Source organism: Theobroma cacao, chromosome 1, assembly GCF_053813885.1.
Source record: "Theobroma cacao isolate CCN51 chromosome 1, ASM5381388v1, whole genome shotgun sequence".
In the NCBI taxonomy this organism is placed as follows: domain Eukaryota; kingdom Viridiplantae; phylum Streptophyta; class Magnoliopsida; order Malvales; family Malvaceae; genus Theobroma; species Theobroma cacao.
Window position 1 is genome coordinate 34695898 of NC_142639.1, and position 139721 is coordinate 34835618.

The window sequence follows — 139721 nt, forward strand, 5'->3', positions numbered from 1 at the left end:
CCGTTGAATCCATTTTCACGAGCAAAAAATCCAAAAAAAAAAAAAAGAAAAAGGAGAAAGATGTCATATCAAAAAGCTGAAATCTATTATAAGCATTATATATCTTCGTTTTCAAGTTATGTTTCCTCAACGTTTCATAGTCAACAAAAGCATCAACATAAAAATTTGAGCGTTTGAATGTAAACAAAAATTGTTTTTAAAGAATTGAACATTAATTGAGTTGACAATGCAATCAAAGTAACAAAACTCAAGTTTGGGTTTAGAGTAAAGGTTTTTGAGGAGGGTTTTCTTATGTAAAGATGAAAAAGACACATGTAGGGGTACGGCTGGAAGGAAGCTTCTGGCACATGACTGGAAGTCTGGAACAATCGGTTGGCTGACGTGGACACGCATTACTCAGACAATATTTACCTTTTGACAGTTGGTGCAGGCCTAATAAGAAATTCAAGAAAGCAAAGCAAGCATCTCCTAAGGTCGTGGATGGCTAGAGTAATGGATTCCATCACCTTGTGGTGCTTTTGTAGTTGGTACAAATTCTTTTGACTTTCTTTTTACCGTTCCTTCATATGTTTGCCTCAGGATAACATCATGGCAAATGGGCAAAATCTCTCTTCAGTTACCAGGCTTTCTTAATTTGTTTCCTCTAATTTTACAGAAAGTAATCATGATTTTCGACAAATCATCAAATTGAGTTCAGTGCATGGGGAAGCTTTACTCAACTAGAAGACCTTTATTAAATGAGTTAGGATGGGCAGATTTGACAAATTCCCCTTTTCCACTATCCCCATCACTAAAAAGATGAACAGGACCAGAAGCCAAATTGATTAAGTTGCTGGGTGATGATATATTTCTTGATCTAATTAAAGTGTCACTGCAGCATATAACATGGCCAATTTTAATGGTCACTCATCGTTAAGTACAACAACTTTTGTATTATCTAACTCTAAGGACTGGTAGGTAATTGACACCAGTGTTTAGCTAGTATTAGGAACAGGGATCAATTTATTATTTGTCCTGATCAAACTTGTTTATAAGATTAAACCATTTGTCATCTAGTTTATGTTCGGGCATGATCTAGAGAAAGAAGTCCTAGTTCTGGCAGAAAAAAATATGATGAATTAAGGAGACAATGGCAAAACAAAAAACAAAAGCCAGCCAAGAACCTCCTTCTGCTTGGAGCATCTAGCCAGGGGGGGCGAGGACTTACATATAAAGACAAATTTAGCCATCTCCAAGAACCCTATCATGATGCACCCACCGATCCACCACATCGGGGCCTCCTTTTTTACTTAGGATCTCATCCAACCTCTACAATTGTATAGAAAGCAGTGAAGGAAGGAAAGCTGACGAGTGATGGGACCCTTCAAAGGTGCAGCGATGAAATGCAGAATCGAATTGTTGAACTTAGAATGGACTAGGGAGTACTCGGCCAGCTGATGTATTGCAGCAAGCGCACATGACCCACCCCACCCAACAGCATCAAAGATTCTAAAAGCTTCAGTTGTATGATTGCTATTATATATGTTGTTAGCTAAAGTTTAAGCAAGTGTGAAGGAACGGGAAGCCAGAGCCCCACCTCTCCCCAACTGCCATCACAGTTTTCCAAATTGCATGTGATGGGTGTTAAATGCACGCACCCTCCTCATTATTTGGTGCTCTTGATGGGCTGTTGGGACTCGGGATGTTTTTAGTTTGTTGCTTTTAACTGCAATAACTTAACCATTTTGATGGATACGAACAGTTAATTTATTTGTTAATATATAATTTTTAAAAAATAAAATTTGAATTTTTTTCAAATATTAAAAAAAAAAACTTAACCCTCCTCACTGAACAACCTCGCATGGAGAAGAGATTTGAGACATGCTAGATTTAATTTCGGGCCTCACCTTGTAGCATAATTCAGGATATATTTCTGTAAAAAATATGCTCAAAGAAACCATTTACATAGCCCGACAAAATACAATTACTTTTTTCGAAAAAAGAATAATGTTGTCTTTATATTTGTAATTGAATTTGAATGTAATGGTTTGATTAAATTCTTGATAAGTCTATGAACTATATCCAAAAAATTAATTCAACCCATATTTTTTTATTGCATTTAAATAAATCGTTGAATTTTTATTTCAAGTCAAATAAGTCTATCTTCTTAACCATTGACTAACTTCCGTTAGTCAACGATACATGTGACAATTTTATATCAAGTCATTTATCATGTGATAGATAATATGACATTAAATATTATTGATTAGGATTGAGTAAATGAGTAAAAAAGTAAGTATATAAATCTTAATAAATAATATTTAATATTACGTCATTTGTCACGTGGCAGATGAGTTAGTATAAAAATATCACATGTGTTGTTCACTAATGAAAGTTAGTTAATGATTGAGAAGAAGAGTTTATTTGACTTAAAATAAAAATTTAAATACTTATTTAAATGCAATAAAAAAATAAAGGTTGAATTGATTTTTTGGACATAATTCAGGAACTTAATTGAATATTTAACCTAATAATTTCAATTCATTGGACAATTTTGGTTAGAAATAGAAAGACTCAAGTAAGAAATAAAGAGGCTAGTCATTCTCAATTTTTTTTTCAAATTGTGCTATAAAAAGGTGACCAGCTGATCTTGGCCCTTCCGTTCAATCAATTAAGTGGCCAACTCGCAAGATTGACCTCTATTAATGTCACAGGCCGTTCTAACTCAATTAACGTACTTCTCATTCTCATGGGCATTAAAATATAGACTTTCCAGAAGTGATTGAGTCCAAAATAAGATTAAATTATTTTATAAATCAAATATACGATTATCAATTGATTCTCGAAATCAGTTTTCTTAATTTTTAATTATTTTTATTAAAAAAATTGGTAACCAAAAAGAATCAAGTCTATTTGTAGTTTCTTAGGCTCACCAAATGACCTACCAAATGTAAAACAGCAAGAAGGAAAAACTAAACAAAAGCCCAATGAGGGTAGGCATTTGAAGATCCGTACCAAATGAGTCAAGCCCAGTCTAATCGTAAAGCAAAGAAGCAGCCGAAAAGAGTTCTATCACAGGCCCAAGGTAAAAGATGAGGGTTGACGTCAAACGCCTAAGGATTTTGCCAGGCAAGCGCCCTGTCACGTTCCCGATAAACACGCAACTCCAAGTCCGCTGGAGCAGTCTTTTATTCAATTTTTTTTCATGGAGAAAATCGTTTGAAAATGACGATTATGGAAATCCAGACTGTAATAATATTGAATAAATAATAGTAGCCGATGCTTATCCGCAATTCCCTATTCTACTTATTGCTCTCTACTTCCAGTCGGCTACCATTTTCTGCCGGGTTCTTGCCTCGAAACGATGTCGTTAATGGCTTTAATCCTCCGCCGAAAGCTTCTTCACCACCCCACGCCCGTCCTTCTCCAACTAAGATTGCTCTCTTCCTCTACTTCTCACCTCGAAACGCCTCCGCAGCGCATTGAGAAAATTCTAGTGGCGAACCGAGGTGAGATAGCATGCAGAATCATGAGGACAGCTAAGCGTCTAGGGATTCGGACCGTGGCGGTTTACAGCGACGCCGATAAAGACTCTCTCCACGTGAAATCGGCGGACGAGGCGGTCCACATCGGTCCACCCCCCGCTCGGCTCAGTTACTTAAACGGCTCTTCCATTGTCGAGGCCGCAATTCGCAGTGGAGCACAGGTGAGCGGGTCGAACTCAGAGTTATTTTGACATGCCACGTCTTCTAAATTACGATCTTAATTAAAGAATTAGTGTCTCCAAAAGGTCATGTTTAATGTGACGAGTTTAAGCATTTTAGGCTATCCATCCCGGTTATGGTTTCTTATCGGAGAGCTCTGAGTTTGCTGGACTTGTTGAAGATAAGGGACTTACATTTATTGGTCCTCCAACGTCTGCAATCCGAGACATGGGTGACAAAAGGTACTATTACTAATGCACTCCGCAACTGTTCAGAATCATATTTGTGTTTATTAATGATGTTTTTATTTGTGCTTGTTAGTGCCTCAAAGAGAATAATGGGTGCGGCAGGGGTGCCATTGGTGCCGGGGTATCATGGCAGTGAACAAGATATAGAAATTATGAAGTTGGAAGCAGATAAAATTGGATATCCTATCTTAATAAAGCCAACTCACGGAGGTGGAGGAAAGGTTTTCTCATTTTGTTGCCCTTTCTCGTTCATTTTATTGTTGTTGAATTTTTCTTTTTGGGAAGCATGGTGTGAGTTGTGAGCTTAATTTTTTTATCATTGTTTCTATTCCATAGGCTTTATTTAGAATCATTGAGTTTTTTTCAGATGAGGTTCTTACCATGTTTATATATTTAGGGCATGAGAATTGTACATAGTCAGAAGGATTTCATTGACTCCTTTTTGGGAGCACAACGGGAAGCTGCTGCGTCTTTTGGCATAAACACAATTTTGCTGGAGAAATACATTACACAACCAAGACACATTGAAGTCCAGGTACTATTATGGCTATTAGTGTATGGTTGTACTTGATTTTTAAAGCTTCATATTTGGAAAATTTAGTCACCTGATCTTGTTAAGTATTCTGGAAACTGTATGACATTTGGCAAATGTAATAAGCTGCATTAGAGGAGATGCTTGTGATAAATTTCATTGTCTATTGTTTTTATGTACTGATCAAAAGCTTGTTTCCTGTTTGACGTCAGTAGATATTTGGTGACAAATATGGAAATGTTCTGCATTTATATGAGAGAGATTGCAGTGTGCAAAGGAGACACCAGAAGATAATTGAAGAAGCTCCAGCTGTAATGCTGCTTTCTATATTTTTCAGTTTAAGTCTCTTGTTGTAGATCTACAAAAATTTTGACTGAAACTCCATCGATGCAGCCATGTGTTACTGATGAATTTCGCTCACACTTGGGTCAGGCTGCTGTATCTGCTGCGAAGGTGATGTCCTTCATAATCATTTTGCTGATACTTGTTGATTTGCAGCTTGCAGATGTCATTATCGGATTAATATTATCTCTGTTTGCTTCGGATTTCTTAGTAATGCAAATTTTTTTATTAATGAAAGTTTTATGTGATTTAAAAGATCACCAATGGCAAGGCTGGGCCAAGGAGAGGCAATTTCCTTCAAGGAATTTTTTAATAAGAAAAAGTTTTTATTTTGTACTTTATAACAATGAGCTATCTTTTGATTGAAACTTATCCTTGTTACTATAATAGAAAAGAGCATCAAGTTAACTACATGGCAAGGTTGTTTGATTAGGAAATCCTTTAGCTGCCAGTGTGACAATAAATGAATGTTGCTGTTGTTCTTGTGGCTAATTGGAGAGAGCCAAATCCTACACATTGATAGCTTCTCTCATAAATTTTGTTCTCATATTTTTTTTTTTTTTGACATTCTTGTTATATTGTCTTGCATTTCATGATGCAAAAGGTTTTGGGCATCCTGCTTGTTTTAAGTTTTAACTGCTATAAGTAATATATACTGATGTATGTGATATTTAAAGGCAGTTGGTTATCACAATGCTGGCACTGTGGAGTTTATAGTTGATACCATAACAGGTCAATTTTACTTTATGGAGATGAACACCCGACTTCAGGTGATTTGATCACTCTTTTTTATTCCTATCTTGATTCCTCAAGCTGGACGAGACCCTAACAGAGAGCACTCATATTTATTCATAGGTTGAGCATCCTGTGACTGAGATGATTGTTGGTCAAGATCTTGTGGAGTGGCAAATTCGTGTTGCAAATGGGGAGCCTCTTCCTATAAGTCAGGTGCAGGTGCCCTTATCAGGTCAGCCTTTTGCCCTCTGAAAAGAGCTATGTGTATGATTTTGCTGTTGCTGTTCCTTCCTGTTTTTCTTCTATTTTTGAAATTGTCATTCTCGTGATGTTCTATTTGAAATTGTAAAGAGGGTTGCATGTCTGCATGTGCATGTGCCATTTTTGTGTTTGCCATCTGTCCTTTTTCATTAATCATTGAGGAATTGACTGGGGAAAACTGTAGGGTTAGAATTATGATCCTGTTTGCTAATGGGATAGTAGTGATTGTTATTATTCATCAATAGTATATACTCTAGCTAGTCGTATAGCTTAAGGCATCAATGCTTATGTGATCATATATGATGGTGCAAAATTTGTTAGAAGTATGCTTAAAAGAAAGTTATTGCTATTAATATCTTTCAATTTTTAATTTTGGGAGTAGTAATATGGAAAGTTCTATGTTTCATGGTTTCTCTATTTCCCCCCCTTTTTCTGAAAATGTGACTGAGCCATTAGAGGATCTTAAAAAGGTGACCTAGATCCAATGAATAGGCTAATGGCTGCTTCCGTTTTGATTTATCATTATTTGCCAGGATGTTTAATTGTTTGAACAGTGGTGAGGTTCTTTCATGTGCTGAAATGTTCTTTACTGTTGTGACATGTGTGGACCTCTAATCTAAAGTAAATGCCAATTGTCAATCTGTAATTTTATTTATTTTTAAAAACTTAAGTTTTACAGCATCATTACTGAATATTTATGAAGTTTATATAGGGTTACCATCTTGACAGATTTATGATTACTCATTATTTGACAGGTCACTCTTTTGAAGCCCGAATCTATGCTGAAAATGTTCCCAAAGGATTTCTTCCTGCAACTGGAGTTCTTCGTCATTATCATCCTGTGCCGGTTTCATCAACAGGTGAATTTCCTATGCAGTATGCAACATCAAGTTTCTTGGATTTAGAAAACAATTACCTCAACCCACATATTGGAGAATCGTCCTAATAGTAAAAAAGTCACATTGGAGGAGTTGTGTCAGATTGGTGGCTAGTCTCCTTTTGCTGTTGTTTCCGTCAGGCAATGCTAGCCATCCTTTAATTCGATAACCTGTAGTCTAATTTTCCAACCTTTTTGCAATTGGAAATAGTAGAGAAAATAGGATAATTGGTATATCTTATAGCTATTTGTTCTAAATTGAGGATACCAAGGTGTCTAAGCCTTTGAGTTTTATTTCCTTTTTCTTTCTCACCCTTTTTGCTTATTTTGAGCTTTTCCTATTTAACAGTTCGGGTTGAGACTGGAGTTGAACAAGGAGATGTTGTTAGCATGCATTATGATCCTATGATCGCAAAGCTTGTAGTATGGGGAGAAAACCGTTCTGCAGCACTAGTGAAATTGAAGGATTGTTTGTCAAAGTTTCAGGTACAAAATCCTTTATTAAGAGTTTCAGTTCTAAACCTTAGTGCAGAAGAATTCATGATTAACTCCCTGAATATATGCCCACTTATGAACTTGGCTTCAGTTTTATGGTGAGTTCTCGGTTATATGATTCTCTCATCGTTTGCTGGGTCATAGTTAAACATGGAAGCATAATACCAAGTGTTGGGTTCTTTTAATTACTTTTAATTGTAAATGAATAGTTTGGAGATAATTGATGGTTCTGCATGTAGAATTTTGTATTTGAATGTAATAGTGGTTAACTTATATATTTTCATTTCCATCTTTTTGTCTTTTCTGGATTAATTTGCCAGTTTCTTTGTAGATATGTGTCGTCTCTTATATGAAAGCTTCTACATGTTGGTAAATGTTTTATTAATTTGACTAGTCAACATATTTTCAAGCCATTATTGTCTTTATTATGTTTGTTAACCTCACTTCAATCACTCTCAGCATTTGTTCTTTTGTAGGTTGCAGGGGTGCCTACTAATATCAATTTCTTGCAAAAACTTGCTAACCATAGGGCATTTGAAGAGGGTGATGTAGAAACACATTTTATTGAGCACCATAAAGATGACCTATTTGTTGATCCTAATAATAAAGAAATTTCTGAGGAAGCATATGATGCAGCTAGACTCAGTGCAAATCTGGTAGCTGCATGCCTTTGTGAAGAGGAACATTCTACTTTAAAAGAAAGCCACCCCGGTACGTTGATGAAATCTTGTCTTGGAATCAATAGTACTTGTTTTTTAGCATCCTCTTAATATTTACATTTTGAATTGTGTTCAGGGGGTCCAAGCTTACTTTCTATATGGTATGCTCATTCTCCGTTCAGAGTCAATCATCATGCTCAGAGTACCATGGAACTTGAGTGGGAAAATGGATATGATAGCAGTAGCTCAAAGCCTTTAATGCTTGCCATAACTTATCAGCGAGATGGGAACTATCTTATTCAGGTTTTTACCAACCTATAGTACATGCTGCATGTTAAAGGTTGATTTCAGCAGCCAGTTTTTGAAGTTGTCTTTTTTCAAAGTGCAGTTATTCTCTCTCTCTCTCTCTCCTCTTTTTGCTCGTTTTATTTTAATTGTGTCACACTGCCTGCCCAGTGTTCCACTTCCTTTTGATATGATTAATGATTCCGTAGCAGCATATACAGATCGGAGAAAACAGTGCCCATAGTTTGGAAGTCAGAGCATCACATCTGGGCAACAATAGTTTTAGAGTTGAGGCTGATGGGGTAACCATGCATGTTAGTTTGGCTGTTTATATTAAGGTGAACACCATTCTCTACAACCATCTCTAAGCAGTTATCTGATTTGTATACTTTAGGCACTTGGTCTTTACCAGCGTGAATCCTTGGTTTTCAAACCTACCTGTGGCTATTGTTTAAGGATTCAATTAACTTTGTAAAATACCTTGTAATATTTTATCTGGTAATCATCTTTCTATCATATAATGATGTTTTCATCAGTAGTTATTGGCTACGTTGCTCTGACTTTTTATTTATCTTAAAGTATCAATGTTGGATACTTAATTTCAAAAAATTAAAAAAAAATCAATGTTGGACACTTATCCACCGCCTCAAAGTGTACAGGGTATAAGGGTATGGTCAATTAGCCATCCAAATATATGGAAAAATTTGGTAAAGGTAGATGTACAATTTTTGAACAGACCATGTCTAACCTATATACCCTAGTCCAAGCAACATAGCTTATTAGGTATGCCAGACATGCTTAGGTATGATCTAGCATGACTAAAGTGAGTGCAGAAATTATTATTTTGCTCTTTCTCTGTTGATAAAATGATGTAAATCTTATAATGTGGGGTTACAGGATAAGATGAAACACGTACATATATGGCATGGACCACACCACCATCATTTTAGACAGAAACTGGGCCTTGAGTTGTCTGATGAAGATGAAACACAGCATAAGACCAGTTTTGAGACCACAAGCCACCCTCCTGGAACCGTGGTGGCACCCATGGCTGGTTTAGTTGTCAAGGTTCTGGTGGAGGATGGAGCAAAGGTGGAAGAAGGACAACCTGTATTGGTCCTAGAAGCAATGAAGATGGAGGTTTGTACCAACAATAGCTCCAACATCATGTTATTATTGTTATCCACTTATACTTAATGTTGCTTCATTTGATAGCATGTGGTAAAGGCAACATCTGGTGGTTATGTTCAAGGACTCAAAGTCACAGCTGGTCAACAGGTTTCAGATGGTAGTGTTCTCTTCAGAGTCAAGGTTAGTCATTTAGAATTCAGCTTTTGACATGGATAGCATTAGCTCCAATATAATACCTCACACAATGTTGTCACCTGTCTGTTCTGTTGCCTTTACCAAATGAGTGTAAATTTAAGTGAAATTCATGCCTCTTGAGTTTGAATATGCATGCTAAGTTAAAAGGGTTTGGATTTGATTGGTATATATTATACATCATTTTCTTTTGATTTTCATGTACTTAGCCATCTTACTTAGTGTCTGAAAGAGGTCTTGTGTTTGGTTCGCTCTTTAATAATCTTAAGTCATCCTTGAACTTGTTTTAATTTTAAGTAATCTACTCTACCAATCCATTAACTTTTTTCTTTGATAAAAATTAAATTGAACATTTGTACTCATAATTCTACTGTTTTAATGTATTTCAAATGGTGAGAATATGTGTCAAAACCGACTAGCCTGTGGCTTTTTGTTAAATTATTTGTCCCTATCTAAAAACCTAATTTTAAGGGCATTACTTTGTTAAATTTGCTTTTTGTTAGATTCTGTACCATTTGAAGATTCATTACTTTGTTGCACAAGTTCTGGGAAATATTTAGTGTCAACTTTTTAGAATTTATCAAACTGCTATATTGTCAACTGATTGATAATTTGACTTGGGTGCAGTAACAGTGGTGAAAATTGAATTGAGAAAAATTAAGTATGTGCTTGTTTAATTGAACCTGAATTAAATGAAAATTGTGTCCTTGGCCAGGAATGAGTAGAGTTCATCTTGAAGTTTGGTTTTCATGACAATATCTTGCCCAAGCAAATTTAGTCCATGGTTAGACAGATAAGTCTTCTCAGCTGCAAATACGGTCCCGTGGTTGGGAAAATAAGTCATAGTAAGTTTCTGTGTCTGACAAACATAAATAGAGAGAGAATGGGAGGGAAACATCCCATGTCTACAATATAAAGGAGAAGCCTCTTCCAAGATGTGAACAACATTTGATCTTGAAATAATATGTTTCTATTTGCAGATATTGCCTCTGCAATTTGCCCCATGTCTCATGCTTGACAATGGTCTCTGTCTCACTCTCTCTCTCTCTGACTTACATACACACTCGTTCACAAACACGAGCACACACAAGCAAAGTGCTTAAGCATCTATTTTGACTAGAACCAAGTGGGTAAAAGTAAAACTTTACTATAGTGTATGATGAGAGAAATCAGTACTCCATTGTAGGTGTTCCTGTTAATTTAATCTTGGTATATGCTTTGGATAAATGCTTTACATAAAGAGAAATGCTTATGATCAGAAAAGAAAGCATTTTCTCTTCTTGCAACATATTTGGGACTTCATGCTTATGCATCGGGTCATGTGTTCATTTTTTTTTCCTTAGACCACCCATAAGCAAGCCCTGTTCCTGCATCTTTGATGTTTGATTGATAATTTTATGTTATGGTAGTATCTAATTTGAGCCAATCTGACGGTATTTGTATATTGTAATAATGTGGGATTGCATAATTCCTGCTACATAAATGGTGTTTTGGTGCACGCTTGCTAATCTGATACCTACTTTGACATAAAATCTTCCTATTTGCATCTTGTGTTTATCTTATCTCCCTTTTCTCTATCATGTTGACATGGATTATTATGAACTATAAAACGAAGTTTAAAAATTACTTCCAAATTCCAATCCAAAATCACGAATTAATTGATGATTTGATGTTAACTTGCCCATGAGGCTAGGCTGGTCAAGTCACATCGGTGCTGCTCTTCAAATAATTCACGCCACAAATATCAATATATTCAAAAAAAGGGGAAAGAAAAAGGGTTGCCAACTTGTAAGAAGTGGTAGAAATTAGTGTCATAGTTGAGAATATTCAAAGTTTTGTGGCGTCTGAACTCTAAAGAAAGTCGGGGGACGTCATTATTTTGGCGGAGGAAATCATAGCGTGAGAGTGTTGTATAGTTTAATGAACGTCATCATAGCAACAGAGTAATACTATTCAAGCAACGAACTGGCTTATGGCGTTGGGCAATGTCTCACAAAGAAGCCTAATGCTTGTAGTGAGAAAAGTCCACGATTTTCATGCCCCAAATTGATTTGTTAAAGGATCCGTGGGGCATGTTTCATGGTCACGCATCATTCATTTTCTTATGAAGGACGCTCCGAAGGACTACGGCACACGGCGTTTACATTAATATAGTCAATGAAAAGAAAAGTCAAAGGTGCTAGACTTTTTCCACTTTTTATAAATAAATTTTGCTTCTTTAGACCATATAATAAATACTTGTACAAATATTCTTGTTTGAAGTCGTCCAAAGAGTTTGTAAAGGTTGTACTGTTTGTTCTAAATGTCTAATGGGAAATGCAAGTGTGAGGTCGTATTTGAAAAGATAAAATTCGTAGCTTTCTTGATGCGGGAATATGTTAGTGTTATTCACCAAATGTGCTCAAAAGGCCCGTGGGATACGTCATGGATGACACATAAGAATCAATTAAGGCTACTAGGAGGAGTACATATATACTCTCTCTAATTTCTTTTTTTTTGTTCTCTGTGTGTCGTGAACAATCGTTATTTTCCTATTTATATTTATGGTTTCAATGGAGGGGTTTTTTTTTTGGCCTTTTCTGATGTCGAAAAGACGTAAATCCGCCAATATGTTATTGTCTTGTCTAAAGATGGGAGCAAGGTTTATGTTTAATAGTAGTATATTTTGGATTTACTGCTATACATGCAGCGGCTTTTACCACATCACTCTTTGCCTGCACCAACCTTCCCAAAACATCCCTTGCGCCTTCCTTACCGGCACAAGTTTTGTGCTTTTAGTTTAGATGTCATTTACTATAAAAGAGAGAGAGAGCGGGGGGGGCAATATGGTAAGTTGGGAGGGAACCGAGATCCCAAGTACAGAAGATCTTAAAATACCGGTAAATCCGTTAAAAGGGAGACGTAAATAACAGCGTATCCTTGTTCCTCTTGATTTCTTAATTTGCAACAGTCGTGCCCTCTTAAAATCCAATTTAGGCCACAACAAATCCCCCCCAACTCCTCCTTCCTTCCAATTCTTTTTGCCCTTTCTTTTATAACTTTTAGAAATAAATATATTCTGTCTGCTTTCCTCCTCATTTCTCCTCCACAAAACCTACTTTTTACTCTCCCAATAATCGTCTGTTTCTTATTCTAACGTTATAATACTTTATAACACACCTCCCCTTCTTTTCTCTTTTCTTTACCCACAGCTTCTAAGCTCTTTCTGCCTCAAAACCCAAAGTTTTGTTAATCCATTCTCTTTGGTTTCATAATTCCATTGTTTTTATTTGTTTCTCATAAAAAGATGGCTACAAGCAATGGTGAGGGAGCTGAAGTTGTTGGAAAAACAGAGAAATCCGGAACAGAGGAGAAGGCCTTGGGGTCTATTGGAAATCTTAGCAACAAGGACATGTTTCAAAGAGCAGATAAGATAGATTTCAAGAGCTGGGATTTGCATCTTGATAAGCACTTGAGCAGGGCTTGGTCTAGGGACGACAGAGATATTTCAACTAAGACAAAGAAGGAAGAGTGGGAAATTGATTTGGCTAAACTTGATATAAGGCATGTTATAGCTCATGGGACTTATGGCACCGTTTACCGTGGCGTTTATGATAGCCAAGATGTTGCAGGTATTACATTTATATATGTTGCCATAATTTTGAATCCTTCTTTTTTTATCTTGTTGACAATCAACTGCTACTTTTGCCCAAGATGAGAATTTTTTCTGTATTCAACTGTATATACTGAAGAGTAGTTATTTATTTATTTTGACTCGCTTGATTGGTTCAATTATAATTACTAAGTTGATTAGATGTGCCCCTGGAACCTGATTTTTTTGGAGCAGAAGATGATAATATGATAACAACTCATATCTTTAGGTTCTGATATTAAGCCTAGGATCACATGTGTAAAACATAATCCGTTGTTTAATAAGAGGATCATGCTCGAAACTTTAGGTGAGTCACAGGCTGTATCATGACTAGGATAATTTCTATTAACTAGACTGTAAGTTTTATATTACTTTGAGGTAGTATACTCTTTCATAAAGACATCCTCAAGCATTTTGTTCTTTAAACGAGGGTGTAATGAAAGGCATATATTTTGGCAACTTCACTATTAGCAAAGAAAAGTAAAAGCTTTGACACACTAGTAAATTTTGATTTACCTAGATGCAGCATACTGATGATCTTGGCTTACTACAACTGTCTGAATGAAGCTGCATATTAACTCACTCATTTATCTATGTGTAAGAGATAAGGCTGTAGTACCTCTTTCTTTTCACTTTGAAATTATAAAATTTTAATATTGATTTTAATGACTATTGCTACTGCAAGGAAACTTTCAGTCATGAACAACTGCTTCATGTCCCTTTAGATTTGCTTGGTATATCTAGCTTATTCACAGTTGCCATGGGCTTCCAATTGCTTTCTTTTCACCGAGTTCTTTAGATGGCATTACTTCATTTTAGAATTAACTGGCCATCTTAAATTGAGTTGCTTTGAATGCCAAATATTTACTTCCAAAGGTGTCCTTAATTTATAGTCTGATGGGAAGTAACTATATTTGTGCCATGACTAAGTCAGGTTTACTTTGTGATGCTTGATTCTAAATGCGTCTAGGGGCAATAGTGTGAAATAATTGTCTCTATATAACTTGCTGCCTATTTTCAATTCCTACTTTGATTGCCCAGTAAAACCTCTCTTACTTTGCTGCAATAGTAATTAATCATGCTCCATCTTGCTGATATCCTAACTGCAAGGACTTCTTAATTCTTTAGTGAAGGTATTGGATTGGGGGGAGGATGGGATTGCCACAGCTGCTGAAGCAGCTGCTCTTCGGGCATCATTCCGGCAAGAGGTTGCTGTTTGGCATAAGCTTGACCATCCAAATGTTACAAAGGTAAAATCAATTTATATTTTGGTTAGGTTAGGCATATGTTTTCTTCTATGTCTTGTAGTACCAACAGAGTCCCCCATGCTTAGCTGCTAGAATATGATGGGGTTATTTCTCTACGTGTTATGACTGTTGTTGTGCTTGCAATAACATGACGTATTACTTTAAATATTTTGAATTACAACGTTCAAATCATGAATAAATGGCCTCTTGCAGTTTATTGGAGCTTCAATGGGAACTTCCAACCTTAAGATCCCAACCAAAGGTGCAACAACTGAGAATAACAATTCTCTTCCTTCCAGAGCATGTTGTGTTGTTGTTGAGTACCTTCCAGGTGGGACGTTAAAGAATTTTTTGATCAGAAACAGGAGGAAGAAACTGGCCTTTAAGGTTGTGATTCAAATTGCTTTGGATCTCTCTAGAGGGTGAGTAGTTTTTCAGGTATATTAGGACTTCCAATTTTTAAGGTATATAAGGATGTCTTTTGTTCAACTTTTGCAGTTTGAGCTATCTTCACTCCAAAAAGATAGTACACCGTGATGTCAAGACAGAAAATATGTTGCTAGATCCTCGTAGAACTTTGAAAATTGCTGATTTTGGTGTTGCTCGAGTTGAAGCTCAGAACCCAAGAGACATGACTGGAGAAACAGGCACTCTTGGTTACATGGCTCCAGAGGTATCCACTCCTTAGAGCTCCATTGATTGTATCATTTGTTACTCCAATATATATTACAATGATGCTAACTTTCGGCTCAACTGCAACAACAATTGGATTTGAAGCTTCCTTTTTTTTTTTTCCTTTCTGGCCATCAGTTACCTTTTCTCTAAACAAATTAGAATCTAATGCAATGACTTGTGTAGGTCCTTGATGGGAAGCCTTACAATAGAAAATGTGATGTCTACAGCTTTGGTATATGCTTGTGGGAAATATACTGCTGTGACATGCCTTATGCTGATCTTAGTTTCGCTGAAGTTTCATCAGCAGTAGTACGACAGGTATGAGTCAAATATTCATATCTTACATTATTAACTAATCTAGCTGGAAGCATCAATTTTGGCATGGCCCCTGCATTAGTAATAAGTATTTATTATAATTCCAAAAATTCCAGATATTTTAGCTCCTGCATACCTCAGTGATCAGCTGGTTAGTTTAAATTGTCCGGTTCTAGTTTTTGCATATATTTGTACAAACCGCTGCTTTGGGAGTTACCAGAATTTCTTGCTTATCTTTGCAAATGGTCCAAAATTATCATGATTATTTATATCTTTTAGTTCATAATTATCCTAGCTGCACCTGCATCATGGATAATGTGAAACACCATGTTCGTATCTTGCCCTTGTGATACAAATTGGGGCTTCAATGTGTATCTGTTAGCCAAAGCGGTCGATTTGTGCACTTGAATCTTTACCTTCCTGCCACTGATTCTTTTGGTTGTAATGTCTGATGGTTTGTTAACGACATTGGAAATTGCTGTTTGCAGAATTTACGGCCAGAAATTCCTAGATGTTGCCCAAGTTCATTGGCAAGTATCATGCGAAAATGTTGGGATGCACATCCTGAAAGACGTCCTGACATGGATGAGGTAGTGAGATTGCTAGAAGCAGTAGATACAAGCAAAGGAGGTGGCATGATACCTGATGACCAAGCTCCTGGCTGTTTCTGTTTCACTGCTCGTGGCCCATGATTTTGCTACCTAATTATTTTATTTTGTGGTACATATGTGAATTCGAGAGAGAAGGTGAAGCAGATCATTGTTCGGCTCTAGCTGGTCTTTGAATAACCAGGTCATTGATTTCTACTGCACACAAACATAATCATGTTGTAGACCGTGTAGAACCCTTGATTCAATTCTTCAATTCTATGTGTTGTTCATTACATGGTATGTAAAGGTCAATATTTCCATATATAATTCTTTTAGTGGCATGAATGGCTAAATAATGGGGCTCCAATAAAAGTTACAAAGCTGTTGTAATAGTTACCTAATTTCTTCCAATAGCTTAGTCATATGTCAGTGGAGGACAAAAGCTCCAGGAATAACCTTTTGGTCAGTATAAAAGTAGGTATGTAGATAAGATGCATCTAAATGGAATATTGGCAATGTCCAGAATCAGAACTTGTGATATGCAGATACAGATGGATGTTCCACTACAACCTCGAGTCTGCCAAGCAAGCTTTCTCGCTTTTCCTAGAAGATTTTGGGGATCTTTAACGTGCAAGCATGGGTTGGTGGTGTAGTTGGGTAGCAACTAGAAGAGAAGTATACCTCTTGGCTTTGTGGATGAATGCTGAGGACCAAAATGCCGGGTCGTTTGGGATTGCACTTGGATGGTTACGGACGAGATCAGGAGACAGATTTCAATTCCAAAGCCAAGTTCTCACCACCTGTTTGACTTTATATACTATTTTGTTACTGTTGGGACTTGGGAGATTCGATGCTAAAACTTCAACACACTCAAATTGAACCAATGATCATTCTAGCCAATTCTTAGTGGCTAATTATAATTGGTTTATTCATTAATTGTACTAATGACTTCCAAGCTGATGAGAGTGATTCTGATTTCTTACCAAACGTTGGAAGGTGCATATAATGATCAATGATAATGACTTAGAGTTGGATAAGATGCGATGACTCATTTCTCATATTACTACAATTATGTTCATATCCAATTAAGGCTGTCTGTTCATGAATAATGATAAAAGACGCATGCAATTGAGATATTCAAAGATAGGGGTCTATTGGCTAGACTTTAATTTAGGCACCTAACATTATTAGCCACTGAATGCTGCTGCTGTTTCATTGAGTCTTCTCTACTCCCAGTTTTAGAAATCATCAAGAAATTGATAGGAGTACATCCAGCTGTCCTCTTTTTTTCCCTCAAAAGAGTTGTACAATTCCATAAACTGGTCACTATAATTCAAGCAAAATTTCCATATAAAAGAGAGTTTTTGAAAGATACACCTAATTTGAAAACTTTTCAAGTCTAAGACATTTTTGTATTAATTAATACAATTTTTTTTTATTAATTTATAAAATATTTTGTATTCTTAAACTTTTTTAGAAAATATTGAAAAAGAAAATCTTACCAAACAGCATTAATAAATTGTTCCACAAATTGCGATGGTATTATTGCAATATCGACAACTACCCGGGGCCAATGGGTAAAACTGTTTTTTCTCATTAAATTGGAGATCGCCCTGGCGACAGGACAGTCGAACTCCTCCACTTATGATCGTTTCACTTCCAACATAAAAACAGGACACAGGAAGAGAGAAAAGGGCGCCCATACTAAACGGTAAGCAAAACCCCTCCTCCTAATCAGATGGAAGCTCTTAACATTCCAACGACGCCGTCTTTGATGAGGGATTTCCTTCGCCAGGCGGGAGGCGCCGCCGTTATCGACGGCGGCTTGGCTACGGAGCTTGAACGCCACGGGGCTGACCTCAACGATCCCCTCTGGAGTGCCAAATGCCTCCTCACTTCTCCTCACCTCATTCGCTCCGTAAAATTCCGTCTCCCTCTTTCAAGATTGGTTTTTTAACGTCGATTTTATTTTAATTTATTTTTCGCTTTTTTTAAAAAAAAAAAATTGAATGTGGTTATGATATAGAATTCATTGTTACGTGAATGTGAGTAAGTTTTGATGGAAGGAAGAGGAATGACATAGCAGTGAAAAAGGAGTGGTTGGAGGAGGTCTTTTTGGGAATTTGGACTGTTATTGCAGCTAGCTTGATATTCGTGTGGGACTGAATTATGCTCTGATTAATTATAATGTATTGCCCCCAAAAGAAAAAGAAACGTATTCTGGTTTAAGTATGGATGAAGTCTATGTATAGCACACCGGATCACAGAGTGGAAGTGGTGTGTGGTCAGTCTAGTCAGTGGCAGTGAAGGGTTATAAAAGTTGTTTGGATACGAGATGCTGCTGTAGGTTCATTTTCAGAATTTGGAGCGAGGTATGGGCGGACTCTAACCACTTATTATCAGTCACGAGTCAGTTTTTTTGTTTCTATTAGTTTGATTAGAATTTTACTGATACAATTAACTTTAAATATCAGTATGAGCAATTGCTTGGGTTTGGACCCCCAAGTTGGGTATTTAATACTATGGTGAGAGAATTGACCATTTTTAGTTTGTTGTCCATTTCTGTACTTGCTCTATCTCTTTCTCTCAGAATATATATAAAGGGAAAAGGAGTAAAGAGGATATCTAGTTATCTTTCAAATAAGTTGAAACCTGGGTGTTCTCACCACAATTTCGAGATTAATTAAACTATCCTAATTAAATGTATTAGGATTGAGAGAGACAGAGTTGGAGAAGTATGCAAGTTCAAGTAAACAAGAATAACCTGAGAATTTGTACATGGTTAGAAGTTGAGGCATTGAACAAGCAATCCATGTAATGCCTTTTCAGTTTTGCACTTGTTCAGTTGTCTGGGATTCACCAGGCCAGATCAGAAGATTAATAATTTTTATGAATATATTGATGTCACTGTAATATCATTTGATAAAAACTTTGTTATTTCAAGTTATATGTTCATAAAGAACAACTCCAATCATTGAATTTCTAGTGTTTCTGTCAGTTTGCAATATCTTCTAAAATTGTACTATTTTGAGCAGGTACACCTTGACTACCTTGAAGCTGGTGCAGATATTATTATTACAGCATCCTATCAGGTATGAAGAATAATCCTCCCCCCCACGCCCCTCCCCACACATCTCCCTCTCTCCCTCTCTCTCCATTTGATGTGCATTTACTTATCTTTAACAGGCCACCATACAGGGGTTTGAAGCAAAAGGCTTTTCTAGGGAAGAAAGTGAAACCTTGCTTAAAAAAAGTGTGGAAATTGCCCTCGAGGCAAGGGATATATATTATGAAAGATGTAATAAAAATTCTTGTGATGGATTAGGAGATGGTAGGATACTGAAAATTCGTCCCATCTTAGTTGCAGCATCTGTAGGCAGCTATGGGGCTTATTTAGCTGATGGATCTGAGTACAGGTATGTCAACCATATATGCAAGTTTTATTAAGGAATTTTTAAGCCAAATCAAACTTTGTTGCTTCTAGATTTTCTGTCATGATCTGTTATTCTTTTTGTGTAAGTGAAAATCTTTAAATTTTGAGGACATATTAACATGTCTCCTTCTTTCTGCAATATATTCTCTATACCAGTGGGGACTATGGTGATGCAATGACAATAGAAGCTTTGAAAGAATTTCATGGCAGAAGAGTTCAGGTCCTGGCAGAAGCGGGTCCTGACCTAATAGCATTTGAAACGGTTCCAAACAAGATAGAAGCTCAGGTATTGCTGGACATTTATTGATTCTAAACCTTTTCTTAGATAAAAGTAAGAGTGTATGGGACAAACCAAAGTTGCTAAACTGCTTCATGCCTTGCATGCACTAAAGGATTCCTAAATTGGTTAGTATGGTGTCTGCCTATTGATTTGATGCTCAATTTCTACTTTGTTGCTTAATTTGTTTTTTCTTAATCTTAAGATTTTGGGGGTGGTCTTCGTGCAGGCTTATGTCGAACTCTTACAGGAAGAAGACATAAAGATACCTGCATGGTTCTCTTTCAACTCAAAAGATGGCATCAATGTAGTTAGTGGTGATTCTTTGCTTGAATGTGCATCAATTGCCGAATCATGCAAGCAAGTTGTTGCTGTTGGAATCAACTGCACACCTCCTAGATTTATTCATGAGCTGATTTTAGCTATTAAGAAGGTTTGATTTTGCTATTCTGTTATTTTGTTAATAATCATTCTATCTGAATTATTATAATATAGTCTCTCTTTTTTTTCACCTTTTTGTTGGATGTGTTGCACTTTGCTTTATATTCATTCATTTTTTTGGTACTATACTCATCTGATGCTGAAAAATTCCACTGTTGTGGTGTTATCAAAATTCATTTTTTGATACAATAGTTGTATCTGTTCTTTTTTATTTTTAATACAGGACAGTTGCTGTGATATGTTTCATGATCATATTATTAGACTGTGTATTTTGTAATGTGATGGATACTAATGCATACATACTATTGTGAGCATATGTTGAAGCTGTTCAGACTGGGTCCTTTCCTTTTTTCATAGTTCTTTTCATATGTTTGAGGATCTTGTTCCTCTAATGTTGTAGTCTAGAAATTTTGGTGGATTGTGCAAACTTATGTGGTTAATAATTTGTGCAGGTCACTACCAAACCAATAATTATATATCCCAATAGTGGTGAGAGGTATGATGCAGATCAGAAGGAATGGGTGGTAAGTTTGTTTTCTTATCTTTTTCTTTTCCCTGGATGAGGCATGAAACATGCCTTCCTTAAAAAATGGGGCTGAAGGAACAATTTATTTATTTGTTTATTTATTTTATAATTGTGGGAGGGGAGATTCAAAATTTGCTCTTTAGGCAGGGGGATCATGCACTAACCAATGAGCCAAATGCTCAGGTGCACATCTCTTGATTGCTATGCTTAACAACATGAAATTAAGTGGTACACTTACTTGATTCTGATACTGTTGTTTCTTAGTTGTAGACTCTATGTGATACTACTTACTTTAAGTTGTTTTGTTATGATAGCAAGATAGGTGATGTCTCAATTTTTGGGTCCTGATTTTTCTGCAACTTTAAACTACACTTAACAAACTTCTATTTCCATTTGGCTTTTAAAAAAAGAAGAAAGAGAAAATAAAGGAAGGGAAGGAAGGGAAAAGGAAATTGAAAAATAATTTAAAAAAAAAGGGAAGCTGAAATATATTGATTTTCATTAATTCGTTTGTTCTAGTATCCAAGTGTAGCCTTCAAAGTCTTTCATGATCTTATTTTGTAATATGCCATGCTGAACTTGTCAGTGATCCGCACCATTGTTTCTGTGACAGGAAAATACTGGAGTCTCAGATGAAGATTTTGTCTCATACGTAAGCAAATGGTGTGAGATTGGGGCTTCCCTGGTAGGAGGTTGTTGTAGAACTACTCCTGATACTATCCGAGCCATATACAGGACACTTTCTCCTAGATCTCCTGATCCACCCATGCAGTAAATAAATAGAGCAGCCTGATTATATATGCAACTGGATGCTGAGGTGCCTTAACTTTTAAGTTTCTAACTTCTTTCCCAGTTTTAGTCTGAAGACAATACCTCCACAAGCTTTTGCCTAACATCTGGTGTGAATTGCTGTTGTACTAGCTGAGATTTTCGTTTCATGAAGGGCATGCAGCTTGTATCAGTTTTGGGTTTTGAGGCCTTAGAAATGATAACAATCTGAGGGCTAGTGTCTTGTTTCCTTAGTTTTTATTTTTTATTTTTGGTCTAACTGATGTTTGTTGAAGGTTAAATACTTATGTGTAGTTTTGGCCTTTAGTTCAAGCAAAGCAAAGCAATGTTGTTGGTCTCTATCCCTAGCTGAAGTTGGTGTTTGCATTTTCGTTTTGGTATTCTTATATTTTGCAAGCTGATGCCTACTTTTATCTTAATATGACTTGATTTAGCAAAGAATAAACTGAAATAAGAGAGTATAAGTTGAATAAGAAGGTAATCTCCCTTGTTCTTCAACTTCCCTCCTATATAGGCAACAACTAACCTGAAGGAATTTGTATTTAAGGGATTTCTTTATCAACAAAAGAATACTGATCTTTGCTCCATTATAAGAACATTTTTGGGGTTCTCTGTCTCTCTCTTGTTAAAAACGTCAGTGGATGTAACAGTAGCGGCCCAGCCCAAATTTACTATTTTGTATGTAGCCCAACCCATATTTATTGGGTTATTGTAACTTATAGATTGTCCATCATTCGCGCCTGATTAGCGCTTAGAGCCCTAAAAAACCTCAAATTCCTCACTCCCTCCCTACAGCCGCCCGCTAAGCTCCAACATTTCAGGAAATTGAAGACTCTGTTGAATTTATTCCCTCTACCATAGTCCTTCCCGATGGAGATGGATACGACGACAGGTGCTGAAAATGGCTCCCTCATTCTGGTTAAGCAAGGTGCCGAAGCTGTAAGTCTAAAAAGCCACTCTTTTGCACAGATTCTGTTTCAAATTGTTTGAATTCATTACTAGTTCTCCTTTCAGAGAGTTTTCGAGTCAGTATTCGTGGGAAAAAGGTCCATCATCAAAGAACGTTTCTCCAAGAAATACAGGCATCCTTCTCTTGATTCTAAACTCACTCTCAAGCGCTTAAACGCGGTCCGTTTTTCTTTTTTCCAAGACCCAAACCGATTTTCCTTTCGTTTTTTCCTGTTCTATAAAATTCAATGAATTAGTGCTTTGTTTTCTTTGGAGCAGGAGGCCAGGTGCATGACGAAGGCTCGCCGACTGGGTGTTTCGACGCCGGTTCTTTACGCCGTGGACACGGTGCTCCATACTCTGACATTTGAGTACGTGGAAGGTCCTTCCGTTAAAGATGTTTTCCTTGAATTCGGAGTTAGTGGCGTCGTTCAAGAACGTTTAGATGATATAGCCACTCAGATTGGCGACGCAATTGGCAAACTCCACGATGGTGGCCTTATTCACGGTGACCTCACCACGTCAAACATGTTAATCAGAAATGGAGCTAATCAGCTTGTCAGTTGTTCTATTTAGTTAATTTGTTTTATGAATGACTGAAAGGTTAATTAGCTTTACAATCTGAAATGTTCTTTTGTCAGGTCCTGATTGATTTTGGTCTGAGCTTTACGTCAACGCTCCCAGAAGACAAAGCTGTTGACTTGTATGTTCTGGAGCGAGCCTTGATTTCCATGCATTCTTCGTGTGGGAATGTGGTAAGATTAAGACAATATATTTTAGTACATTTTAGTTCTGGTTTTGCTTATATGTTGGAAAGTCAAAAGTGTCTTATGTTTGTGTTTGATAATGAAGATATTATGTTAGGAATCATCAAATTAAAATGAGGTTGAGCTCTTTAAATTCTACCATAGAATTCTATGTCAAGGGAGTATTTTAAGGAAACTATGTAGCATTTTCCCTTCATTTGTAATGTCTGTCAATTTTGATGTTCCTTGGTGCGATGTTGAATTTGAAATTAACGGTTTATTCAAATTCCAATGAATTGTGGATTCAAAAATGAGATTTACTAAGCATTTGATGGAATTTAATGAAAATCCTAAAAGGGGTCATTTAAGTGAAAATTCTGTTAAGTTGGCCTACAAAGTGAAATGGCATGTTCTCTCAGCAATTTACAAATTCAAATGGGAGTTTGAATCTTATGGTTGCTTGCTTTGATGCATAGATGGATCTTATACTTGCTGCATACAAGAAGTCATCAAAGCAGTGGTCTTCCACATTCAACAAGCTTGCTCAAGGTACTATAGTCTTCCAATCCATTCTATGAGCCCTCCTTTCTTCTCGCCCTTTTTTAATTTTAACAGGCTCTTTACAACCTCCATATCTGTACCATCTCTTGTCTCATTTCTTGTGTTCTTGTTGTTTCGCAATGAACTGCAGTGCGACAAAGGGGCCGAAAGCGCACCATGGTTGGATGAGCCTCCTTCATTGATGGGATATAAAGTAGGAGAAAATCCGTTAGACTGATTAATGCAATGGAAGAAAGTGTTAAATCTTTGTGTTGTGATATTTTCTGTATATTGCAGTTGTAATGCACGCATTTTGAAGCTTGGACCTAATTATGATGTACAAACACATGATTATGTCAACATGGGATCAGGTAGATTGGCCCCTGGCTTTCAATTCTGAATGCTGTATTCCAATTAGTATGGCCTAGTGATGGACACTGTTAACTGCATTTCAGTGATTAAAAGTACAGTCATTCTAATCTACTTGGTATTTGTCGGGCTTGGCGAAGATGTAAGGCTGAAACTGTAAAATGGTGGATTGGTACTTGTGGTTCAGTTTCAACCAGAGTAGAATTTGCATTTTTTTATTTGGAAGTAATCATATACAGAATGTCCCTTGCCGAACATGATGAGTTATTGCTCCCAAAATGGCAGCTATAATCAGTGTGCAAGCCATGGCGCTCTGGCGTATTTTTCTCCATTTTTATGTGTTCTTATCACTTTGAAATTGAAAAAAACTTTTCGTGGGCAGATTTTGGTAGACTTGGACCATATCCTTTCCTTTAGTCAAGGTCTGCCGCTTGAAGTGCTTAGCTCCTATTAGGGCCTATGCAAAAGCGGGATTTGATGTGTTGGGACCATATTGATATCGACTTGTAAAAAACACTGACTTGGATTGCAATGAGATACTCGTCCTGATTCAAAACTTAAAAGTGAAATTAGAGTGGCGAAGGTAGTAGTAGTAGTAGTAGTTTCCATACTTATGCAATCCCATAAGATGGTTGGACCTTTGTTTGCAAAACAGCAAATTGTGTTATACACCACGACCACGTGACAGCATGTGTAGGGGAGATGAGAATGTTGTGATCCTTAGGGACTGTAGTTAGTATGGTGCAAGTGCAAAGTACTTAGCTCTCCAAGCATTAATGTATTTCACTTTCAGTCATCTTCGCTCCTAAACATGTCCTTTCCCAACACTATTTAATGCATTAAGGGGGACTGCTTCCATGTGAAAACTTTGATATCCCCACACAATTGTTGTCATGTTTCCTTGGCCGGCGTCGTCGCTGCTAATTCCATTGGACTAAAGGGGAGCCATACCGGCGGTCACAATTAAGGATGGAAGCTGTTACATCATATGTAAAAGGGACACTTTTGTAATTATTTAACTAACTCGCCGATCATGGGTTGTCATCACTTGCTTCATCTATTTAGCTTAAGGTTTTGTTTTCATTTTTTTATTAAAGAAAATCTTCTGGTGCAAGGGTTTTACAAAGTAAGTTTCATTTTAGTGTTATTAGCTGCAAATCAGAAAGTCAGTGCATAGTATATTAGATAATGAAACTAATTAAACATGTTATAAAATTATAAAATTTAATCCGACACAGTTAATATATGTGTTAGCTGTATAAAATGTACACAGTACATTGAGTAAATTATTATTTAAGTCAAATTTCATGCTGTGTTTTTTGAGAACATGAATTAAAAAATTGATAGTTGATTCAAATTTAATTATTTTATGAATTGGGATGCAAACATTATACAGAAAACAATAATCATCATATGAAACAACATTACTATAAAATTCATTATTAATTAAATTTTAACAAATTCATGAATTTGAGTATAATAACAGAATTCAGGAAACTAAAGTTTAAATTTAAATCACTAAAAAAAAAAATCCTTTCCCGCCAAATTGTTCAGCAAGCAAAGGAACTGCCTATAGCCTTCCTCTCGGACTGACCACCAATGGATGAACAATTGCTCAAGAACACGCACGTAAAGCTCCTAGGTTTCCATCTCCTTTCTTTAACTCCCTCCTCCACCTTCTACAGCCACGGCAACCCCATCCCCATCCCCATCTGATAGCATACGAAATGCATACTTCATATACGGATCACGGAGAAAGCCTCAAATCTAAATTTAAGTATATATAATTATAAAAATTGGGCTTAATATGTGCTTTAAATTAAGTTTTTGGAGAGGTTTTAGAAGATGTGAAACCTTTTATGAAGAAGCCTATTTTGAATCTCTAATGAAACTATTTTAAATATTTTTGGGTATGAACATGCTTGGTTTTCCTTCCTTTGTCACGGGTTATAGTTTTTTTGTGTTAAAAGCAATTTGCTGATTGAACTACCTCAGTTGGTTTCGATCTCATGGAATGATACATCACTGTTTGCTTCATACTTTACATTTCTTTTCTTTTGTATGGTCATCTTGGTTTCCATAATTAGGATGTTAACATTTCTGTAGTCATAGGTGATGCTGCTTTAATTGGTGTACTGGGATATTATGATCACAAGCTTTGATCACTGCTTTGGTGAAACCTGCCGAAAGCAACATCTTAACATCCATTCTGCTGCGTTTTGGCCTGTAATTAGTGCAGAGATAAAAGGTGAAGTATTCAATTCCTCTTTAACCAACCATTTGTTAGTGCCTTTTGTGAACAACTTGAAAATCCTTACACAAAAATGGATTGATTTCTTGAGTAGTTAGTTGTTAGGTATTGCAGAAGCATAAAAATAATAACATGTTACTGCATGTTAGTTAATGATGTTGACAGAAAAAAACGAATTCTTGTGTGGGGAAGCCACGACAAATTAAGGACAAGAAAATCTTCAATTGCTAGTCCAAAGTTTTTAACATTTATAGGCAAGCACTGGTTTCTTTTGCTGAATACTTACAGTGGCATCCATTTGGTTAAAGTTGAAATAAGACTTTGTAGTGGAAAATCGTAAGTCAATTCGAGTTATAAATGGTTATTGGCTGGTAGAATGATGTTTCACTTTGTTGCTGCTCAGTAATAATGGAGTTACCAGGGCAACTAAGAGTAACTATTTTAGAGCAGAACTTTTATCTTGAACATGTGAGGATCAGTTAGCCATGAAAGCAATGTGATACTAATAGTCATTAATTTTATGTTATTTCTTTTCAGTGCCATTGATCTTTAATTCTTGATATGGGGTTGCTTAGGAAATACTGCTACTTTGAGTTTTTACTGCCATATCCACCTCAGGTTTCACTCAGGCGTCTATATTGATGAGCTATTTGCTACAACTTATTTTATCAGCACTGAGCAGGGTTTTCTCTTCCTGCAGCATCATGTTCTTCTTAACTTGATTTACAAACTTTGTTTAAAAGGTTAAACACCAGTCTTTCTAATAGTGCTTGATGCACCAAAAGTCAAAGAGGTTGCCAGATGGCCAAATTTAGCAAAATTTTATATATATTGCCAGCAACAAATTTGAAGTGACACCTATATATAAGAACCCCATTAAATAGGGAAAAAGACATCCGTCCATCCAGCCGAGTGTATTGACCAGATTTCATTTGTTTTTGTGGAGTTAAGGTCTATTAAAACTTTTGATTATTTTAAGAAGCATTTTGATTCTTTAGCAGGTCATGCAATGAAATCTTGATTTCTTGATAACGATGTTGGTGACAGAAGTTCAACAGGAATGAACTCGGGCCGCACCGATCTCACCCCAATTCTCTCATCACATCACAGTTTAGGCTTGAAGATGGAGTAGATATGTCGGCATTGCACACTCCAATGACCGCTTGGAGGAAGAGGGAAACGAAAAAAGGGCAAATAATGTAAGAGGAGATAGTCAAGATATCGTCCATATTCAATATGGCAAGGTAGGTGAAACCGCCCCAGCAAGATAGCGACCTGTTGGAAATTTATCTAAGCTGAAGACCCTTTCAAGAGCTCATCCTCATGAACCGTTCATTCACTTTTAAATTGGAAAAAGGGACAAAAAGAAGAGAAGACAGGCCTGTGAAAATAACGTGCAGAAATGTATGATATAAAAACTTGGAATAAGCTTACAAGGAGGCCAGATAGAGGGAGCATGGCTCACAATTGATGAAACTGGAGGTAGGCCCTCGTGATTTGATGGGCAACATCAAATTCAGGGTTGGGGAAGGCTAGAGAAATGGAAAAGGGGGGCAACAAAGACAGTGACAAGATCTCCTTGCCTATAAGGTCAATGAAGGTAGATGAGGCCCAAAGAATTGGGTGAAGCCACTCTTCCTTGTTTTTTAACCCTGGAGTGAAAAGCTTCACATCAAATATGAAACATGCCAATTTTTTTCTTTTTCCTTCGAGGGTATCATACTTGTACGAAAAACCTTTGCATTATTTTCGTAACTTCGACTGAAAACGTCTCCAATTTTTTTTTTTTTTTTTGCCTCTTCTTTGCTCGCTTGTTCTGGCACTCTAGACATCTGACCCTTGTATTCTCAATGTGGATGCATCAGAAATTGAAGTAATATTATTTAATTTAAATGGTATTCAAGAGGAAGTGGCATTAATATTACTGGACGGTTCACTGCCCTTAGCTTATGTTAATGTTTCTACTTTCTAAGAAGGGGGCCCCGCCATAAATCGCACGGACTGGGCTCCCATACCAATACTCTTGTGCCGTTTGATGACTACATTTTTCTCATTCATGGACGATGCTATAATATCGAAACTAAGCAAGTAAAATGAATAATAAAACTAAAATGATATATATATATTTATAAAACTATTTCAATTTACGTTTGTAACAATCTAAACTGCTGGTAGTATTAACTCTAGGTATCAAGATGTATGAAATGCTCGGCGGAAAATCAAAGACAGTGAGTCTACATCAGAAGCTAACATCATCACCCAGTATTCAAGTACATGGAAAATAAAAAGAAAGGAAGGATGCTTTGGAGATACGATTTCTTTCGGCAGATAGTAAAAAGAAAATGACAAGAAGAAAAGCTCAACCCTTTAAAGATGTAAAAGGTCGAGCAAATTGGCCATCGTAATAAAAACGGTTGGTTACGAAAACCGTGTGGCATAAAAGAGAGGTGGTTTAAGAGACTTTGGCCATTTCTTAAAAGCTAAAGAAACGGAAAAGAAGAAGAAGAAGAAGAAGAAGATGATGATGACGATGAAAAGATCCAAGTCTCTCTACAAGAGAAGATACTTTGCCCAAAGTACAAAATTAAAAATCATCCCTTTGACTGCCTCGTTACTATTTAATTTGAACAATGGCAATTTTCTTTTCCTTTCTGGGGACGATTGCTTTCGATTACAAACAGGATTAAAATTAAAAGGGTTTCCATTTGCAGGACAATCGTGTCTAATGGTGTGGTTAAACAAATGTTTTCGTATTGCTTTAATGATTGTGATTGCAGCCTCATGTGACTGGTCGGTTTGAAAATTTATGGTTGAAAGGGCTGCTCCAAGTTACTAGCCTTGTGTCCTGTTAAAAAAGAAATGGTTTCTTCTTTAAAGAATTGATGAGATTCTGGCTTGTTTTGCCATAATATAAATCCAATCAATTAAATCATTAGTTTGTAACAAATGCTGGACCTTTAAAATCCAAAAATTTTTCCAATAATCTGACAGAAACAGCACCAAATTCCACTGGGCAACCCTGGCAAAGGATGAGGTAGAAAGGCATGCGAGAAAGATATGGGGGAACCATAAATCCCAACATGTATGTCATTGTTAAATCCAGATCCATGGAGTCCTAGTAGATCTCATTCTCATAAAATGGGTGCCTCTCACTTGGGTAAAGAAAAACAAAACATGAAAGATCTTAAAAGTTGCAAGAGATTCCTTCTCTTACCCTTTAGAATTTTAGATGAGCAAGCATTTACCAATAGGGCCCATTGCTCTTTAATTTTCGATACACCTCTTTCCCTGTTACATCAACTGTACTATTGTGGGGATATATGCCATGGAGAGCTTGCACAGTTGCACCTGTCATATTTATGATTTTAAGTTTCTACAGTTACTGGGAGTGTCTAACTCATTTTTGCTCTTTGTAGACACTTTAACCAACTATTACCCAAATATTGTCCTTTCCCTGTTTCCTTCTTAATTTATTAACCCTTTAATATTTAGGTATTCCCATATATCATAGTACACCACGTAACTACAATTTGATTTACAGTTTTAAAAAGAAAAAAAAACCCAAATTTAGGCATTGTTTGTAACTATCTATTGATTGAAAATTTATAATACTATTTCGTTTTTCTTTTTTTATCAGGATTAACTTGTATGTAGGCCTCTAGGCTTTTCTATTCAAAGTTGATAAAGGAACCTCATTGGACCGGCCAGTGTCCAGAAACTCCAATAGCTTTCAGTAAGCTATTTTTATGTCTGCTTTGAACATTATTGTTCCCAAAGCTTGGTGTTTATTAGTTTCTGAGGGTCTTCAAAAGGACAAATCTGCACAAATGGATGATAGTCGCTGCTTTGGTTAGATGGCAATCATGAATAAAATGAAAAGCTGATTACACTATCTGGCTCCTATCCAGCAATGCTAATTGGGTGCCACGTCGAGAGAGCCATGACTTGGACAAATTTTCGACAACTTATAATTGGGACCAAATGGCTACAACAATGCGCTGGTGGAAGCTTCACTATGTAGCTTAGATTAGTGGATTTGAATGGTGTTTGTTAGGGATTCCCCATTTGGGAAGAAGCAAGGGGGTAGGGTTCCTTTGGATTGTTTTGCCGTCAACATCATTACTTTAATATATACTGCCTCACTAGTTTAACACATAAAGTTAACACACCCAGTGACTGTTAAGAGCCCTTGAAAAATGGAAAATTAAGGCTTTGCTTAAGGAACCGGACACAGTCTCCCACATGTAGCATGTGTTTTAAGATTAGTCAATTAAAGAAATCATGCTCGCCGAAGCTTAAACCAAGAAGTTTTACTCTGTTTAATCCTTGGCATTCTAAACTAGTAGTACTAGTACAACAGTGTTAATACATAGATACACAGGACCCTAGGAGATCGCGTGTCATCGGGCAAGTTGAATTAGGTCTTAGGGACCCTTTAATGGCCTGACAAGATCCTATTCTCAATTAAACCAAAAAGTTTATAGGGAGCTCTTTCCAAGCACCCAAAATTCCCATTAATCTATGCTAGAAACATTGAGTTTATACTTTCATGGCACATGAAAATTACCAAGTAGCTAAAAAATTAGCACCAAACTGCTTTGTTTCTCATGGACACAAGTCTAGATTGAGTCAAAAGAGCCCCCAAATTGGATAGCAGGCTTAACCCATTGACTACTAAAAAGCAACAACGATGAAGGTTTTGAGGAGATTCAATGCTTCTAAAGTTATAAACACCCAACATTTTGCACACATTGGAGATGCAGCCTTCCTTGGCACAAAAATTCCCTCTATCAAACCCCCTATACTATACTATACTATACTATACTATACACCTATGATGGGTAGATACAGAGATGTCTGAAAGCCCAAAAACCCACGCTTCAGCAACAGTCTTGACTCTCACAAAAGCCTCCCTCTTTCAACGTCCCATATGCTCCATATTTCCCAAGTATAATTGATAACTCAAATTTTACTTAATGTGGAGTAATACGTTGGTCAAATTAGTATATTCGGATTAAGTGTTGAAATAAAATTTTGATTTTAAGACATTGTAAGCCAACGTATATAGCATTTTTCTGGTATCTTCTTTAACAAACAGATTATTCAAATAGGAGAAGTCAGGGAAGCAGAGTCTCCATGCTTACATAGTGCACTTTCTTATCTATTTATTGCTTCTTTAACCTCTTTTTTTGCCCTTAGGGGAGACCAAATGGAGGACTGGTTACAGCTTTTGGGAGATTAGATTAAGCTTAAGCCTAACTTTGCTGACCGTGGGCAGGGACAAACAGTTTACATGGAAAGAGAGAAAGAGAGGGTAAACAAATAGTGCTAACCACAAATCGTTAAAATGAACTGATTAAAATAAAAATTAAGAGACCCGGGCAGGGGTTGGATGTGGGTGGGTGGGTGGCTGATACCTCCATTGCTCATTTGCCCTCAATCTTTGTTTTGTTTTTGGGTAGGCCTTGGATTTTGGGGTAAAAAAGGCTCCATTAAATAGAAGAGAAAGAGAGAGAGAGAGAGAGGGAAGAGAGGAACCCAAGCTCTCTTGCACTTTATTCTCTTCAAATTCGATACTTTGCCCTGTACCCTGAACGAGGTTTTTGTTTCAATAGAGAGCCAACTCAAAGGAAAAAAAAAACAGTCTTTCTCTTTCTTTCTTTCTCTCTTTTATGTGTCCTACATTGTCTTGTTCTAACCTCAGAATCTCTTAGTCTTACTTCCACGCTTCAGTTGTTGTCCCTCTCTGTTCGTTTCCGTTTCAATTCTCCTTCAGTTTTTCTTTTCTGTTTCTGTTCTTTTTCTCTTCCTTTCTTTTTCCTCTGTTTCTCTCCTAGACTTCCAGCAGAAAAGAGTTATAAGTGAAAGACCAAATAAGAAAACGAAATGCCCAACTGGGTATTTTTGGTTTTCACTTTGTTAAAAATAAAATAGTAATGCAGATTAAAAACTGGAACTTCCTTTGTTCCCTCGCCTATTTTCTCTTCATTACCTGAGGGAACAGAGGACTACCCAACTCTTCCGCCTCTGCTATCAGCTATCATTCAAAATTACCCCACTTTTCTCCCATTATTTTCCGCACAGAACTCGAACTTCCTCTCCCTGAAAAGCCGTGTTTTCAAGATTGTTTCTTGTATTTTTCTATTTGTCTTTATTTACATTTTATCAAAGGCAAAAACATCTTAGAATATCAAGTGATAGTTGAGCCAAAAGAAGCAACTTCACAAAATCATAATTATCGCTTTCAAATCTGGATAGGCTATATGAAAACTGTGAAACAATGAGAGATGGGAACTCCAAGAAGAGCAAGGTTATTTCTGAGACAAGCCAGAAAAGCTCATTTGATTCTTGTGTCATTCTATGTAAAATATGAAATTGCTGATTATGTTAATTGTATTTTCCCGATGAAGCTTTCATGGCCCAAGACGTTGGTCAAGAAGTGGTTCAATATCAAGAGCAAAGCTGACGACTTTCATGCTGATGATGTTGATTATCAAGGTGATTTGATTGGTTTTTAAATCATTTAATTCTGTTTTCTTGCATGAATTTTGTTCTTGGATTTGGAATCTTTAACCTTTATATACCAAGAACAACGAAAGGATATTTTTTTTGAAAGTGAAAACTGTCTTGATTTTAGATTCTTCTGGACCCTGGACACTTGCATTATTCTACTTCTATGTTTTTACTCTTTGTTTTATACAAAAATGTGTTTTGGTTTTTAATTTTTGTGAGGAGTTTGATACTTGCCATTCGCAGCTCAAGATCTGGTCTTTGTTTTCTTCCTCTTTCTGAAATCCATATTGTTTGTTTTTTATGGTGTTTGAATATGTGAAATTGATGCACTGCTGATAGAGAGGAGAGAGAGCATCAGCTTTAACAACTTTATGGTTTTTCTTTTTCAGGTGTTGATGAAGATTGGAGGCACAACTTCTCAGAGAGGGAGGCATGCACTATCAAGAAAAGTAAAACAGGTTCGGAATCAGACACCACCATAGTGATTGCTTTGGACCACATCTCTCTCTTATCTCACCTCTCCAGAATTTTAATTAAACCAATATTAAAGTTTTAATATTGCCTCAATCTGTTCTATTTTCTTCTCCACAAACTTCTAACTTGTTACTTGGATGCTAGAGAGATTGAGCAAGAGGTATTCTGATCGAGTTCGACGAAGCAAGATTGACCTTGATGGTTCGCAAGTTACAGATGTGCATAGTTATAGGTATGTGTTGCCTTCTTAATTGCTTTCTGGTGTTGAGTTGTGAATAGGATTTGGTTTTCAGTGCGTTTTTTGTTTCCATATGGGCGCAGGATTTTTGTAGCTACTTGGAATGTGGCCGGAAAATCTCCTCCTAGTTATTTGAATCTTGAAGATTGGCTTCATACCTCTCCTCCAGCTGACATTTATGTACTTGGGTATGCCAAACTAATTCAGATTTCTTCTACATCTGAAATCTTTTAAACAATAAAATTTTATGATATTGACAGAAGCTTCTTGGATCCCTTTGGCATTTTAGGTTTCAAGAAATTGTTCCTTTAAATGCTGGTAATGTTTTGGGCACTGAAGACAATGGACCGGCCAGGAAATGGCTAGCTCTCATTAGGAAGACTTTGAATAGTCTTCCTGGCACCAGTGGTGGTTGCCTCACACCTTCACCAATCCCTGATCCGCTTGTAGAACTGGATGCAGACTTTGAAGGATCAACAAGGCAGAAAGCTTCATCTTTCTTTCACCGCCGATCATTTCAATCCTTGAGTCGGAGCATGAGAATGGATAATGACATGGTAATGCCACAACCCCGGCTTGATCGCCGCTTCAGTGTCTGTGATCGTGTTATCTTTGGGCATAGACCAAGTGATTATGACCCTAATTTCAGATGGGGTTCCTCTGATGACGAGACTGGACCTGGGGATTCACCAGGTAACACTCAGTATTCGCAATATTCTCCAATGTCCTATGGTGGATCTTTTGCCATGGAGGAAAGCAATAGACAAATGGGGCATTCAAGGTACTGTTTGGTTGCCAGCAAGCAAATGGTTGGGATATTTCTAACAGTATGGGTGAAGAGTGATCTTAGAGATGATGTTCGCAATATGAAAGTATCTTGTGTTGGCAGAGGATTGATGGGTTATCTTGGAAACAAGGTACATTTTTGCTTATGAAACTTTCTCTGATTTGAGAGTTGAACTAGCAGTGAGGTGTCATACTCATTTCTTGGGTTTTCCAGGGTTCCATTTCAATTAGCATGTCTTTGCATCAAACAAGCTTTTGCTTCGTCTGTAGTCATTTAACCTCTGGGCAAAAGGAGGGTGATGAGCTGCGAAGAAACTCTGATGTTATGGAGATCCTCAGAAAAACAAGGTTTCCCAGGGTTCATGGTATGGGAGATGAGAATTCTCCCCAAACGATTCTAGAGCATGAGTAAGCATTCATATGTCAAATTTTGACTCCGTTAATGCTTGTCAGATTAAGATACCACATTAATTTCCCAGAAATTCCTGCCTTGTTAGAATTTTAGTCTTAGCCTTTGGCATAAAATTCTAAGTTTTGAATATCTTGGCACAGTCGTATTATTTGGCTTGGGGATTTGAATTATCGGATTGCTCTGTCATATCGTTCTGCAAAGGCTCTGGTTGAGATGCGCAATTGGAAGGCACTTTTAGAGAATGACCAGGCATGTTCTTATCCTTTCTTAATTGATTCTATATATTTATTTTGATGTTCATTTTTCAAGGAGCTCTGTGCTTCTCTTAAGTCCTATGAGAACTGCTCAATCTGAAAGATTGATGGTTTCCAGCTTTGCATAGAGCAGAGGCGAGGCCGTGTTTTTGAGGGATGGAGTGAAGGAAAGATTTATTTCCCTCCTACATACAAGTATTCGAATAATTCAGACAGATATGCTGGGGAGGATAGGCACCCAAAGGAGAAGCGAAGAACTCCTGCATGGTAATCTCCCTATTTACCTAGTATTTTTTTTTAAGTAATTGGGAAAATTAGAATTATGGAATTTATGTCTATGAGAAGAAAGTGTCACATGATTTTGCTTTTATAAAAAACTATTGATTTGGTAATACAAGCAAGTAAGCGAGCTCAAATTTGTGAAGGTGTGATCGTATACTATGGTATGGAAGAGGCCTCCATCAGTTATCTTATGTTCGCGGGGAGTCAAAGTTCTCAGATCATAGGCCTGTTTATAGTATATTTGCAGCAGAGGTCGAGTCTATTAACCGTGGTCGAATCAGGAAAAGCATGAGTTGTTCCAGTGCCAGGATTGAGGTTGAAGAGCTGTTGCCACACTCACATGGATATACTGAACTCAGTTTCTTTTGAGAGAATCTGTGAACAATTCATATTTTGTGCTACACTTGAGGAAAATAAAACAGGATTAAGTACACTGATGTATAAGGTAATTTGTCTATACAAGAGAATTAAACACTAAATCCTTTTGCTGTTGCTAATTTATTCCTGCGAACCTTACAATTAAAGCTAGTTCCCTTGGCTTGTTAACAGGATATCTTATACATAGAAGGTTTCATGAATAAAGTGCAATTTCCTCAGGAATTCCAACCCTGCTTTCTCTCCACAATCTGTCAGGTAATTTTACTCATTTCATGTATGCCCAAAATGGAAATAAAGAGAAAAGTTAACTCGGTCCTAATTTGTCTTGTTAGTAGGAAGAATAGTAGGAGTATATGTATTATTAATGTCATGATGTAGACTTCTTTGGTGGATTTTTTGTAATGTACCTATACCTTTCAACTGTTCTTCCTACCATGTATTGATATCTCGACCTTTTTTGCTTAAAAAAAAGGTTTTCTAGTCAAGTCTTACCCTCCCTGTAGAGAATGGAAGGTGTACTTGGAATAATTTCTGAAAGTGTTGCTGTAAATCACGTCTTCTTTCCCTGTTAAAGTATTTTTTTAACTTGAGAAAATCTCTTGCTCGTTCTTATTCTTATCTGTTGATTGGTCCCCATTATACAGATGGGCACTGCCCCATGGAAACCGCATTGTGGAGGCGATAAAGACATTCTGTTGCCTACAGTCCAAAAGAAAGGTTGGTCCTCCACTTTCTTCCTTTTGATAGTTTGGCTGTAATTTCCTATCCTAAATTCATTTATCTAATTCTCTACATGACTTTTTCCCTGTTGCACCAGGTACAAATTGTACATTGTCAACAATTCCTAACTCCACAATTTTGCGGCATACTATTGCCTCACCCCAAATTCCTAACTGCCATATTGAAAAATCCAGCTTCAACAAGGCATCCATGATCTTAACAATTATTTGCAGGACAAGTTGATAGTTTGTTCATGTCTGAATTCGACAACATTTTTTAGAAATTTACAGGACAATAATGGATTGCTTCACCAGCTCTCTCCACATGAGATTTTTTGCCTCAATCAGAATCCCTTTTGTAAAATAGGGCAGGAAGATTATTTGTTGTTCTTTTCTCTTCTTTTTTTATTGAAAGAAAAAACCAAGGAGAGAGATAATGGAATCAATTGTCATTTCCTTTTGTACTAGTCTTGGAAGATAAAAGCCTGGAGATGTGATGGATACTCATTACTAGTGGATAAAAGAGAAGAAGTTTTGATTTATGTGAACCTTGCTTTTTCTGTTGCTGCTAATCATTTTACTGATAAAGAGAAACTGCCTAGCTTGGTTTATTATCTCTACCGTTATCTTATTTACTTCTCTGAAAGCAAAAGAAAAGGAAAGAAAGTAGTGACTAATGGAGGACGGGTTAACTGTTTTAATGAATTTATTTATTCTAATTCTTGAGAGCATGCCTTTTCCAAAAGGCAATCATCTAGTGATATCTGTTTGGAAGACATTGAATCCCAATAAAGCCTGAAACCTACTTCCTTCAAGAAAAATACAAAAAAAAAAAAAAAAAGAAGGGAAAGTTCTTGCTTCAGCTATTGTCAAACAAAAAGGTGAAGCATCATCAGCAAGCATTGAAGCCTTGCTCAACTGTCAATGCAAATTTTAGTTAGGAGCAAAGTTGAAGCAATGTGCTGCTGCATGCTCTGCCATGGGTAGCTCTACTTGCTTACTGCCAATTATTTTTCTGCAGGGTTGGGTGTGACTTATGGACCAACCAACCCTTTGGGAACCGTCAGAAGCAACAAATTTATGAAACTAAAGGTGTAATAATTCCTTTCCCCTATGCAGTTTATGCATTTAGCTTTTTTAAGCTATGTCGTATTTATGTTTTCCTTTCCTGTTAGTGATGGTTGCACCACTGTAAGGAAAAGACATCAATGTCCAACTCTCGTCCCTCCTACTACCAATCACAAGTCATAACTGGTTAAAGATTTTATCTCATCAACTGAATTCGATTAAGTAATCACATTTTACATTCTCTCTTCTTTATTGAAACTAGTTTACATGAACAAAGAGGAGAGGTAATGAATAGAACATTCTTTTCCCTAAAAAGAAGCAAGATTCATCATCAAGAGCTGCATTTTCTACTTAGTAAAAATTTTAGTATTACTGTTGCAGTTTCTAGCGTGCCCATAGAAATTCGATTTGACTACTCTTATTTCTTTTCATCGTCCCCAATTTTACTGCGGCCAAAATCGGCTGCATTGTTGTTTGTGTATAAATAAATAAACACAACGAATCGCACTGTGAAATTTTGCCATTGATGGCAGAGTATGAGATACCCTTAAGACTGCGGGACTGCAACAAATCAACAGCATATGTTACATCAAAAGGTTAGAAAACGGAGAGGAATTTTTAACCAAAGCCAGTTAAAAAAGTTTAAAACAAAAAGAAAAAAAAAAAAAACCGAACTGAAAACAACGCGCGCGCAAGGCAACGGCATTTGTCCCGAAGATATGTCACTCTCTCGCTGGTTTTCTGAGCCCACAGTGCCTTATCTGTTCTAGTTTTTAGTAACCTCAATGAGTGCGCGTGGATTCCACTCTAGAAGCTGGCTTTGGTCGTGTTCCAGTCGCGTTATGCAATGGAGCGTGAGGAAATACGGGAGAGTTCTGTTTTCTGTACGGACAGAAAACAGTAAAAGGTTTGTTTTTTGATTTCATTTCATGGGATGGGACCAATTAAAGTGGGTTATAATGAGAAAAACGCTTTACCCCATGCCTAACAAAGTTCTGCCACGTGCCATCTTCATGAAGAGTTTCTCTCCAATGCGTCGCATTTATGTATAAATGCAAATCAAAGCCATTGATACATCCGTACCAATTCCGAAAGAAAGAAGGAAGTTACGAAATAGGTGGATTTCCAATATGCATGTTAGTGAGGCATGCTTCAAGCACTTTTTATTACATTGAAAACTAAATAGATAATTTGTTGTGATAATGTAAGGATTTTCATCATTTCTCAACATTTCATGTTGGGATGTCATCGTATAGGAGTATTCCGTTTTTTTTAGTATTATAACACCAACTCGATTATTTGATAAGGTAGTTGAATTTTATAAATATTTGATTAAATTTTATAATTACTATTCATATCGAAATATTTTAAACACTATTCGTTAAATATTTGTAACAGTTAAATACTCAATTACAATAAATTTAAAATTAAATTTTATGTATATTATTGATAAAAATTAAATAAATTAATTAAATTTAGTTCATAAAAAAATTAAACTTTAAAATTATACTCATAATAATTAATGAAGTTTAGTAAGTGTTACACTAATTATAAAAAATTAATATATATAATAAAATTTAATATTAAAAATCACTATTTATAATTGAGTTGATATAGTGGGTAGCCTAAGGCCACTATTTGAACTTTATTCAAATTTGTGATAGATAATAATTTTACTACTCGAATCTTATCTAAATTCGATTATAAGGTATTTTAATCTTATTTAATCTGATTGATTAATAGAGTACTTGATTATATGGCACCTATTGAAGTCCCTAATTTGAAGCTGAAATATTTTTTTTATTTTCCATTCTTTTGGTTTTCATAAGGTTTCTAATATGAGTATCATCCTTTGCTAGTCCTTGATTATGGTATTCCACTTGAGTGCTGTCCACGTTGTATAAGGTTAGCTCACAAAAGCGGTATAAATAGCATCAATCACAAGGAAATAATGTGGATGGCACGATATTGGCGAAATTTGGTAAGTGAAGCAATGGCTTAAGAAAGTGCATGCAACTATAGCTACAACGCCTTTCAACTTGATGGGACTCGTCGTCACTCTTAAAAGTTGTTCAAAACTTTGCAAGATCTGTAATCAGTTGGACTTCAACGGATTTGCAATAAAGATAATAATAAATAAAAAAATTGATGGCCGACGCCTGATGGCCTTAAATATGCTTGCTAGGCCGATTAGGAAACAGGAATAGTCTAAACGAAGACTTCCCTCCACAAATAATTTACAAGGTTGATAAGGAGGACCCATTTTGGATTGGGTGTAAAAGAAAAACATGGAGGGGGCCCTAGCTTTGAGTAGAAAAATTTTAGGAAAAAGCCTTTTCTTGTCCAGAATCTTAGGATTTAGATTTTCAGACCAGGATTGTGATCTTATATATATATATACAATGGATTAGTTGTACCATTGGTTGCTTTCAAATGGGGAATTCCAGCTTGCACTTGGGTGATATATATATATATAAAGGCATAAGTGTTGAATCATATGAAATCGACAACATTTAGGAGTCATCACTGTCAAACTGTGATTCAAACACTCCTAAATTGGAAATTATTGAAAAGGAAAAAAAAAAAAAACACAAGAAATCTGATTTGGATGCACAAATCCATGGGAATAGTAGGTTAAGGGGGTTTGTTGTGTGAGTGCAGGCACAAGCAATGCAATGGCGGGGGCTTCTTTTTCTGTGTGATCCAATGACTAAGATTTAAAACGACAAATATTTAGACATTTACAGGTTGAAAGAGAATCCATAAAGCCTTCGGTCCAGACAGACATGACATGTGGCAAGCATGGGACCCCGGAATTCTCCCATGCCGTGCTTAACCTTCCTTTTTCTTATTTTAGTATGGTTTGGTCCTTCATTTCCAGCAAGAAAATGTGTCACTACTAGGTTATGTTTTGATTTGAATGACTTTTAATATGTATTAGTATGTATATATTTCTTGTCACTTTTTTATTATTATTTTCAACGGGAGAAGTTTCCTCTTTGGTACTCACTATCACCGACCAGACTTGACTACTTTGCTCCCCTCTATTTTGGTCCAAAGGAACATGGTTCTTCGGAGCACAAAGCTCAGAAGATAGTCCAAGGAAAGGATATATACTGGTATATGTTACAAATGGAAATAATCATTTTAATTAATTCCATGTCAAACCTAAAATTTGTTTTCATACCACCCGGATTTTATGATCATGAATTCACGATTACTTCATATTCTGTTTCTACCCTGATCGGGGTTTAACAAGTTTTGTGGGTCTTAATTAGCCGTATAATGACAATGAGATTCGTTTGATACCGACATTTTCAAGGAATTAAGTTAATTTCAATGCTCTGTTACTACCTTTTGATTATGGTTTTTGCTTGTGTTTGGATGCTAATATACAACTTTTTTGTAGCCTAACCAATGAGCGATTTCATTAGATCTGAAATCGCGTTTCGTGCAAGCTGGTTCCACCTGTTTCATAGGAGGAAACATTGAACCATTTATATATTGTGTTACATTTAAAATTGGTTGCCGCTAGAGTTGATAAGATAAGTTGATGTAAAGTATTGAATAACTAAGAACCAGATTTGGTGGAAATTGGCTGCTAGTTTTCTCATAACGAAATCAATGTTATTTCATGGCTTACATTTTTTTAATTATTTTTGTTGTTGGTGTATTTTTAAAATAAAAGAGTTATTTCTTTATATAAAAAATTATTTTAATTAAAAAGTTATGTCACAAAATGTGATTATTGGACTGTAGGTGGCCTTATCATGTAAATAGTTATATCTTTTAGTAAAGTAACATGTTGCAAAAATATCTCTAAATTCAAAAGTTATGAAACAAGTAGAAAAACAACCCAATTCAAAAGTTTGGATATGAAAAGTAATTTTTTCATATTAGAGTTTAAATATTATATTTTATGAAATGAATAATTATCCTTTCATAAGATGATTATTAAAATAATATCTTTCATTCAAAGATCGTATATTGTAAAATGTAAAAATATCTTTAAAACAAAAAAGTGTCTTAGGTTGTGCTCTTGACAAGAGACACTTGCAAACTTATATAAAAAACTTACTGCCAACGATTTTGACATACCAAAAACAAATAAAAGAAGAGCAAAAAAATCAAAAAGCAATACAAATTTATATTTTCTACAAATAAATATAAATAAATATAAACATTTGAGTTCTCATTATCTATCAAAGGAATTTAAATTTTTTATAATGTACTTGCTGCAAAAAGTAAACTCTAAGGTTGAACAACTTTATAAATCCTTGTATGTATCCAGTAGTCTACTCTTGTAAAGTGTAAAGATGAATTTAGACGTTCACTTCATTGTATTCCTAAGTTTATTTGAATAATTCTCGTTCTGCATATCAAATGATAGGGATAAAATAAATCTTAAAAATAACATTTATTGAAAAGTTCATATTAAAATCAATTTTATCCATTTTTTAAATGCTATCTAAACCCCATATATACCAACAAGTTTGTTTAAACTTGTCATCTTGATCAAATTAATAAGTAATCTTCACTTTATAATGTTGGATCAAATTGTGTATTGCTAAAGCTTTAGTCCATCAGATTTTACATAGATCAAGTAATGGCAATTCTGCTTTTTCCTCCCCTTTGGTCCAAAATTAAAGCAGATTCATTTAATTAATGAATCTTTAACTTTGGTTAAGGTAGCAGCAAAGAAGGGGACAGAAAATCTGAATGGGGATGGCGGGGGTATGCATGGCACCTTGGTTTCTGTTTAACGAAGCAAACAACCTGCCTTTAAAGAACATACATGTGCAGCAATCCAAGACAAGTGTGATGTGGAGAAGCCAAAAAAAAAAAAAAGAGGCCAGAGAAGAAGGGCTCGTCTTCCCAAAATCAACCTAACACCAAACCTATTTGACCGTTGTCCATGACCTTCTTTACTCATGGCACCGGTAATACTGCAGAGATTTTACATTGGTGGGTCTTCTTTAGTACATAATTTTCTTTTCTCTTGCCTAAAACAGTGAATATATATAGTAGTAGCTGGCATTGGATATTTTTTCGTTGCTTATTCACTTTTATCTCTTGCGCCCATGGAAATGTCCCGTGAATTGGTGATATGCAGGTTGAAGTTCAGGTATCCTGTGCACTTACAAATCACAATCATGGAGAAAGTTTCTAAGTTTGGGAGCATCCCATTCTTGAAAAGCTTGATCAATCTTTCTACTTCAAAACCAATCTATGAAATGATATATATGAGACTGTTTGCCTGCAATGTACACCTAACTTATCTGTCTATTCGTTGAGAAAGAAATATATATCATTAACAAGTAATAATCCATGCTTTCGTTTGGGTAAGAACTAACTTATCCGAATCATCCAAGATTTGATTGCTATATTAATGATAAACATGATTGGAGTAAATTCCCACAATGATTTGATTCAGTGGAAAGGACATTGATTGGTCTAAAGCCAAAGCGGAACTTGTATATTTCTAATATTATTGCCAGCACATAAAACTTTTTCATAAATATGACCAAACTGATAAATTCAATTGCTTCTCAAGCATAAAGAACAAGCTAGAAGAAAAGGTCACTCAAGGCAAATTGAACACTTTAGTATGATTGTCCAAGGTCCTCTCTATGCCAGAATTGTTTTATCTGAAACAGATATCGTAAGTTAAAGATTCCAAGAATCTATTTCCCCGTATATGCCTGAATGTTGCCTTCCGCCTAGTAGCTATCTACGGCACAGCGCAGTAACTGAAAGTCAGTGCCATGGAGAGCTCTTTCTGTGTCAATAGCCTTTAGCAGCTTGGATATACGAGACTACCATCATTTCTTTTTTTCCAACATTAGGGTTACTTCCAATAATGTGCTTTCAATGATTGCCTGTTGCAGCGTTGGATTAGGTGGTATCACTGCTCATTGGTCTGCTAGCTTTCTCATAGTACAGATCGATGGTTTTGGAATACAAATCTTCTATCAATTTTTTTGATAATATAGCCAAAGAACAGACCCAGTTGTTCCAAATTTCCAATGGTTCCTTTCCACTTTACTAAAATATCTGCAATTCTTCAAGCAGCCCTACAAAACACCAAGATTTGGTGCATAAGCACTTCATCATTTTCCTTAATTTATGCTTAAGTGCTTCCCTTTTTCCGATTCATTCACCACTCTGCCTCCCAAAATGAAAACGATGGCTATGTTAAATTAAAAAAAAAAAAAATCTGGACGGTATAGCCAGCTTGAACATGGCTTGGACACAATTGGGCCACTTGGAAAGAGTTTTGACGGCTCCTTAAAACTTATCTCTTGTTAGCCTAATCGTGCTTCCAGTTAACAGACGAAGACTTTGATTAACACTTAGAAATTAAAAGGATAAAATAATCTAACCTTGTTTTTATCTGTTCAGAAGGATTCACATGCAACGCTTGACTCAAGCTGCCTGGTTAGGAGACCAAATCTCGGCAATTATTCTGCAAAGACAAAGAGCACCATTTGCAGATCATTCTCAGCAAATTCTTTTTAAATTTCATTTGGGATAAGAGACCCAGCAAAGTATTTTATTGTTATTAATTTGTCATTTTTTTCTTCTTCTTCTTCTTCTTCTTTTCATTTTTCTTAAAAAATTTTCTCCTATGTCAGTAACTCATAAGTATTCTTTTTTAGGTAAAAATGATAAATTATGCAACATCTTAAGTTTGGCTGGACATGGCCAACCGATGGCACCTCCCAAAGCCTGACAGCTGACACTCTTTGTGGGTACCCACGTTTCAAAACAAGTATTGGTTTTGTATATTTATGCATCTCCAAGGCTCTGACGTCAGCCTCGTAGGGACACAAAGCAAATGCAAAGGCAGAGCACACCTCTGAGTCATCCCGTACCGGTTGCTTACGCAGGCTGTTGAGATCTCTGAGTTGGCAGGGGTTTTCCCCTGACACGTGATGGACACGTGACGTCATGGTTGGGATACTGAGCCCTGCTGAGGGAAGGAGTGGGGAGGAGGGGAATTCTTTTGAGACCGTACGGTTTGGGAATTTACGATATTTGAATGATGCAATTTGAACATTTTTGGCAAGGAAACTAAGAACATGGGCGGATGGTGCATGTGGGGTGTGCATAATAATCATGCTGATGCTGTGCTTGGAAGTCTTGCAGGGCATGTGTGCATGGGAAATTGCCAATTCAGTGAACTGGCTTTCACTATATATATATGCAGAAAATGGGCCAAAATGAGTCCAATGGACGTTTCTTAATTTACCTCTTTGCATTTAATCTCAGTGTAGTTCCATGGTAGGCTACATGAGTCTATATTGGATTAACAAATAGGGCCACCATTTCTAAGACACCAACTTTGTTCAATTTTATTGTAAAAATGTTGCATAATCTATAGGTCGCGAGAATCAATGGCAAAAGCTACATTGAGGATAGAGCATACATAAAGTGATGCAACCTTTATTCACCATTTCGAAAGTAAGTTACCCTTTTGAGATTTCGGGGAGGTGGGAATGTTATTTTTACGTAAAAAGATTGAACCCAAAATGAACTGCATGGGTGGTTTTCTGAGACCTGACAAACTGCCCCTCACGCTTGAAAGCAACACAACACCATGGGACTCAGTCTTTTGTTTGTCCTAGCCTCCTAGGGAGACGCCAATTTGCTCACCCCCTCCATCCCCCAATTGCTCCAATCCCTCCTTTGAGAATTTGAAAAACAACAAAAGTAACAAAAAACACACATTCACCTTTTCAGAAATCCTCTTAATCCATACATCATCTATACCTGACCATGACAAAAGTCTTTAATGTAGCCTGAGTTGCGTGGAGACAAAAGTTTTGGCTCCCTAAGATTACTGAGACAAGTGAAATTCTTGCATGCAGAAAGCAAAAGCTGAAACGCCAAGCCTGTAGCTAAGCAGATCCCCTCTCAGAGAAAAAGAAGGCCGTATCTAGGAAAGATAAGGCATGGTCCTTCAAACAGAATAGAACCGATATGGATGACACTTAAGGAGTGTGAAATTAAGGCTTTTACGTTGAATAAGCGTGCAGTGTACCAAATTAAGCATTGATTAGATTGAGGTGATGTCATATTAATTAAGCAAGATTGTTGCTTGTTAAACACGGTGTCAGTGATCAGTGACAAAGTAATCAGATATCAAACAGGACAACGGAGGAAACACACGACGGTTGGGACTGTGGTTGGGTTTTTCTTTTTTTGTAGTCAACGAGGCCAAAAAACGATCTTCGCTCTGGAACTGACTGCAATGTGAGATCATTGTTGGCGTATACCTGGTGTCGTGCTCGGTTATATATTTATGGGATGTCCACGTGCAGATCTCTATCACTCACGTTACACTTCTTTCTGCCAGTAGTTTGGCCCCTTTTGTGTTTTATTTTTTTGTTTACAGTCAACCCGCCCTTTCCACGATGTCCATAACTCTTGGTTTTAGAAGCATCTAGGAAAAGGGTATCTTCAGAATATGTCATCAGGCAACCGACGGGGCGCCTAGTCTGGGCTAAGGTAATTGCATTGCCTAGCTTGGTGAGAGTGAAGTCAAAGTCATCCATCAAGTACATATGGTATGGAGTTAAAAACTAGCAATACGAGGCTGCCTCGTGGATTATACTCCATGAATTTTTATTTGGGCTTTGAGGTCCATTTCAGACGGTCCTCTGCTTACAATTTACGTCAAACTGAACAAAACATTCTTGGCCCACTAATGTGAGCAAAATGTTTCACCCGAACTCGAGCTCTAAGGGGAGACTTCTCTTTTTTTGCCTCGTTTGCATGGGAGGGAGTAAAGTCAAGAATTTATGACTATATCAATACACACTACTTTTATTTATCTTTGACTTTCACGTATATTAAGAATTTTTTTTTGTGTATTTCATATTATGAATTCAATTTTTTTATGATATTGATATATATACTTATTATTGTCAACAAATAAAAATAAATAAATAAAAATTCATTTGAAATATTCAAAAGGTAATAGTATCAATTGGTCAAAAATTAAAAAAGACTTTATTTTGAGACATCTCAAAATGAAAAGATAGACTGAAAAATGAAAAAGGAAGGTGTTAGATAGTTTGTTAATATTGGACTTATTATAAAAGGTTGTGACTAAAGAATTATAAATAATTTTCTTATTAAAATATAAATTTTGAAAAGTTATTAGATATAACTATTGAATAGTTGTATTATGAAAGGAAACAACTATTTGAAGAGTTATATTATGAAAAGAAACAACTATTTGAAAAGTCATATTATGAAAAAAAAAATAGATCTTTTCATTGAAAGACATATACGTTGGTTTATTATATAAATAATGTTCTTATACTGTTAATTTCACAATTTTGATAAGTGTATTAAGGACTTTATTGTATCTTGAAGGTTGAAAAAATACCTTAAAGAAAGTGACAATTCATTCTTTTAAAAATGAAAAACAAAAAGGTTCTGTAAAATCAAAAAGAAATAAAGTCTAGAAAATTGACTTCAAGAAATCCAAGAAATATAAAAGTGATAAAATGTGTTTAGGGATGTCAACGGGTACCCTATTATAGGGTACCCGCGAGTATTTGACTTGGTTACACCGGGTTAGGGTACTCCATAAACGGTTTCGGATAAGGTTCGGGTAGTGATTTCACTACCCAAATCGAGTTCGGGTACTACCCCTTGGGTACCTGTTATCTGAACCCGATTACTATTTATAAATATTTTATTATTATTTTAATACTTAAATTAAAAAATTAGAATTTTTACCAACTTTACAAGCAATTTTTTTGGTTAAAAACTAACAAATATATGAAAAGGATGGTTACTCTAATTATTAATATGATGACATTAATATATTTAAATTAAAAAAATTATTAGATTGTTAATTATGTTTAAATAATTTGAATATTATATCATATTATAAAGGAATATAATTACTATTATATATATATATATATACTTTTAATATAAATATATTTACTTTCTATTTTGTGTTAACATTACAAAAATTATGACTTATAAAATTATAAATTATAATATATATACCATTATTTATATAAACTTATAATATATGTACTTAAAGAAAGCTTTTGAGATTAGAATAGTTTTGAAACCTAAATGGTTTTTTTTTAATTTCATGAAATTAAGAACAAATCCTTATAATTAATTAAATTAATTCATGAAACCATTATTATTAATTAACTTGTAATGTCTTTTAATATATATAGTTTATATATTTTGTTAATTTATAAGGAATATAATTACTATTTTATATATTAAAATATTTTTTATGCATACGTGTGTGTATATATATGTACTTTAAATATAAATATATTTATTTTTTATTTTGTATTAACAGTGCAAAAATTATAATTCATAAAATTATTAATTACAACATATATACCTTTATTTATATAAACTTATAGCACATAAATCTAAAAGAAAGTTTTGAGATTAGAAAAGTTAATTGGATAATTGGATATCCATGAAAAAGATTTTAATAATTTTTTTATTTAATCGGGTATTTAAACGGATTAGGGTAATTATAGAGTAGTGGGAATGTATTAGGGTTAGTGTCACGACCCGGAACTCCCCATCGAGCCCGTGACAACCGCCGCGAAGCCTCGACAAACATTCTTCACCCCGAATGTCGATCGAAACCTCACAAGGCTCTCGTATCAGCTTTCACACTTCCCCAGTGAGCAATAGTTATCAAATAATCAAAATACAAAGGATTACAAATCATTTCCAAATCATAACATAACATTTTTTTTGGCTCACAGGGGCATTTTCGTCACTTTTGTTAAAAATCTCGAAACTTGCTAAAAATGTAATAGGTAAGTCGAAAATATATATTTAATGATTAAAAAAAATTAAGTATCTAAAACGTTCATTTGAAGTGAAAATTTGACCATTTGAATATAATAAAAATATTCAATAAAATAAACTATTTTCTTGTAAAATAATTTTCATAAAACTATCGGTACATAATTCTTATAACGTAAAAGATAATTATATTCATATATACTATAAAGCAAATAACCAAAACATAAAATTTCTTTCACAGTGACACGTGGGCCCACCTCTATCCAAAATGCATCGAAAGCTGGAAACCTACAGCTTTTACCGATTCGAGTCCAAATGAAGGTCATTGTCAAAGTCAGCTAACTATGGTATTCCCCGAGCTTGAAATGTGAGGAAATGAGGGTGGTGAGATTATAAAATCCCAGTGAGTAAACAGATACCATCTAAACTATCTAAAGTCGAGTAAATGGAGACAATTAAAATAAATCATCATACTGTAATTTCATTACCTTTCAACTCATTTCAACCAAATAAAATCAATCCATAAAAATCGAGTAATCAACTTGGCTTATGAATTTCTTAAAACTTTGGCTCGTGCCAAAACTCATACTCGGTGATACCTTGCGCAGGGCATCTAACCGAGTCCGCCAAGGCTGTTAAAATTTTTATATACACTTAAAATATATTTTTAGTTTGAGAAAATACAGCCGTTCCTTGACGTTGGCTGAGTTCCCCTTCACGTGGTGGTTTGGCGTGAAGTGAACCCTAAGCTTTACCCCAGGAGATACCCTACGCGCCTCTCCGTTCGAGGTAACAATATAATGGAGTTTACCGTGCCCCTCTAATAGGCTGATCCACGGAACCCCCTCTGCAGTAAATAATTAATATATAATCCACCAATCAATAAAATTCATTCTAGCATGACATGGTAATTTATCGCAACCTAGCCTCTCAAGGCTGAATACACAGTATAAATAATTCTAACACCAAAATCAGTTTAGCCATTCATACTCATTTATTATCATAAGCCATTCAATTCAAAACCATAAATTTGCAACACAAGCAGGCAGTCTCCAATTACTCTATTTTCAAAACCAATATTCGATTTTTCAGAAAATTTATAAAATCATTTCATAAAATTACAATTTCTCTTAAAACATAGCAATTTACCATTTAAACCCATTTTTCATAAAATCACACAATTGTATAAAACTACTATAGATAATTAAGACGATAATAAGTTCACTCACAGTTCTAGGAGTCGATGTACTCCTAATCCTAGTCTCCAAGCACAATTTCTGTACTTTTACCAATGTACTTTGCTCACCACCTATCCACAATGTACAATACATAATTCATCACATCAATGCTTGACCATTATAAAATCAATTCAGGCTTGGTATATATGCATGATAGGATATACAACTTATCTGACTACCGCATAAATGCGATGTTGACCTAATTTGGCTTATTATCTCCAATTTAACTCCAAATAAATTCTTCTCACTTTCTATACTCCAATCATAACTAAATTACCTCAATGACTGTGAATGAGATTCAATTTATCAGTCTTGGTAGCAAATTACGAAAATACCCCTAGTGGGTAAAAAATCGTATTTTTACTCCGAAAATTCCCATTATTTTTCTAGGCTCATAATTCATCATTTCTTAACCAATTCTCCTAGAATGAAAATCAAATTTACCCTCACTCAACACATGGTAAATTCGGCCATTAATGATTGTGGGAGAAAATAAGTTCTTTTCTTGTTGTTTTGTTTCTAAATATGCTAAACTAACTTAAAACACTAACATAACTTAAAATCAAATTAATCTAACAAGTTTCTCTCTCCTAACCCATTTTTTCAGAATTGAATTCATCATGAAAACATGTAATTTAATCATGGAAAATAAAGAGAAATGCTTGGGAATAAGAAAACTCAAGCTTAATAGAAAAAATCTCACATTTTTTCACTTAATTTCCTTGAAAATTCACACTTTTTCTTTGATTTTCTCTCTCTAGGGTTTTATTTTTGTTTTCTCTCTCTTCTTGCTGGTTTGGCCGGCCATGGGGTGGAAGATGGGCTGATTTTGTGCCTTTTAAAAAGGAAAATAATAAATTAATAAAGACATGACACGTGGCATCATGTCATTGGCCCGTTTTTAAAACTTTAAAAATTTTAATCCTTTTTATCTCCACCACACAATTAATCAATGGTCAAAATGAGGATAAAGGAAGACCATGTGCTGGAAAAATGTCCTGGTGGTGGAAAATTATAATTTTGCCCCTGGGGTGGTAAAATTACCATTTTACCCTTTTACTCCAAATTATATCGAAATTAAAATTTTTCACTTCTAAACCTCAAATCTTACTCCAATGAGTCAAATTATACTCCAATAAGTCAAATGGGGTCAAAAAAAATCTTTTCTAAAATTCTATTTTGTCCCCAGGTGGTAAATGACCATTTTGCCCCTAAATAGCGAAAATTTCGGTTTGACTCCAATTGATCCTCGAACTCCGGATCACCATATTAAACCATTCTGGGACTTTAAAATTCTTAATTTCATCGTGAATTCTCTATTTGATCTAGTTCGAGGCTTAAATCAACTTTATTATACCTCTAGGTACAATACCGACTTTTGTAAATTTTTCGGAACTTTCCTAGCATGCAAACATACTATCCATCACATGTATGTCATGATAAATAGTTTTTTATAAAGTCGGGCTTGTCATCTTCTCCCCCACTTGGATCAACCATATGATCCTTCTTCTTGACTGATCTCGATATCCGGCTAAATATTAATAATTTAATATTATTTTATTTGTAAAATATTATTTTATTCTAAAAATTTTATCTTGTCTCCTTGGTACCCAAAATACCTTATTATGCCTCACTTGACTTCCAAATCGCCTTTTATCTCACAAATTCTCTTCCGATAAAATTATTATTATTTTATTATTATTTTCTCACTTGCGAAATATTTTATCCTAAACTACTCTTTTCATCTTTTATCACTTCTAAACATTTTAATTGACTTCAATTTGTATTCGATCAACTTTATTTATTACTATATCAAAGTATGGGGTATTTCAGTTAGGGTTAGGGTAGCAATTTTTAAATTATTTGGATAGTTAATAGGGTTAGGATATTTAATTTTTAATAGGGTTAGGGTTCGGGTACCTCGAAATTAATGGGTTCCCTACCCGTTGACATCCCTAAATGTGTTATCATTGTGGAAAGAAAAGACATTTTATCAAGGATTACAAGTTTAGAAATTTTGAAAATCTTGATAACAAGATTGTTGCTTCTGGTTTAAAAATAAGGTAAACCTTGTTGAACGTGATGTCAAAATGCTTGTTGCAATGGTGACTGAAGTGTATATTGGAATGGTTATGAAAGTAAACATGGTTGCTGTACCAAAACATTAAAAATAGTGGTTAGATTCTGGTGCTACTATTCATGTTTGCAATGACAAAAAATAGCTCAAGAGTTGTGAAGAACTCAAGAGACTAGAAGAAATTCTATTGGGGAACCATAATACTGCTAAGGTGCTTGGCAAAGGAACGGTTGAGTTAAAATTTAACTCAGGGCAGAAAATAACTTTAATTAATATATTTCATGCTCCTAAAATTAGAAAAAATCTTATATCTGCACATTTATTGTGCAAGAATGGTTTTAAAATTATGCTAGAATCCGACAAGGTTGTAGTATTAAAAAATACTGTATTTGTCATAAAAGGATATTCCTGTGACGGAATATTTCAACTTAGTATCAATGAAATGAATAATTCTTTTGCTTATACTGTTGAGCATTCTTCTGATTTATGGCATGCTAGACTAGGTCATTTGAATTTTCAATCTTTAAAATTTATGTCAAAGCATGGTTATATTTCATGGCAAAAAGATAATTTTGAAAAATATAAAATTTGTGTTGAGGCAAAAATAACTAAGAAACCATTTCCAAAAGTTGAAAGAAAATCAGAATTATTAGAACTCGTACATTCTGATATTTGTGAACTGAATGGTTTAATAACAAGGGGAGGGAAAAAGTATTTTATAACGTTCATTGATAATTATTTTCACTTCACTTATATTTATTTAATGAAAACAAAAGATGAAGCATTTGACAAATTCAAGGAATTTAAAACTATTATTGAAAATAAAAAAGAAGAGAAGATTAAAATGCTTCGAAGTGATAGAGGAGGAGAATATTTTTCAGACTTGTTTTCTCTATTTTGTAAAGAGGATTGAATAATTCATCAAAGAACAATTCTTTATGCACCCTAACATAATGGATTAGTAGTAAGAAAAAATGGAACATTAGTAGATATGGTAAATAGTATGTTGTTACATGCAAAGGCTCCTTTTAATCTTTCGAAAAAAGCACTTTTGATAGCATGTCATATAAGTAATAGAGTTGTAACACCCGACCCTAAATTATCTGTGATATATCATTCACATGCTTTGGATAGCATGTTTGTACATTGAATTGCCCCAGAAAACAAGTTAAATGACTGTATTACCCCTAATGGTACGGTTCAGTCAAATAAAACTTGAACTAGTTTAAACAGAGAATCGAGGATGAATTTGAGAAAACTAAAACCCATGGGTTGATTTAAAATGAGGATTCAGAGTTTGAGGTTCGATATAGAGTTAATCCAGACTTTAAGTACTCTAGGGGCAAAATGGTAATTTACCACATGAGGACGAATACGAAAATTTTTAATCCCGTTTGATTAAGATTGGTTATATTAAACTTATTGGAGTTTAATTTGAGGGTTTGGCAGTGAAAAAGTTTAATTCCAGTGATTTTTGGAGTGTAGGGGTAAAATCGTAATTTTTCAATCCACGGACAAAATTTGAGATTTTGAGAGAATTTAGATCAAATTTGACTAATTGGAGAATGGTATGAGTATAAGGGATGAAAAATATGCCTATGGGCAATTTTTCAGTTTTTGGGATAAAAATGTAATTTTTGACTTTTACGGGGGTAAAAGTGTAAATTTCAAAAATGACTCCACCAAGACTTTGGATAAGTCTGAGAATTTTATCTAAGCTATGGATATATGGAACAAGTGTATGGTGAAAATTTGGAAATAAACGGATGGCTAGAATTTAAGGAATTAATAAAACAAAAAAAAAGAATAAAATAATATTATATTATTTTAGCCTTTAAAAATGTCAAAATTCCAGAATTCTGATCTTCTTCAGCTGTCCAAACCAGGAGAGAAAAAGGGGCAAAAGAAATAAGAACCCTAGCTGAAAAAATTTGGGAAAATCAAGAGAAATCAAGAAATCAAGCATTAAAAAGGTAAATTTCATTGATTTTCCTTGTGATTTTCACTAGCCATGCATTTTTTTCTCATTTCCATGCAAAATTAGAAAGTGGGTATGGACACCCATGCTGGCCAAACCTCCATGGATGAGTTTTGAACTTGAGTTTGGGTTGATTTTAATTGAATTAAGTGATTTTAGTTAGGTTATATTGAAATATAGGAAAAATGAGCTAGAGAAATAATTTTCTCCCATTGAAACCCATTATGCCGAATTTTTAAGGGGAATATTGGCTGCTGATCTTGATGTTTATCTGAGAAATTATGATGAATAATGATGAATTATGAACCCAAAAAAATAATGAGAATTTTCAGAGCAAAAATACGAATTTTTACCCACTAGGGGTATTTTCGTAATTTGCTACTGAGACTGATAATTTGCACCACACTGAGGAACATTAAATCAATTTGGGTGGAATTGAGGTATAGAAATTGAAAAAAATTAATTTGGAGTTTAAACGGACGCGTATATCGATTTATCGGGTAAAAGACCGAAATAGGCTAACATCTCGTTTAGGCAAAATTTAGACATTTTGCACTTCATATCATGCATTAGTAGTATAAATTAGTTTATTTTGGTTTAGTACCAAAGTAGTAAACCTCTTAATTGTGCAATTTGTCAAGGTGGCGAATCCTCTAGCAAGGGCAAAGAAATCGCACTCGAGGAGTAATAGTTGGAGTACCCGAATTTAGTTTTCAGAAACTGTGAGTGAACTTATTATCGTCTTAATTATCTAGAGTAGTTTTATACAATTGTGTATTTTATGGAAAATGGGTTTAAATGGTAAATTGCTATGTTTTACGAGAAATTGTGATTTTATAAAATGATTTTATAAATTTTTTGAAAAATCGAATACTGGTTTTGAAAATAGAGTAATTGGAGACTGCTTGCTTGTGTTGTAAATTTATGATTTTAAATTGAATGGCTTATGACAATAAATGAGCATGAATGGCTAAACTGATTTTGGTGTTAGAATTATTTGTACTGTGTATTTAGCCTTGAGAGGCTAGATTGCGATAAATTATCATGTCATGTAGAAAAAGATTTTATAAATCAGGTGCTAGATAAAAGATTAGCTACTGTAGTGGTGGGGGGTTCCATGGGCCAGCCTATTAGAGGGACACGGTAAACTTCTTTATATTCTCACCTCGATCGTAGAGGTGCGTAGGGTATCTCCTGAGGTGGGCTTTTTGAGTGCATTTCAAGTGGACCACCGCGTGAGAGTGAGACTCAGCTAACGTCAAGGAACGACTATGTTTTAAAATAAAAATATGATTTATGCGAAATATGAATTTTTAACAGCCTTGGCGAGCTCGGTTGGATACCCCTGGTCCAAGTGTCACCGAGTACAGGATTTGGCATGAGTCAAGTTTTGAGTAATTCACAAGCCATATTGATTATTTGGTTGAGATGAATATTCGTGATGTGAAAAATCTACTGAAGTTAATTATTTTTTAATTATCTCAATTTACTCGCCTTTAGATAGTTTAGATGGTATCTGTTTACTTACTGAAATTTTATAATCTCACCACCCTCAATTCCACACATTTTAGGTTCGGGATAGCCGATAGATAGCCGATTGCATCAAAGACTTCAGTTAGCCTTACATTGTCAAAATTATAGGTTCACAGACTCGCATTTTATTGGTTAGTTAGGGGCCCACATGTCATTGTAAAAGTAATTTTATATTTTCGTTATCTGATTTAAAATATGTATAAACATATTTAGCTTTTACACCATGTTTTTGGCGAGTTTCGATATTATCGAAGAAAAATGACGAAAATGCCCCTGTGAGCCAGAAAATAATATTTTATTATTTTGATTTGGAAACGACTTATGATTTCTTGAAATGTAAGATTTAATAACTGTCACTCACCGGGAAGATGCAGAAGCTGATGCTAAGCGTTGTGGGGTTTCGATCGGCATTCGGGATAATGAGTGCGTATTGGGATGTCGCGGCGGTTGTCACTGGCCCGATGGGAGTTCCGGGTCATGCCAAGAGTTCCTTTAAATAAATTACTTATGACACCATATGAATTATGGAATAATGGTAGAAAACCAAATTTGAATTATTTTAAAGTGTGGGGGTGTATAACTTATTATAAAGTCACGGATCCTTATAAGACAAAATTAGGACCTAAAGGCATCAAAAGTATTTTTGTTGGTTATGCACAAAATTCAAAAGTATATAGATTACTTGATTTAAATTCTAATGTTATAGTTGAATCTATACATGTTGATTTCTTTGAAAATAAATTTGTTTATAATTTTGTTTATTTTGAAAAAGAAAAAAAATTGAATTGGCTCTAATAGTTGGTGAAAAAAGAAAAGAAATTTATGAATCAATTAAGCCTAGAAGGAGTCAAAGATTGAGAAAAGAAAAATATTTAGATTCTGATTATGTTTTTCCAGATTCAATTGTTTTTCTAGTTGAAGGAGATAGAACCAATATACTAAAAAAAACACCAATTCTATTAAGTATAGATGAAGACCCAAAACTTTTAGTGAAACAATGTCTTCAAGAGATGCAGCATTTTGGAAAAAAGCTATAAATGATGAAATTGACTCAATAATGTCTAACAATACATAAGTCTTAGTTGATTAACCTTTAGGTTTTAAACTAAATAGATGTAAATGGGTGTTTAGAAGAAAACATAATACTAACTGTTCTGTACAAACCTTTAAAGCAAGATTAGTTGCTAAAAGTTTCAAATAAAGGGAAGTCATACACTATTTGGATATATATGTTTTAGTAGCTAGAATAACATCCATTAGAACACTTACTGCATGTTTGGTTGGGGGAATGGCTAAGCCATTCCCCCTCTATTCCCATGCCATTCCGTTTCCCTTGTTTGGTTGTCAAACAAGAGGGCGGAATAGGCATTCTGAGGAATAGAAATTCCTAAACTATGGCTTTGGGGTGGGAATGGCTAATACCCGCTCTCCCCCCGGTATTATCTATTCTCTGACAGGGGGAATAAGTTTAAATTATATTTTGACTATAATACCCTCAACTGTTTAATTAAATCACCACTTTATCCCTATAAAAACTATTTTTTTTCTCTCTCTTCCTCCTTCCCCCATCTTCCTCAGCAGATTCAACCTTCCCCTTCCCGAAAATCATATTCTCTCTCAGTCGACCGTCTTCCTTTCCTCTATCAGCCACCCTTCCCCCCTGTTCATCTCCTCTCTCAGCCAGTCATCCTTCCTCCTTCTTCATCTCCTCTCTCAGCTGGTCATCTTCCTCTCTCTCAGCCTTTTGTCGCCCCTCTCTCTCAGCCGCTCGCCCGTGGGTCGCCCCTCTCTCTCAGCCGCTCGTCCGTGGGTCGCCCCTCTCTCTCAGTCGCTCGCCCGTGGGTCGCCCCTCTCTCTTAGCAGGTCGCCCGTGGGTCGCCCCTCTCTCTCTCTTAGCCGGTCGCCCGTGGGTCGCCCCTCTCTCTCAGCCGGTCGCCCGTGGGTCGCCCCGCTCTCTCTCAGTCGCTCGCTCGTGGGTCGCCCCTGTCTCTCAGCCGCTCGCCCGTGGGTCGCCCCTCTCTCTCAACCGCTCACCCGTGGGTCGCCCCTGTCTCTCAGCCGCTCGCCCGTGGGTCGCCCCTCTCTCTCCGCCGTCCACAGTGGAGGTAGTTGCTTCAAATCCTTCAGGCAACAACATTTCTATTTAATTGTTGTGATTTTGTGATTAATTGTGATTTTGCTTCAAATAATTTAATGAATAAATTAACTAGTTTTAAAAAATGAGATGAGAACAACTATCTCCTTAGTGTATAGCTTAAATCTTTTATCCTTAGTTGATTTGCCGCATGCTGGCATTAGATAAGTATCACAAAATCCTTGTATAGATTAGAATAAATAGCTTAGTAAATCACTGTAAACTTCCTTGCAAATCCTCTGGTCATTGCATAGACACAAAGAAAGAACAAAATTAAGTTCTAAAGGATACTGTGCTGCTTATTTTCCAAGCAAGAAATCAAGAATCTTTGAATTAATGTCAGATTCTTTTATGAAGTGCTTTTGCTATTTCATTTTGAAGAATATTCGGTACAAAGCATAGTATGTGAAAAGATATTGTAAAGTTTGGTGACTGAATCACATTTGCACTAATTTTAATGTGAGGATCTACACTATTTTTATTTAATTGGAGTTGAGTTGAACTTAATTTGAATGAAAGGAGGACAATTGATTAGCATTAGTCATTGTTGTATATGTGTGCATCATTTCATTTTCATATTGTATGTCCCATTAGTACACACGGCACATGGGTTTTTCTTTTTTTACAAAAAGAAGACAATTTCATGGAAAAGAGAAGTATTTTTATAAATACAATCCCTCAATAGTTTTGAATAATATTTTTGGTTTTGTTTTTCTTTGCCAAATGAACCGTGAAAAGAGGATAAACTTAGGCCATAGAAACTTTTTCGTTCAAATTCACATGAGAGAGCATTGTATTTAGAACCTAAAATTTGTACCCTTCATAGAAGTGAGCCCAAAAAGGGGAAGAAAAGAAGAATAAGCTTTTACTCCATTTTGGTTCTCAAATTGGAATAAAATAAAAATGTTGGATTGACTTTCGTACTTGAAATTGAAGAATAAGCTTTTCGTACTTGATATGGGATTTGATGCAAAGTATTAAAAATAATAAAATAATAAGAATGTGTTGTGTGTAAAAGCAACAAGTGAATGGTCTGTGATTAGGTGATTCTGATCACATGGAGCCCCATATGCCCTACACACCAAATCTCTCTCTCACAATCCCAATACCCCCAACTTCCCACTGGTTTCCTCCTTGGAAACATCACCCACGACCCTTTCCCTACACCATTTTCTAGGTTTTTACTGCCATTTTCTTCAAACCTTTTCTTATATTGCCTTTTCTTAAGTAAATATATTACTTGCTAAATTAATATATTATTTAATCTCACAAGTTGATAGCCTAAAAGTTGCCCTCACATTATTCATTAACAAAATCCTATTATATAAAACAATGTCTTTATTTAATTCATTCTTAATTATCCTATTAATTGTTTAGTAGATCTAACACAAAAATATTATAATGAATAGGTCTTAATAAATGGTCTGAAGGCAGTGTACATTTTTATGCATATTATAAAAGGGTTTATGAATAATTTATATTTTAAAATAAATATTTAAAGTTCAAAACAAACCTTGCAGGGACTCCTTAACTTTTTTATATTTTTCTCTCCAAAACTCCAACAACCCCATTGACATCAAATCCAAAAATATTCCCCAAAATTCAGAAGAGAAAAAGCCTCTGCTGCTGCCATATATGGACATCTCTTTCAATCTGAATCACTTTCCATACTCCTCATGGCCTTCAATCCTTTAGGTCTCTGCGTAATGCCAAATCACATGAGTTAAAAAAGAATTAACTACATTTGCATAATATATTGAAAACTGCAAATCAAATCTAAAAAATTATTGTAGAAATCAAAAAGAAGAGAGACCTAATCATGTACCTTTTTAGAGCTCTTTTTTTCCCTAACTTCAAACCTCTCTTTTATTATTTAATATCGATGGAACTAAAATTTTTGAGATAAATATTCTTACCTTATATATACATTTCCAAAATGATTATATTTATTATGTGATGATATCTTATATAGTTAGTTTGACTTTTTGTAATATTTGTGTTGGACATTGCCAAAAGAATGTTGACTTAATAACGGTTGCCAAGTAGAAATGTCATTAATCCTCTTTTTCCCTGTCTGTCTCTCTAACCTAGCAATTATTAAATTTTACAATTTTTTCATATGGCTTACTTATGGGGCTGAAATGTGATTTTGATGTCACTTATTTTTTTTTTTACCATATGGCTTTAATATTTTCCTTGAATAATAAAATAGATTAGAATATTTATTTTTTGCAGTCATGGTTCGTTTGTATTTGAGAAGAGATGCGAAACGACGAAAAAGATAATTAGCTATGTTTAAATTTTATATGGAGATTTGTCGTGCTGTTAGTTCATTCTTGACCTTATTGTCTGCAGCATCGACTTTATGTACTTATAGGCCAAGAGTAAGATCTTATGCATTAGATTTTGCTACAAATCGAGAGTATGTGAGGCGACTTGTGTATGATAATGATATTTCATGTATTTCACAAATTAGGATGAATAGGGTTACTTTTTTAAAATTATGTGAAATGTTAGAAAGTATTGGAGGGTTGAAGTCAACAAAGAACATGCTTGTAGATGAGCAAGTTGTAATATTCTTACATATTATTGCTCATCATGTTAAGAATCGAGTAATTAGTTTAAATTTTAGAAGATCGGGTGAGTCAATTAGTCGGCACTTTCATAATGTTTTGGCTGCAGTCTTGAAATTGCAAGAACATTTGTTTAGAAAACCTGAGCCCATTCCAACAAACTCAACAGACAATCGGTGGAAGTGGTTTAAGGTAGATTATTGATCTTATAACTTTTTGTAATTATATATATACAAGACATTAATAAGTTTACTTATTAGTAATTCATTACATCCGATTTGTAGAATTGTTTAGGTGCTCTAGATGGGACATACATCAGAGTTAAGGTGCCAAGTGCAGATAAACCTAGATATCACACTCGTAAAGGGAATATTGCAACAAATATGTTAGGTGTATGTACACCTGACATGCAATTTGTCTTTGTTCTTCCTGGTTGGGAAGGGTCTGTAGCTGATGGCAGAGTTCTTCGAGATGCACTAAGGAGAAGAAATGGACTTAAAGTGCCTAATGGTAAGCTTTCCTATGATAATGGGAAGGTATTTCAAATTATGTACTATATGATTATTCTACTTAAATAAGGAAATAACTTATTTAGTTTGTTTTATATAGGTTGTTACTATCTAGTTGATGCGGGCTATACAAATTGTGAGGGCTTTCTTGCACCTTATAGGGGTCAATGATACCATTTGAATGAATGGCGTCAAGGCCATGAACCAAGCAGTCCTAAAGAATTTTTTAATATGAAACATGCTGCTGCTCGCAATGTTATAGAGAGATGTTTTGGGTTATTGAAAATGAGATGGGGTATTCTTAGGAGTCCATCATTTTATCCGATTAGGATACATAATAGGATTATTATAGCTTGTTGTTTGCTTCATAATTTTATTAGGAGGGAGATGAGTTTTGACCCTATTGAAATGGATTTAGGGGAATATGTTGAAACCAACATAGTAGTTGATGAGGATTTTATAAGTACTATTGATCCTACTGATGTTTGGGGTAATTTCAGAATGGAATTAGCAAATCAGATGTTCAATGAATGGCAAACATCTAGGCAAAATGATGATTGACATTTGTTAGGCATATTGATACTGAAGGACTATTGCTGGGTTTCTTTCCTTTGCCAGTTCAAGTTGTACTTTTTTTTAATTTGTTCTTAACGTGTTATTGTTTTGTCAATTGTTGTTGTTAATTGTGTTGTTTATATTGTACTTTTTATCATGTGAATAAAGTTTGAGTAGTTTTAATATATTATTGAATATATTTATTTTTTTTGCATTTTAATAATATTTTTTATAATTAAATATTTGGTGTATGGTAGAAAACAATGTCCACATCTTCAGCACGAGCTTCTCAAAGTTCAAAGGGAACCAAAAGAAAATGGAATCATCATGAAGATGTTGCACTTGTTACAGCTTTGATTGATTTGCACAATATAGGGAAATATAATGCTGACACTGGGTTTAGAGGGGGTTATTTAATAGAACTTGAAAATATGCTTACAACAAAATTACCAGATGCAAACTTGAAGGCGAAGCCCCACATAGAGTCTAGAATAAAGACTTTGAAAAAAGAATGGACTATTATATATGATATGGTGCAAGGGACACATACTAGTGGATTTGGGTGGGATGATCAAAGGAATATGGTTGTTGCTGATGATCCAGTATGGGAAGCTTACATACAGGTACGTTTTTGAGTTTGGGTTATTTAATTATTTTCATATTAGTTTCTTACTAATAATATAACTAATAGTCTTTTTTTTTTTTGTTATTAGAGTCATAAGGAGGCTGCCCCTTTTAGAAGAAAGAGTTTTCCCTTCTTCAATGAGCTAAGTATAATTTATGCAAGAGATCGTGCAACAGGGAAAGATGCACAAACTGCAGCAGATATCCTTGAAGAAATGCAGGACTGTAATGATACAATCAATGAGGAAATTGAAGGTGAAAACCTAGCTGGATATAATTTTGAAGATGAGGATTTTTCCAATATTCAACCTCAAACTTCAGCTCCCAGAAGTGACACAACTTCAACAAGGAAGAGGATAAGGCTAAATGAGACGGGTGATCCCATCACATCTGAATCAATTATTGCTGCTGCAACGATATTGGGTGAAAACATAAAAGAGGCTGGAATTGAGTTTAGCAGAAGTGTTGGGGCAGAGGTGAACATCCAACAAAAAGCTCAAGAGTTGGATGGGATTTTAAGTCAAGTAGAGGGATTGACAACGATGGAAAGGGTTTTAGCTTCAATTAAACTTCCAGAATCTCCAACTCTTATGTTTGTGTTTTTTAGTATTGATCCTGATCGAAGACTTCAATGGCTGAGGACATTTCTTGCTGACCGTTGAGCTTGGATGAATCTAAAACTTTTTGTAAAGGTAAGTTCTAGAGATTGTAACTTTTGGGCACTTGTGCTTGATGTTGATATTAATTATGAGGTTCATTAACAAGTCAAAATCCTTTTGAATTGACAGTTATGTTAGTAGTTGTATAAGGGTGATATTATTGTAGCGACTTTATTTGTTTTATGCATGTTGTAAGTTAGTGTAATAGGATGAATATTCATCCATTAATTTCAAAGTCAGTGTATTTTTCTGAACTAGACATGATTTGTAGATTATATGTACTATTATTTTCATCTAAAAGGCATTTAGTATTACAAGGCTCTTTTAATATTTATACCATCTCCATGCTAATATGCTTTAGTTAAAATGGTAAATTGTCATTTTCTTGCCAGATATGGAATGCAAATAATAAATTGAAAGACACGGTATTTCTCTATTTGCCATTTATGTTTCCGCAGCACCAAATGTTGGGTTCAAAAAAATGATTTTCTTCTTTTTTTAAAAGGGTTTATGAATTTACGTTTAATCTATCAAAAGACATAATTTACATTTTTTTTTAGAAAAAAATGATTCATAATATATGAAAACGATTCATAATATATGAAGAATTGGCTTAAAAAAAATCTATACACAAATTTAATTGATTATGATAGATAAAATATAATATAATTAAATTATATTTTTAAATAATTATCTATTTATAAAAATATGTGATTAAATAATAATTATTTTTAGTAATTGGGAAAAAATATAATTATGATGGGTAATTATCTTTTGGGATAAATGTGTATTTAAATGATAATAGGGATAATTTTATTTTTTTATGAAAATAATTGTTAATATGGTCAAGGGCATTTTTGTCTTTTTATCACCTATTCCTTTCTTATTCCAATCTTATTTCTACCAATCAAACATTGTGATAAGTCATAATAGCAATTTCTGCTCTATTCCATTCACAATACCAAACAAAGTAATAACTATTCTATTCTATTCCCACTTTATTCTATTCCCACAGAATAGCAATTCTATTCTATTCCTGCCTATTCCGCGAACCAAACGTGCTGTTATAGTATTAGCTTCGATCTATAAGTTACATATACATCAAATGAATGTTAAAACAACCTTTTTTAAATGGTGATTTAAAAGAAGAAGTACATATGGAATAACCAGAAGGTTTTATACTTCTTGGAAATGAGAAAAAAGTTTGTAGATTGGTTAAATTACTTTATGGGCTAAAGCAAGCTCCTAGACAATGGCATGAAAAATTTGACCCATTCATATTATCTTTTAGGTTTAAATGGGGCTGACAAATGTGTTTACTCAAAATTTACTAAAGATTATGGAGTAATAATATGTCCTTATGTTGATGATATGCTAATATTTAGCAATAACATATTGGCATAAATGAAACAAAGAAATACTTAACTTCTATATTTAAAATGATAGATTTGGATGAGGTTGATACCACTTTGGATATTAAAGTTAAGAAACATAATAATGGTTATATTATTAATCAAAGTCATTATATTGAGAAATTGATCAATAAACTTAAATCTAAATATAAAAGAATTTAGTAGTTCATATGACTCAAGTGTGAAAATGCATGAGAATAATGACCAAGTAATTGCACAACTTGAATATGCTAGTGCTATTGGAAGTATTATGTATGCTATGCGTTGCACGAGGTTAGATATTGCATTTGCAGTCTGCAAATTATCAATATATACAAGTAGGCCTAAGAAAATTCATTGGAAAACCATTGGGAGAGTTCTCGGATATCTTAAAAGAATTAAAAATTTTGTCTTACATTTTTCAAACTATAAGAGTATTAGAAGGATACTTTGATGCAAGTTGGATTATTAGTGCAAATGATAATAAGTCCACTTCAAGTTAGATTTTTACACTAGGAGGTGGGGTCATTAGTTGGGCATCTAAGAAACAAACTTGCATTTCACATTTAACAATGGAGTATGCATTTATAGTTTTAGTTGCAACAAAAAAGAAAGTAGAATGGTTGAGAAATTTATTATTAGATATACAGTTGTGGCTACAGTCGATGCCGGTCATTTCTTTATATTGTGATAGTACTGCCACAATGGCTAGAGCATATAGCAATGTCTATAATGAAAATCTAGATATATTAGTTTAAGACATGATTATATTAGAGAATTAATCTCTAGGGGGTGATTACCATAACATATGTTAAATCTGTAAGTAATTTGGCAAATCCTCTAACGAAAGGTTTATTAAGGGATTTGGTAAGTAGTACTACAAAATGAATGGGTTTAAAACCCTTATTAGACACTAATATCAAGAACCCAACTTTTAGTTAGTAACTTCTAATTACAAAGTTCAATGGGTAAAAACAAGTTATTATTATGTATTTGTAATGCACTATTAGAACTCATTCCTTAAAATCTTGTTTGAAAATAATACAATCCATTACGTATAGAGGTTGAGTTTATACTCTTAATGGAGTTTGAATATTATATTATGGAATGAAAAATATCTAGAGCAATGGGAACATTAATGAAAACTCCACCTACATAAACATAAGGAGTGGTGTCGCTTCAACAAGAAGAATCTGAAAGATTCTCTTGTAAATGTTTATTATGAACATGATAAGCACATGGTCATTATGGTGCTAAAAGTGAACAATTATTTACAAAAATATAAATGAATATTATGTGTGATGTATCTTTAATTTTAACGCAAGAAGTCAAGGTTCAATCTGCGGAAACCATTTACTTCGTTAGGGTTATGAGATGCATTCGCTAATTGATGGTTCAAATCGAGAGATACCCTTTTGTATGCGTAATATTCATTTGCGTGAAAGGCAGAAATAAATAAATAAATAAATATATTATAAACAAAAAACAAACCAACATTTCAAACTAGTGGAGGATTGTTAGATAGTTTGTGTAACACCCTGTACCTTCGTATAGAAATCAATATGACCTTATTGATAAGGCAAAGGGTCAATTGACGTCAATTTAAGTGCCAAGAGCGGTGACAAGTAAAAAGAATATTTTGGAATAAAATAATATTAAAATATTAATATTTTATCTATTATCAAAATTAGTCATGAAAAAAGATTATATGATTAATTTAAGTGGGGCAGAAGAAATAAAAAAAAAATTCGAAGAAAAACGATGATAATTGTGCCTGCGTGTCTTTATTAAATAGAGTTAGAGCGGATAAGAAAATATTTAAATATTATAGTGATACTGCGTTGAAGTGCAACTTTGATATTTTGTTTGTACACATGTAAAGGAAGAAAAATAGAAGGAAATTAGAATTTAAGAAATGTTGGAAGGACCTAATTAAAAAAGATGAAAGTTGAAGGATCACCTAGTAAATAAAGAAAAATTTGAGGACTTATATGCAAATTTTAATATTTGAAATTAATTGAAATTTACTAGTTAAGGATAGTTAGATTATGTGAAAATGTGAGATGCACATGTGATTTGAATGAGTCAAAGAAAGATTAAATAAGATATAAAATAAATGTAGTGTATAGAATAAAATAATCAAGGAAAAAAGAATGGATTTCAAAGTCTTTGGTTTTATAATTTTACTACATAAAGGAAAAAAAGAAAAGTCAAAAGCCATTAAAGCATGGGCAAGCCGCCTATGACGAAAATGTGGAGAGAAAAGAAGAAGATAAAGATGAAAGAAAAGACAAAATAAAAAAAAAAAAGATATTGGGCAATTCGCCCATGTGCCAAAAACAAGGAAAAAGAAAACTATTTTTCCCAAGGCTTGGCCTTGAGAAGTCTGTCACAATCAAGAAAGAAAGAGAAAAGAAAATTAAATAATGAAGAAAGAAAGAATGGAAGTGATGGGCGGGTGGAGGAAGTAGAAATATTTTGTGCCATGTAACTTAATACATAAAATAAGTGAAAAGAAAAGACAAAAAACTATGGGCATTGGGCAATCTGCCCATGGTGAGAAAACCAAGGAAGAAAGAAAGATCTAAAGCTTCCACCCGAGAGGAAGAAAAAGAAAGAAAGAAAAGCATTTGCAAGGCTCGATCGTGGGGAAATCCGCCCAAAGCCAAAGAGAAAGAAGAAAGGAGGAAGGAAAAGAAAGAAAGAAGGAAAAAAAAAGAGAGAAAGAAAGAGAGAAAAAGATGGGCACGAGTTTGGCTTAAAATTGAGTGAACTCGTGAGATTTCCTCTCTCACTCTTGAAGATTTATGTTGATTCATCACTCAGGAGATTTAAATGTTCAAGAGAGAAGCCGTGGAGAGTCAATGAAGGAATAAGCTCAGTTTGGTGGTTTAAGCAAGGAGAGGTAAGAATTTTGGTTTTAAGCTTGAGTAATTTTTGGAAATAAGTTGGTAATTGTGTGGGTATGTTTGTGGTAGCAATGGCGGCCATGAGTGTGAGGAAGTTTTGAACCTTGTGTGTGGGATCCAAGCTAAAACCAAGAGGTAAGCATGCAATGTGATTATATTGTGTTGTGCAAGATTTGGTTGGTTAAAGTATATGGATTGTGTGTTAAATGCTTGTGATTGAGGTTAATGGAAAAATATGAAATTGAGTAAGAATTTATTGATTGATGTATTGCCCGTATTCGAGTATGATTAATTGTATTGAGTTTGAATGGTTGCTAGGAAGTATATAAGTAGAAAAGTTTGCTGTGGTGGCGTGCTAGGTGAAGTAACGAGTGATCGACAATTAGAGTTAGCTAGATACGCACTCGAATCAATAGCGACGAAGTGTCCCGCTATTATAAGGTGAGTAAGGGTGTCGATTTTAAAATTTTTGTAGCTAGACATATATATATATATATATATATATATATATATATATATATATACGTGTTGATTTATTTTAAACACAAAATTGTGGAAAGCATTAGCTGATAGAATCTTAGGTATTTTGTGGATGCAAGTTGATTTTAAAGTTGGTTTGGATATATCTATAGATAGACTATATATGTAAAGTGTTTTAAAATTGGGAAACAATCCTTTTTATAATATTTGAATCAAAATTCGTGCCCTGTATTTTTATGTAATTTGCATAGTTAAAGGCAATTGTTAAATGATTTAAAATGCACGTTTTGAGCATCGGTTTTAGTTCGATTTTTGTATAAGAGAATACACCATGCCTTTTTTTTTACGTGAAAAGTAATTTAAAGGATTATTGAACCTTGTTGTCAAATGGTTTTAAGCAATAGACTTGGAAGCCTTGATTTGATTTTTTTATAATAGTTTTGACAAACTAAGTGCGTCGAGAGTAGGCCGGCTATCACTTCGATTAAGTGTGACCTTCGTGCACGAGTGAGCTTTAGTTAGAGAACCTTTGGATTGTCGACGGGGGATTAGGTATGGCAGGGTTCACGGCTTGTGATATATATACGTGATTGGGCCATCATAGATATATACGGTTGCGATCGCTTGATTCTTCAATATCGACTAACATCGTTGAGACTACCATGGCTATGGGAATCCGGTGGAGCGAGGCTTTCGCATTGTTATTACGTGAAAATGAGTCCACGTGTTGATATTATACTTTCCTACTCAAGAGCTTTGTGAGTCTTTGACACATACTCTTTTGCATGGTGGAGAGTTAAGATTTTCTCTGCAGCTCCCATTGTTTAAATAAAAGCTTTCAGTGTTTATTTGACAATCATGAGTTGATTTAGGTGGCAGTACACTATGATTTCTTTACATGCCACACAATTTGGGAGTGTGCATACCTTTATACTGTATTTCATATTTTGATAGTACATGATGTTTCCGATGATTGAAACTTTTTTTGTTACACTTATTTTGGGCACTGTTTTGCCAAAGAAAGCATTGTATTATGATTTTACGAAATTATTTTTATAAGGCACAAATGTCCTTATTGTGATTTGGTTTATAAGATTAGTAATTTATATTTTGGTTTTATCATTCAAATGATCTGTTTATTGCTTGTTTCCCATCTATGTCCTGCTCATGGAGCCGATGATCACTGAGTCTGTGAGACTCACCTTTTTATCTTCCTTTTGCAGATAGTGATCGGCTTAGCATGCAATCATCGGCACTTATGGTCCACCGTAAATAGGTAAAGGCATCTCATAGCAATTCATTCCGAGTCACTTTGTTGCTAAAGGTCAAGTCATTGTACCTTGTTTTCTTTGTAAATGAGTACTGGTCTCAATATAAATGTTTAATTGGAGATTTTAGACTATGATGTATTTACATATAATCATATGGATTAAAGGTCCAAATAATTTGTTATGTGTATTGTTCAAATCATGTCACGAGAGTATATGGTTTAAAGCAATAACATAGATTGGTGAACGAGTATAATGAATTATCAAAAATCTCTAATAAGGCTTGTTCGGGACTTGACGAGTTCTCTTGAAGGTCTCGAACGTCAGTAATGATTGGGGAGAAGGTCGTTACAGTTTGTTAATGTTGGACTTATTGTCACTAAAGAATTATAAATAATTACCTTATTAAAATATAACTTTTGAAAGGTTATTAAATATAACTATTGAATAGTTGTATTATAGGAAATAACTATTTAAAGAGTTATATTATGAAAAGAAATAAGTCTTTTTATACTATTTGAAGAGTCATATTATGAAAGGAAATAAGTTTTTTCATTAAAAGACATATATATTGGCTTATTATATAAACAACGTTCTTACACTGTCAATTTTATAATTTTGATAAGTGTGTTAATGACTTAATTGTATTTTGAAGGTTAAAAAAATACCTTAAGGAAAGTGACAATTCACACCCTCAAAGTCATACTCTTCCTTCTTCACAAAATATTCTTCTTTTCAAATTTTCTAGCAGAAGGTGTATTAAAATCGTTCTCAAGTGAGGACAACTCATATTTGGAAGAGTATGTTGAGATATATTTTCGACAAAGCCAAATTAGTCACTTAAGGTTATGGAAATAAGTTAAGATATGAAATTGATTAAGCAATTAATTTGCATAAACTTTTGACTTAAATATTGAGACATGCTATCAACCAAAATTCTAATTATATATCATGAAGTTAAATTTAAAATCTTAAGATTTTTGTTAATAAATAAATGTATTTTAACCAAGTTTGGCTTTTGGCTAAATTTTAATTTAAGGAGAAATGAAAATATTTGGTAGGAATTGAATATAATTTCAATAAGAATTTGATGATTGTAAGGCTAGAAGGTGTTAAGTTTGAAAAGCATCCTATTAAAGTTAACAGGTTTTAGGATTGGGAAGCTTATAAGGTTAGAAGGTTTCAATATGGAAAGTACTGTAAGGTTAAAATGTATTGGGATTAAGAAGCTTATAAAGTTAGAAAGTTTTATGGATTAGAATATGGTTAGTTAACTAAATAAGGTTGCTTGCTTATATTTTAATTCATAGAATTTTACATCAAGAATATGTATTCTCACTATAAAAAAATTAAGTTTTTTCAAAGAAATAATCCATTAGTAAAACACATGGATTTTCAACATAATTTTTTTTAGGAATACCTTTCGTCAGTAATATCTTTTGTTGGAAATAGAAAAATTTGTAGATAAAAATCGAACATAAAAGTTTTGTTGGAAATGAATTTAATATTTTGGATGTCGCAATGCGTGAGTTTGGGAACACAATTGTTCGACTACGAAAGAGAAGTTGTCATCAATATTTTTTTGTTTATGTGAGATAGATCACTTATTTGAATTTATCTTTTCTAGTAAGATCTTAAACTTGACTTAAGTTTATTAAAAAAAAATTAAATTATGGTCTTCAAAACAGTTTTAGGGTTTACAAGTACAAGTACATTCAGGGAAGCTATTAGTACACCGTGCTGCTCATTTTGAGATCAGTATCAGTTAATCATGTATTATTTTATTTTAACCTTAATTAATAATATTTTATCTTTTTTTGCTTATATTTCCCTTAGTCACCAACTATTTATTATTTTGATTTGTTATTAAAAATTGGACATTTCTCTTATATCATCCCAACATTATGGTGAGACTTAAGAAAAAAATTTTCACCTCAAGAATATTTAACAAATCATTCTTATTTTCTTAAAAAGGCTTAGTCATTGGATCCATTCAATATTTTATGAAAACGGGTTTTGATTGTAAACTTTATGCTTTTTTATTTTTTATGTTCTTATTATTTTTAAAATAATTGTCAATTTTTAAATAAATGAAATCTATTATATTGGAAACTCTTCTAAATTCTCCCAATGCTTTGGTGAAATTTAGAAATATTTTCTCACCTCAAGAATTTTTTAGAAGTTTGTCTCTCCAATTTTCTTGAAAAATGATCAAAGATTCTCATTTATTAGCTAAATTAACATTTTCAATGCACATGATGTAAACATGGAAAGAGTGATGAATGTTTTTTTTTTTTTTATCAAAGTGGGATTTTTATTAATATCAAACCATTCTAGGGAAAGAGACCCCTAACATGTTATTGATCAAAGGAAGCCCGACATGCTCCATCCAATTTAATGACCTACCCCCCTGTCGGAGGAGGCTGCCAACCAATCAATATCTCTTCGTTTCTATTTTCTGAATAACAAACATTTTTGGGTAATGAAAGGGCAGTAGATATTGCCTCTACCATACTTTTAATCATTGTCAGCTTTCTTTCAACTGGTAATGTATGGTCTTCCTTTCGAAAATGGAGAGGTTTCTCCACTTCCAAATCTACCAACAGGTTACACCAAATGTAGTTAGCCAAGCATTGCCATGAGTGCCCAACTTATTATTACTAAGGTTGCCTTTCAGCCATTCTCTGAATGATAACCTAAAAAACTGGCTACATTCCTCTTGAGGCAGGAGCTTCATCCACACTACACTTGCTTGGGCACAATCCCTAAAACGTACAGTAGAGATTCCTCTTCTAAGCCACATTGTTGCATTTGGATTCATTAATCATATGTCTTCTAGCGCGCTCCTGGTTCATGAGGAGCCTCCCATGAAAACATTGAAATAAAAAAAGTCTCACTCGTGGAAGGTCCAACCAACGCCATGCCAATTTCGAAACTCCACTAGTAGTGGCTTCATTTTAGGCAGCTGTTTTCCTCAGAAACTCATATGTTAAGGCCACAAAAAAATACCAGAACTTATTGCCCAATAAGGCTCATCCCCTCGGGACTCTAGTGATGGTGGCAGTGACTGCATAATCCTCTGGACTACATATATTGGCAGACAGCTCAATAATTTTCCTTGGTCCCAGTCTTCATTCTCAGATAAGTAGTCACGGACGCTATCATTTTCCAATGCCTTGCATATCTGTCCCCTGCTAAAAGACATCAGAGGTTCATCACCAATCCAAGTATCCTTCCCGAAATTGACAGTAAGGTCGTCACCCAAAGCCCAGCGTAAGTTGCGTCTAAAAGTTTGGCATAAGCGGCTTAGGGAGCCCCACAATGCCGATGCACCATGGCGTCATGTACTCTCCGATCTACGATTTGTATCAAAACCATATTTTCCTTTCAGAACTTGCACCCAGAGCACATTAGGTTTAGTAAAAAATTTGCCACATTATCTTAAGTAAAAAATCATTGTTCATGAACTGTGGTCGGCAGATGCCCATGCCTCTTTCTTGTCGAGGTTTGCACAAATCCGGTTATTTAATTAGGTGCACTTTTCTATTAGATGCGTCATCTCCCCAAAGAAAATTTTTGCACAACATGTACACTTCAATCTTCTGACAAATTCCAAGAGGAATTGAAATTGCTTGCATGACCTAATATGGAATGGTGGCTAAACTAATTTAACTAAAGTCAATCTTCCCGCAAGCGAAAGAGAAGATGCCTTCCAATTACTTAATCTACTCGTCACCTTATCAAACAAATAATTAAACTTGTTAATGTCGTTCCTTCCTCGCAAAATTGGTAACCTCAGGTACTTACCCATGTCTTCTCAATAACCAAACCCCGAAACATTCTTTAGTTTTTTAATGCAGTTCCTGTTAACATTTATAGAACAACAGAAAATTAATGGATTTGTCCTTACCTTCTCACCTAAACAAGCACAGAAATCTTCCAAGACACCTTTGATGGTTTCCATCTAAGCTAATGAAGCTTCCGCAAACAAGACCAAATCGACTGCGAAGAATAAATGAGACATAAGCGGGCATCTAGCAGACAACTTCACTGGCTTCCAATGACATTGTGATACCGCTTCATTAATTGTATGCGACAATCTCTCAAAACAAAGGACAAACAGGTAGGGAAATTGGGTCACCCTGATGAACCCCCTGGGATGGTGCAAATGCATTTGAGTGTTCACCATTCCATAATATCTGAGTGCTACTACTTTGCCAACTGCGTAACAGAACATCAATGAACTTCTCGGGGATACCGGCATCCATATGTGAGTCTTGAATAAACTCCTATCTCAACCTATCATGTGCCTTTTCCAAATCAATCTTCCTCATCATCCAACCTCTTTTACATTGCTTCTTCTGGAAAGAGTGCATTACCTCTTGTGTTACAATCACATTGCCGAAGATTTGTCTCCCACGGATGAAGTTTGACTGTGTGCCTACAACAAAAGTTGTCGTAATAAGCTTTAATCTATTCGTTAATACTTTCATCAGTACCTTAAATATCACCGAGAGTAAGCTAATTGGGTGAAACTAGGTGATATTCTCTAGGGATGATGTTTACGGAATTAGCACAACTAGTGATCGACACATACTCTCACTTAGATGGCCTCCCTCAAATGTATTCGACACAAAATCAACCAAACTTTATCCAACAACCGACCAATATGATTGAAAGAACATTGCTTGAAAACCATCAACTCTAGGAGCCTTCAGTGGCTTCATCTCAAACAACACAGTTTTAACTTCGTTACCCTCTATCAATTTCATCAGGGTTGCTGACTCAACATTTGATATGGCAGGAAAATGTCCTCTAATTGGGTATAGCGGCATGCACTCTGATTTCTTTGAAAATAGCTGCTCAAAGAATGTCGTTGCTTGCATTCTAAGCATGCTTTGATTGTCACACCAAACCCTAGCAATATCTTTTAGTCTCATAATTTTAAGCTTGCTCTTACGACGAGCTATTCTGACATGAAAATACTTTGTATTTTCGCCCAATTTTATCCAATCAATCTTTGCCTTCTATGCTCAAAAAACTTCCACTTGTCGAAGTATATTCTCATATTCCACTCTCAAAGAATGCTTGATTTCCCTAAACCGAAACGAAGATCAATTCTCTAGGGCCTGATCAATACCTCGTAAACGTGCCAAAATACGTTTCTTCGTGAGAAAGATACTACCAAACACCTATCTATTCCAAGAAAAGGCTTTCATACAGATGTCAGACAGTCTTGTCACAAGATGCCCAGTGCACCGTCATTCCTACCTTGTCTACAACCCTTTCACTTATTCTGGGTTCTACAAGGATTAATATCGAAACCTTACACTGACACACATAATCTTTTATCACCCCAATAAAATTCCTGTCACCTGCACCTTGGCAATTCCAATTCAAATCCATAAAATATTTAATTAAAATAGAAATGAACTTATGAGGTATTAACCCTCTATAAACTTTCGTCAACTGCCAAAACATCACTTTGAGATGAACTGGTTATGTCCATCTATTGAGTAGTGCTTACGCTACTATCAATGTCATGATGAACTGAAGACTCCATCCCTCGCGTCTTAGCGTTTTTCTTTAAAGAAATTTTTTGTAGCCGAACAAGGTCGCTTTTATCAAGGGTTTTTCCTCATTCTTCCCAATGTGAATACCACCCATCTTTTCTGCTCTAGTTACAACATCCTTGATCGGCATTAAAGACGTTCTCTTAGGGCTGCTAGGTTGATGAGCGTCAGCGAGAAGTAGCTCTGTGTGTTTATCGGGATCCAAAATCTGATCCTGTGCCACATGCCTATCTGCTCCAATACTCTCCTGTTGTAACGGACCCCTCTCTCCCTACGGCCTTACACCACTCCGCTGTACACTCCTTAGTGGGTCAGTTCCCATGTCCCCTTGATGGGCGTTACTTGTAGTGGTCAAGATGATGGTATTTTCAACCTCCATTATGTTATTTCCATTGCTGGACCCCGCGACCACATTACTAATCAATGCCTTATTTTTGACTATGTCAGTATTTGACTTTTCCTTACTAACCATCTGTTCATCAACATCCACATGTGTTTCTGGTCCTGTATTACCCTCATTAGTATTAAAGGCATAATACCAGGGTTGGTGTCTAAAATCACAAACTGAGACTTTTGAGCAGTTTTATTCGCCATTTTAAATCCATATGTAGGTCTCTTCCTTTCTGTGGCCCTAGGTTTCCTTCGAGTGACAAGCATCCAAGGGCCATACATCGCCCCATGCCTCCATCTTAGGAAGGGTCCTCTTGTCCATGATCCTCTTGTTCTCTGTCTTTCTGATTTATACCAGTATCACCACAATCCTCCTGCACATAGCCATATATACCACAGGTGAAACATACTTTGGGGAGTCTTTCACCCTCCACCAACTGAAGTTGACCATTAATGTAAAAGCAAGGAATCAATGGTTTCGTTAAATCCAACTGCATAGCAATCAAGGCAAACTTGCCCTGCTTCTCCTGATCGATATTGTAGTCAATCTTTAGTAGACGGCCTAACTTATACCCAATTTGCCGCAGCACAGACTTGTGATACAAGTGTAACAACATTCTCGGGAAACGCATACATGTTGCCACCGTTGATAGGTCCTTGACGCCCTTTACGTAATTGGATGACCATCGACGCACCTCCAAATATTGTCCTTGTATCATCCATGGGCCATCAAGCAAAGCATGAAGGTAATCATGCACTACCCTTTATAAAACCGCACCAGATGAGCTTCATCATCCAAGTCCACAATCAAGTAACAACCTTTGGGAGCCCATAATGACACGATCTTGTTGCATAGCGATTGATAAGAGATCGGGGGACCAAGCATCTGGACAATCACTGAACACTGCCACCATTTGACCAGTTCTTTATGTTTCCTGTTAGAGATTATAAGAGAAAAAGTGCCATTCTTAGTCTCACTCCATAAGAATTCCATTTCCTCCTCCATTTCATCAGTTGACTCCTTCTCATTGTTATCCGACGCATCATCGTTGTATTCCATCTTTTTTTCTTAAAATAAGTTCCCATCCGAGATTAAACCCTCACACTCCGAGAGGGTTAACGCGTCTTTGAATGAGGGATTATCATGTATCGTTGCTACAGGGCTGCTATTCAGATTGCTGACGTTCTCCATTTTTAGTCGAACCTTTTTCGGGTTCTATTGGCCAGCAAGGCCGGATTATTCTTCGTCAAGCAGTCATCAGGCACTGCCATTTTTTTTCTTTCAATGATGCTATTTTTCAATTTTATTAAATAGCAAGTGAAAATATTTTTCTTGAAAATTTTTCTAAATTCTCCTAATACTATGATAGAATCTAGAAATATTTTTCATTTAAGGAATTTCTTGAGAAATTCATCTATACAATTTCCTCAAGAAAACCTGATCATCGAAGATTTTAATTTATTTAAAAGAATCAATATCTCAAATGAATGATGATGATGTAAGCATTTTGAAAAACCAAATGATATATGAGTGAACAAACTATCCAAGCAAGGAGCATTTTGAAAGATCAAAAATATCATATCATGGCATCATAATTCCGCTTCAAAGTTGAAACAAAATGTTAAATCCTCCGAAAACCTAGAGATTTTACTCCTAGAAAAACCACTAGTGCAAGTGTACCATACTGATGATGTGTCAGCCATGATGCCATGTGAACAAGTGCATGCCAATCTCAAAAACTTGACAAGCTGTGCACCACCAGAGTTAGTGAACTAACTAGTTATGAAGGACAAAGTTAATATGCGTGCTTCTGCGGTTGAGCACCACGCCGATACTGCAAATCATTCTTCCTGCTAAACTCTGTCTTTGTTCCAGTTGATTGTTTAGAAACTTTCTCCTTCTCCTTGCCAACAGCAATCTGCTTAAAGCGGCATTCAGGAGTGCAAAATGCACGAACGTCACTGCATTATATAACCAAGTTCAGTTCATTAATTATCTGGAAAGATAAGGTGTGAGTATGCCAATAATATGCTTAACTGAACTCCAACTAGAAGACCTGAATCAGACATGGAGAGGGGAGACTCAGAAACTTTAACCATCAAAGTGTGAAATGAGAAGCAACCAGAGACAGAAAATAAAGAGCTAAAAAATTGAAGAATATATATAATCCCACATTTGGATACACGCTTATACTTGCGCTGCTTGGATGATAAAGAAAGGGGAAAATGCAGATGAAACACTAAGAGCAGCTCGTACGTTCATTTCTTTTCCCAATATGCACTTTATAACTGGCAATTAGAGGTCTAACGAACACATGCATAAGTAAGAAATCCCACAAGCATAGTGGAAACATGCAATGCAGTAGATTACAAACAGTCTACTATGATAGATGAGCACTTAGCATGTGCAATGCAGATGTATACTTTTAAGTCTAATTGACAATTTCACCATTTTCGGAGACAAAAAAGGAAAAAGGAACAAAGAAACTTAAAACTCCAAGGCATTTCTTTAATTCTTCCACAAATCAAACAGTAAAAGAGGGTTTTTTAATTATAATATAAAAAAATGAGACATTAAAGAAAAAAAACAAACTTCACATGAAGGCTTCATTATAATTAACTTGGCTTAAGCTGCTTCAGCTTCAGAAAAATACAAAGGTGAAAGAAACGAAGAAAAGAACTGAAATAAAGATTCAATTTCCTCTTATTTACTAGTGTCTAGTAAGACTAGTATTACTTTCCAGTTCTTTCTCAGCAGCTTAAGGGAGAGTCAATAATAGACAACAACAAAGAAACTAAAAGATTTATATTGATGAAAAAAATTCGTATGGGATAAAAATAAAAGCATAAAACAGGAACATACCCGTACATAAATCTTTCATCAATCTGACACAGCTCCTTCTTGCAAAAGAAGCATTTGTCCAAGAAATGACTCACTTGCTCTCCCTGCCGCTGCCCGATTTGCACATTCACATCCGGCGCCGACACGATCAAGACCCCTACCCTCGTCATCTCCCAAACCTTCGGCGAAGGCGCATAGGCAGAAATTACGGAAGAAGTGGCGCGTGAGCCCACCGAAAAGCAGAAGCAGAAGCAGAAGCAGCAGCAGCAGCTGGCGGAGGGTTGAGGACACGGATGTTGCCGCTAGAGGAGCAGTGGAGGCGAGAGCGCTACATGTTGGTTCCAAAAGTGAAACTTGAGGGTTTTAAAGTTTTTTCTAGTAAGTGAAAGGAAATTCGGGAAACAGAGGCGAAATTTTAGGGTGGCGACGGGCGGGAACAACGTAACAGGCTGAGAGTGTTTTGCCCGTTTGGAGGTGTTGAATTCGTGGCTGGTTTATATAGGATACTGTGGCCGCTATTGAACGGCCCAACTAGAGTTTTTTTTCTTATTTTATTTTATTTTCTTTTTAAAATTATTTTAGAGGGATAAATTTAAGGGACATTTTAAAAAATAATATTTAAAAATAAGATGTTTTTAAAAATAATTTTTTATAATTTTAACTATTTTTAGTCAAGTTTGACAAAATTACCCTTAATGAGTTACACGTTATGATGTTACACGTCATATACAAAAACTTATGACAAGTCATAATTAGCGTGTTACACGTTATGTATAAAAATATATAACACGCCATATATAAAAATCTGTGACAAACTATAGTTAGCGTATTACACGCTGTGTATAAAAATATGTAACATGTTATGTACAAAAACCTGTGACAAGTCATGGTTAGCTTGTTACATGTCATCTACAAAAATATACGACAAGCCATGTACAAAAATCTATGACAAGCTATGGTTAGCTTGTTACACACCATGTACAAAAACTTGTGACAAGCCATGTTAGAGTGTTACACGCTATGTACAAAAATATGTGACACGTCATGTACAAAAACCTGTAACAAGCCATGGTTAGCGTGTTATATATGACACTGTACAAAAATCTGTGACAAGTCATGGTTAGCGTGTTACACGCTATGTACAAAAATATGTGACATGCCATGTACAAAAACTTGTGACAAACCATGGTTAACATATTACACTCTATGTACAAAAATATGTAACAAGTCATGGTTAGCTTGTTACATGCCATGTACAAAAATATGTGACAAGCTATGTATAAAAACCTGTGACAAGCTATGGTTAGCTTGTTACACGTCATGTACAAAAACCTGTGATAAGTCATGGTTAACGTGTTATACGTTAGGTACAAAAATATGTGATACGTCATGTACAAAAACCTGTGACAAGCCATGGTTAGCGTGTTATATGCTATGTATAAAAATATGTGACAAGACAAGTATAAAAACCTATAACAAGCTATGATTAAGTTGTTACATGCCATGTACAAAAACCTATGACAAGCCATGGTTAGGTTGTTTCACGTCATGTTGAAAAAAAATATTGTTGTTACATGTCATGTAAAAAAACATGTTACACGTTATGATTAAAAAAGGTTGTTACACGCCATGTTGAAAAAATATTGTTGTTACACGACATATTCAAAAACATTTTGTTACACTTTAATGTCTAAAATATTATTGTTACTTACGAACCAAAACTTCAAATCCTCTCAAATTTTTTTTTTATTTTTTTGACAATTTGACACAGATTAAAGTGTTATCAACATATTGTCATAAATCAAAATACAAAAGTTTTTTATTTAAAACACCTACTTTGACTAAAGATAAAAAAAAATCTTTAAAAACCTAGATTTATAAATTTCAAAATTTTGAGTTTATTGGTATTTAGGCCCTGAATTGATTCAATTAAAAACTATTTTATACATTTGTGATTATTTCTATCGTTTTAATTTAATCTAAAATACCTAAAAATCAAAATTTTCAAATAGTCACTCACCCAAGCACGTTAAAATCATTGCTTGATGTCTTGAAAGAGTAAGAAAGAGAAATCTGAAAACGTGAGAGAGAAAAATCGGAAGCATAGCAAACGCATGTCGAATAGAAAATTCGATAAAATTTGAGAGATTGTGATGGTGAGAGAGAAATCCAAAGTACAAATGAAAAGAAATTATGATGAATGATTTAATTTATTTGAAATAGTTTAAAAGGTATTTTCGTCAAGTTATGACTAAATATGACTAAAAACAGTTAAACTTATTTTGATGATTACTTTTAAAATATTTTTATCAAAAAAGATAATTTCTCACAATTTTCTCTAAATTTAATCTTTTGCAGTCCCCTGTGTAGTTAAATAGTTGGTCTACCACTGCCACTCTACCAGGCAGTTTTGAACTTGTTAGAAGAACCAAGATACGAGTTCTATACTAGTCTCATGTTTATTAAAATCAAATTGGATTATTTTGCAATTTATTCAAAAGAAAAGAAAAAAGTGTTCTACTCAGCATTCTAACAAAGTTTATTCTATAATTAATAAGTAGACATGAGGTCGTATAGCTTGTCTGACCAACCACGTTACAATCTTACAGACATCAATTCTGTTAACAAAATTGAAGTTCTCACATGGCCTCACACCTTAGTCACAGCCGCCATTCTCCCCTTTACTGTCATCCCGATTCCTTATATTTACATAATCTGCTGAAGCCAACAGCCAAAAATAGATATTGGTAACTTCGGTAGTACCAATTTCATTCTCTCTAGGATTTTAGAGAATCTGCTCTCACCATCACTGCTCTAAATTACATGTAGCAGTCAAACGAATCTCCTTAATATAAACCAACCCACTTCTCAAACGAATCTCCTTAATATAAACCAACCCACTTCTTGAACGTCAATGCTGCTTCCCTCTTCTTTAGTTGGGCTTCTGTCTGGAATTTAGGAGCCTTGCCCTTGTAAAGTGTTTTATGGTACTTCAAGAAGAGGGTCCGGTACTTGTACTTGTCAATGAACATGTTCCCTTTCTCCATCATGTCCACCACTTCATTAGCTCTGACAAAAAATCCACCCCTTACAAATGTATAAAGCAAAGAATCCAGAAGTTCCTGATCAAACTTCATTGAGGTTGAAGAAGCAATTGATTTCATTTCGCCCCAAAGCTCTGTTACCTCAATATATTTTCCTCCAATTGCAGCATATCCGGTGACCATAGAGTGGAACGTTTGAGCATTTGGGGCATGCCCCAGACTCCGCATTTTCATCAGAGCTTTTTCAGCATCTTGCATTAACCTCTTCTTACAGAAAAAATGGATTACATTATTCCAGTCGTGTAATCCACTATCCAGTTTCTGTCCTTCCCTGATTTCTTGCAAGAGCTTTGCCATTAACCCTGCTTCACCATTGCCTGTACACCCTTGAACCAACCTCTCAAATTCTTGATTACCACCTCTTGGTATCTTAGCCTCCTTCATCTCTTTGAATAGATGAAGTGCTCCTTGGGTATCCTGCTGCAGCACCCGCAATTGTATCATTGTGTCATAACAACTAGAATCTAGTTGGATCCCAGCCTTCTGAGCATCTCGTAAAAGTGATGTGACTTCTCCTAGGCGATTTGCTTTACAGTATGCTTTCAAGAGGGAGGCATATGTGGAAGAACCAGTTCTAACCCCAGCGAAGCGCATCTCATCAAGAAGGTCATGTGCTTGATCTAACCACCCAAGTGAAATGCATGATTTGATAACATGAACCAAGGCTGAATCATCATTGGAAACTGGGGAATCTTCTTTCTCTGCCTTGATAAGAAACTGAGCCAAATCCTTAATCTTCCGAGCTTCAAGGAAAGCCTTAACCAATTTCACATAAATTTTTTCTGTTGGTTGGAGAATTCCATGTTCAGTTGTAATCAGTTCAACTTGTGTCTGCAGCTTAGCTAGTAAACTGAGAAGTACTTCCTTAGCCTCATTCCCAAGTTTTGCAAAAGTTCTATCTCTAGAGAACTCATTGTAAGATATAATCTTATTCTCAATTAAGCTAATGTTATGCGAGACATTTGGTTCTTGTTGGCTCTGATTTGGCCCAGAAATCTGTGTAAAGGGGGGCCTGTTATCATTTCCAGCAGTTTCAAGCACAAGTGTAGCAGCAGCAAGAGAGTTCTGTGCTTCCTTTGCTTTCCGTAGCATTTCCAAAACCATATTGGAGGCAGAATCAAGATCACCAAAATTTAAATGGCAAGTAAGCAAGCAATTATAAAACTGCCGAAATTGAATATCAGTTAAGTTACAAGCTTCATCTATGTGCCTCTTAAGTTTTCTCAGCTCTTCTCTTCGCCCATTTCTCTCATATATATGTGCCATTACAATCAATAAGTTTGCATCAGCTTTTATACCAATTCGAGGCATCATGTCAAGGAGCTGCTCTGCTTTCCTTGTTGTCCCAAACAAGAGGCACCCAGCCAAAGCGATGCTGAATGCAGTAGCATTAGGCTTCATAGCAATCAAAGGTACATTACTCTTCTTACGGGGGTCCACCCTCCCGTCCTGGAATAAGTAACCTATCTCAAGAATCAATTCAGAAGCTAGGTAAGCCCCAGGAGCTGTTTGTGACATGTGGGCCAAGATGGCTGACCAGGCAGTTGTAGGAGGAAATTGTTCTGTTGCTACCAATTTTCTAAGAATGGTTGATGCAGGAACTGATAAACCGCATTTGGCAAGAGCAAGAGAAAGATAAAGCAGAGGCTCCTTTTCCAGCAAGTTCTGTTTACTCTCCTCAAAGGCTTGTTCGACCATCCCATAAGCCTTCTCAAGCCATTGAACATCAAGGCTTTCTGCAAAACCTGTCAGAAGCCTGTTCACAACAGATTTTCGAGGAAACCCTTCCATCTGCATGTGCTGTTCATACAGCTTCCATGTGTCAATATATCTACGCTCATCAATTGCATTTTGCAATTCCATATTTAACTTAGCTGGGTCGCGAGCCTGGACCAGGATTGGAGCAGCCATTGTTGAAAATAGCGTCAACCTATTCCGAAGACTTGAAGATGCAATTTGTGTCTTTATGTTGTTCGAAAAGGAGTCAGAGATCCCACAAATCGGCCTGTGACTCCAATAAACAGGAAACTGGCATCTGCAAATCCTTACAACAGCATAAAGGCTATCAGGAAGTAAGGCAAATAAGAAAGCAGGGGAGACAGCCATGATTGGACGCCTCATTTTCGTAATGGAAAGCAAGTTACGAAAATGTTAACATGGATCACAACCTGCAATATTAACGGCTTTTCTGAGAAATCTAATCCACTGAAAAAACTGCAACTTACATAAGAGAGTTCAAATGCACACAAAGGTAACTGTAAAGTACAAGAAATAATGGCAAATCATCTTCTTCTTAACCGATTTTATCAAAACAAAAGAAGATACTAACAGTTTTAGCTTTCAAGCAGGGAGAAGCTAGCAAGCAGGAGTCCAATCTCGGCGAGACATTTTATCAAATAAAGCAAGGACATAATAAAATTTAATTATACGCTTGTCTAACTGGAAAATGAATAAACTCCTTTTTTTTCTCCTAAGGGGAAAAATTAAAACTCACAGTCCAACAGTCAAGTTGCCAAGGATCATCAAAATTGGCGTGGAGAAATGCAGGTGAAGAGAACAAGCACTGAAGGAGAAGTTTCACTTCCGCAGGAGAGGAAACAGGAAAACGAGGGGGAGAAAAATCAGTTAAGATGGGCTGGGCTATTGTGGGCTTGTGAGAGGCCTAGAGTATTAAACATGGGCCTTTTGTGGGCCTAGTTTCAAATTCCACGTGGCGGGGGCAAGAGTTTGGTATTCCATGTGCGTTTGTCACACCTGATTAATTGCCCTAATTTAAAAATCAGCCACCAGCCTCTTTCCCACCGCCATCATTTCGTCGCGTGGTAATTTCAAAAGCGGAAAGGCTGTGCGGTGTGGAATCGCACATTGCAGAAAGCTAAAACCAGATTAACAGCCGAAAAATCAAGAAATAAATTCTGTACGGATCTTCTTTCACGATTTTGAACCCTGATCGACATGGTGAGTATCATCTCTTTTCTTTTCCTTTATTTTCATTTTTAAAGAACTTATTATTTTTTTAATTATTGATCTCCATTTTTTAGAAAAAGAATATCAAAATTTCTGGCCTTATATTTTCGCTGGAAATCGCTTGGTTCGTGAAATGTTAGATCTTTGGCCGGTTGCTTTCTCAATAATATATTCTCCGGAACTGAATTTTTCTTTTCTTTTTTTCCTTTTTACATCTTGTTCAAAACCTTTTACTTTTTGTAAGATTAAAATTGAGGATTCCGTAAAATAGTTGACGATTCTGTATGCTGCAGCTTTATTTTTCTTTAATTTTTAACTCTTGTTTTTTCCCTTGATAGGATTCGACGTCGGAGTGGAGCACTGTCTTGGCGCTTACGGATGATGCAGGTTACGCCCTTAATGCGCTAAATGCAATTAGGGATTTTGAGAACGAAGACGCCAAGCGCTTCGAACCTCTTATTATTATGCAAGCTTCTTCTTTAGGTATTTTTGCACTACTTTTAATTTTGTAGTTTTCAATTTAGAATATATATATTTGAAGAATTAAGTTCAATTTTTTATTTTAATCGATAGCAAAAATGTATGATTTCACTATGAGGCAAAAAGTAAGTCGCAATTGAATGGTTTCAGTATCTCCATACCGTGTTATTTTCCCTATTATTCTTTTGTTGTTTTATTAGATTTTTCTTATATGGTAACTTCAGTGCTTATGTTTGGGTATATGTTTTGTTCACGGGGTTTATCTCAGCTAAGCTGCCACTAGAATCATCCTCTGTAGACAAGGTCATTTCCTTGTCTACCTCAGTTGAATTTCCTGTTGAAGAGTTGTTTCCCGAAATCTTTAGAGTTTTGACGCCTGGTGGGATGTTGGTGGTTTACCGGAGTTTTCAGCCTGGGACAAATGAAGTAGATAAGGTGAAGATCTTGTGGTTTCTGATTTTGATGGGATGAATTTGTTGTAAGACAATTTACTAGAGTTTCTTGCAGGTAATGTCTGCTATTGAGCGCAATTTACTATTGGCAGGATTTTTAGAAGAAGAACGTTTTCAACTAAAACCAATTGCACAATCTTTTGGGGTGAGTTTTTCCCTGCTGTTGTTGACAGTATGTTTGTTTAGCTTTGTAACTTCATTTGAGTTTTATCGGATGTTATCTTAAGATGGTAGAACAAAGAAACATCTTCTCTTTTAAATGGGTGCAAATTTCTTTTATCCGTGTTGGTTAAAACCTTCTGCTTGGGAGTTGAGAAGTTAGTTTATTTATGGAATTATGAATTCTAATTTAGTCATTCTATCATTTGGTATTTTATTTAATCTTCTTCCCCTTTTTGATACCTGTGACTGAGGAATACTGCATTAGGTTGCACTATTTTACTATTGAAATGGGGCATGTTATCTTAATTCTGTCATTCTTGTCAATCCGAGGCTTATATATTCTTTTGGTAGGACTCTCGTAATAAGCTAACTATTGAATGTTACCACTTTTAGGTTAAGGCTAAGAAGCCATCTTGGAAGATTGGGTCTTCTTTTGCTATTAAAAGGACCATGAAAAGTCCATTGAAAATTCAGGTGGATGATGATTCAGATCTCATTGATGAAGATTCCCTCTTAACTGAAGAGGATTTTAAGAAACCCCAATTACCACCCGGTAAGATGGCAAGACCTGACAAGACCCAGAGTTATTGGTTTTCCATCCTTTATGTGGAAAGTTCTAGGGATATTTATATGTAACACAATTCAAAAATATCGTTTTTTCAGTTGGTGACTGTGAAGTAGGAAGCACAAGGAAAGCCTGCAAGAACTGTACTTGTGGAAGGGCCGAACAAGAGGAGACAGTGCAGAAGCTCGAATTGACTATGGATCAGTTGAATAACCCTCAATCAGCTTGTGGCAATGTATATCTTGTTTTATCTCCTATCTCTTTTTTGGTTTGGTTGATTTGTACTGATTTTATTGTTATGGTGCTGTCAAGGACTGATTTCTTTTGCTTTTATTCTTTTTAATGCTTTTGTTTTTTCTTGTGCGTTGAAATTGTGGGCACTGTGGATTAATACTTTTGCTTTTCCTGTCTCTTTGAAACTGTGCACAGTGTGGACTAGGTGATGCATTTCGCTGCAGTACATGCCCATACAAGGGACTTCCTCCGTTCAAGCTGGGCGAGAAGGTATGTTTCCTTGTGTTATTCTTGCTTGAGGCACGCATTCTTGTATGCACACAGATTTTTAATGAGATGTTTGACACACCGTATGCTTGGGTGTACCAACACATTTTTAGCAATGTAGCTGAAGAAATAGAATGATTTTTCTGTCCAGGTATCTCTATCAGGAAACTTTCTTACAGCGGACATTTGAACTTGAAGGATGGTTTTTGGTGAAAAGTTCAATTTTTAGATACTTTCGAACAGCCTTACTGAGTTCTTTTATTGGAGTTTATTCGTTGTTCACAAAACTGTAGTTCATTCATTGTTTAGGAATATAGTGCCAGATTCTGGATGAGTGTGAAAGAACCAGTCTTTCCTGTTGAATGCAGTGTGGATGAGTATGAAAGACCCGTACTTGGGCACATCCTCACTGAGTTCTTTTATTGTAGTTTATTCGTTGTTTACAAAGCTGCAGTTCATCCATTGTTTACGAATATAGTGCCGGATTCTGGACGAGTGTGAAAGACTCGTACTTTTCCTGTTCAAAGCGACTGCGAGACTGCGTCTGATGTTTCTTAGGCAGTAGCAATAGCTACAATATAATGCAGTTTTACCGGTGATCCAGTATAAAAGCTCTATTAACGACTTTGTGGCCGTCTATTAACAGAGCACTGAACCAGGAGTCTGTTTGACAAAATCACCAAGTGTGGAAGTGGGTGCTGGATGGACACATGTAAAGCTAATGCAAAAAATGGCTTTATGCAAATACTGGAAAGATGGCCAAACTGAAACAGTGTTTGGAGGTACATTCCTAACTTTTTGGGTGCGTATGCTTGCCAGACTTTTGCGTTGGACATTAACTTCTTATTATTATAATAAAGGCAGATGTTGAGCTCTGCAGCTGAGGATAATATAGATAGCTTCATAGGTTTTATTTAATCTCAATACTTACAAGACGTGTTAAAAAACACAAGTAGATCACGCATATTATTATATTTCACAACATTCATAACTACAAAACTGTAAAACCACCAAGCAGCTCAGGGCTTCTCTAATCAAAATCCGAAAGCTGAAGCCTCGTCTTACATCTGCCCTTCTATATCTACGATCCCCTGCTTCTCCTCATTCATAAGCTTGCCCTCTTCGTTGCCTTGTTCCAGGGAAAAAGAACTCCTCTTCTTGGTTGTCAAAGATGTTATCCACCTCTTCTTCCTTTGTCTTAAAGGCTAACTCCTTAGCTTCCTTCTCGAATTGCTTCACAGTATTACCCTTCCCTGTAGGGACCAAAAGAAACAGAACGAGATAAATAACCAAACTCTAGACACAAGGGATAATTATCTCAAAAACTGAAGGATTATGAATAAGTTTACCTGCGAGAGGGTACCGGACGTTGTCTTGCAAATTTACTTCAAAACATAGAGTCTCTAGGTTGTTTATTCTTGAAGCAACTGTGACCTGCAGGAACAACGAACACAGTATCGATCTTCAAACGTGAGTTAATTTTCTGGTAACTAGGGTCGCTCTTTCTTCTTTCCGAGCTTGTGAAATCCCGGCGTTGTTGATCACTTGATTTAGAGGAGACATGAGGACACACCATTTCAAAGTATCCTTCACCTTTTACAGCAATGGCTATCTTCGTTGCCCTTGAGTTGTAGTATAGTGCAGACATACAGCCCTGGAACATAAGCAGAACATTATTATCTCCATATTTTTATGATATTGTAGTAAAGCAAGATTCATTTCCTATTTGCATGCATGCACAAAATAGGGAGGGGGGAAATTACTTTGGTGATATTCGCATAGGAGACCCTGAGGTCGAGGCCTCCGAGCGGCCTGAATGCATATGCATCAACTTCAAAGAGCTGGCCATATTTGTTAGACTGAGAGGGTTAGCGCCTTCTGAAGAGGTTGAAGGCACCCCTTAATTCACCTCCGAAAGGCCAGAAAGCACCGCCACTGCCACCTTCCTGGCGGCTACTCAAGGCCTGGATTTGTTCTTTGGAGGCTTCGAGGAAGGGTCCTTTGTCCTGTTTCTCGAAAAAGCTCTCCAACTTGTCTCTTGAAGTCTGGATGTATCAAGAAAAAGTTTGCAGTATACTTGGATCCATATATATATATATATAGTTAGAAAGAGTGTGGATTAGGACTTACCCTTAAGGCAGCTTCAAGAATCTCAATGCTGAATGTTTTGTAGAATGATTCTGCTCCTTCACCACCAGCACCGAAAAATACCTGCATCAAAAAACCTAGATCAGGAAAATAAAGCTCTATATTCTATATAAAACATTATGATTGTGGAGAAAGAGGATTTACATCGTAATGGCCTGGAAGATTAACGGGTCGGAAAAACTCGACGATGTAGAGTTTCTCATTTTCATCTCTGTTGATCAAATATATAGGAGTGCCAGCACGAACCCTGACGATATCTCCAAGTTCAATGTTGAAGCTCTCTCTGCTATCTTCATCGATCAATGTGATTGTTCCACGCCCTATGATATATGATTATGGTAAAAAACGCAATACTCAATTAAAATTAGTACCCAAGTAAAACTATCAAAACAGAACACAAATTAAAATTCCCAGATGACAATAGTTGAAAGAAAGAATAACCTTGAGTAACAACGAAGACAGCGTCAGCATCAAAATGACAAATGAGTTGGATTAGCAACAAGAAGGGCTAGTCTGTAATTCTCAATGTCACGAAGCAACTCAGACTTCTTTGTGAACTTCGTGAGAAGATCAACTCGTCCTTGCTCTGTCTTGACTTCTGTAGAGAAATGTTCATCTTCAAACACATACGGGTTTTGCTTGTCTTGGACTTCCTCTTTCTCGATTTTTTCTTCCTCTCCCCGTCTCTTCTGCTCTATCCTCCATTTCTCTTGGCACCGTAGTAGACACAGCTGCCTCTCCTCTCCTCCTAGTCTCTCGCGCTGCCTCTGGCACTCTCCCAGACTCTGATAAGGATTTACCACGCTCCAATAGTCATCACGCTCATGGCCACCTCCTTCTTCTCTCTGTGATAATCTTCACATGCCTTCTTCTCTCTGTGATAATCTTCACATTTCCTCCCACATTCTTCCTTCTCTTCCTTGCTGTATTGTTGCTGGACCCTGCACTGGTGCCTGCATTGTTTTTGTTCAGGGTCTTGCTTAGCTACGCCTAAGCCAGCATACAGAACCAAAACAGACAGGATCAAAACAAGAATTAAAGAAAGCTTTGCTTTGGCAGCCATTTTTTAAATCCCACTTGATGCAGAGAGAAGATGAACATTGGATTATATATATATATAGCACGATGCGCACGGAGGAGGAAGATAGTGGCAAATAAGACCGTAAGAGCATGCATGAAGACGGGTGTCACTGTAACGTGTCAAGGCTAGTTAATCGCCGAGTAATGTTGGGTGGGACAAGAAAGAAAATCTTGTCTGATGGGGCTTTGAGTTGGCAGTCAGGACTGTAGCGAAGCCATTGCATGGCATCCTAATGTTTTTAGAATGGAGCCTTCACGTGGCCGTACGGTCATGGCAAATACTAAGGCAGCATCTGACTTTAAAGTTGTCGTTTATGGATTATTCAGCAGCGTTTTTGGGGCATTGTTTGTCCATGTCCATTTAGAATTGCAATCAAATACGCGAAGATCAGATTCGGATGTGCTTTCTGAAAGGCGGAAGTCATATCGAGTTAAGGCGCAACATAGAGAGGTCCCTGGACCTTAGCAACTTGAAACGATCTCTGATCCATAAATATATCTGGCATAGAACTGATTCAAGTACCATTACTGTACGGTGTAAATCGAATCCAGCTCGGCTCAATTAGAAACTCTAAGCTCGAATTCAGCTCCATCGAGTTTTATATTTTTGTGTTCAAGCTCGACTTAAAAAATAATTGAACTATAATTTGATATGATTCAATTAAACTTGATTATTGTTAACATATGTAAATAGCTCAAAACTTAAACTCAAACTCGAGTTCAAAATTAAAACTCCAAATTACTCAAACTATCTCAGCTTGGATAATGAACAAATCGAATTTGAGTATTTAACAAATAAGAGTCAAGTAACTTGACTCCTTTACGTCTCAAATCATTAAGAGCCCTTAATGTTATTTTAAAAAGCAAAAAAGAACTCTTAATCCGGATCAAGGATCACATACTGAGTTAGGTGGAACCAATAGAAGATTCCTTTTGGATAAATAGAAAAGCGGGGTGATTTCAAGCTAATTCCTCGAGATCACCACTTCGGATACAGCAATGCAAATTCATTTTCGTCTGTGAGACCGTCTTAACAGATGCGATATAGACGCACAAGAAATTGGTGAATGGGTAATCCAACAGAAACGTGCTAAACCTTGGACGTTTAAATACAATCCCGAAGATTTACTTGCAACATCTGCCAACCAGATTAAAGCTAGATGCAGACTCGTAAGAACATTATTCATGCTAGGCTAATGCCCCAGATCCATGTACCATATTTCCATAGCCTCTCAGCACAATATGTTTGATTTCTCCCATGAGATTGAAAGAAGTTCTTTAAAGGTCGGGCATACCCTTCCCGGTTTTAGAATCATATGTCTTCTCCAATACAAGATCCATTGGAGTATCCTTGGGACCAGCTGCGAAACATAACAGCCGAAATGAGTTGCATGTAATATTTGGACACCATATATTTTGTATTACTAATTTACATTACTGTTCTACACAAGTTTCTTATCTGTAACCCACAGATTATACAACCAATAAGACAAATCGGAACTACAAACTACATCTAACATTCACATACTTATGAACAACAGCCCCTTACTAATGGCAAAAGAACTGACAAGCAATAATAATTATGGTTAGATAAGAAAACTACAAAAGAAAGCAGTATAGTTTCTGAAATCCAATTGTATATATGTACATAATACCCAAGAGCATGTAATATTCTTCATTTGCTCCCTATAATATAGACCCCATAACAAACAAAACAATGCTACCCCATTCTGTTTTTGATCTTTGTTACCCCATTCTTTAGCAACACAATGCTACACGCTCTTCAATATTCCTTAGCAACACAATGCTATATGCTCTTCGATATTCCTTAAAAGGAGGGAATGAAACTCAAATCTCAAAAAACTAAGTGATTCAATAAAATTTTACAATATTGGTAAGTAGCTCCATGGCAGAAACTGATAACCATAACCTATAATAAGTATTCAGATCGACACACCAATCTTCCCTTATGTTGTCTTCTAATTACAAAAAGAGACGTGATTACCAAGTATGCATGTATAGGTATCTTTTACAAACTTATGGCCTTCATAGGATCATGTGCATGTCAAGTGTCTAGTCTTGGCAATTCCCAATTTATTGTCATTCCTAGAATTGTATTGGAGAGAGGCCCAGCGCTGCAATTGTTAGATTATCCAAAATAGCATAGATGGCAAAAAGCTCTGTTCTACTTCCTTTAAGGACTACTTTATAGCTTATAGTTAACTGTATTTGAGTTCACTGACCTGAAAATCAACATATTAATTGAGGGTTCAACCATATTTCCTATCCACAAAAATCATCGCAGACAACATTGCCATCCCAATGAATCCACAACTCAATACATTTACAACTTCTAGTCACCAAATTTTTTGATAGGGCAATTATCTTGACTAGTTTATAGGCAATGCGCAATCAGCAATGAAAGATTAATTTTTTTTAATGGAAATGCAAAGACACTTTTCTTAATAAAAAGTGCTCTTCCAAATGCAAATTCCAAAATTAAGGTGAAAATGAAAGATATATATGCTGCATACTGTTGCATAAAGGGGGTAAATAGGACAACATTCAACTTAAAGTGGGGAAGAGCAATAAGCATAGTTAAGTACCAACTGTAGGTCTTGGTGTTGTCCTTATCTTCAAGATCTCAGGGCGAGGAATTATAGAACCAGATGCTCCTATACCTCTAGATACTCTCACCTTAGTTCCATCTTCTAGATATCTAACTCCGACCTTACAAGGCTTCCTACATCAATATTAATCCATCAAAAACATCTTTTATTTGTTAAAAAAAAATAATAATGCAAATCAGCAAATATAAAATCAGAATTAAATCCAATACCCAGTAACGGGGTCAACAACTTGAACATTTGAGGCATGAAGTGGAGCCTCAACCGTAAATATACCACCTTCATGACCAGGTCCTTGCTTAATGTGCTTTTTTACCTTTAAAATAAAAAACAGAGATGAAAAATAACCCTTCCAAGTAACAGAGAAAGACCCATATTTTAAATTTTAAAGAGAGTCTGACCAGATTTTTCCCTTCAACAATAACCCGATTCTGAGATCGAATAACGCGTTTGATAATGCCAGTTTCACCTTTATCTTTGCCCCTAATTATCATCACCTGTGAATGGATTAAAGAAAACAACTATATAATTGGCTCCCAATGACTCATTAAAAAACGGAAATGGAATTTTATAACCCAATGCTTACATTGTCACCCCTGAGAACTTTCCAGTGCCTAATGAGCTTCTCAGCTGCCTTCCAACCCATTTCAATCTCTAACGAAAGCTTCAGAAATTCAGAACAAAAACAGGAAGTCAAGGAGTAGAAAAAGAAGAAAAAAAAAAGGGAGGGAGGAGGGCTAGAGAATACCTTAGAGAGCTAAAGCACCGACCTTTTGCGGATAAATTGGAGGATCTGGGACGTGCTCCTTCTACCTTGTACGTCAGGTTTTAGGGTTTTGGGTTACACAGTTTTTCCCTAATGAAATATCGGGTTTGAAAGATGCCCCGATTTCTTGACGGGTTGGGATCGTTTTTCTCCAATCTGGCACACTCTGTGACGGCCCGTTAGGTTCTAGCTTTGGGCGTATGATAAAAGAGCCCACTTCTTCTTTCTTATATTTAAATGAATAGTTTAGCCTTATTTCACCGTTGTGAGTTAATCTATTTGGCTCTTTGATTTTCTTGAATAATGACAATTTTTATGTCTCTTAAGAAGTTGCATGTCAAGTACCCTAAAAAAAATGCATGCATGTTAATTGAGTTCGGATTTAGATTATATGTATATATATTTGGAGTTTATTTCATGTGAATATAAAATTGAAATTAATTTCAGTAAATGATGTGAGGTAAACAATTCAATGATAAAAAAGTAGTTTATCAATAGTTAAATTTCATAGTGTTAAGTATGGTTTTGACCTTACACGTTTATTGTAAATGTCATTCGGGCTGAGGTATTACAGATTTTGAACATATTATCAAAGCAATGTGCATTTCACGTTAATTTGTTGAAACTAAAGCAACAAAAGTAAATGTGGTAATTAGGACGGCATGGCAGCAATGGCATAAAGGAGAAAAAGAAATACTATTCAAAGAGTTTATTACTTTTTCTCTCAAGTTTCAAGATCCAACTCTTCATTTTATCCAAATGTTAAAAAGGGAAAGGAAATTACAAGATTGCCAAGAATTAAATACAAGATTTGACCAGGGAAATAATTGAAGCAGGTCAAAGTTTATTTGGTGCAGTAATGAAAATTAAGAGCGTTGGGCGAAAATCTTTAATTTTCCCCGCAAAGGCCACGACTATATGTTAATATTGAGCTTGGCTGCAACCTCCTTAGCCCCACAATCAGCATCGCACTTCATCTCGCAGAAGGTGTTGCCATGGCCATCGTTGCGGCAGTCCCGCTGGCAGTTTCTGAAGCATGAAGAGAAACGATCCTCATCCGCCTCGACCTCTCGCACGCACATTGTTGCTGCCACAACAATGCATACCAGAAACACTGCAACAAACTTATTGGCCATTGTCTTGTTTTCTTCTTGTCACTGGTGTTTTGCTTTCTGGAATGTTTTTGATGGGTCGAGGGAATAATGGGGCAGGGTATTTGTAGAGACAGGGAAGCTTAATTTAGGTAGTCACGCGCAAGACGGGGAACTCGAGTGACTAATATTAGAGGGCGTAGCTAAAATTATGGTTTACTGATTGCTGAGTAATGCACCAAATTTGTCAAAGAGAGGAACGACTTTTGCGTGCTTTTAGTTGCAACAATGTAACAAACTTCATTTTTCTTTTTGGTAAAATATCAACTTAGATTATTACCTAAACATAAGAATTCAAGTTTGCTTCCCACATCATTCTTATGCAGAAGCAAATATTTTTGGTTCTATAATAATGGGTTCAAAAAGAAATTAGTGACAAAATCTATAACATCTATTAAAATTGTCCCTAAACAGGTGTGGTAGTGAAAGTACCTATCCAGGGCAGTGCATTGGCTTCCAGAAATTCCCTCTTTGCCTTTCTTCCGTTGTCTTTTTCCACTTGACTTTCTTCTTCTCTCGATTTCTCCTGTTTCTTTATCATTTTCCCTATTTCCCCTGTTTAATTGCTTTGTACTCTTTTCGATTTGCTTCACCTTCTTCTTCTTCATTTTCTTAGTGTTTTTTCTTCGTATAATGCAGATTGACTGTTGGGTACTTCTTTCATTGTGATTTTTGATTTGTTTTTGTTCTTTAATCAGTATAGCACGGGTTCTAATCTAGTTCATAACCAAAATTGAACTCTTCGATGCTAATACAAAGAATCCAAGTGTCGTTTCATTAACGAGGCGGGACATTGACATACATGCACAAAACTTTCTTTTTTTAAAAAAAAAAAAAAAGGCGTGTTTTTTCTTTTGGAAATCTTATAGGGCCCGGTTCACGGAATATATACAGAAGAATGTAGCCTTGTATCAGTTCCGTAATGGAATTCCGTTGACCACTGCTGCCGCTGCAAATTTTACTCGTGGAGAGCTTGCCACTGCTTTGCGCCAGGTTCGATTCTTTTTACCCATTTCGTTCTTTCTTTCTTGTGTTTTTTTTCGGGGGTTGGGGGGTTCTTTCATTGGGTAATATTTTCTAGCATCATAGTGTTCTGGCGTGCGTCCATGGACTGTACTCTCCCTCCCGCAAGTCGCTGAGGGATTCTTAGCTAGTATGAAACCGGCTACGGAAATGAACATTTAACTTTGGAGGTAAAATTTGGTGATTTTTAGCATATGATGTGCATAGGTGAATTGTTTTGGAAGGAAATGAAATCATTATTGAAGTTAATGTTACCATATTCAGCAATCAAACAGAAGGCTGCATTGTTAAAATACATTCTGGAATATATGAAGTTACTGACTTTAAGGAAAAAGAGCTTATAGTCTATTATAAAACAGAGTCGCAAACAAAGCTACCTGAGAAATGTAATTGTAGATAAGTTTTTCAACTTTATAAGCTGCAATTTAGGTTATCCATTTTACAGGAAATGCTAACAAATTATTAGGTGGATCCAATTTAGTGTATAGGAAACAAACAATGCTGTGTACCATGTGAGGCTCTACATGGATTGGATCATCTGTTCCTCAATGCATTAAGTTGGTAGCTTATCTAACATGAAGAAGCCTGTTCAGAACATATTCCCTGAATCGCCAATTACCTTCTTATGAGAACTACAACATTCATTATATGCATGCATGTGTTATTTGTTGTATCAAACTTGTCATATGACTGGATTTTTCTGTTTTGCAGAACCCATACTCTGTCAACATCCTTTTGGCAGGCTATGATAAGGAGATTGGACCATCTTTCTACTACCTTGATTACATTGCCATTCTTCACAAGATTGATAAAGGAGTATTTGGTTATGGATCATAATTTTGTCTCTCAATGATGGATAGACACTTCCATAGTGGGATGACAGTGAAAGAAGCCATTGATTTGGTAGATAAATACATCATGGAGATTCGCTTAAGGCTGGTTGTCGCTCCTCCAACTTTTGTTATCAAGATAGTTGACAAGGATGGTGCTAGAGAATATGCCTGGCGAGAATCCATCAAGGATACTGGATTTTCACTGCCCAAGAACCTTTTGAGTCTAGTTAGATTATCCTTTTTCGATTTCACTGTTTCTAAGAAAGTTAACACCTGAATAGTACCTTGATTAAGAATTGGTGACTTGTTTACTAAATTAAATAGTACCTTGGTGTTCTAAACGTGCAATGTATTATACTCATTGGCATTTTAATTAGCAGCTTTTTATTGTGCAATGTATTATACTGATGCTATGTCCCCTATCAGGTTCCTTGCACATTGAGTTGCCATTGGTGTTATCAATTAATGATCTTGTCATCAAGATATTGATGCTTCAAGGTTATTGAAGCTATTTATACACCCTCCAAGTTGAGTTGCCATGGCCAAGAATTTTGGCCTTGGCAATGTTGCTTTGATATTTTTATATGGTTGAGTATACCATGCAGATTTTTAAGTATGCATTACCCTTACCACATGTTTGGTATAGGGAATCCTGTCTATTCCCATGTTTTCTCTTTGTCCCCGTTTGGTAAGCAATGCCATAAGGAATAGCTATTATTTAGTATTAGCTATTCCTTAAAATGAGGTAAAACTTAGACTTAACTAAACCCAAGCCGTTCATGGTATTTGCTGTTTCCTGACTGGAGGAATATTTTTAAAGTCTGATAAGATTAAAATACCTCTTATAACTTAAAAATATTACAACTCTATATAAATAAATATTTCTTTTTCTTCTCATTTTTCTTTTTCTCTCTTTTCACGTTCTTGTCTCTCTCATTCTCTCTTTAACTTGCACTCATCACTAGAGATGAAGATGGCAGAGACTAACGATGGTGGCGGTGACAGCGATTCTACGATCGAATATGGTCGAAAAGCTCGATCTAGTACTTTTCAACAAGATTCAAACGAAGAGTCACCAGATTTGGAATCCATTGCTTGATCTGACAGCGGGAAGCATCGAATCTAGTGCTTCCCGACTAAATCCCCACGATCAGATCGGGCACTCCACGGTCACATTCAATTGTTAGAAGCGCCAATTTGGCACCCTAATGGCCATATTCTGCCACATGGTGCGCCAGATTGACGTTTCATTACACGAGTCACATTTTCGATGGCTGACCCATGGAGAAGAAGAAAGGAAAAAGAAAAAAAATAAAAATTAATATTTAAAATATTAATATTTTATTTATTAATTTATTAATATATTAAATTTTTAATGAGTATAAATAAAAATAAAAAATGCAAATAAAGAAAAAATAAAAATTTATACTAATATTTTAATAATAAATTATTACATTTTAAATTTTTAAAATTTTAATGAAAATAAAAATTAAATAATTAAAAAAAATTTGCTTATATTTGTCTTTCGATATAAATTTTACTAAATTATGTAAAGAGTATTTTGTTGTTTTAAAAAATACATATTATTATAATAAAAAGTTTTAGTTTTTAGTTATGTATTATAAAAATCAATATTTTAAATTTAAAAATTAATTAAAATTATTAATATTTTAATCATAATAATATTAAATTATAAATAAAATATTAATATTTAAAAATATTAATTATTAATATTTTAATTAAATTATAAATTATTAATATTTTTAAAAAATAAAAATAAATAATCATATATACATATAATAAAGGATATTTTCGTTTTTTAATTTTCTATCCTTTTTTATTCTAAAACTATTATTATAAAAAAAAACTACTATAAGTTATAATAATTATTTTTGTTTTATTCTATTCGTAATACAAAATTACGTAATAATTATTCTGTTTTATTCTCACGGAATAAACATTCTATTCTATTTCTGTTTATTCCGTAAACCAAACGTACTATTAAGGCTAAATACACTGATAAAAATTTGATTGTGTATGCATCTCTTTAGAACTTATAATTTTCGTTGAGAATATAGGATTTTTCAATTGATGCTTCCAAATTCCTGGCTTTAAACTCAGGAGCTAGCATAGTTGGCAATTTGAAGCACTTCATTAGCCAGCTATGAATTGGTCCTAACTTCTAGAGCTGTTTATAAAGTTGCTTGGGACGATCCAAGGTTTGCTGCATACATGTTCTTTATCAATATGGACCAAATATAATTAAATGCGGGGGCCTACAGCCACCATTAAACTCAGATCACTCACAACGAAATAAGCTCACATATCCAGAACTTAAGAACAAATATAGAATACAGTTAGGACTCAATAGAGCTTGAAAATTGTGATTCCAATCAATAATATGAGTAGTGATGGAGGGGAAATGTAAGATGGATTAGATGCCGATGGCTGTACTACTGGCCTAATCCCTGGATTTATTGTGGCTGAGGGATCTTCTGGTTCATCCTCATCTCCTGGTGCTGATGCAGGAATTAAGTCCAGGGGCGTATCAGATTCCGATGCTGGACCTTCCGCTGAAGCTTTGGAAGCTGTCCATAAAAATAATTTTCCTTTTAGAAAAAAAAAAAGTCTAAGTTTGCACGGTATTGCTCAAACTACGAGGTTTGTTTTGTTAATCAAAATACCGATACAGATTACCTCTAGGACTTAAAGGAGACGCGGCTGTTGGTGGAAGAGTCGGAGGAAGTAGAAAAGGAACAGGGCCTGCCAAACAAAGTTAATTTACATTTTTCTTTGGATTAGTTAATGCAAATTGTTTGGTAACTGAAGAATGTGTGGTTAATTGGTATGAGAAAGCATCCCAGTTATACACTTTCTACAACACTAATAAAATTCCAGTGACATGATTTACTAAGTTGTCAGGAGAGATGTTATTTCTGCGCCCCATATGTCTTGGGGCACTGCCCCATTTCGTGTGGGATCCAAACCAATGCAAAAAAGAATTGATCTGAATCAAAAGACAGCAGACGGAAATAGCAGCTCTTAGATCCTAGTTTCCCCCTAAAGTTATAACTCATGAAAAATCCAAAAATATTTTCAGTTGCATATGTTACCTGGAGCAGGTAGAGGAGTGCCAGAACCTGCAAAACACATGAAATGGACCGTTGAGAGAGTTGCAGGACTCAGAGGGAAGTGTAAAAGGATTTTAGATGAGGCAGACTAATTAATAAAACCTTTGCACTGCACTGGAACGCCACCCATGTTACAAGCTCGGGGGAGACCAAGTGCCAGGGTTCTGTTTATGGGCAGTTGGAAAGGTACATTTGCTGTAATTATAAGACAAGCACAATCCATGCTACCGCTCATGAGCGACTTCACTGCACCGCAACAGCCTTGAGTTGGCGATGAGCCATTGCTGGTGCTTCCAGTGATAAAATTTAGGCATGGGGTGAAGCTGGAGATCATTGAGGCTGTGCAGGATGTAGAAATTTGCCCATTAACTGAAATGACTGACACGGCTGCTAATATTGCAATGACTTGGAAAACCTTGAAACCTTCCATGAGTTGTGAGTGAAATGGAAGAGTGTGGAGCAATGAAACGAGTGTAGAGTTCTTGGTTGGGTCAAGTGCGTGATGGAAAGGAAAGATTTATAGTTTGGGAGGGGTTCAAGCAATTTGGAGGGGAAAAGCAGGCAGTTTTGAAATGGGTTCTGGAGTTCAACTACTTTAACTAACTCCCGTCACAGAAGTAATGTTTGTTTTTTTTTTATTATTATTATTTTCACATTTTATATGTTATAATGAAACTACAAGCCGTTCAAGGTAGGTAGTTTGGCATGTTAGTTGTAACTCTGGATTTGCCGTTACTATTTTTTTTTCCCTGTTTAATTATGGTGGTGACTCGGTTGATTGTAGTTGCCTTCTTTTTTTGGTTGAAATGGAGTGCAACCCTGCATCTTCCTCGTAGCATAGAAAAGAACGCAGGGTAGGTTTGCAATCAACACCAATGATCTATTGCCCAATGTGTCAAGTAGTCTTATTTTCTTAAGCAGTATATGGTCAAGAGATGTCAAAAGCCTTTTTTTTCTCTTTTTCATTTTGGGAGAAGTGAGATTTCAATTCGCTTTTTAAGCAAGAATGTGCATGTGAAATGCTTTTAATTAAAAAAAAAAAAGGAATAACACCTTGTTTGATATTAATAGTCTAGTTAAGATATTAGAAAACAAAATGATTAGTGCTCAATTAAACGATAACTACATGGCACAATTCTTGCTAACATTATTCACTTCAGAATTTGGATTATAATCTTACATTTACAGATAGAGACGTATCTAGAATTTTACCTAAGAGGTGATCAAAGAGTAATCATATAAGATCATAGATCGAGTCAATGAATTGATTCGAAATAAAAATTTAATCATTTTTAAAATAAAATTAAATTATAACACAAAATTTCATTAACAATTTAAAAATAAAATTAAAAGGGAACCATATAAGATCATGCATCAAGTTAATAATTCGATTCAGAACAAAAATTTAATCACTTTTAAAATCAAATAAAATTATAATATAAAATTTCATTAACAATTTAAAAATAAATTTTCAGATTTATCAATACAAATAAACATAAAATATAAACAATTGAAGGTTTGAAATTTAAGTTTAAAAAAATTAAACCCAAACTTTTAGATAATAAGGTAGATGACTTACCAATATTTCAAAACAATGTATTTTTAATTTTTTATGTATAATAATAAAATGATTTAAAATTAAGGAGTGGCGTTCGCGACCCTTCCTCCGCAATAGGTTTTAGTCTTTTACCTAAGGCATCTAAGGGCACTCTGAGAATTTTGACTAGTCAAGTTTTGGAGTGTCCACTATAAACCTGTGATTGTTTCACCTATAAACCTTTTGTCCTATGCTCGTTGGTGAGAGCTTCTTTAAACAGAACCTTTTGTCTATAATTTCATATCATACGATCTTAAACTATTAAAAGAAAACCAAAGTCCTTAAGCAAAATATAATTTAACTGAAATATACTGCGGAAATCGAGAATCTGTTTAGTTATCGAACAACCCTCAAGTTTAGTAAGAGTTGGTCATCCAAATATACCAATCTATTTGTCACCTTCCTCAAAGACTTTACTATATAATTCCAGTCGTTTCATTCTCCTTCTCACTCAAACCCCAAGTCTCCAAATCCGATCAAACAATTTGACTTCCAACTTCCCTGGTTCTTACACGCAAGATCCATCTCTTTCCACTTCCGAACATTCTAGGCAGACAGAAGTTCTGAGAAAGAGGAAATGGCTTCCAGAGGACTTGAGATGTGCCTAATCCTAGTCCTGATGGGAATGCTATGGGCTAAAGCCGACGCCCAAAGCTGCACCACGGCACTTACCAGCTTATTCCCATGCCTAAACTACATTACTGGAAATTCATCCACCCCATCGCCTACATGCTGCTCACAGCTGAAGAGCGTCGTTCAATCATCACCACAGTGTCTTTGCTCTGCGCTTAACAGTGGCGCTTCATTGGGAATTAGTATAAACCAGACTCTTGCTCTGCAACTCCCTAGTGCTTGTCAGGTGCAAACTCCACCAATTAGCCAGTGCAATGGTAAGCTCAATTAACTTTTGATTTGTACTAATGCTTATCGTACTTTTCTATCACAAGGAGACGTTTTTCTTTTCTTTGACTTGAATTAAATATTCCCTGGTGGAACAGCTGGAACGCCTTCAACTCCAGCAACTCCAGCAGCTCCACCAGCAGCGTCTCCAACTGGTTCACCATCAGATTCTTCTGATGAGACACCAGAGGGTGCCATTACTCCTTCAGCGTCAGACGTTCCTTCTGGTACACATTAAAATTGTTCTTGTCATCAAGCTGATCGAAAAAAGAAAATTATATTTCTTGATTCTAATGGCAAGTTTTCAGGCATTGTTATATGATTAAGGGACAGATTTTCATGTTAGTGCTTGGATAAATATGCAGGAACAGGATCTAAATCTGTCCCATCAGTTGACGGAGGATCATCCGATGCAAGCACAGCAAAAGCTTCCCTTCGTTTGATTCTCTTCCTTCTCTTCATTGCAACCGTCACCAAATACTGAGTTAGTCAGGGTCCTCTATAGGGAATTGTTGCGTGTTTTTTGTAGCTTTGATGATGATTCTTTATCCCATAGTTTCGTGATATGATTCTTGTTTCCAATGATACGAGTGTTGTTGTACTGCTTTGTTTGAGTTGTTTAATAGGAAATTATCCATGGACTTTCTTAGTTTCCTTTATTATTCTATTGGTCAAATTCTGAATTTAGTCTCTGTATCATATTAAAACTGTAACTTAATCCTTTTATTATTATTTGCACAAATTGAGTTTCTCCGCTTTTAACAATTAATTGTTCATCTTAATTCAATCATTAACGCCGTACACTGTTAAAATTGTCTTTGTTAAATTTGTTTACCTAACGTTGAATATGTTGACTAAAACTAAAAGTAATTTTTTTCAAAACAAAAAGCAATAGATTTTTATTTAAAAAAATTAACAAATATTTTAAAAAATAAAAATAAATTTTAATATTTATAAAATACTTCAATTATATTTTTATTTTTTTCTCAACCAAAAAATCATAAATAATTTTTAATTTTAAAAAAATTCTAAAAATTTAAAAAACAAAAATAATGTTTTATCTTTAAAAAATTTGAGGAATTGTAAAAACTAGAAATATTTTTATTTTTTTTAAAACTCAAAAAATTTGGAAAAAGAGAAGAAAATTTTGGAAGATGAGAGAGATGCGAAAGAGAGACAATGTTATTTATGAAGAAAAATTGGAAAATTATTTGATTTTTTTATTGTTCATAATTTTATAAAAATAAAAATAAAAATTATTTCTATTTTTTTCATATATTAGAAAAATAAAAAAAAGTGCAATTAATTTTTTAAATTTTTTAAAAATAAAAATAATAATATTACATATAAGGACTTATCTCATTTTTGACTTGATGCTTGTAAGATTGGTGAAGTTTTTCATATTTCTTATAGGAATTTGAATGTGATCACCAAGTGAATATTTTTCTCTTGATAACTTTTTCTTTTGGTTGCATTTGGTATTTTGTTGGGAATGTGATTAGTAAAAAGGTAACTTTGTAGCGTTTAGCATAAAGGAAAGTGATATTGCAGTGGATGTGATTAGTGGGAAGATTATAATGTAGTGTTTAGTTTAGAAGCATTTTACTAAAAATATAGTATAAGTTTAAAAAATTATCCTTATAAATGAAAATATAATATTGAATAAACTTATATTCTTTTAATGTAAAATTTTAACTTTTCAACTTTATCACTTAAAATAATAGATAATAAAGTGACAATAATAATATTAAAATATATAAAATTAATAAATTAGTTAAATTTTAAATAATTAAATTAGTCAATTTAAATTATTTTATAAATAAATTAATTAGTTAATATAACTAACTAATTAATTAATTAATTTAAAATAGTCAATCAATTAATATTAATCACACATTTATATAAAAAATTATCATTTCTAATTAAGTCATATGCACTTTATTGTAAAATTAATATATGATTTATCAATTATACATTTTTTTAAAAAAAATTAATAAGCAGCTTTCATAAGTAGAGAGGAAAAGAAAATCCCTTCCATCAGGAAAACAAAAGAATGGAAAAAACCCTAGAAAGTACATTAGATATAGGCCAAATTCTTTGAGGGTAAGGCCTGAAACGAACAAAAGCGATAAATGTTTGTGAGAATCTGTAATATTTGTTCTTAAATTTAGATACGGATGATGAAATCCGCTATTCAATTATTCATTCTACTATGATGAGGTAAAATGATAGGCCATGGTTTTGTATTCTTTTTTGCAAGGCTTGCTTTATTCTTCAAAAAAAAAAAAACAAAAAAACAAAAGAAGAACCCCTTCAGGAAAGATTCAATTTGCCCCACCCTATACAATTAACCAAAACCCACAAAAGATCTCCATCCAAAAAGCACGATAAAAACAAAGTTCAACCTCTGACCAAAAAGTCAGAAGCCCAAGTATTAAACCACAGATGCTTCAAACCACAAGATGCTTTAAACCACAGAATTGAGCCCAAAAACACAGAAGAAGAAGAGAAAATAGAATAGAGGATTTGATCGAAATGTGCAGGTGAGTGAGGAGAGGAAGAAGAAGAAGTGATAAATGAAGAGAGAGTGTCGGTGATAATTTGGGAAAAAGAAATATTTTAACTTTCCCCCAACTTACCTTCCCTCCATAAGCTAAAGGAATGACATTCCCTTAGCTCATTGCAATAACATTAAAATTGCAACGACAGTCCTTTCCTTTGTTGCAAACTAAACACTGTAAAGACATTTCACTCATTTAAATTGCAAGGAATATGAAGCACTTATATTATATCAAACACCTCTTTCGTGTTTCATTGTTTTTCCTCGAAAGACTCTATGTACACATGGCAAGCTTAAGAATGACACTCTCATGGCTTTTCATATTCAAACTTTTGTTTGCTAGTAGTGCTTATGGCACTTGTACAACATATACGTAATAGAACAATTTAAAAGCTGACTTGTGATTACCAATATCCCATGGCAAGAATTTCTCCAAAATTTGAAACTGATGTTATAATTTATATATGATGCTAACAAAGTTGAAATTGAAGTTGAGAGAGATTGCAACAAAAATTATTTTATAGAGAAATCGTGAAGAAGAGTTGTGAAAATGATTAGATGTTGTCTCCAATAATGGCTCTTCTTTAGGACAATTCAATATTTTCCCCAATATCATAAATAGTGACTTTTTTTTTATGGAGCTCCATAGTTGACTAGTCATTTACTTACTTTACCACTGCTTTAGTTTACTCTATTAGATTTGTAGGCTCATTTAAGTAATGCTATTCATAAAAATGTTACGCGTTCTTCACGCTTCATATTATTTTATGTGGTCAAAAGAGAACCATCAACTATACATCAAGGAGGTCAACTCTCAACTTAATGTGATTGAGATTAGTTCAACCCTTTCAATAAGTAAGTGTAAAAGTTATGATCGATTCGTGAATAATAAGCTATGGCCAAGAAATTAGTGATAAAGCTAGTAAACAATAATATAAGAGGAAATTGTGAGAAATAACCTTCCTCATAAGCCTAATTCAAAAATATCATTTTTTATAATTTTAACTATTTTTGATCAATTTTTTGTATGACTTGACAATAATACCTTTTAAACAATTTCAGACAAATTAAAATGGTTTCAGTTTTCTCTCTCCTGCGATCTAGATAAAAATTTCAAAATTAAATCTCGATTTCTCTCTTTGCTCAAATATGTCTATCTCGCCATCCAATTCGCAGATATGACATCAAGCTCTTTCTTATTTTGTTTTATTTTTTTGGATGGTGGATCTTGGGGTTCTTAAGGGCGATGAACAACAATTTTGCTATTTGCAAGCAGCGATTTTGCTCAAGGAGAAAGAACAGCTAAAGCATATTTGATGGGTTTTATGGTGGTTCACGGTTTTGTTGTGTTTGGGATTGAGATGATTGTTAAGCATGTTTGCTAGGAATTTTAATTTTTTTTTATGAGATTTTGAGTTGAAATTGTTCAGAGAATATTTTGTAAAAAGGGTATATTTTGTTTTTGTATAAGGAGAGTGAGCAAGACCCTCCTGATAGGGATATATTTTCTCTTGCTTTGGAAGGTTATAGAGTTTTTGTAACCTATCTTTTATAAAATGCACAATTTCATGGCTTAACAAAAAAAAAATGTGTTTTAGGTTCTTGAGTTTATTGGTTTATTCATAGAACCCAAAAATTGAGTTTACTGATTTTTAGGTATTGCATGATTTAATCACTGTGTGACTAGTTTTTAGTCATTACGTGATTGGTTTTAGGCATTACGTGACTAGTTTTTATACATTATGTGATTGATTTTTAAGCAATGCCTAAGTCACACAATACCTTACTAACTAGTCACACAATGCCTTACTAACAAGTCACACAATGCCTATCAACTAGTCATGCAATACCTTATCAGAAACTAGTCAATCAATGCCTTATCAAAAACTAATCACGCAATGCCTATCAACTAGTCACACAATACCTTATCAGAAATTAGTCACGCAATGCCTTATCAAAAATTAGTCACACAATGCTCAAATTCAGTCACGCAATGCCTTATCAGAAATTAATCACGCAATGCTTTATCAAAAATCAGTCACGTAATGTCCAAATTCAGTCACGTAATATCCAAAGTCAGTCACGCAATGCCTAAAAACTAATCATATAATTCCCAAATATCACCAAAACTACTGAATTCCATTTAACAAGATCAACAACTTCAAACGATACACCATATTCCATTTAACAACATAATTAACAAATATGAATGCTCAAAATGTTCGAAAGTTTTTCTTCATATATCAAAAATCACTCTAAAATGTTTAAAAATACTCAAAACGCTCACAGATTTTCTTCGTGTATCAAAAACTACTCCAAAATACTCAAAATGTTTAAACGTTTTTCTTTTTGGTAAGAAATACTCCAGAAATGAATAGTTTGGTGAGGAAAGCTCAAAAAATATGAGTAAATTTGAGGCGCAAATCTAAACATATTTGACCTATTAATAAGTTTCGGGTTGAGGCGTAGAGCCTAACGAATGGGTCGGTTTCATTAAGGATAATTTTGTTCAATTTTTTTTTCTCTTGGCTAAAAACAAATAAAATTATAGGGAGGACCATTCTTAAAAACGTCTTATGCCTCAGGCCCATTTATGAAAAGTACTCATAACATAATATAATTACAATCAAATTATGAGCAATAAAACTTATGACTAAAATATGAGTAACGAACTATTGCCAAAGAATAGGCGATAGCGATAAAGCTTATGACTAAAATATGAGTAATGAACTATTGCCAAAGAATAGGCGATAAAACTTGCAACCAATAACATAATATTATTGCAATCAAAGTGTGAGCAATAAAACTTGTGGATGAAATAAGAATGATGAAATATGGTCAAAGAATGAGCGATAAAACTTGTCTCTTATCTATGGTGTAGATTAAATTGATGGTTTTTTTGTTTCTTTACCTCATCCTTGAATTGCTTTAATTGTCAAGGTATTTCTCTTATTAAAACAAATAGCTCCCTTTTGTTTAAAAATTAGTATTATTGGTCCTTTGTGTAGCTTTAACCAAATTAACAAAAATAGGAAAAGGTAAGCTTTTTAAGTAAAGCCTATATTCGTCAAACATGCCGTAAATGCAAACTTCTACTAACTCCTTCTCATTGTGGGATGCTTATATATCCAATACTCTTTTTGTGAAGTGTTAAATACATTCCATGAAGTCTTCCTTTGAACTTTTAAAGCTCTATGTCCAAGTCAATAAGAGTAACATTCTTATGGGTAGAGAAAACTTTTCTGCAAACATCCTACACATTTAGTTCCAAGATTTCACAAAACTAAGGGTAAAACTTACATATCGTGTATAAGCCTTTTCCATAAGAAACATGGAAAACTCTTGCAACTTCAAATTATCATCCAATCTTGTTATTTAAAGGCCATTTCTTAGCTTCTCTCTCATGTATCACAAGTCTTTCCATTGAATTGTTTGAACTTAGGGCTAGTGTAGTACCTTTATGATATAGTTTAGCGACTACACTTGCTAAGTAAGAAAACTTAAGATTAAATTTGGAAAAGCTCAAGCTTTTGTTTTTCTAATCGAGTAACTTTTTAGAACTTTCCTTTGTCACAAAGCTTTTGATTATGTAACAACCATAAAAGAATTCATCACATTGGGATTTTCAACTTCTATTACATTAATAATATTTTCTCCATTTCCTCCATTCCCATTTGTGTTTACAACTGAGGGAAATGGTTTTGTCAAGTGCATTCTTATTACCATCTAGGTGTACTTGTTAAGCATGATAAATGGTGGCCCTAGAGGATAAAATTTAAGATATGGTTTCCATCATCTGCCTAATATTGTCTTCTAACGTTTGCATCCTCTCTTGAGAAACCTGGATCACTTACATCAAATCTTGGATGTAAGTGGTAACAAGTGCATCTTGGTTGCTAGTGAAACTCTCTATCTCTTCTGATAACAGAAAGTTTCCTAATGAGATTTTACTTCATGCAAACACTCTTTCTTAATGGAGTCGTTAAAATGTAGAAGTGTTACTGTGATATATATATATATATAGAGAGAGAGGAAGTTTTGTAAATAAGTAAAAGTATATACTAAAGGCGACAAAAAGAAAGATTGGAGTAGTTCTTGAAGTATTGAGTATTATGGCAGATGGAAAAGACTACGTAAGTGGTAAAGTAAAACTGCAAATAAGCCGAAGAAGGACTAAGTAGACAAGAATTTGAGAGAGAACACGTAAAGAGAAGATAAGAGTGAAAATGTATTTGCACTAGTTCAAGAAATCTTGTTTTGCCAAAATGAAACATGAAAGCTCTATATACAGAGCTTGAGAGAAATAGTTAGTTAAGAACAGCTTTTAATGCATATAATGAATATTATTATTGAGAAAAGCTTTAATTTACATAATAAGTAACAATTATTGAAACTCATTATGTGGATATTAAAATATTAGTTTAATCGTATGTAATGAGTAATGGCTAGAAACCAATTATATGATCATTGAAGTTAATGGATAACAGTTACTAAAATCTATTATGTGGATGTTTGTCAGTTAAAATTCTATTACGCAAATGTACGTATCGAATAGATAATATATATAAGCAAGCAGAGTATCAATCTTATAGATAATTGATCTAAAATTTTACTAAGTACTAAAATTAAAACAATTTAATTTTATCCAAATAATCAAAATTAATTAATTAACTAAAACTAATTAACTAAAATTAAAACCAACAAGAAAAATCAAAATAATAATAACTTGAGAAAATATCAAATCAAACAAGCCTAGGATTACAATATCCCTCACATTTTATCTAAATCTTACCTCTCTCCCTTAACTTATTTCAATGGGTTGAATTACTAACTTAGAGTCCTAAATTATTTATAAGGGTATCCCGATTCATCTTATTAAAATATCTATTTTAACCAAAACACTATATCCCTATGTGTATTGAAATTAAACAGACTCATTAAGTTCAGGCTCTAATTTGGCTACATATGGCCTATAGGTATATCCGTATTTTATACGCAAATCGATTACTATAATCATATGTTATCACAATTTTAATCTACACTAAACTCCCTTTCCCAAGTTTGTTTAGGTTTCTAAATTAATTTAATTGTTGATCAGGCAATTAAAAAATATTAAGAACAAATTGGAATAAACAATTCAATTCTCATTGAAGATAAGTATGAAAGAGATTGAAAATTTAGGCTACATGTGAGTTCAATTGCAATCCTAGAAAAAAAAAGAAAATTAGCTACTCATGATTGCAAAAATAAATAACATTATAATAAATTCAACCATTGAGAGTAACAAGAAAAATAAAAGCCAAGGAAGAAAACAAAACAATATTTGTTAAACAAATAACAGTAATCCCCAAGTTTCAGTCGCAACTCCTAGCTTCTTGAATCTCTCCAAAGTTTTTTCTCCCTAATGTTGTTAAACATATCCTATTTATACTAATAAGCTTAACCTAAAGTTCCTTAAGCTGACCTAGGATTTAATTGGGCTTAAAAGTGTAATAAGAGTCCCAAAAAATCAATTGTCAATCTTTACAATTTTCCATTCCCAGAACAGTACGTCCAGCTATTTTTTGACACGATTTTCTCTATCTTCAAAGCAGAACTGGGTAAAGTGATCTTCATGAAAGTTGTAGCTCTATCTCTTGGCTTTCCAATGATCTAAGAATAGTATCATTTGGAGTTCTGTATCTCTAGTTATGGCCAAAACATTGAAGTATATACAAGTAGACTTTTGAGTCTTTCAACATCTCACTTTCCAAAATTAAGCCCAATTCTTTTATTCTTATGAAAAAATATAAAAACTAATAAATAACAATCAAATTAAAAGGAATAACATAAAATTAAAATAACTCACTTAAAAATAAACTAATTACAAAAATAACTAAAAATAAGTAAATTATAATTAAAAATTGAGGACTTAGCTAATATTTAATAACAAAATTGAAATAAAATAATTCTATAAAATAGAATTATCAATATTAAAGTATTACTTTTTTGAGTAACAATGAGAAATTTATTATGTGATCATTGTAGTGAGTTTTATGGCTATTAATAGTGTAATAAACAGCATGAGAAGAGAATGAAGGAGACCATTGGGGGAAAATATGGAAGGTCGCGGTTCCTTTCAAAGTGGAAATCTTCTGTTAAAGGGTAATGAAAGGTAGGATTGCAATTAAGGCAGAACTAGTGAAGAGAAATCTCATAACTGCTGATACAGCCAATTGTGTTTTGTACAGAGGGACAGGAAGAGAATGAAGGAGACCATTGGGGGAAAATATGGAAGGTCGTGGCTCTTTTCAAAGTGGAAATCTTCTGTTAAAGGGTAATGAGAGGTAGGATTGCAGTTAAGGCAGAACTAGTGAAGAGAAATCTCATAACTACTGAAATAGCCAATTGTGTTTTGTATAGAGGGACGGGATAGGAACCTTGCATTAGTTTAGGCTGAAGAGGACCATCTTCCTCATAACACTCCCGAAGGTAGCGCATCACGAGTGTCGTCACCGAAGTTGTCTGATGTTCGTCATCGTGATGCAATGATTTCAGACCCAACTGGACGGGCATGGGTCAAAATGGCCAGCAAATACATAGCAAGCCCGTACGTTGACTCGTCAGTGACCTATCGGGATGTTAACAACTCAATAGTGGAAAGTTACGAAGCTTTCAAGAAAGACGATTGTGCAAGGTAAGCTCATAAATAACATTGCACGTATTGTTTTTGAATGAAATATTAATCCACCAAGCCTTTTGACATTCATTCTGTTACATATGTAGGCGTAATGTCAGGATCTTAGGAGTTCAAGAGGCTAACTTTTTCACAACATTAGAGGATCCCAAAGAGGAAATGACAAGTGAACAAATTGACGCATGCCTTAGTGTACTCTGTAAGTGAATGATAGAGGCAAGTCCAAGCTATACAACACCCATGCATGCGTGGCTGATATGATATTCTTCGTAAGTTTATTTGTAAATTTTTCAATTCTGAAAATACTAAATTTTTTGGGGTTTAAAATGTAAGCTAATGTATACATGTTTGACAGGACACCATCCATATGCTCTACATCGCATTTCCAACTAAAGACGGTCGGTCCACGATGAAAATTCCAGACGAGTTGTGGGTGTACGTGGAAGGTGAGAGGTTGACCTATGGTAAAAAATGGGAAGATGTTGATTTCATCCTTGCGCCTTGCAATGTGGGTGGCCATTGAGTGGTTGTGAAAATCGACTTGGTGAGGTGGACAATCAAGGTAATGAACTTCGTAAGAACTTCAGATGCTAAGGATAACGGAGTGCGTGCGGCTCAAATGACAACCCTTACGACAATGATGCCAATCATCTGCCACAAAGCTGGTTATTTCAACAAAACACGTCGGAAGACATAAGATTCGACATGATGCCACTAGAAATTCATTTGCCAAAAGCTAAAGTGCATTGTCAGAATGATAATGTCAGCTGCGGTATGTTCACCATAGAGTACATTGACGACATTTTGCAATTAAAACCGATCAGAGTTAAGCAGAATATGATTGCTAATATGCGTCACCAATACGCTTTAGAAATTTTTAGCAACAGTTTAGAGAGCGAACCCTAAACCCCTACACTAAGAGTTGTATATAGATTTTTTTGTGGATACAATTAATTTTATTAATTTTAATAATATTCGTACAACTTATACCAGAATTTTACAATTCAGACACAGTAACTTTAATGCTCAGAAGCTGAGTTAAATTAAAGAGAAAATTGTAAGAAATAACCGTCCTCATAAGGTGATTTCCCTTTCAGAAATAATACTGTAACCACGTGGCATGTCACCCTATTCAAGCATGGCGTGTCACCCCACAATACTGAAACAAGTTTGCGTGTCACCCCATTAATCTGCTTGCACTCAGCGTGTTAGCAGAAGATGTCATAGACATTTAACAATTGGCGCGCAGCGTGTCAACCCACAATATTCTAACAAAACAGTGTGTCACGTCATAAATTTGCTACCACTCAGTGTGTCACGCCATAAATCTACTATCACTCAGCGTGTCATGTAATAAATCTACTACCACTTAGCGTGTCACATCATAAATATGCTACCACTTAGTGTGTCACACCATAAATCTGCTACCACTCAATGTGTCACGCCATAAATCAGCTTGCACTCAGAGTGTGGCCCCATGAATCTGCTACCACTCAGTGTGTCACCACAAGGTGTCATCGACATATGACAATTGGGGCCTGGTGTGTCACCCTACAATATTGGACAAGTCAGCGTGTTACGTGATAAATTTGCTTTCACTCAGCGTGTCATCACAAGGTGTCATCAACACATGATAATTAGGGCATGGTGTGTCACCCTACAATATTGGACAAGTCAACGTGTCACACGATAAATCTGCTTCCACTCAACGTGTCACCACAACGTGTCATCGATACATGACAATAGGGGCTTGGCGTGTCACCCTACAATATTGGACAAGTCAGCGTGTCACGTAATATATCTACTTCCACTTAACGTGTCACCACAAGATGTCATAGACACTTGACAATTGGGGCATGGCATGTCACCCTATAATATTGGACAAGTTAGCATGTCACGCGATAAATCTGCTTCCACTCAGTGTGTCACTATCGTAACGTGCGGGTTCGAGAACCCGACTGCTAAACGTGGGCAAAAATTAAATATCTTGGAGTCGCCACCAATATTTTTTTTTACTTAGGTGTGATTGACCACCTAATAAATTTGTTTTATTCGACAAAATCTTAAATTAACTTAGGAATCATCGAAAGGACGATAAATCGACCTACGTATCTTTTAGAGTTGGGTTCGGGAGTACGGTTACGCACAGGGAAGGATTAGCACCCCCGTGATACCCGTTTCACGAATGGTACCATTTAATCATATATTATCCTAACCCATTAATTTTATTCTTATGTTTTCTTAATTGTTATATATTTAATTTGTCTTTTATTCCATTAATCAAGTCAAAATATTTTACGGGTTTGGCACACACATGATGCAATCGTGAAATGTATGGCATAAAATCAAGATAATGCCAAACGAAAACTTTTTATTGAGCATACTTTCGAAATCCGCCCATCATACTAGTGGGATCCGGGAGTATTCTCTCACCTAGAGAAATACCTTAGAAACTCACCTTCGCAAGCTTACAAGATAAATCCCATCATCGAGATAGTCGTTTGTGAGTAAAAAATAGTGCTTTCATGAATGCAAATCCTAATACGGGTAAAAGCCTTTTATTAAAGATATTTCTCCGAACCCTCCCATCGTACTAGTGGAGTTCGGAGGTATCTTTTCACCTAGGGAGTTTATCGATGAAACTCGCCTTCGCAAGCTTTCTCGAAAAGTCCCATCATCGGGGTTTAAACCCGTATACAGAATATATCTATATGCCATGACATTTAACAATGCGACCATGATACGTGATGCACTCGTAGGTTCTATGTTCGTTTCTTATTTTCCACTTTTCTTTGAGCTTACTTATCATGAACAAAATGTTTCACATTTATTTATTGTTTTTATACAACCATTTCTATACTTTGTTTATTTATATTTTAAATCGCGTATTTTGACTATACATAGTTATTACTAGTTATACATATGTATTTTATTCATTTTTATTATTATGATTAACGATTTTATTGTTACCATTGATTTCTCATTTTTTATATATTTTTATTAATTGGTGATTAAGTGTATATAATTCTCATTTATTTAAAATTGGAAACATTAGAATTCCAAATTAGGACTCTCCTATCGTACTGGTGGAGTCCTAATCGAAATTCCTAACCTAAGGAAATTCTTTCGGAATTGCGACTTCTCGCGTTCCATACAAATATCCCATCATCGGTATTACCTTTACATTTTTTTATCAATAATTAAATTCAATTAACTATTAATATTAATCTAAGACATAAATTTTATTATTATAATTAATATATTTTTACCTCATCATTTTAACCTTTATTGACAAACATTTACTTTTTCTTTTACTTTATTATAGTTTTATTGTACTTGTTTATTTATTAACCATTTACCTACTCCCATGTCTCTTTATTCTTTTTCCCTTTTTTATTTATCTTTCTTTCTTTTTATTATTTATTTATTTCTCAAGCTACTAAATCCACTACTACAACTATACTTTATTTAGACATTTAGTTTTTGTTTTATATGTATGTTTCATGTACCAAGGTTTGTATATTTCCAATAAATATTCTCCTAGATTTAAATTCTTCCTATAACTATACATTTTTTAATATATTTTTAATTTATTATCTTTTTGTTATTATTATTTACATACTTTTCTGTTTATGTTAGTTTCCTAACTCTAAAATATTACCTAGCAATTTTTAAAATATTATACCAAAATAATTTGAATTCAATCTTACACCATTATACAATAATTTTAAAATTAAACAAAATGGACCAGCCCAAGTCATACAGATCTAAAAATAAATAAATAAATAGATAAAACCTTTACCTAACTTGGGCTTAAGCTGTGACCCAAGAAGACCAGTCCAAGGGAGGAGCTCCCCAAGCCCGTTTTGTTGGCCCACTAGGTTCCCTTCCAAACGACGTCGTTTAGGTTCCAAGCCTTAGTATGTAAACCCTTTTTTTTCTCTCTTATCTTATTTTCCCCTCTTATTTTCTCTCTCTAGTTGACCGAATGCTCTCTCTTCTCTCTAAAACCGACCTTTAAGTCGGCCAGATCTCCAACGTCACCAGATCTGGTGCACGGCACTGCTTTCACCTTTTTTTCTCTTTACCTTAAGCCGGCGGCTTCCCCTCTCTCTGGCTAGTAATCGGTGTCCCAAAAGTCCTCCCCGTCGACCTCTCTTTTCCTCTACCCTTTTCGTCGTCGGTGACCCAACCGAGTCTCCCCTTTTCTCTCCGTCGGCCTCTCCTAACCTGATATCTCCACAAAGATCATAAATTCGAACCTAAAAATCCTAAGCCACTACCTTCTCTCCCATTTTCTTTTTCTTTTTGTATTTTTTTGTTGTGATTTCTTATTTGCTGTTGATTATGGTTAGGGCTGCTAGACTGCTGGTAGTTTAGGATTTTGTTGATGGTTGGTTTGTGGTTTGATTTTTTGTAGGTTTTTGGTTTGAATCCTTTTTTCAGATTGGCTCTCTCATTTTTTGAATCGTTTTTTAGTCTTCTTTTTTTGTTTTCTCCCCTTCAAATTGTTTTCCCCCTCCTTTTTTTTTAAGAACTAGATTGTCCAAAAATTTAGACAATCCAAAAGTGAAATCATGCTCTTCTGAGCATGATTTCACAATGCTCTGACAAATTGGAGGGGTTGGTAGCCGGAGGTGACCGCTCCTCCTCAAACTCGGCTGCCTTTCAGGGGCATTCATGCCCTGTAATGATGGACTGGGGAAGGGGCTGAGCACACGCTCAGTCCCTTCCTGTTCATCCATTTTTTTATTAATTTTTTTAAAATTTATTTCTTACTTTTATTTTTTTATTATATTTTTTTATTATTTATTATTATTTTTTTGAAATAGGTGTCTACAATCACCACAAGATGTCATCGACATCTACCAATTACAGCATGTGGCTGATAAAATGTTGACAAGATCGGGGTAGTCCCCGTACTCTCCCATTTAGTTCAATTTAGTCCTCCGAATGAATTATAATTTTTCCCACCAACGAAAAAATAGGGACTAAAGTGGAAAAAAATTTTCAGCTCAGGGACTAACTTGAAAGAAATTTCAATGTATGAGGACGAAAATATAAGTAACCGACTTCTCATATTATTAAGTGTGTTTTTCAAAAGTTAAAAACCCTAAATTCCTTTAAGCGAAGATTAGAATGCTGTTTGAAGTCTACAACAAGATGGTTAGACTTTTAGCACAAAAAATCAAAGTCAAACACATCTCTTTTTATAAAACAGCCAACACCTCTGTACACCCTAAATATTAATAAAATAAGATGGAACCAATAAACTTAATTTTTATCAAAATGATAAATTAACTTACATATTCTACAATCAAATAATCAAGTAAAAAAATATTTATATATATTTTCAACACCCTAAATCTTTTACAATTAAATATTTGGCGTATTAATAAGCATATCAATAATAATCTACTCGAACAGTATAGGGACTTCGCAAGTCTATTCACAGCTCAAAACTACGGACAAAATGAAATGAATAATCAAATAATATATCTACAAAATTAATAAAAAAAATAAAGACTCATCCACAAGAGGAAACTAATAAACGCAAAATATGAATGAATGTAAGAAATTGCAAGAGAAAATTGTCAGAAAGGTATTGCACATGGCTCATAACATTTAGTATGCCGACAAGTTGTCTTCATCCATAACACACCCTACGCTTTTAAACATTGTCTTGCGTATTAGACAATTGTTGCGTGTGTGATCGGTTTGTCTGCAACTTGAACATGCTTTCGGTCATCGTACTCGTGGAAGCGTCGATTGACTAGGAAATGGTGTCGAATTTGTGGATGAAACTATAAATGGGGATGGTTAATTCTGTCTATTATGCCCGTACATCTTGCATTGCGAACATCTCCGTGCTCGACTGCCTTCACCAGCCGATGAAATCCTTCTCCTCCTAGATCTTTCTGCTTGGCCTCGCCAAGGTGGTGGTAACACGACAATTTGTTTCACATGAAGAAGGATGTCCCACTCACTAGGATGCCTTACTAAGCGAATGGACCCCGCATAACGCTCCACCAAAATGATTGTTTTATAGTAGTCAACGCAAAATTCAATGGCTTCACATTTGCATTTAACTAAAAATACAATGAACTCAATGTTCAAGCACAATGTAAATGCTATATCAATTAGGGTTCAAATAAGAAATACAGATATTCTGACCTTATTGTTGTAATGGCATGGCTGCATGGCAGTAAATCTGTTTAGAACTCACAACATGAACATGTCTTCTTGGACAGGTTTACAAGTCCGTTCATCTTCCCATTTTTAACTTCAAACTCTACTCGATTGATAGGTTTAACTACAAAACAATGTGCATCATTGAACCGTTTGCTCAACTGCCTCGTAACCCAAGGGTTGAGGGGCGTGGTCATCTTGACGGCCTCCTCGTACCAATCATGGAACCAACGCTGGAACATGTCTTTGATGAACTCGATCAATACAGTGATTGGCATTTGTCTTGCATGCTTTAAGCATGAGTTAACACATTCCACAATGTTGGATGTCATGAGTTGGTATCACCTTGCCGGTGAACATGCACGTGCCCATCTCTCAGAGTTTATTCTCATAAGGTCAATGTGGGCTTCCGCGTGAATCTGCTTCAGCTGGTTCATATGTTTGTTGAAATTGAAAACCTTATAGCAATCTCGAGCAAGGGTGAAAATCATAGAAACGTCATCGCCCTTGAACTTATTTTTAAAGTTTTTCTTCAAGTGGTAACCGTATAAATCATGGTGCGCTTCTGGATATGCATTTTGGATTACTTTCTTAATGTCGAGATGCTGATTAGAAATTAACATAGTATTTTCAGGACAACCAACCGTATCACGAAGCTTGCTAGGAAACCACATCCATGAGTCTTCGTCTTCAACATGGTCGATGCCAAATGCAACTAGATATACACACTCGTTCGCATCTTTACATACAGTGACAAACAAAACACCCTTGAACTTGCCTTTCAGATGTGTCGCATCTATTGCAACTGTAAAATGCATTACATCCTTAAACCCACAAATACAAGCCCCGTATGACCAAAAATAATATTTGAATCTTCTGCCTCATCAGTAGTCACTACAGTGACTCTACGGAGATTTTCTTGTTCCAACATATAAAAATACAAGGGTAGTACTTGAAATGACTCCTTTGAGGGACCGAAAACAAGCCTCTCCGCATACTCTTTCGCTTGCCAGGCCTTACAATACAAGCATTTCAATCCCCATTGAACCCTCATCTCACTAATTATGTCTTTAGGTCTCAATGTTACTCCATTAGCCTGAAGCTTGTGTGATATAAGTTCACCAATTTTTTTCGCACTCGCAGTTGGAAATCGCCCTTGCAAACCATCGACAATACACGTGTGTACTTTGTGGAACGTCCGAACTTGCCAATATTCTCTTTCAAGTAACTTCGTTGCACGCACACCGAACTTGCATGCTTTGTCCTTGCAATCAACCTCATAACGACCTTTACATGACCTTTTTACTCTTATCACAAATTACTCTTTTAGAGCCAACATGTTCAAAGCTCGTTTCAACTCAACCTTCGAGGAAAGCATTTTTTCTCTGTATAAACGATCATCGGCACATGTCAACTTTTCGGTGGTAATTGTTTGGAAGGAGAACCTTTCTGCACTTGGAATTACCCACGTACAAGATATTCTTGCATTTCCTCTTTTCTAATAACTGTCATCGAGCAATGTATCAGGGGAACGAATCCCGTTCTCATTAACGAAGGGGTTATTGTATATGGGGTCATCACACTGAACATCTCCTACATCAACACCTCTAATAGCTTCCATTTGGCCTTCAACATTATTGCAAATTGGAATGTCACTGTCATAAAGCCAGTCATCATCTGAACTGTCATCATGCCATTCATCAGGCTCATCATCTGAATTGTCATCAAATCTATCTTCATCGGTAGGGAACAAATACTCATTTCCCTCATCAAATGCAGTATTATCATCGAGCATCGCAGTGTCACCCTCCAACATCGTAGTGTCATCCTCAAGTGTCGTATTCTCATTTGAAAATGGCATTACACCCTCTACAGTTTCACCCGATCGCTGCATTTGTTGGAGAGAAGTAAGTAATTGGTTCGATGCACATCCTGATTGAAATTGTGCAGCCAACTGTTCTATGAATGTCGTTTGTCTACCGAGCTGCACAAACTCTTGTGCACATGTCAATTGAAATTGTTGTGGGTTACAGACCGAATGCTATGGTTTATGTGAAGCATTGTAAATCTCATTTTCATTGAGCTGATTATCATGTTGTCAGCTTCTTCATATGACATAACATTTGTTTGCCATCCCTTAATGCTGAGATACATAATCGGAACATTTCTTTGTTCTAACAGAATTAATGCAACATCCTTATCGTCCTTGATAATTGGGCGTGATAGCTCTCCGGGTGTACTGATCAATGCATGTAACTCAATCTTGTCAATTTCTACGTTTACTCCAACAACATTTTCAACCAATTTCATCAAGCCCGCAAACAACAAATCACTCCTAACCCCCTATATTCGTGACTCACCACCCTTGTAAATGCCATCCACCCACTGGCCACCGTGTCTTATCATAAGTCGCACAATTAGAACCCTACTGAAATTAACGAGAACAAAAAATTTGTCAATCATTTTATACATTACATGCCGTGTTCAAAATTTTACCAGTCATGTTATTACACGTCATGTTTAAAAAATATTACACGCCATGTTCAAAAATGTTACATGCAAGTTCAACACTATGCTATTTATACGCATTACTCAAGAATGTTACACGCAAGTTCAAAAATTGTTACACTCCTTGTCAAAAATGTTACACGCAAGTTCAAAAATTGTTACACGCCTTGTTCAAAAATGTTACACGCCATGTTCACAACATGTTACATGCCATGTTAAATAAAAATGTTAGACGCATTGTTCAAAACATGTTACATGCCTTGTGCTAACACATGTTATTCCAGTATATTTTTCACACGCAATATGCTTTATAGATGCATGGCATGTAACAACTCTAGGTAATGTTTCTAACCCATGTTCTAATTTACACAAAAAGTTTCAGAAATTTATGTGTTGCAATAATAAACCCAATAACATACCTTGATGTTATCTTTGCTATAAGGTCTGTTTATCGACAACAATATGGTCAGATGCCGAGAGATAGACCACAGCACGATGACGATGGTGCTCAAAAGATAATTGACAAAGCTCATATAGTTTAGAGAGCTGATGATGATGGCGCTTAACAAAGAGTTGACAAAGTTGATACAGTTCAGAGAGCTGAGAGAGAAAGATGAGCGATCGTAAACAGTTGAGCATTTATTTTGATTTTCTCTATGGCGGGAGGGAGATATCGAGAGCTTAATTTGTCATGATGTTTTTTAGGGCATTTTGGTATACTCATATTTATTTTTAGCTAGAAACAGATAACTTTATATGATTGGTTATTTCTGAAATCATCTTATGAAAATGCCTATTTCTCACAATTTTCTCTTTTTGTTTTTCTTGATGCCTTATGCTTAGTTTTGCAACTATGTCATGAAGCATGTGTACAGTGATTTTCAAATGTCCAAGCTACAGTTTTTATGCCACCAAAAGTCTTAGAATCATAGTCTAAGACTGTGGGAATGCATACTAGCTGCAGGGCACAATCAATAAAACAACTACTTTTCAAAAAAAAAAGTAGTGTAATAAAACTTGTTTTAAAAGGTAAAAGGAAAAATGTAGGCAAGAACAAAGTAAAAGGGAAAATGGAATGGTGGAGAAACTCTTATATGTACTTCAGAAAAATGTTAAGAGTAAGACTTTCTAATTACCTACCTCTATATAGCTCATTCAGTCAAACTCTCAAGAACAACCAAAAGTGAAACTAACATATAAATCCTATCACTTGTTCCCAATTACTTCCATTGCCATTTACATGAAATAATTGTTTTACTCGTTTTAATTGTTTTCATTATTCTCTGTATGATATTATACTACTATAAAAACACTTTTATAGAAATAATAATTATTAGTAATCTAAATCAAGTGTCTTTAGACACTTGCGTGAAAATCACATTACTCCTGCTTTCATTGAAAATTTGTACGTTCAACCCATAGGCCAACTGTTATAGACTTGGATTGCCATTATTTCCCCTTGGTTAGTTGGTTTGAGAAATTAAAGCTAGGTGAGTCGGATAGCGGTGTAAATTGTAGAGGAAAGACTTGCATTGGAAGAATGGTTGAGGTTCTCAAAGCTGTTCTACCAAATGACTCCTGATTTAGGAAAAGTTGGCCACCGAATGCAACTAATACAATGATCTCTTGCCGTTTAAGGTTCTATATATGTTCCATCTATTCTCCTTCGGGGAGACAGGATTCCATCTTTTAACTTTGCTACTTAAGCTCTTAGTACCATAATATCCTACGAGACTCTACCTCCAAATGGCTTTAAAAAATGTCAAGTTGGGTCTAGCCCTGGTTCTTGTAGGCATGCTTTGTTATAAAGCCACAGCTCAGTCTGGTTGCACCAGTGTGCTCATGGGGTTAGCCCCGTGCTTAAACTACATTGCAGGAAATTCGACAACCCCGGCATCATCTTGCTGCTCTCAGCTTTCTAGCGTAGTTCAATCACAGCCACAGTGTCTTTGCTCAGCACTCAGTGGTGGCGGCTCATCACTAGGTATTACCATCAATCAGACTCGAGCTCTGTCACTCCCCGGAGCTTGCAATGTGCAGACACCCCCAGTTAGCAGGTGTAACGGTAAAGTCAAGTTAAAACTTAAACAGTACCTCACATTCCCCAAGAAAGGTAGTATAAATACTCTGGATACTTAACTTGATTTTTTACCAGCTGCCAATGGTCCAGCAGCTCCCCCAGTGAGCTCCACAGCAAGTCCTCCAGCTGATAGTTCAGATGAGACACCTGACACTCCAGCTACATCATCAATGCCAAGCATTCCTTCAGGTAGACAGAACTTGCAAATTCACATATAATTAAGTAGAAATAACAGTTCAGGCTCTGGTTAAGCGGCAAGTAATTTTGTGATTACACCTTGAGCTACTTCCAGGAGAAATGTTGAAATTAATCCCAAAATTGATGTGAAAGTCTAGATCATTAACGCTGCTTAAACTCTACGCTTTGGTTGTAATGCTAATCAGTAGCATATGAAGAATTCTGATTTCTCTTTCCTGACGATTTATGCTATTAACACATGAATATATGCAGGAACTGGGTCTAAAACTGTCCCTACAAAAGAAAACAGCATATCAAATGGAAATATTATGAAAATGCCGCTTACTCTCACTCTCTTCACTCTGTTTATTGCTTCATACATTTCTCTTATCACCTTATGTTGAGCATTTTATGAAAACTAGGAGCTTGTTTACCTACTAGGCTACTACTACTACCAGGCAGCAACGGTTCCCACTTATTGTTGTTCAGGGTTGTATTCCTACTTGTGATGTATGCTTAATGGAAGTATATGAGTATATTGTTGTTTCCATCAGCTGTAGACACCTTTCTTAATAATGAATGATAAATAAAATAAAATAAATTAATTAAACCAAAATTTTAAGAAAAAAAAAAAGAGGGGCTGGAAGCACGCGGCCTCCATTGTCAACAATATACTGAGCATTGAATGCTCCTCAGACAGCCGGGATTTGGTGTCATTTCCGGTGGGTTTTTTTTGACTTGAAGGCTTCTGATTGTCCAAAAGTTTGGACAATCAAACTTTGAAGCCTTTGAAACCCACGCATAAAAGGAAAAGCCGGATTGAAAACCAGGGGAGACTTTTGAAGACCAAGAAACGATTCAAAAAACCCAATCTTTCAGAAACAAAAAAGTCAGATTCAAACAACAAAAACACAAATCTTTCAAACCAAAAAAAGGAACCAAAAAATCTTGAACTACCAGTAGACTACCCTAGCCACAATCAAAGAAAAATAAAAAATCACAACTAAAAAATACAAAAAATATACAAAAAGGAAAAGAAAATGGAAGAGACGACGGTGGCCTAGGATTTTGGGTTCGGATTTGTTTGGGTGAGGGAGACTTGTGATCTTGTTGGAGGGTTTGAAGGTTGGGTAGCCAGCGACGAAGAAATGAGGGAGAAAAAGGGAACTTTTGGGTGAAAGGAAAAGAGAGAGGAAAGCTTTAGGGAAAGTAATCGAAGGTGAGATTTTAAGAGAGAAGGAGAGGCCGGCGAAGAGGGAGAAGAGGAAAAGGCCTGCAAGGAGAGTGCGGTTTAGAGGGTTCTTAGATCTGGTCACTTGGGTAGCTGACAAAGGTGAACGGTGGGAGAGAAGGAGAAAATGAGCAACTGGAAGCCTTAGAGAGAAATGGGAGGAATGGCGCTACAGAGAGAAAATCAGAGTGGGAAGTGAAGAGAGAGAAAAGAAAATAAGCGTTTATAGCCAAGCATAAGAGTGCAAAACGGCCCCGTTTTAGTGGAGTGGGGGAATTGAAAGGGTCAAGGCCTAAACGGTGTTGTTTGGAATGGTGTCAGAGGCACCAAACGGTGCCTTTTGAGAGCAGTATTGTGGGCCTTGGGAGCGGATCTTGTGCTGCAATTTTGGGCTTTCTATGGGTCTTTGAGTTGGGCCAACCTGAGCTCAGAAAGATATACTCCTTCTTTTTGATTTGGGCTTGTTTCAATTGATTTTGAGTCTAACTCACTTTGTTTAATTAAAATATATTTTTGTTATAATTTAAATCATGTTAAGAAAGGTTATATATATATATATATATATATATATATATATATATAATATGAATGCCTATTTTAATGTTAGAAAATCAAAATAAACACACACAAAAATAAATCAAAAAATAGTAAAAATGCATAGTTATGAAGAACATATATATATATATATATAATAAGTGAACAAATAGTAAAGAAACCAATAATAGTTTTAGTTTAGCAATAATAATAATAATAATAATAAGTGAATGAGAATGATAGGATAAAAAAAAAGGAAGAAATATTTATATTATAAATATATTTAGATACCTGTAAATATAATAAATGAAAAATATATAATGTAAATATAATTATTATAAAAAAATGAAATGATTATTTTAAGTGATCCGATGATAGAATTTCACTTAAAAAAGATAAAAAGTTATCTTTTTTGGGTGGATTTTTCAAGTGCGGAGTTTGAGATGGATTTTCATCGAAGTGTCAGGATAAATCCGAACTCTATACTCTAATACTCATTAACTCAAATAATCATTATTAAAAAATAATATTCATTAGAAAAAAATAATAATAAATATATGAATAAGATAATAAATCACCTTAAATTATTAAACATATTATTGCATGAATAACGAACCAACTAAATTAATAAACGCGTTCATGTCGATATCATCATTTTATCTTGTCATAACATGTCATGTTCATCTTGTTAATGGAACAGAAATTTCGATAATGAGATTTCTTCGAAGAGCTCATAGAGACTAGTTCTTCCCAAGATATTCATAAGTGAGGAAAACTTCTAGACTTCATCAAAGTGTTAGGATGATCTACGAACGATTTTCCAATAAAAGATTGCCAACCTCATCAATTAAAATTGAACAAATGATAATATTATTTTACGACTATATTATGTGTATTCGTGAAACCAAATAAAAGAGTCAATCAGCTAATATAATAAAGAATTAATTAATAAGTAAGGATTAAGGAAATATAAGAATAAAATCAAGGATAGGCTACAATAGGATAACTTAAGATTAAATGGTACCGTTCGTGAAACGGGTACCACGAAGGGGCTAACTCTTTTCCGTGCTAACCACACTCCCGAACCCATCTTTAAAAATCATAGACCAATTTTCATTCTTTCGACGGATATAAAATTAATTTAAAATTTTATCGATTAGAACCGAGGTAATAGGTGACCAATCATACTTAGAAAGTATAATTGGTGGGGACTCCTAACTTGTGTTTTTTCTCCACATCTAGCGATCAGGTTATTGGATCCAGCACGTTACGACATCAGCTAAAATGCAACTTAAATATTGATGTCCACACTGAGGTTAGAAAGGGTGACAATGGATTGGAACGGTTTTAATCATCCAACAACAATGACCTCAATAATAATAACAATTATTTCTTCACATTCTGTAGACAAATGGAGAAGGCCCTGCTTTTTCAAAATCCAAGCCATTAATATTACATATCCTAATAGAGGTATGAACGTAAGGCTAATAATATACAACAGAAGTAACCTCAAATATGGTAACGACCATTGAAAATAGACAAATTTAAGAACATCGATCTCACACAATGTTGGTTGATCACATTCAGATTTCCATCCACGTGTCGGTTGACAGGCAAAATTTGAAGACACCCAAGTCAAAGCAAACTACTACTCTCCATGCATTTATGCACAAAGGCAATATCAGGCATCAGCAATATACCATTCCTGCGATCTTTGTATCAATTTATGTGAATGTGACAGAGGTAATTCTAGTTGCGAGCACTGACGCAAACTATTTGTCCAGCTGGGCTTCTTAATTAATTATGTAGAATACCTCAATAGCACTTGGACCGCCTAAAGTTTGGGGCCTGGGACTTGGGCCACTCCAAGTTAATTTCAATCATTACTGTGTTGAATTGATTTTTAATTATGAACAAATCCCTCAACATCCCCTAAACCCCATAAAAGGTTACAGGAATTATGGCTTAAAGGGATAAGTTTCGGCGGGTAGGCCAATTTTTTGACAAATTTTTCTGCGAACATGTAGCAGTAAATATAATAGGGTAATACCCCATTTGTACCAAAAATATATCTAATTAAACACTTAATATACACTGTTGATGTATTAACTATTAATCCATATAGTAATAAGGTAATGATCTTTTAATTTGGTGATAGTAAATGTTTTTAAGAGAAATAAAGATCAGGATGAAATAACTCACGAGTAGTAACTAATGAAAATACAGCAAAAACAAAAAAGGAACTTTGAAGAACTTTAAGAAACAGTAGTAATTTAGTGTAGTCTTATGAACATGAGCAGGTAATTAGTTTGAAACGGATCCGGGTAGTATTCAAGTTTCGAATGCAAATCTTCTGCCTCGAATTGGTGCCTCATTTCCTGCCCCCTTTATAAAATTATGCCATCTGTCCAATAAATGAAAGTTTATTAACAGCACGTTAACTCCTGTGCTTTTTTCTTTTCTTGATATTTTCAGTCATTACTCACCAATCTTGGAACCGTCAACCATCTCAGGGATTTTTGGATTATTCTTAGCTTTACTCTTCTTCATGAACAAGTCGTCATCAGTTAAAAACTCAAATGGTATTTATCTTTTTTGTCATTCCCTGTTTTAGCAAATCCAAAATAGATCTAACCCTAATAAACACCACCCAACCGACCTTTTCTTTTTCTTTATTCTTTAAAGGAGCCCTCTTGGATTTTGCTTCGCTGAATTTATATTGTCTTGGAAAAGAAATGTCTATGTTGCCTTTATCAGGTTGATTGGTGGATTCTGGAATTTCTTGCTTCCACGTGTTCATTATACAGCTTTCAAGGAAAATACTCTCGCCATAGCCTTGCATATAATAAAGTAGTAGGTATAAATCCTTTTAGCCCGCTTTAACAGAAAAGAAAATTTGATATCTGATGCATTGCATATTCTTTAAAGGAGTGCAACCCACCATCTGAATAAAATAGAGAGAGACACTTTAAGGCTGACTTTATTATAAACTCATTTTATAAAGTTCCAAAGTTGGAGTTGTTTACCAAAGAATCTGCTATGAAGTAGGAAAAGTTGGTGAACAATACAAAGCACAGCTGCCTCCCTTTGGTCACATTTCCCCTTTATAAACCATACCCCCTGTCTTCTCCCTACAAGCCACATACAATAGTCCGTTGACCCAGACTTCCCTCACTTTTAACATTTCAAGACTTAAAAACTCCAAGTTGTCCCAAGCAAATCCTACAACAAGCAATGGCAGCTAGAAGCATGAAGGGAGCAATGCTTGCGGCGGTGGTTATAGTTGCAGCGACTTTATGGACAGGAGCTGTGGCACAATCAAGTTCAAGTTGCACCAATGTGCTTGTTAGCATGTCTCCATGCCTGGATTATATACAAGGAAACTCATCCAAGCCATCTTCTTCATGCTGCTCCCAGCTTGCTAATGTTGTGAGGTCACAGCCTCAGTGCCTCTGCGAGGTCCTTAACGGTGGTGCCTCATCACTTGGAGTCAGTGTTAATCAGACTCAGGCCATGGCTCTCCCAACAGCTTGCAATGTTAAGACTCCCCCTGCTAGCCAGTGCAATGGTAAGAAAATTAAGTTTCCTTAGAACTCTCTTTTTAGCAAGGAAAGAAAATTCTCTGAACATTTCTGCTCTGGTTCAATTTCTACGTTCTGATTGATTGATATTTTGTTAATCTAAAGCTTCTTCTCCCGCCGACTCCCCATCAGGAACATCAGATTCTCCTTCAGGTATAAGAAGTAACGAGTGCTTTTAACTTGCTAACATGTAAATTTTGGAATCCCAATAGCGTTAGCTACAATTCTATAAATTAGACTTATATGCACATGTTTGTTCTGTTGGTACAGGTGGTGCGTCTAAGACTGTTCCAACAACAGACGATGGCATATCAACTGGGAACTCCACTAAGCTCTCATTTTCAAAGCTCTTCGTCTTGCTCTTCATCGCTTTCCAGGCTTCAAGCTTTATCACCGTCTAAGCTTCCGTCACATTATGCCCCTGATGGACCCTCTGTTACCACCATTTTAGTAGATACATAAGGAGTGCAGTTTTTTCTTTGTTGATTTAAAGATGTGTTATTAAATTATTCGGAGGAATAATTTCTTGGGGATTGTATTGGGTTATTTGGTTTTCTTCAGATTTCTAAAATTCTAATAAAAATATATTTTGCATTTTCATAAATATAGCACGCTTAGTCATAAGATCTTGAGAGTAAATTATCACTGGTGTACTAAGCAGAGGCATAACTTTCAGATTGAAATCATAATGTCACGCTTAGAAAGCAAAACTTAGGACTTAAGACACGTTGATGGTAACCTAGACGCTTTAAGAAATGTCGCTTGTCATATTCAAAAGGAAGTTAGTACGAATTTGACAGCAAAATTTATGAGGAGTTTCCGGTCAAAGCCGGCTCCTGGCCAAAGACTCTGGGTTTGGTCCAGGACTGGGCCCGAGCAAAGACCAACCCAATACACAAGGGGTTAGCGAAAATTAACTCTAGAAAGTCGTGTTTATCAATCAATTAGGTCAAGTCATCAATCAACGTCAATATTCAAACACCATCAATAAAGATATTGATCCATTGTGATGCGATGTGAGCGAGCCAAGAAATTAAACCCCATGCACCTGCACCTAACTTAATTATAGGACGAACTCATTCATGTACAATGAGAGAAAGAGTTCACCCACATTTGCATCGCTGCCACATATTTGTCAGTGTGCATCAGTAAATGTCAAATTAAAGTCACAAATTTAATGATTTTCTTTCTTTTTGGGTGTAAATTAGCTTCAAGATATGCACCTATATTACTGGTAGTCTAGTATTAATATATAGACCATAGGCTTATCTAATCCTCCTTAGGCCTTTCCTTGATTGTTTTCCGATAAATTCAAACCCGATTACTTGTAATTAAATTTTGCTAAATTAACTGGATTACCGAACTCACCTAATTTAAATACTTGGGAACTCTTTTTTTTTTTTCAAGATATATTCTTTTGAGATTTAATGCATTTACACCTATTGTATGTGTATATATATATATTTTGCTTACCAAGAGTATTATGGTTGAAGTATGACTCTCTACCCAACCTACCCAATTTTTGAAAGTTAATATTATCATGGCCTAGTTATTTTTATCATAATACATTAATTTTTTTTTATGAAAAATTGGGTGCAAATGTATCCTAAAATTTTATCTTATGTTGAAGTTAGAGTTGGGTAGCCCTTTACTTGTACCAAATGGCTACAAGATAGTAGATAGTTTCTTTTCCATAGTTTGATTTTTAGATGCTTAGAAAAGAAAACAATAAAATAAATAACCAGTAGGAAAATGTGAAAAAACAAAGGGTCATTTTCAACACGTGCCGTGTACGTGTCAACAAAAAATGAAATTAGAGAGTAAAGAAAACGCCATCCGAAGTGGAATATCCACACGCTTTATTCTGTTTGTTGTAGAGAGGTGTCCTAAAATTAGAACCAAAAAAGTTTTTTTTTTATTTAAGGAAACCTAAAAAATAGTTTTCGTAAAATTAAAAAAAACATCTTTATTCTTTATATATATATATATATTTTAACCAAAAGTCTTTGTTACTACTTCCAAAAAAACAAAAGTCTTTATTAAGTTCAATCAAATAATCAATCTACAAAATCCTAATAAGATTAGTGAAAAAGAAAAAAAAAAGGAAAAAGGAAAAAAATTGTTTTTGTAACTCAGCGTTTCCTTAGCTGTGAAAAGTCTCTCTCTCTCTCTCTCCGCCGCATATCTTCTCTTCTCAGGCAATTACACGCTGCCGTTTCGCTTTCTCTCTTCCCTCTCCCTCCCCTTACCACCCCCCCTCTCTCTCAACAACGAAGCTCAAATTTTTTCTTCTTTGCGGGGTCTTGGCTTTCAGGTAAGGCATCTTCGCTTTGTTCATTTAAGACGCTTTAGAATTTGAGCCATTTTTCCTCACTGGCCTATTTTTTAACCGATATTTGTTGGCAGTTCCTTAGAATTTGAATTTAATTTTCAAATTATGGAATACCCTTTCTTCCTTATGCTGAATTATAAGTGGGGTTTATCTGAAAGTGCAGGGACGTTGGTTGCAGTCCTTTTTAATAGCAAGTTTCTTTTTGTTCATACGGCTGAAATTTTAGGGTTTTGTTCGCAATTTGATGTTTTGATTTTTTTTCTGGGTTAGGATTAAAAGGTTGATAAAGTGAAATAGAAGTCTGTTTGTCTGTGATGGTGAAATTCGGTTGATTCGGGGCAATGAAATGTATTCTGATGCCACTTTTGTTTGTAAATGTGCTAGATTCTTGTGCTTGTCGTTTGTGGAAATGTGTCCATTTTACTGTGAAGTCAGGGTTTTGGCGTGGATCATATTTTGATGTCGGAATTGTTGCCTTTCTTCTTTTAAATTGCTTATGCTTATATAAATATTGATACTTGAACAATGTAAAGATATTATCCTAGATCTTTAAAGTTTCCGAATTCATATGCATATATTAGTGGTAGCTTGTGGTTGAAGCTTATTGCAATATAATTTCTGATCTGGGTTTCTATTTGAGCCAAATTTCATGAAATATATATATTATTTCTTGTTTGTCGAATTCAGTGCAGTATCATTTGTTAGATAAGTCTGCCTGAGGAGAAGAAAATAGATTGTTTGTCAGTCATTACAGTCTAGTCTCTCAGCTATGGTAACTTATCTGCTATGTTTTTGCAGATAAGTATAAACTGATGCATTACACAGGTAGGAACTGGAATTCAGTTTCAATATTAATTTATTTCTTGGAGGATCTTCCAGAGTTTTCTCAAAGTATTAGCTTTCACAAGTGCTCTGAAAATGAGCTGAAGGACAAAACTTTATAATGACTTGCAATGTTAGTGCTTTAAAAGGTTGGGCCTTTGAGTTAAGTTTTCATTTAGGAGCAATTCTTTGGTAAGAGTTTTTTACTGTAAAAATTTGGATAATGCCGGAAGTCTGAAATCCATGGACTAAAATTCGTAGCTGGGCTCTATACTTGACATTTATACATTTGCAAATTGTAAATCCAAGTATCCAGTGGTGAATATCTGAAGGTGTTATCCACATTCTTCCTACTTGCTTAGAAGTTTGGATGCAAAAGATGTGTTAAATCAAATTATATGTCTGAGATTACTCATTGTCATTATTTGAACTCTTCCAAAAGGTTGTTTTCTTCCATCCACCCCACTTCTTTTGTTTGTCTTCTCCTTTACGAGTATTTTGGATTCTCTTTCCTTTCCATCTCTCCACCCTTTGTTAAGAAAATATCTTCTCTCTAGAGGAGAAAGTTAATATAGAAACCAAGAAAAAACTTCTGGGCTTTGTTTCGGTAATTGTGGAAGGTGCATTAGTTAAGGGATTAGTATTTTTTAAGATAGTAGGCTGGAAGCCTCACATTTGTATTAATTAATAGATGGTAGATATACATGAGACTCCTTTTGTTGTTTCTACTTGAACTATTTTTTTTTTCTGAAACAGAATGTGGTGGGCCATTCTTTTGAAAAAAATGCTGCTTTTTTTCCAATAAAGCAACTTCTATGATGGTATCTTACAGCTGTTGCTGCAGTTGTATGTTTTGTTTGATGGAAAGACTATGATAATTAGAATGTCATGTTTTCCTACCTCTTTGTTTCTTATTTGGAAATATTTCATGCATACCGCAGTCCTAATGATGCAGGCGCATTAAGAATTTTATTTTATTTAGTATTTTCGTTAGCTTAGGATTTTATTTTCTTTATTTTGTTTAGTTTGAGATTTTTTTTCCTATCTTTATTAGAATTTTAGTTTTTTAAGTCTTTATTTAAGATTAGAATTACTATTTGATTAGGATTTATCTTAACTATTATAAATAGGTATATTAGGTAGAAGATTATTATTATCATATTTTGTTATTTTGAATATCTATTCAAGAGGTTTTTTTTGAAAACCCGATTATCTTTCTATTGTTCTAACACAATCAACCTTATTCTAACCCTAATTGTTGAGTTTTAATTGCCCTAAACCTTTCGGCTACATTAAGTGGTATCAGAGCAAACGATCTTACTATCTTGTAAGGATTTGCGCTAGGAGACTATGGTTGGTTGAGGCAGAGGTCGACGTAGAGGCAATCAGCCCCAACAAGCTGAGTTGGCAGAGATGCGGAGAACGATTGATGACTTGACCCGGGCTGTGCAAGCCTTACAACGTTAGGAATCAGTGAAAGCCCGAATGGAGAATCCGGAAGGTGACCACAACCCCCTTGAAATTCACGATCTCGAGGATGATGATGAATTTGAGAATGAGAACCCCTTTCATGAAGATGGACTCGCCAATCAAGCGGCAAGAATTGGATTGGAGGGTCGGTTATTACATGCTCTTGATTTAAACGGTGGAGGAATCAGGATCGAAGTAATTGATTTTCATGAAAAATTTCATGCGGAGGAATATTTGGATTGGGAAGCTAGTTTGAAAAATTACTTTGAATAAAAACCTATGACGGAAAATCGAAAAGTATTATTTGTGAAGTTGAAATTGAAGGGTACTGCACTTCAATGGTGGAAGAGAGTTGAAGAGAAACGTGCACGACAAGGTAAGCTTAAAATCAGCACTTGGGAACACATAAAAAGCAAATTACGAAAGTAATTTTTACTTGCTGATTATACTATGAAATTATATGAAAAGTTTCATTGTTTTAGGTAAAATAACATAACCGTTGAGGAGTATACATCGGAGTTCAATAACCTATCAATTCGGGTTGGGTTAGCTGAGAGTAACGAACAAATTACTTCTCGTTATCTTGCTGGTTTAAATCATTCTATTAGAGACGAGATGGGAGTAGTTCGTTTGTACAACATTGAAGATGCTCGTCAATATGCCTTATCAGCAGAAAGAAAGGTTTCACGCTACGGTGCTAGAAAGGCTTTATATGGCACCGATTGGCAAAATGATTTTGGAGCAAGACAAGGTTACCAAACATCCCAACAAAATTATCAAGAGGCTACCACAACTAATAAAACTAATGGGGTTGCAACCAATGTTGAAAAGAACGATAAAGGCAAGAGTATAATGCCTTATGGTCGACAAAACAGTTCTGGTTCTTCTACAAATAAACGATGCAGTAATTCTCATATTCGATGTTTTACTTGTGGGGAGAAGGGACACACTTCTTTTGCTTGCCCACAAAGAAGGGTAAACTTAGTAGAATTTAAGGAGGAATTAGAACCCATTTATGATAAATATGACGAGGAAATAGAGGAAATTGATGTGTATCCTGTACAAGGTGAGTCCTTGGTGGTACAAAGAGTGATGACTACAACAATCAATGAGGAAGAAGAAGATTAGAGGAGGCGAAGTATTTTTTGCACACATGTTGTTTGTGAAGGTAAAGTGTGTGATATCGTTATTGATGGAGAAAGCGTGCAAAATACTATTTCAAAAGAGGCAGTAGACAAATTGAAGCTTCTTACAAGCAAACATCCTCATCCTTACAAGATTAGATGGATAAAGAAGGGACACGAAGTACCGATAAATACTCAATGTTTGCTGAAATTCACTATGGGAGACAACTTGGATGATGAGGCCTTATGTGATGTTGTGCCAATGGATGTTGGTCATATTTTTATTGGTAGACCGTGGTTGTATGATCACGATATGGACCACAAGACGAAGCCAAATACCTATTCCTTCTACAAAGATAACAAGATGTATACTTTATATTCACTTAAAGAAGAGATTAAGAAATCAGCAATTTCAAGTTGTACAAACAACAAGATCAGCAAAATCACTGGGTATTTATCTGTTAAAAATTTTGGAGCTGAATGTGGTAATGAAAAGAAATTGAAACAAGTAAATCCTGCCACCTATGAGGAGTGTATTAAGGCCAACTCGTCGGAGCCGAGTTTTTCTAACCTGAGGGGACTGATGCAGGCGCATTAAGAATTTTATTTTATTTAATATTTTCGTTAGCTTAGGATTTTATTTTCTTTATTTTGTTTAGTTTGAGATTCTTTTTCTTATCTTTATTAGAATTTTAGTACTTTAAGTATTTATTTAAGATTAGAATTACTATTTGATTAGGATTTACCTTAACTATTATAAATAGGTATCTTAAGTAGAAGATTATTATTATCATCTTTTGTTTTTTGAATATCTATTCAAGAGGTTTTTTTTGAAAATTCAATTATCTTTCTATTGTTCCAACATAATCAACTCTATTCTAACTCTAATTGTTGGGTTCTAATTGCCCTAAACCTTTCGGCTACATCACTCAAGCATGGAAATGAAGTCTTAGGGAGTTAAATTACATGCTATTTTATCATATTAACAAGTATGTTAAATGCAGGTAATTTCCATTAAGGCACATTTGTCTTTTTGGGTTAATCAGTTGGTTTTTCCTTCATTTCTTAAACCACCAAGCCTTTTATGCTTCTTCAGGCACTTAAAAACTGTTGATGAGATGATTTCTTACACTTGGAACTCTTGGTATGAAAAGTTCACTGATGAAATACCCCTAGATATGTTGTTGCGATGTCTGCTTGATCATTAGCTTTCATTGCCATAAAACAAAATATGCAATGGAGCTAGTTATTTTATTTCAACATAAGGACTGTAGTTCAATTTTTTTGCTCATGAGCTATGTTGCATAGACAAATAAAAAATGGATTACATTTTGTTGTTTGCTTTGGTATTCAAAAAGGAATTTTATTGTGAAAGCATGACTTCACACTTAAATAAACATAACTGTATGAAGTCTCTATTTTTACTCCCAAGTTGACTTTGCCCACATTGAAAGTGAAACTTTTTCTTTCATAGGGATTTCAATATCCTTTGGGTGTCTTTTGGAGAATTTTGCTTGTTAAAGGAAAGATTTAAATTTTGATGTTATAGTTGCTCTTTCTTTTTGTTTCACCTTCACACCATGGCATGATTGCTATCTTTTTTGCCGATGTTGGTGACACTGAGATGGTGCCTAACACTGCTATTTTCAATGATTTCAATAATTCTAATTGTGTTGCTAATGCTGTTGAAAACCAATGCAGTAATTCTTTTCATTGAGATCCAACTGGACTTTAATTAACAACTTATTTCTGAAATTCATTTGGTTCTAAAATACGAGTTCCAAATTTGCTCTTTCAGATTGCATATTCCATTGCTGTGATTGACATAGCAAAAATTTGTTAGTGAAGAATCGCTGGAATCAGATGAAACCTTGGTTAGTATGTCTGGATTAATTGAAGGTCTTCCAGATGCTGTTGCCCTTAGGTGCATAGCACGGGTTCCCTTCTACCTTTATCCTAAGTTGGAGCTTGTTTCTCGTTCCTGGAGAGCTGCCATTCATAGCCCTGAGCTGTTTAAGGCTCGACAGGAGGTTGGCTCAGCAGAGGAACTTCTGTGTGTGTGCGCCTTTGATCCAGAGAATTTATGGCAGATGTATGATCCTCTCCGCGACCTTTGGATTTCTCTTCCTGTCCTTCCCTCAAAGATCAGGCACCTTGCCCACTTTGGTGTGGTCTCAACTGGTGGAAAGCTGTTTGTGCTTGGTGGTGGGAGTGATGCTGTGGACCCATCAACTGGTGATCAAGATGGGAGTTTTGCAACTGATGAAGTTTGGTCATATGATCCTATAATGCGTCGGTGGGCTCAACGTGCATCTATGATCTTACCTCGTGCCATGTTTGCATGCTGCGTTTTGAAGGGAAAGGTCATCGTTGCTGGTGGCTTCACCAGCTGCAGAAAATCTATATCTCAAGCAGAAATGTATGATCCTGAGAAGGATGTGTGGATTCCAATACCTGATCTCCACCGCACTCATAATTCAGCATGCTCAGGATTAGTTATTGGAGGAAAGGTGCATGTCTTGCACAAGGGATTATCTACAGTGCAAGTCTTGGACCATATGGGGTCTGGGTGGACAGTGGAGGATTATGGTTGGCTCCAGGGTCCAATGGCAGTTGTTCAGGGAGCCCTCTACGTGATGAGCCATGGACTTATTTTCAAGCAGGAAAAGGAAGTGAGAAAGGTGGTGATTTCTGCCTCGGAGTTTCGTAGGAGAATCGGGTTTGCGATGACGGGACTAGGAGATGAAATTTACGTGATAGGAGGGGTGATTGGCCCTGACCGATTTAATTGGGATATCAAACCAATGTCTGATGTGGACAGCTGGACAGTTGGCGGTGATAGACCGACATGGCGTCAAGCAGCTCCAATGACAAAATGCCGAGGAACAATTTTTGGCTGTACTCAGCTAAGAATTTAAGTGTCTCACTGTTTTTTAGAGCAGTTGGTTTTGTTGTGAAAAGTGTACTCTTGTCGAGGCATTGAATTCCTCCTATTGGAGACGAGAAATGATCGTTTTATTGGCTACCTTATGTTCGTTTTGTAAGCCATAAATATTCTTTCGCCTTGCTTTTTGCCCTTTTCATTTTACGACTCCATGCTCAAGCTCATGCATCAAATATTGCTACATCAATAATTACTCTACTTTTCAATCAGTGACAATTAATTTTCCTCTCTTAGGATTTCACTGGACAACCATTTGCTTATTCAACATCATGTTCATGTGTATGATCAAAACTCTTCAATAAAAACCATACTATTGTAGTCGTGAATTTTATTTTTTATTTAATAAATTCCATTTAAAAAGATACAACTACGAAGATGGGCTTATAACTTAAGAGCCCGATGACTTGAAAGCCCACCGGTAAGCTTAAACACCACTAAAACCCTAGAGACCTCCGCCCTTTAGTTTCGACGGCGAGGCGCAAGCATGGAAGATCCTCCAATTGAAGAGTGTGAACACGACGACATCAACAAAACGGAGCAAGATACTCAAATGGAAGAAAGTAAACAAAACAATAAAGACGTGGAAGTTGCTCCCGCCCTTATTGCCGTCCACCCGACCCAGAACTCCGTTGCAGTCTCCGTCGGGTCGGACCTTCGTGTCTTCAATGTGCCGTAAGCACTCTCTTCCCCTCTTCTTCTCCCCCTGCTCTCATACTTCAAATCAATTTTTGTTCACTCAAATTTTGTAAAGAAATGAGCTTTTTTCTTTTTTTTTTTTTAATTTGGTCGTTCGCAGAGAAGATTGCGCTGTTACTTTGGTGGATGAATCTGGCGGTGCTTCTCATAATGATTCAATAAGAGCTATTAAATATGGAGCAAACGGAAAGCTCTTTGTATCTGCTGGAGATGACAAGCTTGTCAAGGTTTGGTCTACCGAGTCTTGGCGCTGTATTTCTACTGTGTAAGTTCTTAAACAACCCAACTGGCTTTTTTTCTTCTTCTTGTTCTAATTCCTGTTATGTTTGTGGAAAGTTTACTTTGTTTTAGTGATGAATTATGAATACACTAAATGGCAGGTATTCTGAAAAGAGAGTGAGTGCTCTTGCCGTAAGCAATGATGGTCTTCATGTTTGTTTTGCTGACAAATTTGGAGTGGTTTGGGTGGTGGATCTTCCAGGGGTTGATGGAAGTGAAGCTCCTCTTAACAGGAAGGCAGTTCCATTGCTTGGTCATTATTGTAGCATCATTACTAGCTTGGTAATTGAGTGGCTATTCTGAATCCTATTCAACGTGCAATGTTATTTGTGAATTCATTGTTTTCCACTTTCAAGGATTATTACCACTTCTATTGGTACATACTTGTTGTTGCCAACATGGTTCGCCCGATAGATACCAAATACTTACGGTGTCCTATTTACAGGAGTTTTCACCAGATGGACGGTTTATTGTTAGCGCCGACAGAGATTTTAAAATTCGTGTAAACCATCATTGTCCACCCTTTGTATAACCATGATAGTATATTGCTTGATATAGCACTATTTTACATGATTTTTCTATTGACAGGTTACAGTGTTTCCCAAGAAGCCATTAGATGGAGCTCATGAGATTCAAAGCTTTTGTCTTGGTCATAAGGAGTGAGTGAGTTTTTATGATCACATGTTTCTCTTGCATTGGTGTGATTTGTACATAATGGAAGGGTACTGTATGCGGTTTTTTGGTTTAAGACAATCTCTTTTGAACAAAATTTTAGTGCTGAATCACAGGGCGTTGGCATGCCCATACTTGCTTGATCCCTAGTCAAGTACTCAAGTAGGTTGATTATCTAACTGTGCAAAATACTCTTTAGCAACCAGATTTGATATGTATCCATTATTTTCTCTGAGAAATATAGAATTCTATTTGTATAATTAAAGATAGTTGTTCATTTAAATTAATCTGTTTACAGGTTTGTTTCTTGCCTTGCCTTCATTTGCACTCCAGATTATTTGCAGGGTATTCTTGTGTCTGGAAGTGGTGATTCAACTGTGAGTATTAAGAATTTTGTTTAATTAATCTGCAAAGTTGTTTTCATCTTGTGCTTTAACTTTTTAAGTTGCAAAATTTGGTGAAAAATGGACTAGTGTTGCTTCTTCAGGTTCGCATGTGGGATGTTATATCTGGATCCCTTCTTGATACTTGTGAAGTTGGTGCAAAGGTATCTCTCGTTATGAAATTTACTGGAGATTCCTGATGATGTTTTGCTAATCTTGGAAAAAATATCATTCAACTCTGTTGTTCATAGATCCCCTTGGTCTCTCTTTCTTTCTCTTCTGCTCCTCTAAAAGAAAAGTTCCTTTCTTTAATTGTATTAAATGACTGCTTTTCCATTTTCCATTTTCCATTTTCCATAAAGACACAATGGGGAAAATGATCGTGGAATCAGAGTTTTGGGTACATTGATTAGAAGGAAAGGCAATTGGTATTTTGGAAGCTCGGGTGCCACCACAATTGGTTTTATTTGGATTTTGTTGTTATCCATTGTATCTCACTTGGTTTTACTTGTACTTGCTTATTGAAGGCAGAACAATTAAAGTTTGACACAAGTGAAGCTAACTGTTCAACTGTTACTGATATATGCACAATCCCAGATTGTACCCTTATTGCAGTGGCCATTCAAAGGTGAGATTTTGAGTATTCTGTATTAGTGATTTTCTTCGCCTTCAATGATTCTTGTGTTTGTTTAATTATAATAACATGCATAGTGTTCTATGTTCTAGTTTGCAAGGAATAATGTTGTTGAGCTGCAACCTTCCATCTGAGACTCTTTCTGTTGTCAAGGTAAATTCTATAACTTAAACAACAACAAAGCGACTTTCCAATTGTCTAAAGGATGGTTTTACTTGCGTACCTTAGAGATCTGTTTCATTACCTGTGCTTGACATTATATAGTAATCTGCAATTTTCTTATCCACAGCAGCCTTTTACCCAAATCAAATGTGGCGCAGAATTTGTCTTGTTTTGATAGGATATTCCTTGAGTTAACCAAACTTTCTGGTTTATCCAGAAGAGGCTAAACGCCTAAATGCAGAAGTATGATTACTGAAATGCACAAGTAACTAATATTTCGTGTATATCTGTTGATTTTGACAGGTGGTTTCAATTGTGGGGGAGAATTTCATTCCTACAAGCCTAGGCAGCAGCATTTCTGGAGGATTATTGTGGATGGTAACAGGTGCCTCTAAGTTGAGTGGTTCTGATCACTCGTCTTTGTCACGAGTAAAAGTGATATCTGGTTTTAGAAAAAGCAGTCCCGATTCATTGGAGCAGGAGCCAGTTGTTCTGGGGGATTGTGAAATACCTGGTGGAGCAAAACTGCTGGAGAAGTTGCAGGGAAGTATTTCAATTGATGAAAAGGTGTTCTTGGCAGCTGCCGAAGCCGTGAAAACAGCAATGTGCAATTTGTTAATTAAGAAGCAATATTCTGTCGAGAAACGAGAGTGTAGAAAGAGAACCAGAAATGATAAGAAAATGAGGTAAACCCACTTTTGCGGCTTTTGCCTTGTAATTGAGTTTTGTGAGCGTATGACGTTGAACTGCTTGTAACATTAGTTTTATTCATCACCATAAGAAAGTATGTCTAGTGGTTTTCTGAGATATCAGCGAAGCTGGTGTGCATGATTAATGATGGAGTGTAATAATGGATGCTTTTGAAGACTATTTGACCACATATTTAAAATAAGAGATGTTAAATTAATCATCTTTTAGAGGTAAACTGTCCATTACCACAAACAAAAAGCTGTATCTTGTCAATCCGAAAGAGTTCAGTTGGGTGTGGGTTTGGACCGATGAGCCAAGGCTTGCAATTGGGTCAAGCTTAGGCAAGAGACAGAGATACGTAGAAATTTGAATACGTCTTTGAGCTATTGCTTTTTAGCCCACTGTTTAGGTATTGACCTGGAAAGAGCAAGCTCTTGCATACAGCAAACAAAACAGCGGCGTCAGTAGCACAAAAAACTGATAAGACAACAAGTTTGGGCAATAGGAAAGTCATCAATTGATCATATGGTTTTTGTCATAGATGGGGAGAGTAGGTACTTGCCAGGAAATAATTAGTTTAGGGGGCCTAGGGATGAGGGTCTGTCCAGCTTAGCTTTATGCTGGTGGGTTTATTATTGATTAGACAATATGGTGGCTTATTTGCCTCAATGAAACAGACAAAACCGTGTGGGAATTGCCTACTGAAGATCTTGATGATTTCTTCAATTTGACACTCAAGGAAAAATTTTAATACTAAGAATTAAACTTTTGGAGAGAGAGAGTAGATTTTTTTTCCTTCTCTGTTTCTATTTGAAAAGAAAAAGGAAAAAAATGAGGTAAATTTGAGCTGACAGGAGTTGGTTCAAAAGTTTCAAAATTTTAATTACTGTAGGAATTAGCTTCAGAAATAGCTTTGCCATAACTATTTATTATTAGGGTAGATACTAGCTGGGATAAACGTCATTATCACGTTCACCATTTCATTTTGGGTCCATTTTAGATCATGCTAAAGTCTAGTTACATGTCTTTGAACCCCATATAACATCAATCGATACGACGTTTTGCTGGTATAACTGTTCTTGTTTTCCTTCATTTGTCAAAAAGACAATTTGTCGCAATGCAACATTATACCACAAGTTCACAACCAACTCTGGGGTCTGGGCCCTAAGGCTAAGGCTAAGGCTAAGGCCGAAGCTAAAACCTTCAACTTGGCACTTCATTTTCGGGAAGGCAACCAATCACCACAGACACTTAAACAAAAAGATTTTTTAAATTTGTCTTTGGCTACACAAATTAAGAACAATCCACTGGATTGAAGGGCCCCTTGCGCCTACACCACCGTCACCATCTCTCTTCAGTCTTCTCGTATGAGTGAACAATCAAAAGCCTGATCAGCCAACAAACAAATTATATCTCCCAATCTTCCGAAATAAAAACTCATTGTTGCATACACTAAAACTTATTTGGGGAGAGAGAGAAAAGGCTCTACCACTTTAGCTGAGACGGGCAAGCATCTGACGAACGACAACTTCCGTGAAGAGGAGTGGTCCTTTTTACTCTCCTTCCTATTGCGCGTATCGCCACGTGGCACGGCCGACAAGTA

The 139721-nt window shown here is 35.3% G+C and overlaps 16 protein-coding genes and 2 pseudogenes across 20 annotated transcripts; 13 read left to right on the plus strand and 5 right to left on the minus strand.

Annotated features, from left to right (window-relative positions):
- The first annotated feature begins 3159 nt into the window (after positions 1 to 3159).
- MCCA (methylcrotonyl-CoA carboxylase alpha chain) lies at positions 3160 to 10444 on the plus strand. Of its 2 annotated transcripts, none has more exons than XM_088807811.1 (16): positions 3160 to 3685; positions 3804 to 3925; positions 4005 to 4152; positions 4329 to 4466; positions 4679 to 4774; positions 4857 to 4916; positions 5483 to 5575; positions 5661 to 5772; positions 6557 to 6661; positions 7028 to 7164; positions 7650 to 7884; positions 7969 to 8135; positions 8330 to 8455; positions 9015 to 9257; positions 9333 to 9428; positions 10156 to 10444. In XM_088807811.1, the coding sequence occupies exons 1-16, from the start codon at positions 3344 to 3346 to the stop codon at positions 10159 to 10161; spliced, it is 2226 nt and encodes a 741-aa protein (XP_088663937.1). In that variant the 5' UTR covers positions 3160 to 3343; the 3' UTR covers positions 10162 to 10444. The 2 variants fall into 2 exon arrangements, with proteins under 2 accessions (XP_088663937.1, XP_088663941.1); XM_088807815.1 differs by having other exon boundaries at positions 3162 to 3685; positions 8339 to 8455.
- A 1922-nt stretch (positions 10445 to 12366) lies between these two features.
- Positions 12367 to 16191, plus strand: LOC148764764 (serine/threonine-protein kinase 52-like). Its single transcript, XM_088807822.1, has 6 exons — positions 12367 to 13051; positions 14200 to 14321; positions 14532 to 14740; positions 14817 to 14991; positions 15177 to 15311; positions 15797 to 16191. Exons 1-6 carry the CDS (start codon positions 12727 to 12729, stop codon positions 15998 to 16000), a joined length of 1170 nt encoding a protein of 389 aa, XP_088663948.1. The 5' UTR covers positions 12367 to 12726; the 3' UTR covers positions 16001 to 16191.
- Positions 16192 to 17514: 1323 nt separating this feature from the next.
- HMT2 (homocysteine methyltransferase 2) lies at positions 17515 to 21717 on the plus strand. The gene is made up of 7 exons (XM_018123041.2): positions 17515 to 17816; positions 18934 to 18990; positions 19085 to 19314; positions 19488 to 19617; positions 19838 to 20041; positions 20502 to 20573; positions 21189 to 21717. Exons 1-7 carry the CDS (start codon positions 17637 to 17639, stop codon positions 21348 to 21350), a joined length of 1035 nt encoding a protein of 344 aa, XP_017978530.2. The 5' UTR covers positions 17515 to 17636; the 3' UTR covers positions 21351 to 21717.
- A 383-nt stretch (positions 21718 to 22100) lies between these two features.
- Positions 22101 to 24113, plus strand: LOC18613298 (Protein kinase superfamily protein). Its single transcript, XM_018123046.2, has 6 exons — positions 22101 to 22303; positions 22379 to 22492; positions 22592 to 22870; positions 22954 to 23067; positions 23535 to 23607; positions 23750 to 24113. The coding sequence occupies exons 1-6, from the start codon at positions 22235 to 22237 to the stop codon at positions 23785 to 23787; spliced, it is 687 nt and encodes a 228-aa protein (XP_017978535.1). The 5' UTR covers positions 22101 to 22234; the 3' UTR covers positions 23788 to 24113.
- A 7590-nt stretch (positions 24114 to 31703) lies between these two features.
- On the plus strand, positions 31704 to 36816 carry LOC18613299 (DNAse I-like superfamily protein). The gene is made up of 13 exons (XM_007050472.3): positions 31704 to 32528; positions 32629 to 32716; positions 33121 to 33189; positions 33350 to 33437; positions 33527 to 33631; positions 33733 to 34360; positions 34444 to 34637; positions 34782 to 34890; positions 35014 to 35162; positions 35321 to 35622; positions 35727 to 35810; positions 36200 to 36272; positions 36373 to 36816. Exons 1-10 carry the CDS (start codon positions 32499 to 32501, stop codon positions 35544 to 35546), a joined length of 1686 nt encoding a protein of 561 aa, XP_007050534.2. The 5' UTR covers positions 31704 to 32498; the 3' UTR covers positions 35547 to 35622; positions 35727 to 35810; positions 36200 to 36272; positions 36373 to 36816.
- A 22937-nt stretch (positions 36817 to 59753) lies between these two features.
- On the plus strand, positions 59754 to 62037 carry LOC18507245 (uncharacterized). The gene is made up of 4 exons (XM_088810229.1): positions 59754 to 59879; positions 59972 to 60197; positions 61009 to 61374; positions 61465 to 62037. Exons 2-4 carry the CDS (start codon positions 60177 to 60179, stop codon positions 62035 to 62037), a joined length of 960 nt encoding a protein of 319 aa, XP_088666355.1. The 5' UTR covers positions 59754 to 59879; positions 59972 to 60176.
- A 13664-nt stretch (positions 62038 to 75701) lies between these two features.
- LOC18613302 (uncharacterized) lies at positions 75702 to 77221 on the minus strand (annotated as a pseudogene). The gene is made up of 2 exons (XR_016024141.1): positions 76909 to 77221; positions 75702 to 76007 (listed from the first exon to the last, which is right to left on the minus strand). The product of XR_016024141.1 is annotated as an uncharacterized LOC18613302 (transcript).
- A 2181-nt stretch (positions 77222 to 79402) lies between these two features.
- LOC18613303 (Pentatricopeptide repeat (PPR) superfamily protein) lies at positions 79403 to 82622 on the minus strand. Its single transcript, XM_007050477.3, has 2 exons — positions 82486 to 82622; positions 79403 to 82159 (listed from the first exon to the last, which is right to left on the minus strand). The coding sequence occupies exon 2, from the start codon at positions 82110 to 82112 to the stop codon at positions 79770 to 79772; it is 2343 nt and encodes a 780-aa protein (XP_007050539.3). The 5' UTR covers positions 82113 to 82159; positions 82486 to 82622; the 3' UTR covers positions 79403 to 79769.
- Positions 82623 to 82785: 163 nt separating this feature from the next.
- Positions 82786 to 85587, plus strand: LOC18613304 (Cytokine-induced anti-apoptosis inhibitor 1, Fe-S biogenesi). The gene is made up of 8 exons (XM_007050478.3): positions 82786 to 82949; positions 83297 to 83441; positions 83707 to 83873; positions 83946 to 84035; positions 84446 to 84605; positions 84716 to 84852; positions 85047 to 85121; positions 85270 to 85587. The coding sequence occupies exons 1-8, from the start codon at positions 82947 to 82949 to the stop codon at positions 85306 to 85308; spliced, it is 816 nt and encodes a 271-aa protein (XP_007050540.3). The 5' UTR covers positions 82786 to 82946; the 3' UTR covers positions 85309 to 85587.
- Positions 85588 to 86016: 429 nt separating this feature from the next.
- On the minus strand, positions 86017 to 88329 carry LOC18613305 (vicilin Pis v 3.0101-like). The gene is given in 9 exon segments (XM_088804991.1): positions 86017 to 86371; positions 86468 to 86547; positions 86549 to 86772; positions 86882 to 87163; positions 87249 to 87329; positions 87411 to 87586; positions 87708 to 87745; positions 87747 to 88051; positions 88099 to 88329. Coding segments are annotated over 9 exon segments (1569 nt in total). The 3' UTR covers positions 86017 to 86219.
- Positions 88330 to 89245: 916 nt separating this feature from the next.
- On the minus strand, positions 89246 to 91917 carry LOC18613306 (KOW domain-containing protein). 2 transcript variants are annotated; one of them, XM_018128755.2, is made up of 6 exons: positions 91744 to 91917; positions 91560 to 91637; positions 91375 to 91470; positions 91186 to 91289; positions 90953 to 91089; positions 89246 to 89707 (listed from the first exon to the last, which is right to left on the minus strand). In XM_018128755.2, the coding sequence occupies exons 2-6, from the start codon at positions 91617 to 91619 to the stop codon at positions 89625 to 89627; spliced, it is 480 nt and encodes a 159-aa protein (XP_017984244.1). In that variant the 5' UTR covers positions 91620 to 91637; positions 91744 to 91917; the 3' UTR covers positions 89246 to 89624. The 2 variants fall into 2 exon arrangements, with proteins under 2 accessions (XP_017984244.1, XP_007050544.1); XM_007050482.3 differs by having other exon boundaries at positions 91722 to 91915.
- Positions 91918 to 93523: 1606 nt separating this feature from the next.
- LOC18613308 (proteasome subunit beta type-2-B pseudogene) lies at positions 93524 to 95120 on the plus strand (annotated as a pseudogene).
- Positions 95121 to 96915: 1795 nt separating this feature from the next.
- Positions 96916 to 98381, minus strand: LOC18613309 (non-specific lipid transfer protein GPI-anchored 16). Its single transcript, XM_007050485.3, has 4 exons — positions 97980 to 98381; positions 97860 to 97886; positions 97444 to 97509; positions 96916 to 97334 (listed from the first exon to the last, which is right to left on the minus strand). Exons 1-4 carry the CDS (start codon positions 98305 to 98307, stop codon positions 97111 to 97113), a joined length of 645 nt encoding a protein of 214 aa, XP_007050547.1. The 5' UTR covers positions 98308 to 98381; the 3' UTR covers positions 96916 to 97110.
- Positions 98382 to 99936: 1555 nt separating this feature from the next.
- On the plus strand, positions 99937 to 101031 carry LOC18613310 (non-specific lipid transfer protein GPI-anchored 15-like). The gene is made up of 3 exons (XM_007050486.3): positions 99937 to 100364; positions 100473 to 100601; positions 100740 to 101031. Exons 1-3 carry the CDS (start codon positions 100052 to 100054, stop codon positions 100856 to 100858), a joined length of 561 nt encoding a protein of 186 aa, XP_007050548.3. The 5' UTR covers positions 99937 to 100051; the 3' UTR covers positions 100859 to 101031.
- Positions 101032 to 120000: 18969 nt separating this feature from the next.
- On the plus strand, positions 120001 to 121117 carry LOC18613311 (non-specific lipid transfer protein GPI-anchored 15-like). 2 transcript variants are annotated; one of them, XM_088803583.1, is made up of 3 exons: positions 120001 to 120372; positions 120463 to 120576; positions 120826 to 121117. In XM_088803583.1, the coding sequence occupies exons 1-3, from the start codon at positions 120054 to 120056 to the stop codon at positions 120966 to 120968; spliced, it is 576 nt and encodes a 191-aa protein (XP_088659709.1). In that variant the 5' UTR covers positions 120001 to 120053; the 3' UTR covers positions 120969 to 121117. The 2 variants fall into 2 exon arrangements, with proteins under 2 accessions (XP_088659709.1, XP_007050550.3); XM_007050488.3 differs by having other exon boundaries at positions 120838 to 121117.
- A 4335-nt stretch (positions 121118 to 125452) lies between these two features.
- On the plus strand, positions 125453 to 126514 carry LOC18613312 (non-specific lipid transfer protein GPI-anchored 26-like). Its single transcript, XM_007050489.3, has 3 exons — positions 125453 to 125897; positions 126016 to 126063; positions 126181 to 126514. The coding sequence occupies exons 1-3, from the start codon at positions 125564 to 125566 to the stop codon at positions 126309 to 126311; spliced, it is 513 nt and encodes a 170-aa protein (XP_007050551.1). The 5' UTR covers positions 125453 to 125563; the 3' UTR covers positions 126312 to 126514.
- A 1467-nt stretch (positions 126515 to 127981) lies between these two features.
- On the plus strand, positions 127982 to 134683 carry LOC18613313 (Galactose oxidase/kelch repeat superfamily protein). Its single transcript, XM_018127970.2, has 2 exons — positions 127982 to 128224; positions 133457 to 134683. The coding sequence occupies exon 2, from the start codon at positions 133539 to 133541 to the stop codon at positions 134574 to 134576; it is 1038 nt and encodes a 345-aa protein (XP_017983459.2). The 5' UTR covers positions 127982 to 128224; positions 133457 to 133538; the 3' UTR covers positions 134577 to 134683.
- A 324-nt stretch (positions 134684 to 135007) lies between these two features.
- TRM82 (Transducin/WD40 repeat-like superfamily protein) lies at positions 135008 to 138235 on the plus strand. Its single transcript, XM_018127967.2, has 10 exons — positions 135008 to 135274; positions 135399 to 135563; positions 135679 to 135859; positions 136023 to 136079; positions 136166 to 136236; positions 136548 to 136626; positions 136737 to 136796; positions 137160 to 137260; positions 137359 to 137419; positions 137732 to 138235. Exons 1-10 carry the CDS (start codon positions 135087 to 135089, stop codon positions 138116 to 138118), a joined length of 1350 nt encoding a protein of 449 aa, XP_017983456.2. The 5' UTR covers positions 135008 to 135086; the 3' UTR covers positions 138119 to 138235.
- Positions 138236 to 139721: the final 1486 nt, after the last annotated feature.

What these genes read in the sequence shown, in the direction of transcription:
- MCCA (XM_088807811.1), top strand. Translation starts at nt 3,344, where the DNA reads ATGTCGTTAATGGCTTTAATCCTCCGCCGAAAGCTTCTTCACCACCCC. An exon ending in CAATTCGCAGTGGAGCACAG is followed by an intron (nt 3,686 to 3,803) that starts GTGAGCGGGTCG and finishes TAAGCATTTTAG; the next exon opens with GCTATCCATCCCGGTTATGG. An exon ending in TGTGCCGGTTTCATCAACAG is followed by an intron (nt 6,662 to 7,027) that starts GTGAATTTCCTA and finishes CCTATTTAACAG; the next exon opens with TTCGGGTTGAGACTGGAGTT.
- LOC148764764 (XM_088807822.1), top strand. Translation starts at nt 12,727, where the DNA reads ATGGCTACAAGCAATGGTGAGGGAGCTGAAGTTGTTGGAAAAACAGAG. An exon ending in ACCATCCAAATGTTACAAAG is followed by an intron (nt 14,322 to 14,531) that starts GTAAAATCAATT and finishes GGCCTCTTGCAG; the next exon opens with TTTATTGGAGCTTCAATGGG. An exon ending in CATCAGCAGTAGTACGACAG is followed by an intron (nt 15,312 to 15,796) that starts GTATGAGTCAAA and finishes TGCTGTTTGCAG; the next exon opens with AATTTACGGCCAGAAATTCC.
- HMT2 (XM_018123041.2), top strand. Translation starts at nt 17,637, where the DNA reads ATGGAAGCTCTTAACATTCCAACGACGCCGTCTTTGATGAGGGATTTC. An exon ending in CTCCTCACCTCATTCGCTCC is followed by an intron (nt 17,817 to 18,933) that starts GTAAAATTCCGT and finishes TATTTTGAGCAG; the next exon opens with GTACACCTTGACTACCTTGA. An exon ending in TGATTTTAGCTATTAAGAAG is followed by an intron (nt 20,042 to 20,501) that starts GTTTGATTTTGC and finishes TAATTTGTGCAG; the next exon opens with GTCACTACCAAACCAATAAT.
- LOC18613298 (XM_018123046.2), top strand. Translation starts at nt 22,235, where the DNA reads ATGGAGATGGATACGACGACAGGTGCTGAAAATGGCTCCCTCATTCTG. An exon ending in TTAAGCAAGGTGCCGAAGCT is followed by an intron (nt 22,304 to 22,378) that starts GTAAGTCTAAAA and finishes TTCTCCTTTCAG; the next exon opens with AGAGTTTTCGAGTCAGTATT. An exon ending in ATTCTTCGTGTGGGAATGTG is followed by an intron (nt 23,068 to 23,534) that starts GTAAGATTAAGA and finishes TTTGATGCATAG; the next exon opens with ATGGATCTTATACTTGCTGC.
- LOC18613299 (XM_007050472.3), top strand. Translation starts at nt 32,499, where the DNA reads ATGAGAGATGGGAACTCCAAGAAGAGCAAG. An exon ending in GGAACTCCAAGAAGAGCAAG is followed by an intron (nt 32,529 to 32,628) that starts GTTATTTCTGAG and finishes TTCCCGATGAAG; the next exon opens with CTTTCATGGCCCAAGACGTT. An exon ending in ACAGATGTGCATAGTTATAG is followed by an intron (nt 33,438 to 33,526) that starts GTATGTGTTGCC and finishes ATATGGGCGCAG; the next exon opens with GATTTTTGTAGCTACTTGGA.
- LOC18507245 (XM_088810229.1), top strand. Translation starts at nt 60,177, where the DNA reads ATGGACTTAAAGTGCCTAATG. An exon ending in TGGACTTAAAGTGCCTAATG is followed by an intron (nt 60,198 to 61,008) that starts GTAAGCTTTCCT and finishes GGTGTATGGTAG; the next exon opens with AAAACAATGTCCACATCTTC. An exon ending in TATGGGAAGCTTACATACAG is followed by an intron (nt 61,375 to 61,464) that starts GTACGTTTTTGA and finishes TTTTGTTATTAG; the next exon opens with AGTCATAAGGAGGCTGCCCC.
- LOC18613303 (XM_007050477.3), bottom strand. Translation starts at nt 82,112, where the DNA reads ATGAGGCGTCCAATCATGGCTGTCTCCCCTGCTTTCTTATTTGCCTTA.
- LOC18613304 (XM_007050478.3), top strand. An exon ending in TATGCAAGCTTCTTCTTTAG is followed by an intron (nt 83,442 to 83,706) that starts GTATTTTTGCAC and finishes GGTTTATCTCAG; the next exon opens with CTAAGCTGCCACTAGAATCA. An exon ending in CTCAATCAGCTTGTGGCAAT is followed by an intron (nt 84,853 to 85,046) that starts GTATATCTTGTT and finishes AACTGTGCACAG; the next exon opens with TGTGGACTAGGTGATGCATT.
- LOC18613306 (XM_018128755.2), bottom strand. Translation starts at nt 91,619, where the DNA reads ATGGGTTGGAAGGCAGCTGAGAAGCTCATTAGGCACTGGAAAGTTCTC. An exon ending in AAGTTCTCAGGGGTGACAAT is followed by an intron (nt 91,471 to 91,559) that starts GTAAGCATTGGG and finishes ATCCATTCACAG; the next exon opens with GTGATGATAATTAGGGGCAA. An exon ending in GTTGTTGACCCCGTTACTGG is followed by an intron (nt 91,090 to 91,185) that starts GTATTGGATTTA and finishes ATATTGATGTAG; the next exon opens with GAAGCCTTGTAAGGTCGGAG.
- LOC18613309 (XM_007050485.3), bottom strand. Translation starts at nt 98,307, where the DNA reads ATGGAAGGTTTCAAGGTTTTCCAAGTCATTGCAATATTAGCAGCCGTG. An exon ending in CGTTCCAGTGCAGTGCAAAG is followed by an intron (nt 97,887 to 97,979) that starts GTTTTATTAATT and finishes TGTGTTTTGCAG; the next exon opens with GTTCTGGCACTCCTCTACCT. An exon ending in GTCTCCTTTAAGTCCTAGAG is followed by an intron (nt 97,335 to 97,443) that starts GTAATCTGTATC and finishes TTTTATGGACAG; the next exon opens with CTTCCAAAGCTTCAGCGGAA.
- LOC18613310 (XM_007050486.3), top strand. Translation starts at nt 100,052, where the DNA reads ATGGCTTCCAGAGGACTTGAGATGTGCCTAATCCTAGTCCTGATGGGA. An exon ending in ACCAATTAGCCAGTGCAATG is followed by an intron (nt 100,365 to 100,472) that starts GTAAGCTCAATT and finishes CTGGTGGAACAG; the next exon opens with CTGGAACGCCTTCAACTCCA. An exon ending in AGCGTCAGACGTTCCTTCTG is followed by an intron (nt 100,602 to 100,739) that starts GTACACATTAAA and finishes ATAAATATGCAG; the next exon opens with GAACAGGATCTAAATCTGTC.
- LOC18613311 (XM_088803583.1), top strand. Translation starts at nt 120,054, where the DNA reads ATGGCTTTAAAAAATGTCAAGTTGGGTCTAGCCCTGGTTCTTGTAGGC. An exon ending in CCCAGTTAGCAGGTGTAACG is followed by an intron (nt 120,373 to 120,462) that starts GTAAAGTCAAGT and finishes ATTTTTTACCAG; the next exon opens with CTGCCAATGGTCCAGCAGCT. An exon ending in AATGCCAAGCATTCCTTCAG is followed by an intron (nt 120,577 to 120,825) that starts GTAGACAGAACT and finishes CTATTAACACAT; the next exon opens with GAATATATGCAGGAACTGGG.
- LOC18613312 (XM_007050489.3), top strand. Translation starts at nt 125,564, where the DNA reads ATGGCAGCTAGAAGCATGAAGGGAGCAATGCTTGCGGCGGTGGTTATA. An exon ending in CCCTGCTAGCCAGTGCAATG is followed by an intron (nt 125,898 to 126,015) that starts GTAAGAAAATTA and finishes GTTAATCTAAAG; the next exon opens with CTTCTTCTCCCGCCGACTCC. An exon ending in AACATCAGATTCTCCTTCAG is followed by an intron (nt 126,064 to 126,180) that starts GTATAAGAAGTA and finishes CTGTTGGTACAG; the next exon opens with GTGGTGCGTCTAAGACTGTT.
- LOC18613313 (XM_018127970.2), top strand. Translation starts at nt 133,539, where the DNA reads ATGTCTGGATTAATTGAAGGTCTTCCAGATGCTGTTGCCCTTAGGTGC.
- TRM82 (XM_018127967.2), top strand. Translation starts at nt 135,087, where the DNA reads ATGGAAGATCCTCCAATTGAAGAGTGTGAACACGACGACATCAACAAA. An exon ending in TGGCGCTGTATTTCTACTGT is followed by an intron (nt 135,564 to 135,678) that starts GTAAGTTCTTAA and finishes ACTAAATGGCAG; the next exon opens with GTATTCTGAAAAGAGAGTGA. An exon ending in TTTTGTCTTGGTCATAAGGA is followed by an intron (nt 136,237 to 136,547) that starts GTGAGTGAGTTT and finishes ATCTGTTTACAG; the next exon opens with GTTTGTTTCTTGCCTTGCCT.